Below are 144,179 nucleotides of genomic sequence, written 5' to 3' on the forward strand. Positions count from 1 at the left end.
GAAATTTGAGTCGAATCGGCAGAAATAACAAATTTCCGGTGAAATTTGTCTCTAAATCAGCAAAATAAGCTCGAATTCCGATGAATTCGTCGTCGTAGATCTCGATTCAGCTCCCTGCTGCTCTGATACCACTTGTTGGTCCCTTGGATAGGATCTCTTCTTCGGAAACTTAGATGAATCGGATATGATTAATGCGCAGAATTCACTAAATCAAACTACAGATGTACGATAACAAATTCAACTCTGAAATACTGTCTGATCTTTCATTAATTGAATATGAAAGTACACGAGCTCCTTTGAAAGGTCAGACTGACATGAGTTTGCCAGAGAGTCAAAATAGCAAAAGTTACAAATGAATAGTTCGGCTAGCTATTTATAGGCAGTAGCATCAGGATAGAGTGAGTGCTGGCCGATCGGCTGGGCTAGCCGATCGGCTGACATGCTGTTCGATCGAACAGCCTGTTCGATCGGTTTGCATGTCCGATCGGCTGGGCTAGCCGATCGGTTAGCATGATCAACAAAAGTCAGCACTTAACATTTACGCGCCATATCCTGATCTACCAAACTATCTAACATACATACATATATAAACTGTTCACAAACATTACAAAACATGACTACATACTGACGGAAGCTACAGACGTTTACACTAACATTTTTCACTTTGTTCGTTAACTTGATCTTCATCTTTATAATCATCCCATTCTTCAGTGTCATTGATCTCTTCTCCTCATCCAAGCCTTCTTTAAGAACAAAGAACACAAAATGACATATGACTGTCATCAGTATCTTTTTCTTGAAGATTTGTCCATCTTATGCAGCAAAATCTTATTGAGTTACTCCCCCCACCTAACAATCCATTCAGTGAAACTTCACGAAGAACAATACTGAATATCCAAGAAAGCATATTAGCCATCTTTGATTTTTTTTTTAATTTTTGGCGTTTTACAGTGAGTGGTATTTAGTAGTATTGGCGTTTGTTTTTTGGTTGATCAAATGGAAGTTGCTGAGAGGTATCATTTTATAGGATGTCTTTTGGCGCGTAGGTTAGGCGGTTCATTATTATAATAAAATATTCGTTGTTTCAGTTACTGTTTGTAATTGTTGTTTTTGATAAGCTTTATCTCTGAAGTCTGTAACACGTCCCATCTTTCGAGTTTGGCGTTTTAGATTCTAATATAATAAATTTTATGTCTCTTCAGTTTTACTGTTTTGTAGTTACTGTTTCTAGTTACTTTTCCAAGTTTGGTTTTCATTTTTTTTTATTTTGGGTTTTTTTTATAATACTTGTCCAAAGTAATTTTAGTATAGTTTGGGAGTTTTTGGGGCGTTTTATGGCATGATGGCGTTTAAACAAGCATTTGGCTGTCTGGCGTTTTTATTATATATGACGTTGTTATTTTATAACAATCAACTGAAAAGGAGAATTTAAAAAATATAAACAATTGATCTTCCAAATATTCACTGTCACCAGTCTCTTTCTTCTTTTTTGAATCATCTTAACTGGCTGTTTCGACTTTCATATGATTCATTTTGTTTTGTTTTTTTTTTTGTGTTTTTGAAGTAGTTTTTTTATCGTCGTTTGGAAGAATAAAGTGTGACATCAGCCTCTTTTTCTTGAAGATTTGTCAATCGCATGCAGCAAAATGTTATTGAGTTACACCCTTCAGCTAACAATCTTAAATTTCCAAGGAACGATGTTTGATTTTTTTAACTTTTTGGCGTTTAACCGAGAAAAAGAACGCCACTAAATAGAAGTACCTTAAACCTCTAAATTTGATCATGCTAAAATCAATAATGTTTTGCTGTATGAGATGGACAACATTGTTAATCCCCGGTTAAGAAAAATGTCTGACAATGTTGTCTACACCATACAGCTAAACTTTATTGAGAACAAACCTCAATAATGTTTTTGTATGTTTTGGCGTTATAAATTGGATGGAAGTTGAGGATAAAGTCAATAAGATTTTACTCAATGAAATGGACAATATCCTCACTTAAGGATTTTGTCCATTACATTGAGCGAAACCTTACCGACAACCAAACTGAATTTCAAATAAGCCTTTTGGTTTAGAGGATATTTGATGTTTGGGTTTTTTGGCGTTCCTAAGACGAATGGTATATATTAAATATGACGTTTGAGGTTTTGTGTGTTTTAATGGAAGGACTGAGATGTTGTATATATAGGATGTTTTTGGCGGTTTTTTTAGGCGAGATTTTATTATAATTAAGTTTGGCGTTTTATATCTAATGGCGTTTTTAGATTAGGATAGTGTGTGCTATTGTAGGTTAAGACGGTAATTTTAATGGCGTTTTATTTCATGAGATGGCGTTTTGTGTAGAGAAGTCAAAAGACTTTTTTACCCTTAATGAAGCGTGCCACAGTAATAAAAGTGATTTATTTACGAAAACACCACCGCGTCATCTAGTCCATAGATTGTTTTAATCTGACGATCCATAACCGTTCTCTTCGTTCTCTCCGTTCTCACACTTTTTAACGTTTTCTCTAAATCCTGACCCTATAATGGAACACCTTAAGCACATATAAAAACCTTTTTTTTCATCAATTCAAATTTCAAAAATAAATTCATCATAGTTTAGTTACAAGAATTGTTTTTATCATCAATTTAGATTTCAACAACAAATTCATGAATGCATATTGCTACTATTATAGTAAGCTATTATTTTTACAAATATTAATATTATTTGCGTTTACATGGCATTCTTACGTTTCTTGATTATGAAGAAAGGGTAAAGATCAAATAGGAAGTTTATTTTGGCTAGGAAGTGTAGGAAGCAATAGGATTAGGACATGTGGCAACACTTAAAATAAAGAAAAAGGGTATTTTAGTCAATCCAACCCTTTCTTCTTCCTTTTCAAAACCCAGTAACTTCAAAACCCACCATTTTCAAAACCCTCCATCTTCAACCATTTCTTCACTTTCTATCTCAATAATCACCACATTATAGTGCGATTTACATCACCAATCAATGATTCAAACACCCGATCAACGTGTTCTTCAGCTTTTGTTTTTGAAGAAAACCCAGTTTAATTTCATAAAAAAATCTCGTTTTTTCCAGTGATTTTGGAGATAATCACTCGATTCGTTCGATTCGAGGGTTGATAAGTGTTTCTATCATTCAAATTTCGTCAATTGATGAAGAAATCGGCTTCGATCCATGTAAAAATTCTTTAATTTCATTTTCACGATCTGGGTTTTTGATTTAGTCATTGCGTTTTACGATCTTGTCGGTGGTCCGGGGGCAGCAGCCCCTGGTAGCGGGGTCCCAGGGGCGACAGCCCCTGGCGGGGTCCAAGGGGGAGAGCCCCTGGCTGGGGTTGAATTGTAGACAATTCAGACAGTTCACATACAGTTTTATGTGTCCATTGCGTTTTAGAAATAAGTGAGTTTTATGTGTTTTCTGCTATTGCGTTTTAGAAAAAAACACATTTTTAAGTGTCTTTAGTCATTGCGTTTTAGGTAAAACACATTTTTGAAGTGTTTTTAGTCATTGCGTTTTAGGTAAAACACATTTTTAGGTGTTTTCAGTCCATTGCGTTTTATAGATAACACTTTCTTTTGTTTTTTTAGGCCATTGCGTTTTAGAAATGAGACATTTTTAAGTGTTTTCTGGCCATTGCGTTTTATAAATAAGACATTTCTTTGTGTTTTTGGTGCATTGCGTTTTAGGTAAAACACATTTTTATCTGTTTTCAGTCCATTGCGTTTTACAGAGAACAATTTCTTTTGTTATTTAGTCAATTGCGTTTTAGAATGAGTCATTTTTAAGTGTTTTCTGGCCATTGCGTTTTACAAATAAGACATTTCTTTGTGTTTTTGGTGCATTGCGTTTTAGAAAAATGTCATTTTTTAGGTTTTTTTTTCATTGCGTTTTACGTAACTGGGGGTTTTTCTATTGCGTTTTACGCAACTGAGTTTTTAATTTTTTTTTAAAATATAGCAATAGTATACTCGTTTTAAAGATAAAAAAACGCTCGTTTTTTTGGTGCAATTTTTATAAAAAAAATAATGTCGTATGAAAAAGTTACTAACGTTTAAAAATTGGGGGGAAATTGGAGGAGAGAGAAACTATTGTGCTGGATTGACTAGAATGCCCCTAACAAACCCACGCGCCTCTTTTTTTTTTTTTTTTTTTTTTTTTGCTTCAATTTCATTAATTTAATCTTAGACATTGATTAACTAAATGGATGGTTAAGATCACTTTCTAGCCTTCCTAGCTAAATAAACTTCCTATTGTATCTCCACCCTATGAAGAAAAATAATAATAATAAATGTATGAAAATGTATCATATATTAAAGAATGTTTATGGGTAACCTTATAATCCTCATAAACTATAACATATTCATAGTGACTTAGCTTTCTCGTATCTAATAATATTGTCCAAAGTAATACTCATAGCTTCCTCGTGCTTTTTATGTGTTATAAGTTTGATAGTATCATATTTTGACAGCCTTATTTGACAAAAAGTAGTTAATCTATAAATGAGTAAATAACAACCGGTGTCCTTTACATTTGAATCAAATTACAACCGATGTCCTTTAACTAAAGAAATTACAGGCTTTGTCCTTTATGTTACCCGTTTTTAGCACATGAAGGGGTATGGTCCCAGATCTCGCGTCAGCACGACCGCGAGTGACCATTACCCTTATCAAAACCCCCACTAGCTAACCTGTGTCCGTGCGGGTACGCGCGAACACAGCGATCGAATCCAATCTGTCCAATGATGGAAGAGGACTTACCTGGAATATGAGAACGGTATAGCGATGCGGCTCGGCGCCGCATCTGGTGTATGAAAACGGAAGTACTCATAGCGATGCGGCCTAGCACCGCATCCAATGAACATTTATATCAATACAAGGGAGCTGGATAAAACCAACAGTCACCACAAGTGATGATGCGGCCCGACACCCCATCCCACAGTCTTCACCATCGTGAGAACGCGGAAACGGCAGCAGTTACCGCAGGCGGCGATGCGGCGCAGCACCGCATCCTGCCCACGGGGCAAGTGGGACTGACATCACAGAGCAAGTGGCACCAATGACAGTCGCCTGTCAGACCACACGTAAGCAACAGACTGACACTGCAGTAGGACGTGGCATCACCTCCACAACCGACAAGCCTGACACACCTGCAGAAGGGCTGCACGTCGTCAGTCTGTCCCTTCAACTTCTCCTTCACTCCTCGGCTATAAATACCAACCCCAAACCAGGTTTGAGGTATCTCTTCACAACTCTCTCATTATTACTACTATCACACTTTGCTTCCCAAGCAAATTACTGATTCTTACGCCGGAGAGTGGTAACAAGGAGCACCCCCCACCCCATCCTCCTTGTTACGAGTCACGGTTTGTTTCCTTGTGCAGGAGATCAACCAGCGGACGATCTAGCCAGCGATCGTCGAGAGGAAGGGATTAACCCTTCTTGACGAGATCAGTGAGTTAACCCTGCCCGTTTAACCATCGTTTCATCATTGGCGCCCACCGCTACTCTTAGCACTTTCTTATCCATCCCTCTCCCTCTCAAAAGATCATGTCTGATCGTCTAAACAATACTGCTGGGGATAACCTAAACCCCACCAACACAGGGCCTGCGAGGACCATTCCCCCAGTCCCAAATCCTGGCCACATTGGCACATCAACGCAAGGGGGCGCATCCGTTACGTTTGGACACGACCTGTCACAATACGCAGCTGTGATCCCTCCGGGCATGAACCTTCATACCTGGTACGACCAGCAAACAGCCCTACTGCAGCAACATACAACAGAGCCTGCGCAGATGCGCAGGTATCTGCCGGCCCTACCCCGGCACCGCATACCCCTGCGGATCGTATTTTACAATACGACGGCAGGACTTCTTCACGCCCAGCCTCCTGAAGCAGGCGGGAAGACCGCGGATCCTCTTACTGCGAGGTCCGCACAATTGATGAGGATGATTCCACATACGGGTCTCGTGCCAGAGGCCCAATACAAAGCCGCCTAGGCCCTCAAGGCGGTAACAGGCGGCAATCCATAGCCCATCACGGCTCTGGCATTCAAAGCCGACTGGGACTGCAGTCCCATCACGAAGGGTATGGCTGTACCGACCCGGACGACCATACATATTGCAGGGAATCTCATGCCACTAGCAGCAGACCCGGAGGACGCAACTATTTTCCTCCCACTCACCCCCGAAACACATACCTCCGCGCTGCAAAGCGCCCCGGGAGCCAACCCTACAGGCCAAAAGCTGCGGCCGAAAACTCCAAATTCGCCCCAGCAATTGCCAACGCCCATGTCACCACCACAAAATTCCCATTTAACATTAGGAAATACAACGGTTCGTCCGATCCGGACGATCACATGAACATTTTCATGGGCGCAGGGTGCAACGGCAGGTGGGACGAGGTGTCATTTTTCCCCCAGACCCTCACGGGTCTGGCCAGGGCTTGGTTCGATTCTTTGCCAGTAGGATCATTGGCCTCATTCGAGGACTTACATGCAAAGTTCCTCGCACATTTCAGCCAGCAGCGACGCCACGAACGTGATTCGATGGACGTCATGAATATCTGGCGCAGGGACGACGAATCTCTTGAAGCATTCGTCGTCCGATACAACAAAGAATGCCTGGAGATAGGTGACGTGGCAGACCAAATGGCACGGAACCACTTCATCAAAGTCGTCAGAGACGAACAGATGATTATGACCATCTCCGGCAAGGATGGCTAGCCAAAGAAATGGGAAGATGTCATAGCTGCGGTCAAGACATACGCCCAGTCTTAGCGGTCCCTTAAACCGCATCTCGCAAAGGCACAACCCCAAGCGGAAGGTAAAACCTCCCGCTACGAGCCCAAGCGCAACAATAAGCGCAACCGGGACACAGGGAATCGCAACAGCGATCCCAAACCATATTCCCGCGCACCAAACAGTTCGATGCAAGGGCAACAATCAACGCCCAACGGGAAAACCGGGCGTCAAAGAAAGAATCTCGAGACCGCAATTGGACCGAGATCACCAAGTCGCCAAGCGAAGTCCTTCTTACGGACGCTCAGTACCTGCGACCGGCCCAACCAATGAAGTCCAAGAAAAATCAAGATCTCACTCTCTATTGTGAGTATCACAAGGACCAGGGCCATACAACAAACAACTGCATCAGTCTCCGACTGGAGATTGAGCAAGCCCTAAAGGAGGGGAAGCTGCAACACTTGTTGCCAGGTGGGCAAAAAGCCACCAAACGCATCATCCCCCACGGCGAGGGCACCTCCTCCGGGAAGAGGACCATATATGTGGCCTCGACCCATATGATCCATGGAGGCAAAGGGAGGTCGCGCAAGGCGGCGAGAAGACCGGACAATGACTGGAAAGACGAGCAAGTCGTCTTCCCAAAAGTCCGAGGCGGCCCGCGCAACAGGCGCGCCGTCGTTATTACAGGCCACCTAGCTCATTACTACACTAAGCGATTATTCATCGATCCAGGCAGTACTTCTGATATCATATACGAGCAGTGCTTCAACCAGTTCGACCAGGAGGACAAAGATCGGTTGCAAGCGGTGGACTACCCGTTGGCCGGGTTCGCAGGGGAAACTGTTTTTCCCCTTCGCCAAATTACTTTTCCTATGCGCCTCACCAACGGAAGGCACACAAGAACGAAGGAGGTGAACTTCATGGTTTTGCCTCACACCTCCAAATATGACGTGCTCCTCGGGAGAGAATCCCAAGGCGCTTTCAACATGATTATGTCCGTACCCCACTCTACTGTCGGTTTCCCAACCGAAACAGGGGTCGCGATAATCTACGCGCGCAGAGACGTCATGCTGTCGGACGAGGTGCGTCCGACCAAGGTAGCAAGGCCTACCCCCAACAACCAACCAGAAAAATGGGTCCTCAACGCGAGGTACCCAGAACAAAAGATCACGTTGGGCCACGCCTTGTCCCCCAACATCAAAGCGCACCTGAAGCAGCTTCTCTTCAGGAACCAATACATTTTTGCGTGGACACCCGCAGACATAACTGGGGTCCCATGCGAAGTTGCGCAACATTTCTTGAATACCTTACTAGGTATCAAGCCCGTGATCCAAGTCCAACGCCACCTTGGATCCGCAAAGAACCAGGCAATGCAGGAGCAAGTCGAAGAACTGCTCTCCGCAGGTATCCTGCGAGAAGTCAAATACCAAACTTGGTTGTCCAACCCAGTCATGGTAGAGAAACCATCCGGGGACTGGCGCATGTGCGTCGATTATAAAGACCTCAACAAAGCCTGTCCCAAGGATTGTTACGCACTTCCAGAGATCGACGAAAAGGTCGATAACCTCGCATCATTTCGATGGAAGTGTTTCCTCGATTGTTACAAAGGTTACCACCAAGTACAGATGGCAATCGAGGATGAAGACAAAACGACATTCCGCACACCTACCGGAAATTGCTGCTATACAAAAATGTCGTTTGGGTTGCGCAACGCAGGCGCAACCTATCAAAAACTGATGAACGACACTTTTCGCGGGCAAATTATCAAAAGTGTCGAAATCTACATGGACGGCCTAGTCGTCGTGAGCATGGAAGAGGATACCATGCTCACCGATATCGAAAGAACATTCCAAACTCTGCGAAGCGTCAATATGAAGCTCAATCCAGGGAAATGCTCGTTTGGAATGGAAGAAGGCAAATTCCTTGTAGGGATGGCAAAAATACCCGAGCCCGACGGGTATACCTGTCACGGCCCCCGGCCCGGTTTGACCCGTTCCAGGAGCCGCGAGACAGAAATCCCGTGGTATTTAATATAGGCGACAGCGGAAGTCTTTTTAAAACAGGATCTTTCAATATTTAAAACTGCACGTTTACATAATTTAGGGATAAAACACTGTAATTTACAATAAGGTGATTTCACCGGAAAATCTTTATTTTTCAAAACACGTTTCTTTATTTATTTACATTGAGACACTTCTCTTAAGCTGGTAGTGCTCCACGGCACTTTTCTTAGCTCACAACAGATCACCTGAAACATGTTTGAAAAGGTTTTGTCAGCGGGAAATACTGAGTGAGTTCATTCCGTTTTATAAAATGACCCTTAGTTATAAATTACAGCATAAGAGCGATTACAATGGTTTATATCTTATATTTATCTGGCGCTCTGTCACAATGGTGACAAGTCACAATGTTGACGATGGTCATACCACTATTAGATCAATGAACCTAAATAGTGATGATTATCCCTAGTAGGTCAATGAACCTAACTGGGAGAAAATTAGTAATGTGCACAATACCCCACTAACCAGTGATTCAAGATATCCACGACTTAGTCCCTGTAATTATAACTTTTGAAAATAATTTGGAGTATTGTAAAATAGTTGATAAAAAGAGAATGACTCACATTGCAGATTTAACGAGCAGTGTATAAGCCTACTGATTAGCCTTGATTATCCTAATTTAAATAATAATGCACACATACAAACGGGTTAGTAACTAATACAGCAGTTACGACAATTCACGAGATTAAACCCTCACAACGATTTACAAGTGCAATACTTAACAATTCAACGGATTCACAACGAATAACAGAGCATAGTCCGAATTCGAACAATACTCAAATATTCAAGTCGAAATCACGACGAATAACAAAGTATAAGCTCAATTTGAGCAGCACTCAAACAATCGTTGGATAGTTACAATCGATCGGACGTTGAATCGTAATAGCAATCGAGTTATTACCCTGATTGCGGCAGCACCTCGTGAATCGTGTGTGTTAGTTGTAGTAAACAGAGTATAACTCCGTGCCTCAGACGAATTTCTTCGTCGTTTTAATCACAGATTTCAAGTGCCAATGTCTGCTATTTATACACGAATTTGGACATGCTTACGGACCGTATGCCATTTCCCTTACGGTCCGTAAGGGAAACAGTCTAAATATAGGCTGCCTAGGTTCGGGATTAGGCTTGCTGACTTATCAATTTTGTCCAATTAAAATTTAACAAGGACTTTATGTTAATAATTATCAACTAGGGTTTACCCCCCTTGAGTTTTAGGGGCCCTGACCCTGATTCCGATTGTTCTTGAAATTTTAGGGTTTTTGCAGAATTACTTAGGTGTCTCAATTAGGGTTTCCTTATTGACCAATTATCATCCTAAGTATTACTTTTAGTGAGAGTTGTTACATCATCCCCACCTTAAGAAAATCTCGTCCTCGAGATTTATTGAAATAGATGAAGGTACTTCCGCTTCATTTCTGATTCCAGCTCCCAAGTGTATTCTGGTCCTCTCCTGGATTCCTATTTGACTTTCACTAGTACGAGTTGCTTGTGTTTGAGAAACTTGACTTTCCAGTCTTCTATTTGTAGGGGTTTCTCTACGAATTTCAGCTTTTCATTTACCTCTACTTCTTGAAGAGGTACTACCAGGGATTCGTCTGATAGGCATTTCTTAAGATTGGATACATGAAATATATCATGTACTCCAGCTAATTCTTCTGGTAGTTGTAAACGATAAGCTACTGGTCTTATACGTTTGATCATTGAAAATGGTTCTACGTACGTTGGTCTTAGTTTTCCTTTCTTACCGAATCTAACAACTCTTTTTCAAGGAAATATTTTCAATAGCATTTTTGTCTCCCACCTGAAATTCCAACGGCTTTCGTCTATTATCTGTATAACTTTTCTGGAAATCTTTAGCCGTTTTCAGCTTATCCTTCGTGATACTAAATATCACAGTCGTAGTCACTTAGGATTTTCATCCATCTCTTTTGTCTCATGTTTAATTCTTTTTGCTCAAATATATATCTTAAATTCTTATGACCCGTATAGATAGTAAACTTACTTCTATACAGATAATGTTTCTGATTATTAAAAGCAAAACTTATGGCTCCTAATTCTAAATCATGAGTGGTATACTTTTCTTTGTGCTTTTTCAATTGCCTTAATGCATACACAATTACCTTTTTGTGTTGCATTAATATACATCCAAATCCTAGCTTTAAAGCATCACAATATACTTCGAAATCTTCTATTCCTTCTGGTAAGGCTAAGATTGGGACCTTTGTTAATTTATGCTTTAAGATTCTAAAGGCTTCTCCTTCTTGTTTAGGTCCTTATTCAAACTTGATATAGCTATCTTGGAAAAATCCTTAATAAACCATCTATAGTATCTGGCTAAACTTACAAAACTCCTAATTTCCATCGCGGATTGCGGAATCCGCCATTTGGTAATTGCTGTTATCTTAGCAGGATCTATGTGAATACCTTTATGATTCATCATGTGTCCTAAGAATTGCACTTTTTGCAACCAAAATTCATATTTCGAGAATTGGCGTAAGGTCTCTCTTTCCTTAACAAAGTTAAGAGTGCATGTAGGTGCTTGCAATGTTCTCCTGACTTTTGGAACAAATAAGTATATCGTTGATGAGAACGATTACCAATTTATCTAAGTATGGTTTTCAGATCCTATTTATTTTACGAATGTTGCAAGTGCATTCGTTAATCCGTAGAGTATAACTAAAAACTTTTAATGACCATACCTAGTTCTGAAAGCAGTCTTAGGTATGTCTTTTTCTTGTACTTGAACGTAAGTATATCTTAGAAAAATATCTAGCTCCTTAAAGTTAATCAAAAAGATCATCGATCCTAGGTAATGGGTATTGATTCTTAATTGTAACCTTATTCCCTTCTCTATAATTAATATACATTCTCATCGAACCATTCTTTTTCTTAATAAATAACATTGGTGCTTTCCCAAGGGAATGAACTAGGTTGTATGAAACCTTTACTTAGTAATTCATCTAATTGAGTTTTCAGTTCTAACATTTTTGTGAGTGCTAACCTATAAGGTATCTTAGCTATTGGTATAATTTCTGGGATTCTATCTCCCTATCTGGTGGTAATCCTGATAACTTTTCTAAGAATACATCTGGGTATTCTGAAACTACAGGAATTTCCTTAAGTTCTTTACTCTTAGTACTAATGATTTACTGAAATCATATATACTATTCCTTGCTTTGTTCATAACTAGCAACTTTCTTTATTGATATGAACTTCGTGACCTTATGTGGTTTATTTCCGGTAATCATAATTACTTCTCCAGCGGTTGCCTGAATTTCTATAAAGTTCTTATCACAGTGAATTCGAGCATGGTTGGCTACTAACCAATCCATTTCTAACATATTCAGTTAATTTCATAGGTAATAGATTTGCAAAGAATTTATGACCTGAGAGTTTTATATTTTCCTTTTTGCAAAACTTTATCTATGCTAACAGGTTTCCCGTTTGTCGTTTCGACTCCGAAGTTTTGATTAATGTTAAGTTAAAAGCTTGATGGAATGAAGTATTTATAAAACTTTGGTTTGCACCAGAGTCAAATAATACTTTTGCTAATAACGTACCGGCTATCACATCTGGAATGAGTTCTGCTTCTGAGCAGTCAGTTGGAAGGCTCTTACATTCCTTTTTGCTTCTTCTGCAGGTTTGGCTTTATTGTTAGATAGTTTGTTCAGTTTTGGACAATCTGGCCTAAGATGCCCAGCTTCTCCACAGTTGTAGCAGACTGAAAATCTCTTCCTCCTGCAGTCTTCTTCTTGATGCCCCGGAATTTCGCAAAAATTGCAATATCCTTTGCATCTTCCAAAATGCTTTCTTTTGCAATAATCGCAAAATGGGCTAGTGGAAGATTGCCCATTTCCTCCTTTCTTGAAATTATTATGGTTACCCGGACGGAATCCTTGGGTGATCTTTTGGGCTACTTCCTTCCTTCTATTTTCTTCTCTTGTCCGTACTAGTTCGTCAGTTAGAGTATTGGCTAGGTCCACCGCATCATCAATCGTGCGAGGTTTCGCAGCCTTGACGATATTATGGATTTCAGAAATCAATCCCCAAATATAACGGGAAATAAGTACCGGTTCTGGCGAAGCCAGGGTTGGTACTACTCGAGCATATTCGAAGAATGTCGAAGTATACTTTCGACAATCTATATCCACCATCCGGTGGGTTAAAAACTTATTTGTCATTTGTTCCTTTTCATATTCGGGACATAATTTTCTTTCTACAAGGTTCTTAAATTCTTCCCAGTTCATAGCATACGCCATCCTTCTTCCTTTTGCTTGTAACACTGTATTCCACCATTCTAGCGCCCCTTCTTTGAAAAGGTTTGATGCGTACATGACCTGATCATCCTGAACACATTTACTTATGGCAATTACTGCCTCAGTTTTCTCTAACCAACGCAGTGCTGCAGTTGCTCCTTCATTGCCAGCAAACTCAGTGGGTTTACAAGCAAGAAATTCCTTATAAGTGCAACCAGGCGTTGCAGCTTTCATTTTCTTATGGAGCGGAGCTTGTCGTGGTTCATCGTCATGATTAACGTGATTATTGCCTCCATTTACGCTATTACTGAAGTTATCTTCAGAAATACGTTTGCTAGGAATGATTTGTTGTGGTTCTATTGGATTTTTAACAGCAGCAACGATTGCTGGAATAGCGTTAGCTATCCCTTGAGCAATTATTGTTGGAATAGTGTTGGCTATCCCTTGAGCAACGATATTTTCTATATCCTGCCTAGTCATATATTGATCCCCCGGTTGTTGCTCAGATTGATTAACCTCATTAACTGGTTCATTATTCACGTTTTCCATCTGATAATTAATATATATATATATATATATATATATAATTTATTAGTATCGAATAAATAACAATTATACACAAAATCATCATATAAATTTCACAATATACATATAGCCAAAACTATCGATTTCTCGATTCCCATTTTTATATTTTATAGTAGGCATCAATACACACTTTTATAAAGTTTTATTTGTAGTTATTTTACAGACTGATTTTGACTATTACTTTTACACAACCACAGTTCCATAAATCCCCTATCCTTTGTTAGATGGCATTCTAGTAACGGTGTTCCCTTTCATCGTATTTCCAGGAGATCTGTCCCCTAATTTCTTGGATCCTATTCCCAGTATCCATTAGTTCCTGGCCAAAGCGGCGAAGTTCAGCCATATTCTTGTTACTCATTGATGGATTTGGTAAAGGTTTTGGATTGCACTGAGGGAAAAGCCTATAGGGATTGTTTTGTAACTGTATTTCATTAGTCAACCATTCGTCTATTCCGAAAGGTTGCGGGTGGATTGAAGGATTTGGAATAGCTGATTCTAAATTAGTTGGTAGTTGTGTTTCAAGAGAGTGAATATTTTCATTAACAGGATTAATAGTATTATAGCTTGCTAATATAAAATCTAGCTTTTCCTGAGATGGTAACTCTTCAATTGGCCTAGAACTTTCCCCAATTTCTATTTTCTTAGGCTTGGGTTTCTTGAGAGGTAAAGCGTTGAATTCTATAGGTTCCTCTATGTCTGGTATATACCTATTGAAATCTCTGGAAACCTCTATTCTTACCGGATAGAGATTTAAATTTTGAAGGGCATCAGACAAGTCACTCATGCTGTTTAAGATATACACAATTACTAAGTTAAAATTTATAACAAAATTTGATAGAAAACTTTTAAATATTATTTCATACTGGGTAACTATCAAAATAACTGAAATTTAAAACACCCTAGGTTTTTATTTATAAATTTATTTACTTACTGAATAAAGTTTCTAGACTGTCGAAAATAAAGGTGCTAAAACTTGGATCAAATTATTTAAGAATTTGCATTAATTTCTACATTGGATAACATATAAAGATTTGTCCATACTGTATAGTCAGATAATAAAACACATAATCACAAAATAGCAGTTAATAAAAATTAAGTATTTTCTAAATACTTAATTGGCTTAAATCAGTGGCTTGATCAGTGGCTCTGATACCACCTTTTTCTGTCACGGCCCCCGGCCCGGTTTGACCCGTTTCAGGAGCCGCGGGACAGAAATCCCGTGGTATTTAATTTAGGCGACAGCGGAAGTCTTTTTAAAACAGGATCTTTCAATATTTAAAATTGCACGTTTACATAATTTAGGGATAAAACCCTGTAATTTACAATAAGGTGATTTCACCGGGAAATCTTTATTTTTCAAAACACGTTTCTTTATTTATTTACATTGAGCCACTTCTCTTACGCTGGTAGTGCTCCACGTCACTTTTCTTAGCTCACAACAGATCACCTGAAACATGTTTGAAAAGGTTTTGTCAGCGGGAAATACTGAGTGAGTTCATTCCGTTTTATAAAATGACCCTTAGTTATAAATTACAGCATAAGAGCGATTACAATGGTTTATATCTTATATTTATCTGGCGCTCTGTCACAATGGTGACAAGTCACAATGGTGACGATGGTCATACCACTATTAGATCAATGAACCTAAATAGTGATGATTATTCCTATTAGGTCAATGAACCTAACTGGGAGAAAATTAGTAATGTGCACAATACCCCACTAACCAGTGATTCAAGATATCCACGACTTAGTCCCTATAATTATAACTTTTGAAAATAATTTGGAGTATTGTAAAATAGTTGATAAAAAGAGAATGACTCACATTGCAGATTTAACGAGCAGTGTATACGCCTACTGATTAGCCTTGATTATCCTAATTTAAATAATAATGCACACACACAAATGGGTTAGTAACTAATACAACAGTTACGACAATTCGAGATTAAACCCTCACAACGATTTACAAGTGCAATACTTAACAATTCAACGGATTCACAACGAATAACAGAGCATAGTCCGAATTCGAACAATACTCAAATATTCAAGTCGAAATCACGATGAATAACAAAGTATAAGCTCAATTTGAGCAGCACTCAAACAATCGTTGGATAGTTACAATCGATCGGACGTTGAATCGTAATAGCGATCGAGTTATTACCCTGATTGCGGCAGCACCTCGTGAATCGTGTGTGTTAATTGTAGTAAACAGAGTATAACTCCGTGCCTCAGACGAATTTCTTCGTCGTTTTAATCACAGTTTTCAAGTGCCAATGTCTGCTATTTATACACGAATTTGGACATGCTTACGGACCGTATGCCATTTCCCTTACGGTCCGTAAGGGAAACAGTCTAAATATAGGCTGCCTAGGTTCGGGACTAGGCTTGCTGACTTATCAATTTTGTCCAATTAAAATTTAACAACGACTTTATGTTGATAATTATCAACTAGGGTTTACCCCTTTTGAGTTTTAGGGGCCCTGACCCTGATTCCGATAGTTCTGAAAATTTTAGGGTTTATGCAGAATTACTTGGGTGTCTCAATTAGGGTTTCCTTATTGACCAATTATCATCCTAAGTATTACTTTTAGTGAGAGTTGTTACAATACCCGAAACCCGACACAAATGGGACGGGTATACCCGATACCCGGCGGGTATTGGGCCGGGTATGGGATTAATTTTAAAAATTTTTGCGGGTATGGGTCGGGTATGGGATTAGGTGATACCCGACCCGATTACCCGAAATCACATACCCATTTACCCGAACTATATACCCGATTTTTTTTTAATTTATACTTTTATTTTTCATTAACCCTTGTCTATTAGTGATTTATTTTAGTATGTTAATAATGTGAAAAAATAATTTTTCTTTTAGTATATGCATTTGATAATAGTATTTATATTTCGTATGTTGTGAAGTATATGCATGTGAGTGTATAAGTATTATAAACTTATTATTAATTTATGATAAAACTTATATGTATGTTTGTATAAATAAAATAAAATAATAATTACAACAGTAAAAAAATGTATTTAGAAATCCAAACGTATATCTTTTAACAAACTAATGGGTAAACCCGATACCCGACGGGTAATTACCCGACAAATACCCGACAGGTTGTTGGTGCATATTCTGTGACAACAGCTTAGATTTGGTCTTTGGATATCTTGTAATTAGTTAAACGATAAACAGTTAGTGGGTTTAGCTTTGTATTAGTGAGTTTATAGAGTTTGGGCTAAACAAAACCCATATTTGGTCTAGGGGGACGAATTGGGCCTTGCCCATGTAGGAAACCCTAGCCCAAGTAGCAAACTTATGTTATATTAACAAGACTTTGCTATAGGGTTTAGGTTAATCAGCCAAAACAGTATTTGAGAGACATAATTTCGTGAGAGCTAGTACTTGGACGAAATTAGGATTGGTTAGGGATCTTGATTGATTATAATCAATTTGATAGATAATCAGTAAAGATCCAGTTTGAAAGTGAATTGATGTTTCTGTTCTTCTACTTGTTTCTGTGATATTCTGATCAAGAGGATTCCGCATTCTTGATTGGAAAGACAATTCTGTGAAAGATCCATACACATCAAGGGGACCTACAATTGGTATCAGAGCGTTAGGCTCTTGAAGGCTCGGTTCAGAATTGTTTGCTACAGATAAAGGGAGATTTTTCGAAATTTTTGAAACCTGAAAAATTAGGGTTTTGAAATTTTCGAAAATTTTTGTGTGTTTGATACTGTTTTTCGAAATTGTTTGGCTGTTTTGATATTCTGGTTTGTTTATTTGCTGTTTTGCAGGTTTTTGAGACTGTTTGGTTGATTATCTTGAAGAATCTTGGCTGAAAGACTTGAAGATTCGAAGACTGTTCTTCGTGTTCTTCGTGGTTTTCCATCTGTTCTTCATAATTTTCGAAGTTATTGTGCTGATTAGGTTTTGTGATTTTGCAGATTTGTGTTAGCAGAATCCAGAAAATCATCAAAAATATCGAACAGATTGAGTTTCCATAGTTACTGGGCGAAATTAACTGTACTGGCGAAATTGACTGATCTACGAATTTAACCAGCAAACTTGTCACACCCCTCCAAAACCCCACCCCGCTTGGAGGCGTGACATGCCCAGGATCATAGCCACCAATCATATTGAACAAGCATGTAGTTTATTTATAAAATCCAACACAATACAATTGGTGTCAAAACATAGTTTGAGTTTACAGCGGAAGCAAAACATAAGTTTAATATAAGTTTTCTCACAACGACCACGCCTCCTTGTGCAACCTCCTTAAGCTAGGGACCTAACGACCTGCAAGGCATGTAACAGCGAGTCAACAACAAAGTTGAGTGAATTCACAGTTGGTTCACTGGCTTACTAGCCCGTATCGCGGTCTCCCAGACATGTGTGCGAAGGTTAGTAATTCGTATCGTATCGCATCGTGTCGTGGCCCTACAGGCATGTGTGCGAAGATTAGTGGAGTGGCATCCTACCTCTGGAGGATGGCCGTGCCTTGTAGAAAGTTTGTGAACTCACCTTTGCTTTTGCTTTGCTCGGTTTGCTTATCTTCTTTGATTGTGAGGGTATGGGATAGAGTTTAGCCTACTGATAATGCCTAATAACCTAATTTAAACAATGATGCACACGAACGGGGTTAGTAACTAATACAGCAGTTACGACAATTCACGAGATTAAACCCTCACAACGATTAACAAAGTGCAATACTTAACAATTCAGTGGATTCACAACGAATAACAGAGCATAGTCCGAAATTGGATAATACTCAAATATTCAAGTCGAAATCACGACGAATAACAAAGTATAAACTCAATTTGAGCAGCACTTAATCATACGTTGGATAGTTTCAATCGATCGGACGTTGAATCGTAATAGCGATTGAATTAATACCCTGAATCGTAGCAGCGTTTGGGATTGGTGTGTGTTTTGGAGTAATCAGACAATAACTCAACGTACAGAGAGAATTTGTACGTCGTTCCAACTCCCAAATTCAAGTCCCAAAGCCCTCTATTTATACTGAAAAATTGACTCCCTCGCGTGTCGCGACAGGGAGATGTGCATCTGTCACGTGGCGCGACGGGTAACAATTTAGGGTAGGGTAGGTTCGTGTCCAACATAGCCTTGATGAGTCATAATTCGACGAAATTCAATTCCTACAGCAAATTATAAGGATAATCGTTGGCTAGGGTTTACCCCTCTTGAGTTTTAGGGGCCCTGATCCTGATTCCGATTGTTATGAAAATTTTAGGGTTTATGCAGAATTACTTGGGTTTCTTAATTAGGGTTTCCTTAATAGATAATTAATATCCTAAGTATTGATTTTAGTGAGAGTTGTTACTGTCACGGCCCCCGACCCGGTTTTACCCGTTTCAGGACCCGCGGGACAGAAACTCTGCGGTATTCTGTTTATTGTGAGTTTAGCAGCGGAAAATTTATTTCACAGGATCGGCTAAGTTAAAATATTTCCCGATTTATTTTATTTCACAATTCGGGATACAACCCCGGATAATTTACAATAACAAGATTTTATTAATAAAACATAATTCTTTATTTTATATTGAGCCACTATCTTAAGCTTGAAATGCTTCCCCTTGCATTTTTCCTGAATTACAGCAGATCACCTGAAACATGTTTGAAAAAGATTTTGTCAGCGGGGAAATACTGAGTGAATTATTCTAGTTACTGAAAACGACACATTTATTATAATTCACAGTGGTAAGATCTTTTACAATGTCTCTGATATCAACCAACTACCCACAGTACTTTACCACTCGATCCATTGGCCCATACGTCCAATGGTATCTGTGATTATGGTCATATCACCCAATGGCTACCCCAATGGTGAAGATTATCAAGTAATGTGCACAATACCCCACATACCGGCTGTAATTTGTTGATTCACATAAACTTAATCACTGTAAGTTATAATTCTGAAAATAATTTGGAGTATTGTAAATAGTCACAAACTGTGATAAAAGAATTTATAAAAAGAGAATAACTCACATTGCAGATTTAGTACTGACAGAATGTAATTTTATCCTTGTTTAACCTAATTTCATAATAATGCACACAAAACAGAGTTAGTAATCAATACAGCAGTTACGATAATTTCCTGAGATCAAATACTCGTAATGAATGACCAAGTGCAATACTTCAACTCATTTATCAAAATGACAAACGACAAAGTATAGTACTTCAACTCGTGTATCGAATTATCGACAACGACAAAGTACAATGCTTCAACTCATTTATCGGATTACCGACAAACGACAAAGCATAGCCCAATGTGGGCGGCACTTAGACATTCTTTGGGTATATTGATCCTGGAAACTGAACCGTAATAGCGATCGAGTAATTACCCTGTTCTGCGGCAGCGATTCGATAATTGTGTGTGTTGGACTGTTTTGCTTATAACTCGATCTACGTAACTCCGATTTTCGTCGTTCAAATGCCAAATTTCAAGTCCCAACCCCTGCTATTTATACTGAAAATTTGACACCGTCGCGTAGCGCGAGGGGGTACCCCTTTAGGCGTCGCGCTACGCGAGTGATCACCCTATTTTCATAGAGTAGCCCTTCGTGCATGTAGGCTTGCTGTGTCGACGGTTTTTAATTTTTCGAATTTTATAATTAGTTATGAAGATAATCGTTATTAGGGTTTTGCCCCCCCCCCCCGAGTTTTAGGGGCCCTGATCCTGATTCTGATTGTTCTGGAAATTCTAGGGTTAGTGCAGAATTACTTGGGTTTCTTAATTAGGGTTTCCTTAATAGCTAATTACCATCCTAACTATTAATTTTAATGAGAGTTGTTACATCCTCCCCACCTTAGGAAAAATCTCGTCCTCGAGATTCACTGGAATAAATGAGGATACTTGCGCTTCATTTCTGACTCTAATTCCCAAGTGTATTCCGGTCCTCTCTTGGAATTCCATTTGACTTTTACCAACACAAGTCGCTTGTGTTTGAGGAATTTGACCTTCCGGTCTTCTATTTGTAAAGGTTTTTCTATGAATTTCAGTTTTTCATTTACCTCTATGTCTTGAAGAGGTACTACCAGAGATTCATCTAATAAACATTTCTTAAGGTTGGATACATGAAATACATCATGTACTCCAGCTAGTTCTTCTGGTAGTTGTAAGCGATAAGCAACTGGTCCGATTTGTTGAATCACTGGAAATGGTCCAACATATCGGGGACTCAGTTTTCCTTTCTTACCGAATCTTACCACACCTTTCCAAGGAGATACTTTTAGTAGTACTTTGTCTCCTATTTGGAATTCAAGTGGTTTGCGACGATTGTCGGCGTAGCTCTTCTGGCGATCTCTAGCTGTTTTCAATCTTCCTTTGATTTGAATTATCTTGTCGGTGATTTCTTGCACGATTTCTGGACCTGATAATTGACTTTCTCCTATTTCTGCCCAACATACGGGTGTTCTGCACTTGCGTCCATATAGTGCCTCGAATGGTGCGGCTTCAATACTTGAATGATAACTATTGTTATAGGAGAATTCAATTAATGGTAAATGGTTATCCCAATTACCTCCAAAGTCAATTACACATGCTCGAAGCATGTCTTCCAGAGTTTGGATTGTCCTTTCACTTTGTCCGTCGGTCTGTGGATGATATGCAGTACTCAGGTTGAGTCGGGTTCCCATTGATTCTTGGAAACTTGTCCAAAATCGGGAAGTGAAACGACTATCTCTATCCGATACGATGGAGAGCGGGACTCCATGTAAGGATACTATTTCATCCACATATAGCTTGGCTAACCTTTCCATGCTAAAAGTTTCTTTTATTGGTAGAAAATGAGCTGATTTGGTTAATCGATCCACGATTACCCAAATTGCATCATTACCTTTTCTGGTTCTGGGTAACTTAGTAACAAAATCCATTGTTATGAGTTCCCATTTCCATACCGGCATTTCTAATTGTTGTAGTAAGCCTGAGGGTTTCTGGTGTTCTGCTTTAACTTGTGAACAAGTTAAACACTTAGATACATATTCAGCTATATCCTTTTTCATTCCTATCCACCAGAAATTCTTTCTTAAATCTTGGTACATCTTATTATTTCCTGGGTGTACAGTATACCTAGATTTATGAGCTTCTTCTAAGATTTTCGATCTTAAATTTCCTTGTTTAGGTACCCAAATTCTGTTTTGGTGAAATTTCCAAATTCCATCATTTCCTTGTTCTAATTCTTTTAGGTAACCTTTCATTCCTTCGGCATCGTCCTTGATTGCCGTTTTCTGGATTTCTTTCACTTGTTCCCGTAAATCTACTTGTAGATTTATTCTAAGAGCACGGACTCGCTTTTGCTTTTCATGGAACTTACGACTTAAGGCATCTGCTACTACGTTGGCCTTTCCTTCGTGATATTGAATATCACAGTCGTAATCACTCAGGACTTCCATCCATCTTCTTTGTCTCATGTTTAACTCTTTTTGCCCGAATATATATCTTAAACTCTTATGATCTGTATAAACAGTAAACTTACTTCCATACAGATAATGTCTCCAAATCTTAAGGGCGAAAATTATGGCTCCTAGTTCTAAATCGTGAGTCGTATAGTTCTCTTCGTGCTTTTTCAATTGTCTAGAGGCATACGCAATTACCTTCTTGCGTTGCATCAACACACATCCGTATCCTAATTTTGAAGCATCACAGTATACTTCAAAACCTTCCGTTCCTTCTGGTAAGGCTAAGATTGGCGCATTGGTTAATTTCTGCTTTAAGATTCTAAAAGCTTCTTCTTGTTTTGGTCCCCATTCAAACTTAGTGGCTTTACAGGTCAGCTTAGTTAATGGTACAGCTATCTTGGAAAAATCCTTAATAAACCGTCTATAATAACCGGCTAAACCTATAAAACTTCTAATTTCCATTGCAGTTTGTGGAACCTTCCAGTTAATAATGGCTTCGATCTTAGCAGGATCTACGTGAATACCTTCGTGATTCACCATGTGGCCTAAGAATTGCACTTCTTGCAGCCAGAATTCGCACTTCGAGAATTTCGCGTACAACTTTTCTTTTCTTAACAGAGTTAAGAGTGCATGCAAGTGCTGACAATGCTCGACTTGACTTTTGGAATAAATGAGTATATCGTCAATGAATACGATCACAAATTTATCCAAATATGGTTTACAGAGTTTGTTCATCATGTCCATGAATGCAGCTGGGGCATTGGTTAATCCGAAGGGCATGACTGTAAACTCATAATGACCATACCTAGTTCTGAAAGCAGTTTTAGGTATGTCTTCTTCTTGAACTTTCAACTGATGATATCCGGATCTTAAATCTATCTTAGAGAAATACCTAGCTCCTTGTAATTGATCAAAAAGATCGTCAATCCTAGGTAATGGGTATCGATTCTTAATTGTGACCTTATTCAACTCTCTATAATCAATACACATTCTCATTGATCCATCTTTCTTTTTCACAAACAACACTGGTGCACCCCAAGGGGATGAACTAGGTTGTATAAATCCTTTGCTTAGTAATTCATCTAATTGCTTTTTCAATTCTAGCATTTCGGTAGGAGCTAATCGATAAGGTGCCTTGGCTATCGGTATAGTTCCTGGAATTAGATGAATCCTAAATTCTACTTCTCTGTCTGGTGGTAACCCAGGTAAATCTTCTGGAAATACATCTGGGTATTCTGAGACTACAGGAATTTCCTTGAGTTCTTTGCCTTTAGTACAAATGATTACGGAAATCATATATACTATTCCTTGGTTTCGTTCATAATTAGCAACTTTCATTACTGATATGAACTTTAATGGCTTCCTAGGTTTATCTCCTGAAATCTTAATTACCTCTCCAGTAGGTGCTTGAATTTCTATAGAATTTCTATCACATATGATTTGAGCATGGTTGGCTATTAACCAATCCATTCCTAACACAACATCAAACTCAGCTAATTTCATAGGTAATAGGTTTGCAATAAACTTATGACCTGAAAGTTCTATTTCTACTTTTTGCAAAACCTGATTAATTTCTATGGAATTTCCATCTGCAGTTTCGACTGTAAAGATCTGCCTAACTGTAGTTAATGGTAACTTAAGAGCTTGACAGAATGAAGTATTTATAAAACTTTGGTTCGCACCAGAGTCAAATAATACTTTTGCATAGACGTTGTGGACTAAAAACGTACCGGCGATCACCTCCGGAATGAGTTCTGCTTCTTGAGTAGTTAGCTGGAAGGCTCTGGCATTCTTCTTAACAGTTCCTTCAACGGGTTTGCCTTTGTTATCAGTGATTTTGTTCAGTTTAGGACATTCGGTTTTGTAATGTCCTGTTTCTCCACAGTGAAAACAGGTTACAGTTTTCTTCTTACAGTTTTCTTCACTATGGCCCACCGATTTGCAGAAGTTACAAATTGCATAGCATTTTCCAAAATGCTTCCTTTTGCAATTTCTGCAGAATGGCGGAATGGAAGATTGTCTTGTTCCTTTCTTCTTGAAGTTACTACTATTACCCACCCTAAATCCTTGGGTAATTTTCTGAGCCAATTCTTTCTTCCTATCTTCATCTCTTGTGCGTATCAGTTCGTCGGTTAGGGTATTAGCTAATTCTACTGCATCGTCAATAGTGCGAGGTCTCGCAGCTTTAACGATATTGCGAATTTCGCTAATTAATCCCCAAATATATCGAGAAATGAGTACCGGTTCTGGCGAAGCCAAGTTAGGTACCACTCTCGCATATTCGAAGAATGTTGAGGTATAACCACGACAATCTACCCCTGTCATTCGATGATTTAGGAACTTATTTGCCATTTGTTCCTTCTCATACTCAGGACAGAATTTTCTTTCAACAAGATTCTTAAATTCTTCCCAGGTCATAGCATAAGCCACCTGTCTTCCTTTTGCCTGTAGCACCGTGTTCCACCATTCTAGTGCTCCTTCCTTAAACAGATTTGAGGCGTACATGACTTGATCTTCGTCAGCACATTTGCTTATTGCAATTACTGCTTCGGTTTTCTCTAACCATCGCAGTGTTGCAGTTGCTCCTTCGTTGCCTGCAAATTCAGCGGGTTTACAAGCAAGAAATTCTTTGAAAGTGCAACCAGGTGTTGCAGCCTTTCGTTTCTTAGGGCGCTGCGTGTGCTGAGATTCATTGTCGTGATTTATATGATCATTGCCCCCGTTTATACTGTTACTGAAATTATCTTCGATGGTATGTTTACTAGGAACGATATGTTGCGGATCGTTTGGATTTTTCATAGCAGCAACGAACATTGGAATTGCGTTAGCTATTCCTTGGGCAACCATATTTTCAATATCTTGTTTGGTCATATATTGATCTTCTGGGTGTTGCTCCGATTGATTAACTTCATTTACTGGTTCGTTATCGTTATTTGCCATCTGATGATAAGTTATTATGAATAATTAGCAATTAACAATTTATACAAATCATTAAACAAGTTATAACACATAAAGCCCAAAATTATCGATTTCTCGATTGCATTTCATATCAGTATAGTATGCATCAATACACACCGATATTTTACAACGTTTTATTCGTTATGTTACAACTGGTTTCACTATTTACTATTACTATTATACAAAGATAGTTTCCGTCCTCCTACTTGTCATTTTTAAAAATGAAGTTCCCTCTCGTCATACTTCCAGGCAATCTGTCCCCCTATTTCCCTAATTCTATTCCCTGCATCCATCAACTCTTCACCGAAATGGCGAAGTTCAGCCAGGTTCTCATTGCTCATCGGTGGATTGGGTAGGGGTTCTGGGTCGAACTGTGGAAAGAATGAGTAAGCGTTATTGACAATATTTTGAAATTGCCAATCGTTGGTCCACCATTCTTCCATTTCTACAGGTTGGTTATGGACTATTGGTTCAGTGAGGGTTGGTGCAAAATTCATAGGAATTGGGTTTTCGATAGGAGAAGTAAAAATACCCGGACTGACAGGTTGCATAGTCTCACATTTTTCTAGTAAAATATCTATCTGATCCTGAAAAGTAACTCTTTTGGTTTGGTTAGAACTTTCTCCAACTTCTACTTGGGTTGGGTTAGAACCTTGCCCTATTTCTATTGCTATTTCCTGAGAATACTGATCGAACTGCTCCTCCATTTGCCTAACCTCATTAGCTTCAGTTTCCTGATCTTGTGGATTAGGGTTTTCCTGGATTACAATCGCTTTTCCTTTGTCTAAAGGTTTACTAGTTTTAGGGGTTTTTGTAACTGTCTTTCTTTTACGTATACGGCTTCCCCATACATAATTTTTCTTTGGCCTCCTTTTTGGTTTGGTCACTGGTGGAGTAGGGAGTTTTACAGGTTGGTCCACATCAGCAATATATCCCGTGAATTCATGAGAAACTTCTATGTTCACTGGGTACAAATTGAGGTTCTGAAAAGCTTCAGATATCTCGTTCATGCTGTGTAGCATATATGCAAAATGCATAAAATATCTAGTTAAAACTTTGGAACAAAGTTTAACAAATAACATGGAAGTTTTATTGCACACTATTTGTACAAAATACAGGAAAACACACTCAAATTTATTTCACTTTTATTTATTTACTTATTGGGAAGTACTGCTTGAAATTTTAGGGCATTTTTAAAGATTTGCATGTTCTGCCACAGTGGCTAGCATATATAAATTTGCCCATTTTTCATCGAGTTTATCTTCCCAAGGTGATTTATCGATTAAATCCTGGGTTTCCTTTTTAATTTTCCTTTCTCTGATTTGCTCCTTACTTTTCTTAATAATCATACTCCTTTTTCTAGGAGAAAGCGGATTTTCATAATTCGCTTTTTGCACAAATATTCCTTCCTCAGGAATATTAGGGAGCTTTGAAATTTTAGTTTTAGACGAACTGCCTTCTTCGTAAATTGATCTATCTAATTTAAGATAGATATCTTGCAACTTTTGTTTACCCATACTGTAATTAACAAATAATCAGTTAAAAATACATAAACACATAATCACATAATAGTAATCAGGAAAATTAAGTATCGTTTAAATACTTAATTAGCTTAACTTAGTGGCTCTGATACCACCTTGTTTCTGTCACGGCCCCCGACCCGGTTTTACCCGTTTCAGGACCCGCGGGACAGAAACTCTGCGGTATTCTGTTTATTGTGAGTTTAGCAGCGGAAAATTTATTTCACAGGATCGGCTAAGTTAAAATATTTCCCGATTTATTTTATCTCACAATTCGGGATACAACCCCGGATAATTTACAATAACAAGATTTTATTAATAAAACATAATTCTTTATTTTATATTGAGCCACTATCTTAAGCTTGAAATGCTTCCCCTTGCATTTTTCCTGAATTACAGCAGATCACCTGAAACATGTTTGAAAAAGATTTTGTCAGCGGGGAAATACTGAGTGAATTATTCTAGTTACTGAAAACGACACATTTATTATAATTCACAGTGGTAAGATCTTTTACAATGTCTCTGATATCAACCAACTACCCACAGTACTTTACCACTCGATCCATTGGCCCATACGTCCAATGGTATCTGTGATTATGGTCATATCACCCAATGGCTGCCCCAATGGTGAAGATTATCAAGTAATGTGCACAATACCCCACATACCGGCTGTAATTTGGTGATTCACATAAACTTAATCACTGTAAGTTATAATTCTGAAAATAATTTGGAGTATTGTAAATAGTCACAAACTGTGATAAAAGAATTTATAAAAAGAGAATAACTCACATTGCAGATTTAGTACTGACAGAATGTAATTTTATCCTTGTTTAACCTAATTTCATAATAATGCACACAAAACAGAGTTAGTAATCAATACAGCAGTTACGATAATTTCCTGAGATCAAATACTCGTAATGAATGACCAAGTGCAATACTTCAACTCATTTATCAAAATGACAAATGACAAAGTATAGTACTTCAACTCGTGTATCGAATTATCGACAACGACAAAGTACAATGCTTCAACTCATTTATCGGATTACCGACAAACGACAAAGCATAGCCCAATGTGGGCGGCACTTAGACATTCTTTGGGTATATTGATCCTGGAAACTGAACCGTAATAGCGATCGAGTAATTACCCTGTTCTTCGGCAGCGATTCGATAATTGTGTGTGTTGGACTGTTTTGCTTATAACTCGATCTACGTAACTCCGATTTTCGTCGTTCAAGTGCCAAATTTCAAGTCCCAACCCCTGCTATTTATACTGAAAATTTGACACCGTCGCGTAGCACGAGGGGGTACCCCTTTAGGCGTCGCGCTACGCGAGTGATCACCCTATTTTCATAGAGTAGCCCTTCGTGCATGTAGGCTTGCTGTGTCGACGGTTTTTAATTTTTCGAATTTTATAATTAGTTATGAAGATAATCGTTATTAGGGTTTTGCCCCCCCCCCCCCCCCCTGAGTTTTAGGGGCCCTGATCCTGATTCTGATTGTTCTGGAAATTTTAGGGTTAGTGCAGAATTACTTGGGTTTCTTAATTAGGGTTTCCTTAATAGCTAATTACCATCCTAATTATTAATTTTAATGAGAGTTGTTACAGTTACATTCTCCCCAACTTATTTAAATCTCGTCCTCGAGATTTATTGGAATAAGTTAGGATACTTTTACTTTATTTCTGCTTCGAGTTCCTAAGTATATTCCGGTCCTTTCTTCGAAACCAATTTGACTTTGACTAGTACTAATCTTTTATGCTTGTGAAACTTAACCTTTCTGTCTTCTATATAAAGTGGTTTCTCAACTAATCTTTAAATTTTTCATTCACTTATATGTCTTGAAGAGGTACTACCAGCTATTCGTCAGATAGATATTTCTAAAAGTTGGATACATGAAATACTTAGGGAGGACTTTAACCTTAGCCGTAACACATAAAATAAATAACACAGTAAAGTATTGAGTCTTGCACTTGGAGCGAAGCATCGTTGCGGATCATTGAGCACTGTACAGGTTATAGTCCGGTTTTATCAAAAAGCTTTTCCCCTTTTTTAAAACCAAGTTCACTATAACCAATGTCTCTGATACCACTCTGTCACACCCCTCCAAAACCCCACCCACCTTGGAGGCGTGACATGCCCAGGATCATAGCCACCAATCATATTGAACAAGCATGTAGTTTATTTATAAAATCCAACACAATACAATTGGTGTCAAAACATAGTTTGAGTTTACAGCGGAAGCAAAACATAAGTTTAATATAAGTTTTCCCACAACGACCACGCCTCCTTGTGCAACCTCCTTAAGCTAGGGACCTAACGACCTGCAAGGCATGTAACAACGAGTCAACAACAAAGTTGAGTGAATTCACAGTTGGTTCACTGGCTTACTAGCCCGTATCGCGGTCTCCCAGACATGTGTGCGAAGGTTAGTAATTCGTATCGTATCGCATCGTGTCGCGGCCCTACAGGCATGTGTGCGAAGATTAGTGGAGTGGCATCCTACCTCTGGAGGATGGCCGTGCCTTGTAGAAAGTTTGTGAACTCACCTTTGCTTTTGCTTTGCTCGGTTTGCTTATCTTCTTTGATTGTGAGGGTATGGGATAGAGTTTAGCCTACTGATAATGCCTAATAACCTAATTTAAATAATGATGCACACGAACGGGGTTAGTAACTAATACAGCAGTTACGACAATTCACGAGATTAAACCCTCACAACGATTAACAAAGTGCAATACTTAACAATTCAGTGGATTCACAACGAATAACAGAGCATAGTCCGAAATTGGATAATACTCAAATATTCAAGTCGAAATCACGACGAATAACAAAGTATAAACTCAATTTGAGCAGCACTTAATCATACGTTGGATAGTTTCAATCGATCGGACGTTGAATCGTAATAGCGATTGAATTAATACCCTGAATCGTAGCAGCGTTTCGGGATTGGTGTGTGTTTTGGAGTAATCAGACAATAACTCAACGTACAGAGAGAATTTGTACGTCGTTCCAACTCCCAAATTCAAGTCCCAAAGCCCTCTATTTATACTGAAAAATTGACTCCCTCGCGTGTCGCGACAGGGAGATGTGCATCTGTCGCGTGGCGCGACGGGTAACAATTTAGGGTAGGGTAGGTTCGTGTCCAACATAGCCTTGATGAGTCATAATTCGACGAAATTCAATTCCTACAGCAAATTATAAGGATAATCGTTGGCTAGGGTTTACCCCTCTTGAGTTTTAGGGGCCCTGATCCTGATTCCGATTGTTATGAAAATTTTAGGGTTTATGCAGAATTACTTGGGTTTCTTAATTAGGGTTTCCTTAATAGATAATTAATATTCTAAGTATTGATTTTAGTGAGAGTTGTTACAAAACTTACCGGCGAAATTAAATCCAAAGGCGACTTTGGTGACCGTGTAATTTTCCACAGCGAAATTACCACGGTTTTCGGCAAATTTACTGGTCGTTGTAATAGCGAAATTGACCAGCGAATTTAGCGAATTTGACCAGCGAACTAGACCTGCGAAATTGACCTTTTCAGTGAACTTTGATCAGCAAAATTGAACCTATAACAGACTAGCGAATTTAGGTGACTTACCAGCGAAATTATCAGCAAATTTAAAGTGGTGGAATTTCAGTTGGCAAGCGTCTGAAAATTTTCAGTGTTTTGCAAATAGAAATTGATCCGTTGCTCGTTTGACAGAACTGTTTGCGCCATTAAATTCCTTGCATTTTTCGACATTATATATCATTAGATTCGTCTTTTCGAGACGATTCTAACGGTGTAATTTTGTAACCACTGTTTTCGGACAAATTTTGTACGGTTTTCTCAGTCTATAACGTTAAAATGTCGAACATATCTAGTTTGAATGAGCTGTTGAGAATGGAGCATGAGGTTGGCACTACCAACAAACCACCTAAGATGATGAAGATGGAAAATTATCTGACATGGAAGGATCGTTTTCAGTCCTTCATTGAATATCAGGATACGCGCATGTGGATATGTATTGAAGATGGGTACACGAACCCTACACACGACTTTGAGGGCAGACCACGTAGAACAGCCTATGTGAACATGCAAGATAATGATAAAAAGATGTATAAGGCTGAAAAGAGAGCCTTGGCTGCAATCAAAATGTCGTTGCCTGATAGCATCAAGCATACCTTCAAGAAGTACACTAACTCAAAGGATATGTGGGATGCTTTGGAGAAAAGATACGCGGGAAATGCTGATGTCAAGAAGAACAAGATTGATCTACTTAAGGAGCAGTTTGCTGTTTTCAAGTACATGAAGCATGAGTCACTTGAAGACATCATCACTCGTTACTACCATCTGATGTCAGAAATGGAAAATTATGAGATCGATTGCTATTCTGACGTAGAGAAGAATGACAAGCTGCTCGATGCCTTACCTACCAAGTGGGATATCTACACTCTCATGATTAAGGGTGAAGCAGATTATGAGACAAAAGAGCTTGAAGAGGTAGTAGGAAAGTTGAGAGCTTATGAGCTCAGCATGAAGAAGAAAGATACTGGATATGATCAGGTTCAAGATCCAGCGGTTTACAATGGGCTTACATCTTCTTCATCTCACAACGCTTCTAGCGACTCTGCTACTGCGTTTCTATCATGTGAGAATGAGCAGGTTATGGTGAATGAGGATGGTGATGTGTGTTTTGTTGCTGCTTCAGGAGGATCATCAGGAGCAAAGAAAACTCCAGCTTCAAAGCAGAGTAGTAGTGCTAAGTCAATGCCCATGAGTGTGAAGTCTGCTGAAGAGCATCTGGCTCTACTTGCTTCGTTTGTTGCTTCTTATGAAAACTACATTCAGGGGAAGATATCTGATCCTGCTACTTTAGATGAAGACTATGATCAGATTGACCCTGATGATCTTGAGGAGATGGATTTGCAATGGCAAATGGCCATGATTTCTAGGCGTGTGAAAAGGTTCATGAACAGAACAGGAAGGAAGTTTGTAGGGAGAAGTGTTGGTTTCGACAAGACCAAACTAAGGTGCTTTAATTGTCAAAGTTATGGGCATTTTGCTAGGGAATGCCAGAAACAAAAGCAAGATAATACAAGTCAGAGTTCAAACAACAGGAATGCATCAAACAACTCTAGCTCAAAGGCTTTGATCTCTACATCACGAGAGGGTTCTTATGATTGGAGTATTCATTTAGAAGACAATGAGAATGCCACTCAGGCATTCATGGCAGAGATAGTGCCCATTAATGATGATAAAGCTGCTGTGGGAGATGCTGAAGTGAAAGTCGATGCTCGTGGGTATACCCGATACCCGACGGGTAATTACCCGACAAATACCCGACAGGTATTGGGTCGGGTATGGGACGTGATTTTATAACCGGGTACGGGTATGGGATTACCAATCCCCGGCCCGAACCCAACCCATTGCCATCCGTAATTCCTTGGATTCATCGTAACCAAAGATGGATTCAAGGTAAACCCGGAAAAAGTTTAGGCGATCGAACGCATGCCATCGCCTTCAACGATGAAAGAGATGCAACGACTAGCCGGCAGGCTAGCCGCACTAAACAGGTTCCTAGCCAACCATGCAGCTAAATCTTATCCTTTCATCAAGACCCTGCGGAACTGTCTAAAGAAAGAACAATTCCAATGGACCGCAGAGGCTGAAAACGCTTTCCGGGAAATGAAAGAGTGTTTGTACAACTCCCAACTTTAACCACACCACACAAGGGAGAACCACTTATATTATACCTATCCGCCGCGGACAACGCGGTGGGTGCGGTACTAATAGTGGAGCGCGAGAGAGTTCAAACGCCCATCTACTACATCAGCAAGATGCTCAACGACCCAGAGACAAGATATTCAATAATGGAGAAGTTGGTGCTAGCACTTGTACACCCGTCAAGACGGCTGCGACGCTACTTCGCGAACCATGTCATCACGGTGTTAACCAACTACAGGATCGGCCCGATCCTATCCAAGCCTGATATCTCTGCGAGGTCAGCAAAATGGGCAATCGAGCTGGGCGCGCACACGCTGAACTATAAACCGCGCCCCGGAATTTAAAGGCCAGGTTCTGGCAGATTTCGTGGCCGAAGTACTAGCAAATCACATCCAAGAATGCGAAGAAGAACAAAACCCTGCACCAGCACCATCTTCTTCAGAAACCTGGGCACTTTTTACCGATGGTGCCTCCAACGAGGAAGGTGTAGGCGCGGGTCTGCGACTCGTCAGCCCCGATGGCCAAGAGCTTACCTATGCAATTCGCCTCGATTTCAAAAGCACAAATAACGAGGCAGAGTTTGAGGCTCTATTGGCAGGACTACGTCTGGCAGTCAAGCTCGGCGTACAACATCTGGAAGCACACGTCGACTCCCTTTTAGTTGCAGGGCAGGTGTGCGGTGACTATGCTGCGAAAGGGGATATCATGATCCTCTACCTCGAGCAAGCCTTGCAACTAAAATCAAAATTCACTTCCTTCAATATCCGTCACATCAACAGAAGTGAAAACAAATCCGCGGATGCACTGTCAAAATTCGCATCCACCAGCTTCCAACACATGGCGAAGGAGATACGTATAGAGATTCTGCAGAATCCCTCAGTACCCCTGCGCCAAGTCAATGTCATCCAGTACGGTACAACGTCATGGATGACACCAATCATTGCATACTTGCAATCAGGTGTTACTCCCGAAAGCAAGTCAGAGGCACGTAAGTTGCAATACAAAGCGTGCCATTATCAAATGGGAGACGGTATCTTGTACCGTAAATCATACCTGGGCCCACTCCTATGCTGTGTCAACCCTCAAGATGTTGCATAACTTATCAGAGAAATACACGAGGGAATGTGTGGCATACACGCAGGACCACGCATGGTAGTGGCTAAAATTATGAATGCTGGGTATTACTAGCCCGGCATGCACCTGGATGCAGTCAAAGCATTGCGCAAATGTATTAATTGTCAGCGACATGCTCCCAAGACTTTGCACCCCAAGAACAACTTGATCCCGGTCACCGCCGCATGGCCCTTTCAGAAATGGGCAATAGACGTGGTGGGACCTTTCCCGGACGCACCAGGTGCGGTCAAATTTATCATAGTAGCTGTCGATTACTTCACAAAATGGGTAGAGGCAAAACCACTCGCCTCAACCACTGCTATGATAACAAGGGAATTCATCTGGGAACACATCATCTGCCGTTTTGGCCTACCAATGTGCATCGTTACCGATAACGGCACCAATTTTGCTGCTGGCGAATTTAAAAAATTGCTAGAAAAACTACATATTGAACACATATTCTCCTCCGTGGCACACCCGGAAGGAAATGGCCAAGTTGAGAGTATCAATAAAAGTCTAGTCGAAGGCATCAAAGCAAGGTTGGGAACAGCCAGGCGTGGCTGGGTCGATGAACTCCCAAGCATCTTATGGGCTCACAGAACTAGCCCAAAAACAAGCAACGTGGAGACACCCTTCAGCCTGGTCTATGGCTCAGAAGCGATAATCCCTGCGGAAGTAGGTCTTCCCTCACCTCGAATGTTGGCTATCAACAAAATAGCCAACAATGAAGCACGCAGGCTTGTTTTGCCTTTGCTAGCCTATTACAACATTTGTGTAAGTTTGAAAAATACTACAATTCACGCGTGCGGGTTTGTACCTTTAACCCGGGAGACTACGTCCTTCGCGATAACGAAGCTTCTAACGCGGAACGCCCGGGAAAACTTGCCCCCAAGTGGGAAGGACCCTACCTCATCAAAGAGGTCTTGGGCAAAGGCGTGTATAAACTACAAACGTTAGAAGGCGAAACTATCGCGCGCACATGGAATGCACAACAGCTTCGACGCTGTTACATGTAAGCCATGTCCTTTACATTTCCATGTAACCTATCGGGCCGCAGGCCATTTACAAATAAATAAATGAGCAATTCAATGCAATATTGTTTGTTACCACTATTACAAATGCGTGTTCCACTTTGCGGTATCTACAAAAACAGATTGGCAAAATCTTCATTCGCGATACCCACACAAAGTGGTGACCACACACAAATATTGTAATAGGCCAGCAAAGGCAAAACATTAAGTGTCTATCCGGCCGGATACACACATGGGTTTTTACAAAACTTACACAATTCCTAAACCCTAACAGGACAAACAATGGAATTGATTAATACTCATACGACAAAGGTATCGAGTATACTCAACCCCGTTTACAATGGGTAGAGTTCTACATACACAAGTTCAACCATGCAATAAGTAAAAACACTTGTACAAATTGAGCAAAAACAGTTAAACTTTATATTTAAGAAATTCTTACACCCACACGGTGAACAAAAGAGTTATATAAAGTTCTAACATTTACATGAGGAAAACAAAAAAGGGCACGCAGGCCAACCCAGTCCTACTTTGTACCGCTGGTATCCGCGCCAACTTTGGCATCACCAGCAACCTCTTCCTCTTCCGACTCATCGGCGTTAGCATACAACAACCGTAAACGGTCTACATAGTCAGCCGCATCCAGGCACTTGTCAAGCTCATCAAGCGCAGAGATAGACGTGTCGTAAAATGCTGCACAAGCCGCCTCAAGACGCGCTTCAGTGTCCACATCACGGAACCCGGACCGTTCATCGGTATACTCGCCTTTAGCCAGGATGTTTATGTGGCTGATGCATCGATTGTAACCAGCTTTAAAACCAGCATCCCGGGCACGCTGCTTAATTAAGTCTATACCAGTTATAGTCTCAGGCGCATCCATGATGGCTTTAACAATCTGCAACAAAAGAGCAATAAGATTATCACGCATTAACCCAAATAAATGCAAAGGCACCAGATACTTACATGTGCAATACCGTGACACCTCATCCACTCACGATCAGTATCAAGCTGGTTAAACGTAGAGGTATGGCCATCTCTAGCCTCAGCAGCCTCGTTAGCCCGCTTTCAGCTTCAGTTGCGCGGGCAGCAGTCTCAGCAAGAATGGCCTCGCGACTGTTCACTTCAGCCTTTCAAAAACATAGAACACAAGCATGCAAAGATAAGCATTTATGAGAGCAAAAGAAAAGTTCTATAGAAAAGGCAACTAATACCTGGAGGCTCCCAACGACCTGGTTCAAACGGGTGCGCTCAGCATTCGATTCCTCAAGAGCCTTAGAAGCGCGGCCCTCCCTCTCCTTGGCCTCTTCAAGGGCCTTTGCAGCACGGGCCCCCGCCTCTTTGGCCTCTTCAAACGCCTTTGATAACCGGGCCTCTGTCTCTTGGGCCTTAACAGCAACCGCTTCAGCCGCAACCTTCTCCTTGCCCAAAGCAGCATTCGTTGCCTTGGCATTAGTCAACTCCTGACGAACACGAAACAATGTTTCATTCTGTTTGGCCCAAGATACTTTCCAGCTCTTGCGCTCATCAGAAAGTTTTTCGTTCCAACTCTTGCATTCATCAGAAAGTAACTTGGCAAGAGTACGAATCTGTTTAAGCTCAGCAGTTGCAGCCCGCTCCTCGGTCTGCTTGTGCTTCTCAAAAGCAACCCTATCCTTTTCAAGCTGCTCCGCACCTTCGCGAGCAGCTTTCACCATCTCTTCTGCCTCAGCCCGCAAGCGCGCAGCTTCCTCCTCCCTGCGGCCCAACACCTTGTAGTCTTCCATAATGGCATTCGCCACTATGGAACTCCCCACAAGCATGGTAGAGAGTTGGTTGATACGAAGTTCACGGGAGGCGGCACGGGCACGATCAACTTCAAACGGAGTGCCCAGACCACCTAAAATCTCCTTGCAAGCAGAAGGATCATTGGAAATATCATCCTCCTGCATAACGCTCCAGGGGAGTCGGTGATAGCTGGTACTCCGGTCCGGGGTATAGGTGCGGTAATAGTACTCCAGCTCAGACTCTCCAGGCTGAATTGGAGGCCCTTCATAACCCGCACCCCCAGACGGGGAACCAGAAACCTTCTCAGCAGCAGGAGACTTCTGCTGTTCAACACCAGATTTTTGTTTTCCAGCATCAGAAAACCTCAAGTCCAAATTATCAGCATCATTTGGAGAGATTAGGTTGTCGGAAGAATCAACAGTATCGAAAATCTGGGACGCAGCTTCCCCACAGTCTCCTCTGCCTGTACTGAAGGATCAGGCACCACCTTAGCAGAAGGATCGATAAATTCTTTAGTCACCCCCGCATCCGTAGCTGTGTCATGCGGGGGAGAAGAAGGCATCTCAAACAAAGAGGAGAAGTCCTTTCGTTGCGGTTCTGCAAAACAAGAAAACAATAACTATCAGAAAACAAGTTGTGCATACAAAACACTTGCAAAAGTTGTAAAACACTTACCAGAAGTAACCGCGGGTTTCTTTTGCGTCACACCAGTTGACCTTTTGGTCTGTATCTTCCGACGCTTCATTTCACCAGCGCCAGCAGCCTTCTGCTCTGGTTTTCTCTTCTTCTCATCAGCAGGCTGCGAACCCGCAGAGGTCTCACCTGCAGCCGCACCACCACCTAGAACACCCAAACCCTCAAGGGTGTCAGATACTACCACGTAATCGGTATATCTATGGTAACAAGAACGAGAGATACCTGCCGCCTGCGACACCAAAGGAGGGGCAACAGAACCCTCAGGTTTTCCCTTACCGCGACCCTGCGCGGGTTTCTTCACCTGTTTCCTCTCCACATGTTTCTTAGGGCCAGTTTTCACTTCAAACTTCCCTAAGTCCCCAAGATTACCTGCATTTGACACAATCAAGCAAGCAGATTACAAGGGTGAACTTTAAACAAACAAGGAAATCTTAGAAAATACCTTTGCCTACTGGCATGGGTGCATTCAACACCTTACGCGGGGGAACGCGGAAATTGCCAACGATCTCCAAGTTAAAACCTTCCGGTTCCCCACACGGAAGCAACTCCACCTTGCCCCCGAAATCTGACTCAAACATCCTCCACAAAGGAGCGTTCTCTGATAAAACACGCAAGATTAGCAAAACAAGAAAAGGAAACAAGGAAATCGCACAAGGGTGATGATGCTTACCACCACTTTTTCCCGCACAACAGGCCTTGCCCTCCTATCGGGTCGAGTTAGCATCATCTGCAACACCCAAAGTTCATTGTTGTCAAGTTTCTTAAGTTCAATAGGCTTCAGCCTAGAGAACCAATCTACAGTCTTTGCGGTGGGAAGAGCGATATCTTCCCCAGTAACGCCCACATTCACGTTCCAAAAGGTCATGTTGGCATACACCGCACAAGCTTTAACATAGAAAAACCTCCTTTTTCACTTGGTAAGACCCTTCGGTGGGGTCATCAACTTCGGACTCCCATATCGCTGGTTGAAAGAGAAAAACCCGGTGTTTATCGTTAACTGGTAGAACCGCCGGAAATTCTCAACAGTAACGTCCAGACCAAGAGCGCGGAAAGTGTACTCGAAGTTCCTAATCCGGAACATCCCAAATGGACTGAGTTGGGAAATATGCAGGTGATAATATTCCAACACCTCGGCAACGAACACCGTCACAGGCAGTCAGAGGTTGCCATCGTTAAAAAACTCAGCCCACAAAGTGATAAATCCTGCCGGAGCATCGGCACCAGTGTCACCCTCTTGTGGGTAAGTTGCAGCCCACTCATCGGCCATTTGTACACTGGTCATCAGGGTATTAAATTGACCCTTTGACCACTTCAGTACCGGCAGACCACCACTGGTTGCACCACCATCATCATCTTCATCTTCATCAGCCGCCGCCGACGACTGTTGTTCAGGGTTTTCACCCTCTACATTGTGTGGATTTGATGGTTCAGCCATAGAGATGTGGAAGAAAAGAAAATGAGTACTAAAACTCAAACAATCTTACCGGAATTTCAGGAAACCTTATCTGAGAAGAGGGAGGACTTTTTTTCTCTCACCGGAAATTTTTTGAAAGTTTGAACAAGTGAGGGGAAACCACAAACGGTTTCCCTTATATACTCATCGCAATAAATGCAGCATGGAAACTGAATCATCACGTCCAAAAAAGAGCGAATTATGCGGTGTCACGTGTTCAGCGACGGTTCTGCTGACGGTTACCATGCACGCGTGGCCGCACACGCGCCTGACATAGGAGACGTTTACACTCCTGCTACAATGCATTTATGACCTCGGGCAGTGCAAATGTCCTTTCATTTCAGCACATGCTAGAAAATCTCACCAACTTCCACCAACTCACACGTGCGCTCAGCCACGTATGCAACAAAAAGCGACAACATTATCCAAACACAAGCGGCATGCGGTTTCTCTGGTATACCGCACCATAACGCATACCGCATGTCGTTTTTTTACACCCCCTCAAAAAAGGCAAAAAATATATATCTCTATATTATAGGGGGATATAGATTATATCCATACATACCCACGAGCACACATGGAATATTCGGAAGTGACACACACGAGCCCGTACAGGTGTGTCAGATGCTCAGAACCAGCGTTGTTCTTTGGACTGAACCGCATCTCAGAAATAGGTAACCCGCACTGCCTTCACTCTCTTCAAGCTTCAAATCCCTCGTGTCCGGTTCACAACCACAGAGGGTGCGCAAACAGCTTCTCTTTAGAGAAAAAGGATGGGAATGTACGCGACCGCACCTCAGCAACCCTGACTCCTGATCCTTCAAGAGCCACATCAAAGCAACACACTCTTTTCAAGTGAGTCTGAGGTTACAAAACCGCAGACACACATGAGTTGCTGCGGACGCACCTATAGCTCCGCAAATGGTTACTACGGTAGAGCCACAACTAAGTCATCACACAGATGAACGAAGCTACTTCAAGGAAAGGTCCTCGGTATTGGAGCGTGAAGGAAAGTGGCTAAAGAAGAAATGCGGACGAGATTTCCAATAATCATAAGAGATCTCGTTGAACAACAAGCGGCCGAACAGCGGTAACAAGTCTACTTATGACTTTGTTGCCCCACTTGTGAGACGGATAGAATAAACAATGGTGGGCATGACCATGCCTATAACCATGGTTGCAAAAGTCTCTAGGCGCTCCCTAGTCGGATTCGGGAGTACTCGGGAAGTACTCGGCTTAGGTGGGGATTACTTGGGGAGTAATTGGCCTGGGAGACCAGTACTCGTGCCTCGGCAGCCTACCTTGTAGCGAGTACTCGAGGAGTACTCGGAGCCTAGGCGGGACATTTACAACTATGCCTATAACCATGTTTATTTGACCATTATCCAGATTCGCATTGTTCTACCAAACACGGCCAACAATAACGCAAGCCTCCCACATTGTTCGGCCAAACGCGGCCAACAATGCCAAGCAACAAGGTAACCGCAAAGGACGTGCGGTTACTTGAGAGCTAATTGGAAGAACATGAAGACCCCATAAAAAATAGGGATCATCATTAGATGTCCAATTGCTTCTAAAGACCACTCTCTTCTTCATTCACCATCTCAGAGGTTGGTTCGAAGTTTGTGAAAATCTTCAGCCACGATCTCAGAGGTTGGTTCGAAGTTTGTGGACACCCCCAGCAAGATCTCAGAGGTTGGTTCGACATACCAACAGGTGGCACCCAACCCTGATGACATCAGAAACAAAAAAACCCTAGGCTGAGAATTTCGCATCAGACGAAACTTTCTCACCGGTACGGAAGAGGCGACACATAACTCTACCGGATCTCCAGCTTGATTTACGAAGAACGAAGACCATCTACATGGCCTAGAATCTTCTCCAGACTCCAAACTACCTTCTAGACACCATAGTCCAGTACTCCTCCCACATGCAACTTGCATATGGTAGCAACACTAGACTGGGGGGACTTGAAGGGGTATGGTCCCAGATCTCGCGTCAGCACGACCGCGAGTGACCATTACCCTTATCAAAACCCCACTAGCTAACCTGTGTCCGTGCGGGTACGCGCGAACACAGCGATCGAATCCAATCTGTCCAATGATGGAAGAGGACTTACCTGGAATATGAGAACGGTATAGCGATGCGGCTCGGCGCCGCATCTGGTGTATGAAAACGGAAGTACTCATAGCGATGAGGCCTAGCACCGCATCTAGTGAACACTTCTATCAATACAAGGGAGCTGGATAACAGCAACAGTCACCACAAGTGATGATGCGGCCCGGCACCGCATCCCACAGTCTTCGCCATCGTGAGAACGCGGAAACACCAGCAGTTACCGCAGGCGGCGATGCGGCGCAGCCCCACATCCTGCCCACGGGGCAAGTGAGACTGACATCACAGAGCAAGTGGCACCAATGACAGTCGCCTGTCAGACCACACGTAAGCAACTGACTGACACTGCAGTAGGACGTGGCATCACCTCCACAACCGACAAGCCTGACACACCTGCAGAAGGGTTGCACGTCGTCAGTCTGTCCCTTCAACTTCTCCTTCACTCCTCAGCTATAAATACCAACCCCAAACCAGGTTTGAGGTATCTCTTCACAACTCTCTCATTACTACTACTATCACACTTTGCTTCCCAAGCAAATTACTGATTCTTACGCCGGAGAGTGGTAACAAGGAGCACCCCCCACCCCATCCTCCTTGTTACGAGTCACGGTTTGTTTCCTTGTGCAGGAGATCAACCAGCGGACGATCTAGCCAGTGATCCTCGAGAGGAAGGGATTAACCCTTTTTGACGAGACCAGTGAGTTAACCCTGCCCGGTTAACCATCGTTTCATCAGCACGTTATATTCGTTAACCCTAATCTAGTTAAGTTTTTTGGTTAAGTCTTACTATGTGCCTCTCACACGAGGGCAACATTGTCTTTATGTTACCAGTTTTTTAATATAAAATTGAGATGAAAAGACCATGTTACCCTCAAGTGAGAGACACATGGTAAGACTTAACCAAAAAAATTAACTATGTTAGGCCTAAAGAACATAACGTGTTAAAAACTAGTAACATAAATGATAGAGCCTGTAATTTCTTTAGTTAAAGGACACCAGTTGTAATTTGAAGCAAATGTAAAAGACATCGGTTGTAATTTACTCTTTATGAATTCATTAGATGCTATATAAGTTCCATATATAAGTTACTAGGTTATAACCCGAAAACTTTCCGGGTAGGAATATTTAATTTATAATAAATAACAGTATATAAATAACACTTTTAACCTCTAAAGTATTATCTTTCCTTTTTCTCCACCACAATTTTTTAATTCGGTTCTTAAAGTTTTTCTTGTTGTAAAGAGCCATAAAAACATACAAAAGCAGGATGAGTATATGTAATGTTAGGAGTCTAATCACAAATTATGTGATATTTCTTAATCCTTTAATTAGTAGAGATGTGTAACTTATTCAACTCAAATTGATATAAAAGCGTTAAAGTTCAAATTTCAAAATTTATTAAAAGAAGGTCAAAAAAGCTTCAAAGTTTAAGCTTCAAACTTGAGCAAAAACATCCGTTGCAATATATAATAAGCTTCAAAGTTTAAGCCTTCTACAAAAGATTAGTCTTTTTTTGAATGACACAAAAGATTAGTCAAAACAAATTAATGTCCCCTCCTTTTATTAATTTCCAATGTAACTATTATAATATAGAGTTTTCCATTACCTAATGTAGTTTTGGATTATTTTTTGAGTTGTAATTATATTTTATGGATTTATATAGTTAATTAGTCAACACGGTTGAACCGTCTGGTATAATCCGGTTCAACCGGTTGAATCATTTTTGAGTCTAAATGGAAAACTCTAAATTATCACTTAAATGATTGCATAAAAAAGGAAGAAATTCACCTGCAAGATAGGGGTAGGCGTACCAATGGTGACGTGCCCATAAAGAGCTCTTTTCCATAAAAAAAAAAAAAAAAAAAAAAAAAAAAAAAAAAAACTTCACAATATGTGGTATATCAAAACAACAATTTATCATCACAAACTTTTAATAGTAATTGATTTTATCTTATATGAAGTAAGATCTAATGTACATTGAAAGGATTCAAATAACAAATGGGTACACTTAAATTATTCTACAGCCAGATCACCTATGTCACAAAACTTCTTTTACATTTCACTATTGAACCTTGATATACAGTTTTTCAGCTACTAAACCAAGTCATTTTAACAGCTTTCATATAGCCAGATCACATATGTCACAAAACTTCTTTTACATTTCACTATTGATTTTACCCGAATCTACATATCATTATCATCAAAACACCAAATCACATTTCCTAATTTATTCCTTATTCTGTTGGGGACATGGTTGTGACCAAAATGAGGCTTTTTTCGAAATGTTAAAAGTTTATATCTCGGAAAAAATACCTTATCAAATACACTTAGAAGGCTAGAACATGCTTAAGAAGGTCAAAATTCCTCGCCCGACTTCGGTTATGGCAAGAGGGCAAGTATGAGATGACGCTGCTTGACCCGTTTGAGATTAAACACTAAAATTATAGCCAAATCCTATAGAGCTATATTTTACTTGACACTTTGACCCGTTTAATATAAACACGCATCAAATGATTAACTGACTGAACTTGTCACCTCTAAATAAGGTAGATACAAAACAAAGTCTGAGAAAAAGACAAAATTCCACCAGTCATAACAAACAAAATCAAACCATACAATCAGTAAGTGGATATAAATATAAAAGGATCAAAAGAGTAGTTCATTTACTCGCTTTCAGAACTGTTATTGTTCTTAAATTCAGCAACAGCTTGATAAAAGGTGCTTCGGACATCCTGGCATATCATCATCAAATCTTGACATGAGTGTTTTAATACTTCTTTTGCTGGATCACCTACAAAACCAATCCACATAACCTCGGTCAATTGGTTTTTGCTTAAATCATTGCTAACAGGTAAAAATTTGAAAAGGGTAAAGAAAATAAAAGAAGATTCAATTATATTTTAAACAATGGTTGTCCACAGGCAAGTACTTTTGTTAAAGATTCAAATTTCGACATTTTCTTTTACAATGAACGAAAAACGAAACCAATTTCAAACATTTTTAATTATATTTTACTTGGATTTAGTTTTATGATCATCCTCCTATGAATAAACAATATTAAAAAGAAACCTGTAAAATAAAAAATACCTATTTATAAAGACCTTAATAATGAGCCAAATAATCATCCAAAAATGCCTAATACTTCAACACGGAATCTAAACAAATAGCCGATTAATACCAAACAATAAAAATATGCTATAACGTATTTCTTGTCAATATGAGTTAGTATGAGTCGGTTAACATCTGTGACTCAGGAATCAATATGACTTTCATCATTTAAAACTAAACAAATAGCCGATTAATACCACACAATAACTAATCAAATTTCACAATCAACAAATTGAACGAATATGAACCACTTTCAAGAAGTAAAAAAAGGGATCTTACCAAGAGTGTACCTGATGAAACTTCCGGTTGAAAGAAAGTCACTTCATCAATGCTATCGACTGTTGTTAATGTGCATGAACCCTATATTGGTAGAAAAGGATTGATCATGATGTTTTTAATTATCAACTAAATCAGTCAACTATCTAAATAGCAAAACAAAAACTAATAAATTTAAGCAATGAAATTACAAACCTGGGACCCAATCCAATAACACCAACCTTCTTGAAACCTTTAATGGCATCATGGTAGGTAACAGGTGGAACAAATACCGTCCTCCTATCATGAAATACTGCAAAACCATTAAAATAAATTAGCTACAAACAAAACATAATTATACATGTATACAAAAAACAGTAAACGAACGTCATACCTTAACTTCAAACGTAACATCACAAATATCAATCGAAGAGGGGAAGTGTGAATCCGAGAAGAAATTGAATAGCTGGGAGTGAAAAGGGAGAGGAGTTGCCCCGGATAGAAAATGGATCCAGCAAAACATAACTAATAAAACATAAAAAAATAAGTTGTTGTTAAGCGAGTTAATACCCGTGTAGTGATGCTAGGTGCTGCAAAACTTTGAAGAATGAAGTCTCCATTTGCTAAAAGATAAACTCAGATCTGTTTGATGAAAAACATAAAATGAAACAAATGAAATATGCTTCTTCATATGGTCTTAAGTAACATGTTAATAATTCAAGCCGGAATAATGCCATCTAAATTAGAAGGTGAAAGATCTCATAGGCAGTTATGTACTCCTCCACGGAATGATCAAAGACCTACACATTTAAAAAATAGATAATTGCAAATTAAAGTACCATATCCACCCATTTTTTCACAATAAATGCATAGCAAACATAACATTACGTCAAGAAAAGATTAGAAAAAGAACAATTCATAAAATCTGAATAAAACCCTAATCCTTGTCAAAACAAAAAAAAAGGATCTTGGTTTCTACAATCATCCGGTTGAAACAAAAAACTAAAATAATGCATAAAAGTTGATATTCATGTAACTATGAACACTTAATATACAAAAAGTAGGGGCTACAATGGAGTAATAATTTGCTTAAGAAAAAGTTCCAGTCATAGTTAAATATTTCTTATAAGATGTCCAAAGACAATCAGAAATTATACCTCCATTCAATTGTTGGAGTCATAGTTTTGACTTCAACTGAACATTTTAAAAACAAACCTTAAAAAATAGAAAGCATAACTACAGAAAGTTAAATAAACCTAAAAAGTATATACAAATAGCTATTACGAACCCTTGTTGATCATAGACTATTAAACCATTTTCCCTTTGAAAATTTGAACAATTTTCCCTTCTTCGAACAATTGAACAATGACGAAAAATTAAACAATTTTTACTATACTATAACCAACAAACACTGAATGAGAAAACGATGGACAATCAGTCCATTTTGATTAAAAGACACCAACAATACAACTGATCGGTCGTGAAAAACCACAATAAATGATTAACCTCAAACTAAAAAAAACAACAAAAAACGATGGAGGCAAAATCGATGGAGAATGAGAACAGAGACCACAGTTTTTCAACTAATTAGTAAACCAAAAAAACACAAACACATACCTTGATAGAAGCATAAATGATATCATGAAAAGAAGAAACTTCTTTAGTTCGAATTGCCGATTTGGTTTTCAATTCTCGAAGCCAATGAATACACACCTAATAAATATAAAACATTGAACAAAGAAAAGCTAACAAAACATTGTATAGAGTTGAACGCTACTTACATGTTTGTCAACCAAACGATAGGAGTATTCATTATTTCGATCGTAAGGCAACTATAGCTTCATGGGTTGCACGGGTACTGTACATCTGATAGAACACACCCTGCCCATAAAGATACATTCAGAAAAATTACATAAAGCATGGATGATTGGCACAATTATGTGATTTAGAGATATTATGGAGACGACGAAGAATAATTCCAGCATTTATTATTATTATTATTATTATGGCAGAAGCCACAGTGATGACAAAACCCAAGTCGTAAGATATTAGCAGCAGCAGCAGCACTGACGGCCACCCATGCCCATATTCAAGCTGTTTAAGTTAATATGAGGAAAAAAATATGTTAAAATTCTGTTCAAGTGTCATATTTACTTTTATGATGTACGGATAATAAATTTGTATAAAAACTAACGTAACCCCAACGCATCATATAGCTCTCACATTCACTATTTATACACACCACAATACGCCAAAAAAGCAAGATGAATCACAACCGCAAACTACCTGGCATGATATTAACTTTCACAGACTTGGGCCTCTCACCACCCTCTGCCCATTGCATGACTTGCATAAGCTATGTATCAAACAATATAAAAAACAAAAACAAAATACGTAAGTTCACTTAAACAATATATGTATCAAATATTTTTAACCAGAATAACAAAAAAAAAACATCCTCATTTGACATATTCATAAGGTAAATCTGTCACGATTGTAATGCATATAATGAAAAAGCCTCTTAAATCTATCAAATCCATTATTGATGCATCAACCTCCTAAGTCATTTTATTCAAATATATTCAGATTACAATTATAACAGATATATTCATATTATAATTATAACAATATTATTTTTGTAATCATTAGTAATCATTAATTATTATGAACAAAAAGTGGTTTGAGGATTTTGACCTTACTAAAACATAAGCTGATAAACTGACCTCGTTTTGATGCATAAATCAAAAGCTATTTTCCAATGCATAAGTCAAAAGTTACCAAGCCACAGATCTATCAGAATATTATAAAGATATCACAATAAAAAGTAAGGAAAAAAAGGGAAATATTTACAATGACTGTGTGGAGTAATTCCTGCTCGGTTTCAGAATCATCATCACTACTGTCACTGCACAAAATCAAAATCACAATTACAGATCTCAACAAACACTAGTATTCAACACTCAAATTACAAATTTAAAAGTAGAAAAATACCTTTTAGGTAAGACAAAAGTTCCTCTCCTCTGAACCGATGGTTTGGGGGTGAATTTCGGCTGTAAAATTGAGTATTATAATTTATAAAGATAGATTTCGATTCAGATCCGATATTAAAATAGTGAATGATGAAAGAATATTAGAGATTAGAAGTGGTGGTGAGACCTTTTTGGATGATTTTGTGAGCTTTTTGCGAGATGAAGGTGTCGGTGCAGGTGGATCTGTACCCATCGCCGGGACACAAACACAAATCGGAAGATCAAGAGAATCAATCATGAAAAACAGGATTAAGACAGAGTTAGACAAAATTAATATTGTATAATCAATGTAAATAAGGAAAATATGATTACATGTTTGTAGATCTTTCAAGATGTAATAAAATCAAGGGGAAAAAGATGAATGAGATTTAACGTGTTTGAGGAATTGTAGCCGATGAAGAGATGATAAATCCAAGTTCGAAGACGATGTAGAGTGAAACCAGAGAAAGAGAGATACAGCTGAAAGAATGAAATAGGGTTAGGAATTATGAAGGACAAAGATGCTTTTATGTGGATCCAAGAATCAGGTAATGGATGACCCGAAATAATTCGGATCCCGCGTGCAAATCAAGCTTTTGGTTTGTGTATTGTCAGATTTCGTTTGTGTATTAAGAATTAGACAACTTCCCTCCCAAAATCAAGGTTCACTAAACCAATGGATGCCACATCAGCAAAATAGCTCCACCATTCAAGGACACATAGTCCAAATCATCTCATTTATTAATATATATAGATATATAGATTCTTAGTAATTTTCATGCTAAATAAAAACCGAAAGTACAAATAAAAAAGGGTAAAGGGGTCTCGGATTTTTATTTCGTTTTGGGCTTCAAAATGGTTGAGTCGGCCCTCCTTGCAGTGCTAATATATCTAACACTAAATGTTAATGAATATGATGATTTTCTTTGTGAGGTGAGTTACATACAACCTAGAGATATAAATTCCAAAAATAAGAATGTCAATTACAACACTAAAGATATAAATTCCAAAAATAAGAATGTCAATTGGATGATTTAGAAGGTGAATCATGCATAACTACACATAACACCACTTTATAATTTTGTTCATTTTACTTTATAACGCACTCTGTTGGTCTTTTATAATACCACTCACTCTCTCAAACACACAATGGGAGTAAAGTGGAGGGTACTTTTGTCATTTGGAATATGCTTTTGTTACTCCGTAACTTGTGGTGGAGTGGAGGACACGTCTACATCAAGAAGCAACTCTTTGAATGAGACTACCACCACAAAAACAACATATTCCACAAACCATAATAAAGTTAAAAGCATTTTGGTAAGTTCTAAACCTTTGGTATAATTAAGGCTGTAAACGAACCGAACGAACACGAACAAGGCCTTGTTCGTGTTCGTTCGTTAAGAAAATAAATGTGTTCACGAACGGTTTATAAACACTTACCGAACAAGATTTTATGTCCGTGTTCGTTCATTAAGGAAATGAGCGTGTTTGCGAACGGTTCACGAACACAAACGAACACAAATAAATTTGGCGAACGCGACGAAGGATAAAGATAGATGGCCCAGAGAGTAGCACTCTAACTTGAATCCCTTATTGTGGAACGGAGGTCGATTGTATTCTTGGATGTAAATAACGAGAAATGAAAGAGAAATGATGCATAAACAAGGTGAAAGTGGGTTTCCTAGTTTAATTGTTAGGGAAATAAAATAAATAAAAGTTTAATAATATAAAAACTACAAATAATATATAAGAAAGTACAAAGATCTTCAAATTAAACACAAACATACAAACATAAACGAACGCAAATCAACGAATGTTCACGAACACGTTCACAAACACCTTACCGAACGTTCACGAACACAATCGAACGAACGAGACCTCTGTTCATGTTCGTTCATTTAACTAATCGAACGAAATTTCGTGTTCATGTTCGTTTATTAAACGAACGAACATAAACGAACTTCCCGCCGAACGGTTCACGAACTATTCGCCGAACGTTCGGTTCGTTTACAGCCCTAGGTATAATTTAAAGATCACAATATCTATTTTTAAAATAAAAATACCATATAGTTCTTTAAATTGCTTTTAAGAGGATACATATTTAGAAGTATGATAATATAATGTTGGCTTTTTTTAAAAGATTTCACAAGTGTTTGTATGAGTATTTTTTTAATATAATTAATTAAACACACACATTGTGTATATACATATAGAGCGAAGATGGAGACGTAATTGATTGTGTTGACATCTACAAACAACCGGCTTTTAACCATCCGGCTTTAAGGAATCATATTATCCAGGTTTGTATTCTTCCTTCCTTATGGATTCTTATCTTTATTCGTTGTTAGTTTATAATGTTTAGCTTAAAATACCGAGTTTAATTAATAATTCATATTAAAGTTACAAATATGAAATTGAAATAGCAAACACAAAAGTAAAAAAGAAAAGAGAGTAAACAATTTAAAGCTAGAAAAGAAAATTGTCATGAAAATATATGTCTTACTGTCAAAGCAGTTTGTTCAGTTGGACCTGACTAATTTCTTTATAATTTATCATGTTCGAGTACTCGCATCTCTCTAATCGACCGACTTGGGAGTACCTAATGACTTCTGCAACCATGGTACAATGTAAGGTTGTAAACAAATAACGCACACTAGGACAATGCTAGAAACACAAACTAGAAAGTTACAAAATTATTTTACAAACATTGAAAGTAGACTTCCATTAACTAAAAGTATCATCGGCATTTCATTAGATGTCACCTACAAAAGTTTTGAAGAGCGATGAGACTATGGTGAAAGAAAAGCTTGATGGTACAAAAAAGAAAGGTACTGCAACGACAACAACATCACAAATATGGCAAAAAAGTGGAAGTTGTCCTAAAGGAACAATACCTATACGAAGAATTCAAAAGAATGTTATAAACAATAATGGTCATGTCTATGGGAGAAAGCAACCTAGTGAACCAAGGTATCAAGAGACAACATTGGAGAACACAACAAACTCCTTGGCGAACCATTCGGTTTGTGTCAAACTTTAACTTACTTCCATTAGTTATATTTGTTATTTGCTATTTTCTAAGTCTCATTAATACAACTGTTGATTATCACCGTAACCGACATGCTCACTGCCTATTTATTTATTTTAAAAATAATTTCTAGATTTTATAGGATACAGACATCATACGTGTAATTTATATAAGTGAACACTTAACCACTAGGATAGGTGCTTGAGGACTGCCAACTACGGACTACCTACGGCTGGCTTGTCCTTGTCACTCAGTGTTCATGTGTAGGGATTCTAATTTAAGTTGTTATTTTGTTCATGGAAGGCTTAGATAGTGTGTGGGAAGTACTTCGGCACAGGATCCATGATTTTGCAGGGCATATGTTTTTAAAAAAATCTGATATATATATTAATTTTTTTTAAAGTAAACCCATACAATTTCAAGGCTCATTTATAAATATTTTTCGTAATTACATTGTTTATCCTTAAGGCATAAAGACACATTTTTTGAACTTGAACATGGTATATAAATTCTCAGAGACGCCACTGATTTTGTTCACCACGTTCTTTTTGCATTAGTGCTCCTAAATACCATCTATTTTCATTTATCATTTTGAAAATAACATGTGTATATCTAATATATTTCTTATCCACAGCTAGCCTAATATATATTTACCCTATATTGATCATCAAATTTACCCTATATTAATCATCAAATTTGATTTGTGAGAAAAAAGTACTATTCAATTTTTTTCTTTCTTATGTTTGGTTTACAAGTTCAGAATGCATCATTTTCTTGCTACATATCCAACTATACATCAAATCTTATACACATGCATTTCTTATATCCATGCTATTTCTTTCTTTCTTTCTTTTTTTTATTTTACTTTTAAACCATTTAGTTTCTTCTTTCAGTTTTAGTTTTTCAACCCCTTTAGTTTTCACTCTAACCCGGATAATTTTTCACTTTTAACTTTGGTCTTTTATACTTTTCATCTTTTACAAATTTGTCATTTTACATTTCCGTCTAAGTCTTAGGAGTAAATACGTTGCAACACGTGTGTGTGGTTCAACGTTTTTATGTCTTATTTTTGTGGTTTAACAGTACCTTCACAACTCGCGAGTGCTAAGCTGACTTAGTTATTCTTTTTTATGTTTTAAGTTTCGATCTAATTTTTACAAGTTAACACGCCTTCAACACTTTCGCTTTTACTTTTTTTTTTGTTTAACGGTCCCGCCGTAAAACGCGGGTGAATAATTCTAGTTACTATTAAAACACTAATTTTATGGAATTCTAAATATAGAATCTGAGTTTCCTTTAAGAAAAAATGAGTTAAAGGCTGGTGTGGACATTATGGTTGGAACATGATTTGCCACGTAGGAACATTAATGGAAGGCTACATCACCCTCTTGCGTAATCCACCATGGTTTGCATGGATTAAACCATGGCAACCATGGTCTTTCTTTCAATTTTTCAAGAAATCATTTCCTTTTTCTTTAGACAAAGATACATTAAAATAATAAAGGGGATAGTGGTTTGGGTTATGACTACACCCTTAGGTTAATGGTTTTGAATGGTTCATTAGAGGTGGGTGATATGACACTGACGTGAAGGGTCATTGTAGTCATGAGGGTCATGACCACACCCACTTAAGAAATTCCTTAGGACAATCCAAATTTTGTGATTACGTGATTTCATTATAGTATTTTATGTGAAACACACTGAGTGATTACGTTATAAGCATAATTATAATCATATTAGTTATAACAAATCATATTGAATGTGTAATCAAGTAATGTATTTATATTGAAAGTGTAATCACGTAATGATTTATGTTGAATGTGTAATCACATAATGGGTATTCAAAATCACATAGTCATGTGCTAGGTATTCAAAATCACGTAGTTGTGTGCTGGGTATTCAAAATCACGTAATGGACTAATATGTATTCAAAATCCTATAATTTTTTTTAAGAAAACTATAGTAATAAGCTGCTCAAATTAAAGAGAATGAAATGTTTGTTAATACAGTGTAATTTTTTTTAAAAATATTAACGTATGAAAATACAGTGTATTTAAAGAAAATATTAACGTATGAAAAAAGTTATAGCCGTTTGAAAATCAATAAGGGAAGTTGTTTTAAGTGAGAAATAACTAAATTACCCTTCAAGCCAATGCCATTAATCATCCTCTCCATGTCGCGTAGGCTTCATACGAAAGATTTGTGTTGTATGGTATCCTTTCTCTACAACTCAAACACACATGTTTATAATTACTTTAGTTACATATAATAAATGTTCTACTCTCCATATAACTGGCGTACGTAATTACTTTTTATAACCATAGTAATAATTCTGTATAGCTATTAGTTACATAATTACTTTACAGTAATTACAAAATTACTATAGAGCCTTATAACGATAGTATTTATGATAATTACTCTAATTCTATAAAGTTGACGATATTTACGGTTGTGACACCGTATATTTTTTATTTTTACCCTATTTTTTTATTCTTCAATTCATACACTCAGTACAATAAGACTATTTGTAAGTGAACCTGACTCTACCTATGTATGTATGTATACATGTGTGCCTTGTTTGTATGTTAGAATAATTATGTACCCTTAAATACAAAATAAAAGTATTTGTTGCTTGAACCGTCGTGGTTACACAATGAAATGTGTGATACACAACTTGGACTCTGTTGATACAACAAATAATAGATCAAGTATAATAGCTGGGCTGGTTAGGCAAAAGGGTTGAAGGGTTCAATTTTGCCTAACGCAGGTCATGGGGTCCCCCCACGTTTGCAAGACGTGGAGAGAGGTTAACTAGATTGTTTTTGTTGTTTGCTAAAGAACCTCCTCTGAAGTGTGTTCAGATTCGGATGTATGTGCAAAAGGAATGTGTGTGTTGAATGTGAAAGAAAGTGACTTGCATGGAGCAAGTACTCGAAGAGAATGATCAGAGATTTCAGGAATCAGAGTTGGCCTTCGAATGTCTTGCACACTTAATGAAGTGTCACTTTTATAGGGAGAGCCTTAGCCCCAAGAGGAATGTGTTGACTAGTGAACATGCTTGCAGTGGGGGACTTACCCTTTCGGGGGTCAAAGCCTTTTGACATGCGGATAAAAGAGTGTATTCTGTGGATCCGTATTACTTTTGCGGCTGGTGAGTTGGTGAAGCAATCCAGAGATGTGACCTTTTACTGTTCCCGCATTGCTTTATCTCAACTCCCCAGGTTTTCAACCTTTGAACCATTTAACCTTTTGAGCGTTCATGTATTTAAGTCATTTTTATTTGGTCTTGGGCTACCCCCGTCATCAACCCCCCCAAGTCAGAGGTTTTTGGGAAATGAGCTCAAAGACTTCTGACTTTTATACATGTATTTTACTGTATAAAGGCTTCAAAGGTTCAAAGCTTGAAGGGTTGGAAACGGTTGAGGTTTTTGAATTTTGAATTTTGACAAGACAGTTGATATGACTTGTGGCAATTTTTCTTTATGTCAGGCGGCGGTTTTAATTCTATCGCCTAATTATATTATTTTCTAACTCATTAATTTACATATACTTTTACAGAAGAACATCACTTGCTCTCTCTTTTTTCTCAAGTTTTCCCCTTTTTTTTAAAAAAGGTTAGTTTCCTTTGCTTATTTTTAGTTTAATTTCTCATATCATGGGTGCTCGTAAGTATTTAGCAAAGTCGTTTTCTCGAATGACTCAAGAGGAAGTCGATTTGTTTTGTATGGAGTGGGGAATAGGAACGAAGTTTAAACCGGTTGCACCGGCTTGTGATAAGTCTATCGATCGATGTCCCCCTAGTTCGATTGCTTTATATTGTCGACATTTTGAGTTTTCCAATCTACGTCACCCGTTTTCAAAATTTGTTTTGAATATCCTGGAATATTATCGCGTATCTTTTGGTCAGGTTCATCCCCTTGGCATGGCTAGGGTTTTACATTTTGAAATTTTGTGCCGGGCCTCCCGGCATGACCCAACTCTTTTGTCATTCCGCCGTTTTTTCTGATTGGCTAAGAATGGTGATTGGTTTACCTTTGAGACCACTCAAGTTGACACTTTCTTGATTTCGTCTATGGTTTCTACCCTTGGGGTCTGGAAGGACCGTTTTTTCTCAGTGTCCGAGGAAATTGTTACTTTTAAACTCATTTGGAGACACCCGGATGCCGTTTTGAACGAACCTGAGCCTTCTGCTTCTGATATAAATGCTCGTTTTTTAGAAACTCTTAGGGAGTGCCCTTCAAGGCTTCGTCCCTTTCCCGAGCATTTGTTGGTGTTATTGGGTTAGTAAGTTGTGGGAAAAACGTGATCGAGACCTGGTGCTTTTGAGAGATGGGAAGGGTATGCATTTATTCTTCTTGTGCTGTTATGTTCCTATTTCTTTGTTTGTTTATGTGTTTTTATGTTTGTTTTGCAGTTATGTCTGCACTTGATTTTATCAAAAGTGATGATACTTCTGACGTTGCCTTTGATGATGCTGCTGCTACTCCGGGCGAGGATGCGGTTGTTAGGGGTTCTGATTATAGGTTCGAGGGTTTTGGATATGTAAATGTCCCTAATGTCAAAGGTTTTACCAAGGCTACTGCTTCCAAGGCCTCCACTCGTCGCTCAAAACGCTATCTGAAAGGTGCTGATCAGCCATCTGCTTCGGAGCCTATCGATGTTAGTGATGATATTGAAGCATCAGCAGATCAAGCTATTGATGTCAGCAAGGGTAAGGAGAAGGAGTTGATTGTTTCTAGTAAAAAGAAGAAATTGATTAAGAAAGGTAGTACTCCAGCCAATAAAGGTTCATCAGTCAAAAGTGTTGAGAGCTTCGAAGGTTCAGAGGGTCAAGAGGTTTATGTGCCCAACTGGGGGTTAAAGTTGGAGATAGTTTCAAAGATCCGGCTGTTTGTGCTGAAGCCCTAGCTCACTTTGCTTCTCCCGGTGTTCGAAGCGCTATTTCTGATATGGAGGCTGATCATCTTATTTCCAGGATGATGCTGAGTTCCTGTAACCTTTCAGCCTTGTTGGCTGAAGGTGTTACCCGTTTTGCCAAAGGCATGCAGGAATATGAAGAAGCCTCCAAGAAGAAGGAAAAGATGAAAGCTTCGATTGCCGCTATGAAGAAGGAGATTGATAGTTTTTTTGAAAAGGAGCTAGCTTGGGTCAAGAAAGTGGGTGAGTTGACGAGAAGACACGAAATTGAGATGAATGATCTCAAAAAAGGTTTCGAAGCTGATCGATTGAAGCTAAAATCTGATAGGGAGGCCTTGTTTGTTCAACAGAAGGCCTTTAATGAAGAAAAAGATGGCTTAAAGGCTTTGGTTGCCCGAGCCACTAGGGATAACCAGTGGCTTATTGAGCACGGTTTTCATCAAGTTGTTACCTACCTTCTTCACTCTAAAGAGTTCAATTCTGCTCTTGGTGAAGTTTATACTAAACTGCTTAACCTGGGGAAACATCAAGGTCTTATTGCAGGTTATAAGCTTCATGAGTCTGGCCATCCTTTGTAAAAATCTCCTTTGTACTGTCCTGAGGCTTCCGATGTCTTCAAGGGTTCCATTGAGCAGATGGGGAGGCTAACGTACCCGTATGTGAGCCAGGTTGCTTCTTGTTTTGGTAAGCCCCTCTCCGTTTTGCAGGAACTAAAGTCGGATGGTCTTAATAAGAAGGTATGTACCGAAGTGCTTGGTTCTATTTTAAGGAAACGTTCCTATTCAGGAGATAGCGAGGATACCTTTTCGGGAGAACTTGATGCTGCCAAGGATGCCAGCTTGGAAGGTTCAGCTGTCGGTGATGATGGCTTGAAGGCTAAGAAGATCAAGAAGACTAAGAAGGCCAAAGGTAACAGTTCTGAGGCTTCTAAGCCTTCCACTGATGCATGATATTCGTAGCTTTCTTAGCACTCTTTAAAACAATTCATGGCTTGTAATGCTAACTTTAAACAATTTTAGGTTTTGCAGGAACCCTTAAGGTTCCTGTTATGTGGTTGTGGTTAGGCCTGTATGGCCGTTTGAACAATTTCTAAGCTCACAAGTCGCTATGACTTGTCTTAACTTTGTTTGGATGTTTGGAAGTCTTCTAAGGCTTCCTTTATTATGCTATTATGTTTAAGTGTTGTGTTTTTTATGTTTGTGCCTATTTTGTTAAGGCAGTTTGGTTGGCTTCACGCCTTGAAGCCTTTTGACTATCCTGTATGTGTGACGAAGCTTTTGAGGCTTCTAGTTGTCACGTATGTAGCTTGAAGTCTTCAAGCCTTCCTAGTTTTATGACTTGTCTTTAGTTTCATGACTTGGTTTGTACCTTTTAGTTTTAGGTTATGTGTAACCTTCTCGTTCATGTTGTTGTATTGTTCCTTAGATTTTCTTTTTTGGTTTTGTCTTTGTTGGGTTTGTGTTGTCTTTATGTTTTTTATACCTTAAAGGGTTCAGTGCTGCAGTCACTTAGCCTTGGTATTTTTAACAAGAAGACATAGCACCTATCCTATTCATCATTTTCTTGTTTTTATTTGATTTCGTAAGCCTGTTTGTTGGTTATTTTTCTAAGGCTTAAGGAACATTTGGTGTAGGTTGTTCAAACCTGTCTATGAGATAACTTTGTTTTCAATAATAAGTCTCATGGAGTTGTATTGATTTAGGAACTCACCTCTTATATAGGTTCATTCAATCCCTTGAACCTATTGAGCGATGTGGCCTGGGAGCTTATCCCCTTACATGGCCCTTGCCATGGAGTTTTTTGCTAGGTTCTCAACCTGATTTTAGGATAGAAAGTCAAATTTGATAAAACAACTTCATCCATTCAAGAGATATTGCTTTTACAAAAGGTGTTCATAGTGTAACTCTTGAGATATAACTTGTGCAATACAAACCAATCTTTCTTGTTTAGACATGGAACCTTTTCAAAGTTTTTCCATTCCAATGTCTTGGAAGCCTTTTACCCTCTGAGTCTGCTAGCTTGTAAGATCCGCCCTTATGTGCTTCAAGGATGGTATACGGGCCTTCCCATTTTGGGCCAAGCTTTCCTTGGTTCTCTTTTTTGCTAGCTTCGTTGTTTCTAAGCACCAGGTCTCCTGGCTTGAAGCGTTCATTCTTGACTCTCTTGTTATAGTAGGCTTCCATTCGCTGTTTGTACTTGGCCTCTTGAATTGCAGCTTGGTCTCGTGCTTCCTCTAGGAGTTGTATGTCACACCCTAACCGATGGCGGAATCATCGGGGCATGGCACTGAGCGAAACAGATTGTCCAGGAGTTTCCATAACAACAATTATTACTATTTAGTTTAAAATGACACGTCCCATACCGTGTCCCAAATAATACAATAAATTATTACAGATAACAACTAGTCAAGTATTCTGTTTCGACAACTCAGATTTAAATAAAAACAAATAAATATTGTTCGAATGCCCCTAAAGACCCAGACTGACAAGATCTACAAACAACTATGCTCTAGTTGCGTTCTCCTAACAGACAACGATTTGTTGGGGGTCTCTAGAGCTTTATTCTAGCCTTGCTTTCCTAGCAAGCAAACATCCTAATTACCTGTCACATACGTTAAAATAAAGTTAATACATATAATGTAAAATGAGCATACAAGTTTGATAATAGCATATAGAGTTCGAATAGTTTACGCATAACCAGCACGTACACAGAGGAAAACGAAGCATGTTAATTATCGACATGGATCTATCGATACCAATGACTGCGGGTTGACCGTCCGAGACGGTTCGCAATACATGATTACCACCGTAATCCATGCAAGTAATTGTCCTTAACAACCCCTGTGTGAACGGGTGCTGAGTCCAAACTATAGTACTACGTCGTTAAGGCAGGTAGACAGCATTCCACGTGTAAACACAATCAACAAGCATTCATTTAGTCACGTAATACATGCAGTTCGGTTAGCGTTCAAATAATTGAGTAGTGTGTTCGATTGTGATTTTGATAAGTAACGTATGTAACACCCAAAAGTGCTAAAGCAAAAAGGGATCGAGTATACTCACAGCGATTGGTTAATGGATTGAAGGGAGCGCTTGAGAGTAGGGTTAGCCTGAACAGTTCGATAGCATAACGATAAATATACGTAGAATGGAAAACAAGTGCAAGTGGGTTGAACAGTCTGGTCGATCGAACGGTAGGTTCGACCGAACGAGATTGTTCGTTCGGCTAGACAATCCGTTCGGACAGTCCGTTCGATCGGCCGGTAGGCTCGATCGGTTGGACTGTTCGAGTGGATTGTTTCTTCCTTTAAGTAAGATGTGTTTGTGTGCGAGGATTTGAACTTTCGAAGTTTTTGTTGTAGTATTTGAGAATATCGAAGTGTTCTTACCTTTCAGGTCGGTCGATCGAACGGTCTGTTCGATCGGTCGGCTTAACCGATCGGTTAGACACCTCAGTAGTTAGTCCTCAACAGGATGTCAACGGATTGAGTGGCATATTCGATCGAACAGCCTGTTCGTTCCGATAGCATGTACGATCAGGTGGCACTCAATACATTGAACGAGTTGAAAATCGATTAAGTGTTGAAGCATAGTATCTCATGATCCGAACAGTAATGTCTACCAATCAGTCGTTCGATCGGGCATTACTTCGTTCAATACCATACCTCATGAGTTTGTCAAATTGTGGGACCACATGCTAGCCGATCGGCTGGCCCGGTCGATCGGCTGACCTGTCCGATCGGTTGGGCTGTTCGTTCGAATAGCCTAACCGTTCAGTCAGCATTATGACCTGGTCGGCCTGTTCGTCTAACACTTGGCTGCTCTGGTTATTTGACGTTATATCGAGGTATTTTGACAACGAGCTAAACCATGGAACTTCCATTCTCACTTGTTTCACCTGCTCGGACAGGAATCACCCAAATCCGGCCAGTGAACGGTTCGGAACGGTAGCTTAATGTTTAACCCGAAATCGGTGAACCTCGTAGATAGAATCCGAATCTTGAACCACTCATCCATTAGAATGTTTGGTGAGTTGACTCAAGCTTCGTTTCTACCGGTTTGAAGGCATTGAGTGTAAAAGAGTTGAAAGAAAGTTGGAATCTTCCTTTCAATCCTTTTCAACATGTAAATGTTTAGATCTTTGGTAGATCTTAGCTTGTTTATGTGGAAATCGGTTAGATCTGAGCTACTCATGGTGGATTAAGGCCAAAACATGGTGTTTCTGAAGAACACCATGATGACCTCATCCAAGAATGCTTAGATCTTGGTGATTTCACGGTTAAAAATCAAGATTTGAAAGATAGAAAGGTGTAGGAGCATGTTTTGATCAAGAAAGTAAAAGATTTAGGATGAAAACTTACCGGAATCGGAAGAAATCTGAGAAAAGAAGGGGAGCACGAGCTGGTCGGTCAGAGCTTTCCAAAAGTGGTAAAGAATGACAATGACAGTTCTATTTATAGGCTTCCAAAAGAGGAAAGGGTTGGCCGATCGGCTGACATCTCGATCGGACAGCCTGCTCGATCGAACAGTCCGTCCGATCGGCTGGGCTGTTCGATCGGCTGACAGCCTGATCGATCCACAGCCTGGTTTGAGTGTTCGACGCGATGATTTTTGATGTTTCGATTTCGATTGAAGATGATACGAATACGATAGAGTTTCCTATTCAAATTACTTTCAGTCCCAACTACTATATCTAACATACAATTATCTATACTTCACCCTATCCTTCCGTTATCATTCGTCATAGTTCGATTTTTCGATTGTATTCGAGTTGAGTTTCGAGTTTCGATTGATTTGACTGATCACCACACAAAACATAAAGTAAGCACGCACAGGCAACACGTAAGGCACACATACACATAAACAACAACCAAAGTTCGCGAAATTCAAGATTCGATGATGGTTAGATCGGTTTGAAAACTGATTAGTTAACTTTATCGCATTGTTACTTCCTACTATTCACAGTCGTAGATCGGCTCGCGTTAAAACATTCGATTTACTTTGATTCTTCCTTGATTACAGCACTTACTCCACATATATACAAATAAAACACACATTAGACTATTTACAGTCAAAGAAGTCGTCTTGACTTTAACTTTGACTTTGACTATCGAAAACACGGGGTGTTACATTGTAAGTTCAACATGTTCTCTTTTTGGTTTGTTTCGGAATCCATGTTGACAATTCGTTGTGTTACAACTCCTACTTCAGCTGGAATCACAGCTTCGGACCCAAATACCAAGCTATAGAGTGTTCTTTTGTGGCTTGTTTTTTCGGTTGTTTTTATGGCCCATAGAACACTTGGCAATCCTTCAAGCCAATTGCTTTCATACCTTCCCAATATGGTTTTGATTCCTTCTACTATGCTTTGGTTCGTCCTCTCGACTTGACCTTTTGATTGTGGTTATGCCACTGAGCTGAAAACCTGATTGATTCTGAATTCTTTGCACCAAACGCTGAAAGGCTTCTCAGCAAATTGCTTTCCGTTGTCGCTGAGAGGTACTCCCGGCAATCTATAACGACAAATAATGTTTTCCCAAACGAAATCAATGATCTGTTTTCCCGTGATTTTACTCCACCTTTGCTTGGGGGAGATGGACCGACAATGTCCATCCCCCATTTATAGAATGGTCATGCTGAGGTTATTGGGACAAGATCATGTTTGGGACTTTTTGGGACTGGTGAATGAATTTGGCAGGCATCACACTTCCTTAGTTGCTCAGTGGTGTCTCGATGCATTAAGGGCCAGAAATACCCAAGGTTCATTAGTTTTGCAACCACCGATCTAGCTCCAAAATGAGCTCCACATATACCTTCATGAACCTCTTTGACCAAATACCTACTTTGCTCGGGACCAACACATCTTAGCAAGGGTGCAAGGTAACCCTTTTTGTAGAGGATTTCACCTTGTAGTACATACTGCCTTGCCTTGATCTTAACCCTTCAGCCTCTGTTTGATCACCATGCAATTCACCATTTTTAAGGAATTTCTTGATTTGAGTAATCCAATTTGGATCTTCTTCGGCGATTACATCTTGAACTTCCAACTCATCGATTGACGGAGCTTTTAACACTTCTACCAATACCTTATTGGTAAGGTGGGCAAAAGTGAGAGATGCGAGTTTACTCAAGGCATCCGCTTTCTTGTTTTGAGACCTGGGAATTTGCTTGATGGTACATGCTTGGAAGGTGTTCATCAATTCTTTTGATTTTTCTTTGTACCTTTTCATGTTGGGCTCCTTTGCAATGTAGCTATCATTCACTTGCCTTGATACCAGCAACGAGTCTGTGAACACTTCAAGCTTTTGAACTTTCATTTCTTTAGCCGATCTTAAGCCAACTATCAGTGCTTCGTATTCAGCTTCGTTGTTGGTGGTCTGAAAATCAAAGCGAAGAGCATATGTGAATTCTAACCCTTCTGTGTTGATCAGAATGAGCCCAGCCCCTGACCCTTCAACGCTTGAAGCCTCATCGGTAAAAAGCTTCCAGGCTTCAAGGTCTGAGGGTTCAGTGGCAGCGGTGTTCACCTCAGTGATTGTTTGCTTTGAGACTTCTACAATGAAATCAGCCAAGACTTGAGCTTTGATAGCTTTTCTTAGGACGTAGGTGATATTATGTTCACCTAGTTCCACTGCCCATTTGGCTAATCGTCCCGAGTTTTCTGGTTTTTCAAGCACACTCTTAATAGGTTGGTCGGTGACCACTTGTATAGGGTGTGCTTGGAAATACCTTCGAAGCCTTCTAGCTGTTTGAACTAGGGCTAGGGCAAGTTTTTCTAGGGGAGGATATTTGATTTCAACCAATTTTAGAGTTTTGCTGAAAAAATAAACGGGTACCTGAACCTTGTCTCGTTCAATGGTGAGGACCGCACTTATTGCTTCTACAGTAACTGAAAGGTATACCGAGATTAATTCTCCCGTTTCTGGGGCTGCAATGTCAGGTAGGGAAGCTAGGTGTTGCTTCATCTTGTTGAAGGCTTCTTCGGCCTCTTCAGTCCATTTGAAGTCCTTCTTATCGGAGCAACCTTTGAGCGTTTTGATAAAGGGTAAAAACCTTTCAGCCAAATCGCTTCAAGGCTGCAAGCTTTCCGTTTAAACTTTCAACCTCCTTCTTGCTTCTCGGTGGTTTGGTTTCAAGAACAGCTTTCACCTTGTTTGGATTGGCTTTAATGCTTTGCTTTCCCACAATATGCCTAAGGAATTTACCTTCCTCAAACCCAAATGAACATTTCTCGGGATTGAGTTTCATGTTGACCTTCCTTAGGTTCTTGAAGGTTTCTTGGATGTCATCGAGCATTTGATATTCTGTTTTGCTTTTGATCACCAAGTCGTCGACATATACCTCCATGTTTCTACCAATTTGACTTGCAAAGGCCTTGTCAACTAGGCGTTGGTAGGTTGCTCCAGCGTTTTTGAGGCCAAAAGGCATCTTTTGGTAACAAAAGATCCCTTTGTCTGTGTGGAACGCGGTCTTCTCTTCATCTTCTTCCTTTATGAGGATTTGATGGTAACCCTTGTAAGCATCAAGAAAACACTTAAAAGGGTAACTGGTGAGGGAGTCAACCTTGAGATCAATTCTGGTAACGGGTAGCAATTTTTGGGACAAGCCTTGTTAAGATCCTTGAAATCTATGCACATTCTCCAAGAATTGTCTGGCTTTCGAACCATGACCGGGTTTGCAACCCAGGATTGATACTTTACTTCTCGAAGAATTGATGCGTGTGTAGTGTAATATATTTTTAATGTATAATTAAGCCCTTTTTTTACACCTTTAGCCAAGTTTTAAATTTATAAAACATGATATTTACTAACACTAAACACACATATGGGCAAGTGCACCCATCGTGGACGTAGTATAGTGTTGGTAAGATACCGAGGTCGTCCAAGGACACAAGAGCTTTTGATACCGGTTTATCCTCAACGTCTAATCAAATCAAAAAGTTAGAAAAGGTTTTTAAACTAAGAAAATAAAAACTAACTAAATGCTGAAAAATAAAAATAAAATAAAAACAGATAGACAAGATGAATCACTTGGATCCGACTCGAGTATTAGTATAACCTTTGATTATTTTCGCACTTTTGCACTTGTTTAAGAGATTATCTTAGTTATTGTAGTAGGCCCCTCTTTTGAAGGCGACGTTATCCTCAACCCAGTAGTTTGAGTCAGCAAGGATACAATCCTAAAGGGTTGGATTATTGGAAGATAATAAATTAAGTTATTAATGCAAATTATGGTAGGCCCCGCTTTTGGCGGTGACGTTACCCTCGGCTAAGTAGTCTGAGTCAGCAGGGATACAGTCCTAAATAGCCGGGTTATAGTATTAATAGTAGTTAACTTATGAGGGGGTCAAAGAGTTTGGATCCCCGCCATCCAATACCTATGGGCATTGAAGGAGATCCTACTAAATTTGACCCAGGTCCCTTGCAGGACCTCTAAACGCTGAACAAGGGCAAGACCCTTACCAAACCGTTCCCTTAACCCCCGACCAGGTAGCCAACATACCTCCATATAGACCGTGGAGATATGAATGGTGAAAATCTTTTATTTTATATAGACAGTAAAATAATGCCAAGACACCACGGACAAACGATAAGGAAAGATCACCTTCAACATAAGCAACTAGTTATTAAAGTCACTAATACAAAACCAAATAAAAAGTGCAAAAGATTAAAAATAAAAAGTATTATACTATACACTTGTCTTCACCAAGTGATGTAAGAGACTTAGGCAAACATGGCCTTGATTGTCAATAACTCTTACTATCAATCTTGGATCCCGAGACGACTCACACACTCTACGATGGACAATGGATGATGGTGGTGGATGATGGTGTTATGGTGGTGGTGGGTGGTGGATGAAGTGTGAGAGAGGTGGTGTGCCAAGGGATGAGTTGGAATGAAACCAAGCACTCCTATTTATAGGCTGAACAGAAGGCTGGGCACGGCCCCGTGTCCGCTGGACACGCCCCCGTGCCCGTCTGACACTCTCTCTCTTCATTAATTGTAATTCGCAATTACAATTAATGCGCCTGCTGTACTTTCGCCACGCCCCCGTGCTCACTGGATGTCACACCCCGATTTCCACGTGTCTCACCGGTGGGCCCGGTGGGGGATTACCGTGACGATGTTGGCAACAATATAGTCAAACCACACAATTATATAATGCACAGCGGAAGCATAATTTAAATATATAATTTCAACCTCTGATTGTAATATCAAAATGTATTACAGAAGTTGAATATCCACAGTGGATCGTAAATACAGATAAAGTATTGTTCCATCAGATACTGCAATCAAGCTTGCGAGGCTTATCCCGACGCTAGGGAGCTAATACCAGCCAATTACGTTTAGGTACCTGCACTTAATCTTTTTGGGGAAAATACGTCAGTTTACACTGGTAAATACATTCAACTGACACATTTGAAAATGTTTATTTAAAATTGATTTGAATGCACAAGGCACAAACTCTTTTATAACTTGGGAAAATTCATAATGATCTTGTGAACGTTTTACATGTTCTTTTATGCGTTCAGTAGCCCGGGTCGTGCCGGGTTAAAGATTTATAGACACACCACGTTTGCGTAAAACCGTAGTATAAAAACCAACGGCTACGTCTTTTAGTTTTAATGTCGACACTTTATACCGGGTGTACGCCTACACCGGGATGTCGATGGTCGTGGCCATTTCGTAAAATGATGCCGAGGATATCCGGGACAACGGTCATTAAACCCCCCAAAGGCTTATAAGCAACAAAACTGTTTAAATGAGCCAATCATATTTAATCAATTAACCACCTAAGCGATGGAATTATATAATGCTCAATCAAGCGGTATTAATATACCGTAACCCAAGCCCATATAGGGGAAATAAGTCAAAAGTATTTACCTTTGCAAGTATTAATCCTTAATTAAGATCAAGTCACCGATAGCTTTTACTGGGGCTCCTAATCTGGAACGAAGGTTTTAATTAACCTCTTAGAATCCTAACGGTCCTTGTATTAGCCGTAGCTTAAACCGGTTGATTCCGATATATAGATATGGTTAATTCGCACGAAAAGGCGAAAACCGGGAATGGAGTATGATTTGGACCCAACAAGTTCAGTGACTTGTTTTATATGGGTTTGTAGTTCATACTCTGGATTTTGGGGTTCAAATAATATAATTTGACCCATATCGGCTATTGCACGAAAACTAGTTTCATGAGCCGTACCGTGTGCGCAAACAGGCGAAACGGTTAACCATAAGAGTCGTACGCTTATTTCCTAAGTCAATATGCCTTAAAAGTATTTTGGTATTAGTAGGATACCTTCCGTAATGCCCGTAACGAGTTTAAGTTCATATTATGCCCCGTAGGGGCTTTTCGGTCATTTTAAAGACTTTAAAAGTGATTTTCGAGTTCTACAGGAAATCTGAGTTTCCCGAACAGCTTATAAAGCTTAAAATACTTTATTTATTATTTAAAACCAGTGGCAATTGGAATCGGGTCAAAAGACCTTGTAAAACTCTTGTTTTGGCCAAAAAGGGCATATTCGGTATTTACCGAACCGTAGCCATAACCGCAGGTTATGAGCAAAGTAAAAATTATTAAAAATCTTTAAAATTCCCAAAATATTATTTCACCACGGTGGGTAAAAGTTTTGGTGACGAAAACTTGGGTTAGATGGGCGTTACGCTAATTGCGCCGTTAATTACAAAACTTTCTTAAAAGTGCGCCTTTTAGCATAACTCTCATTCTAGACCTCGGATTGACGTGAAACTTTAGGGACATGCTTATAATTTAATAAGCAAGGTTTTGGTTCGTTCACGTGTCCGAAATATTCGTTTTAATTTTAAAAGGCCGTTACGGTCAACTTTTAGGCGAATGACGGAAATGCGCTAAAGACTTGGATAACTCATGAACCGACCACAGAGGCTTATACCAACATGTGACCTGGTCCTAAGAGAGTCCTAAGGTATATTTATACCTCACTAAAACGGGTCAGAACTGTAGTCAAAGCAAAAGTCAAACTTTTGCGACTTTCGGCTCCGAACCGGTTCAATATAGTAAATGATCGATTCAAACGAGCGCAAACATGTTTATATACTTATTATCATGTTTTATGATTGTCAAAACAGGTTCCATAACATATACATTACAGATTATGCTTAAATCGCTAAAATAGCTTTCTGTTGACTTTTTAACCGCACGTTTGACTCGACATTTGACATAGTTAGAGTGGTGATCAGGGGGAACCATTTTAGAGGTTTAATACCCACATAAATACCAACTCAAAACTACTTTTGGTTCGTCATAAGACTGAACTATCACTGAGTTATTTTAAAGTCAAACCGTAGTTACGACGGTTTGGTTCTTAGCCATTTACTAAGCATAAACTGAATCACAAAGGATCTAAACGACTTACAGTAGTTGGTTCTTGCTTAGGGAACTTCAGAGAAGTCTTGAGAGCTTGAGAGATGTTTAGTAGAAGTGTTTTTGAGTGTGTGAATGTTATGAGCCAAAGAGGCCTATTTATAGTCACACAAGACCCTCAAGATCTTTACACAACATACTATAACTGATCATGGATCATGGGCAGGTGTCCCTAAGGGTAATGGGTCGTGTAGGGGTCACCCATGCTGCCATAATTGATCAAATGATCGTTCAAGAGCTCAAAAGTCAAGAAGTTACAACCATTCTGCATCTGGGCGTCGTACGCGACCCGCATGGACAATCCATGCAACTTGTACGCGGGTCGCCTGGGATCAACAATTCAGACGCGTAATAGAGGGAGCTCGCGGCCCGCCTCAACTTAGGTTTAAACCTTACGCGGGTCGCGTGAGGTTATATTTTCAGAATTTTTCAAATCTTTTATAATCATTACAGAATCGGGCCATTAATAACGAAATCTTTCGTAATGATTCACCTGGCCTTTCGGTTCTGAAGGGGTAACTTTGCGGTTTGGCCCTCGGTTATTTACCGATAGGGGCCTCGTGTTAATTACCCGCATTATTAAGTCCCCGGTTTATTTATTAATTATATTGGAAAGCCTTAACTTTCATTGTTGACGCTTTTAACCCTTCTTCTACGTATTTGATCGTGACTTTCTCGTTTCACATCGAAACTTCGCGTAATTCATATATATTATTTTAGTGAGGGTATAATACCGTTACAAAGTCTTGGGAATGTTAAAGGGTCACTCAGAGGTATTATTAAACATGTTGACACAGTTAACCCCTGTAGTTTGTAATCTCTCACTTTCTTCCGCGTTTTATCTTTGTACGATCTATAATTTATTCGTTTGAAGGTTTAAGCATTATTTAGGGATACTATACAGTATATTTACCCTTGTTGACATTTATAACCCTCGAATTTATATACTTTCAAGGTTTGTCAAAATTAGTCCTTTATTTATTATAGATGCCACGTGTAAACAAATGACACGTGTTAACACATCATTGGACACAAAATTTCGAGGTGTTACATCCTCACCCCCTTAAAATAAATCTCGACCCGAGATTTACTCAAATAAATAGGGGTATTTTTCTTTCATTGTAGCTTCGACTTCCCACGTATATTCAGGACCTCTACGAGCATCCCATTTGACTTTTACAATTGGTACGTGTTTTCTGCGAAGCTTCTTCACCTGTCGATCTTCAATCGACAAAGGTTTTTCTATAAATTTTAAGCTCTCATCTATAAGCACATCCGTGTGTGGAATCACCAACGATTCGTCGGCGAAGCACTTCTTGAGATTGCAGATGTGGAACACATTGTGAATTCCATTGAGCTCTTCAGGCAAGTTTAGTTTATAGGCAACTGATCCGACTCGTTCAATGACCTCAAAAGGCCCTATGTATCTCGGACTCAGCTTGCCCTTCTTGCCGAAACGCATCACCCCCTTCCAGGGTGACACCTTAAGTAATACCTTTTCACCCACTTCGAAGTGAAAATCCTTACGCTTTGGATCAGCGTAGCTCTTCTGCCTATCGCGGGCAGCCTTGAGACGTTCCCGGATCTGGACAATCTTGTCCGTTGTCTGGAAAACAATCTCTGGTCCCGATAATTGGACCTCTCCTACTTCCGCCCAACAAACAGGCGATCTGCATTTCCTACCATATAATGCCTCGAAAGGTGCAGCCTTTATGCTGGTGTGGTAGCTATTATTGTAGGAGAATTCGATCAGGGGTAGGTTTTTATCCCAGTTACCACCTAAATCGATCGCACATGCACGAAGCATGTCTTCTAGCGTTTGGATAGTACGCTCACTTTGACCGTCCGTCTGTGGATGGTAAGCCGTACTAAAATTTAAACGCGTGCCCAAAGATTGCTGGAAACTCTTCCAGAAGTGAGATGTGTATCTAGTATCCCTGTCGGAGATAATAGACACAGGTATGCCGTGTAAGGCTACAATCTTATCAACGTAAAGTTGGGCTAGCATATCGGAGCTATACGTCTCCTTGATGGGTAGAAAATGAGCTGATTTAGTCAGCCTATCGACTATGACCCATATTGTATCGTTTCCTTTCCTGGTTTTGGGTAACTTGGTTATGAAGTCCATAGTTACACATTCCCACTTCCACTCGGGAAGCTCAGGCTGTTGTAGCAAGCCAGACGGCTTTTGGTGCTCGGCTTTGACTTGAGCACAAGTCAAGCACTTTGCTACGTGGGCGGCTACAGACTTTTTCAAGCCTATCCACCAATAATTTGCCTTTAAGTCTTGGTACATCTTATCAGCACCAGGATGGACTGAGTATTTGGAACTATGGGCTTCCTGGAGAACAACATCTCGTAGTCCTCCATATATCGGAACCCATATACGTCCGTTCAGTCTAAGAATTCCATCCTTGCTAAGAGTCAACTGCTCCGCAGTTACTCCCAGCTTTTCATTAGGATAATTAGCTTCCAACACAGCCTCTCGCTGTGCAGCCAAAATCCTTTCTATCAAATTATTTTTAACTTCAATGCTCTTGGCATTGATTCGAATGGGTTTTACCCTTTCTTTTCTGCTCAACGCATCGGTGACTACATTCGCCTTGCCGGGATGGTACCTGATTTCGCAGTCATAATCATTCAGGGTTTCCATCCAACGGCGTTGCCTCATGTTCAACTCTTTCTGATTGAACAGGTGCTGGAGGCTTTTGTGATCAGAATAAACCACAAATTTAATACCATAAAGGTAGTGCCTCCACAACTTAAGTGCAAATACAACGGCACCCAACTCCAAGTCATGGGTGGTGTAATTCTTTTCATGCACCTTTAATTGCCTTGAAGCATAGGCAATCACCTTGCCCTTCTGCATAAGCAAACACCCCATGCCTGTATGTGATGCATCGCAGTAAACTACGAATTCATCTGTACCTTCCGGTAATGTCAACACAGGTGCGTTGCTTAGCTTCTGCTTCAGTATTTCAAAGGACTCTTGCTGCTTCGGGCCCCAAATGTACTTTTCTTTCTTCTTGGTCAAGGAAGTCAAGGGCGCAGCAATCCTTGAAAAATTCTCAATAAATCTCCGGTAATATCCTGCTAATCCCAGGAAACTACGGATTTCGGTAGGCGTCTTTGGCTCTTGCCAGTTCATGACTGCCTCCACTTTAGCGGGATCCACTTGGATACCACGCTCACTCACAACGTGTCCTAAAAACTGGACCTCTCGTAGCCAGAATTCACATTTCGAGAATTTGGCGTAGAGTTTCTCACGCTGTAGTAATTCGAGAATGCAACAGAGGTGCTTCTCGTGGTCAGCTTGATTCTTGGAATAGATAAGGATATCGTCGATGAAGACTATGACGAATTTATCTAAATACGGCTTGCAAACGCGATTCATGAGATCCATGAACGCGGCCGGTGCATTTGTGAGCCCAAAAGGCATCACTAGGAACTCGTAATGACCATAGCGAGTCCTAAATGCAGTCTTGTGTACATCTTCATCTCTGACCCTTAGTTGATGATAACCCGACCTTAAGTCGATCTTGGAGAAGTAGCTTGCTCCTTGCAGCTGGTCGAACAGATCATCGATCCTTGGTAAAGGATATCTGTTCTTTATGGTAACTTTATTCAGTTCTCTATAGTCGATGCACAACCGCATCGATCCGTCCTTCTTCTTTACAAATAGGGCAGGAGCTCCCCAGGGAGATGAACTAGGTCTGATAAAACCTTTCGCCAGCAGTTCATCCAACTGGGTCCTCAGTTCTTTCATTTCTGTTGGAGCTAATCTGTAAGGTGCTCTTGCTATCGGAGCTGCTCCAGGAATGATGTCGATTCTGAACTCCACTTGCCTATCTGGTGGCAAACCAGGTAGTTCTTCAGGAAAAACCTCGGGGTATTCAGAAATGACAGGAAGATCCTCGATCTTCGGCTTTGGTTCTTCAATTATCACCTGAGCCATGTAAATTACACAGCCTCTGTTCAAACACCTTGAAGCTTTCAGCATAGATACGTCTTCGGGCAATCCGTAATGCGTATCACCTCGAATGGTAAGAGATTCACCACTCGGAGTTTTTAAAACTATCTGCCTTTTGCCGCAAATGATTTGGGCCTGGTTATGGGATAACCAGTCCATGCCTAGCACGATGTCAAAACCCGCAAGTTTGAAAGGAAGTAGAGATAAAGGAAAAGAATGGTTCCTAATGGATATTTCACATCCTTCTAGAATAGTAGAGACGGTTTCTATCGTGCCGTCTGCTAATTCTACTTCGTATTTCACGTCAAGGGTTTTGATTGGCATATTTAGTAGTTGGCAAAATTTCTGGTCTACAAAGGACTTGTCAGCGCCAGAATCGAACAGTACTCTTGCAAATGTATTATTTACGAGAAAAGTACCTGTAAGCACAGTGTCGTCCTTAACCGCTTCCTTTGCATCCAAGCGAAAAATTCTCGCATTTGATTTCTTAGTCTCTTCTGCCTTCTTGGCATACTTCGGGCAATTACTCTTTATGTGCCCCTTTTCATTACAATTATAGCAGGTTGCGTCCTTTATCTTTTTGCACTCCACTGTCTTATGCTCCTTGGACTTGCATAGTCCACAGGGTGGAGTCCTTTGTTGTGACTGCGAACCAGACGCAAACCTACACTTCCCGGAGTGAGGTTTCTTGCAGACCTTGCAGTAAGGTCTTCCATCAGCTTGCCCCTCCTTCTTTGCCTCCGACCCTCTCTTGCCCTCACCGTTTCCACGGTGCTTTTTACCGGACTTTCGTGAGGTATCATCCTCACGTTTTCGCTTTTCAGCCTCCTTGCTCCTTTGTGCCCTCAGACGGACAGCATCAAGTGTAAGAGACAAGGAGAGGTCAGTAACTGACCTGAAGGTCGTTGGCCTAGAGGCCTTTACGCTGGCCTTGATCGCCGGCTCTAAGCCCCCAATGAATCGGGCAATCCTTCGTGGTTCTGGTGTCACAAGATATGGCACCAGTCGTGACATAGTGTTAAAACTTGTCAGATAAGCTTGACAATCCAGGTTTGTCATCACTAGTGAGACAAAATCAGCCTCAATCTTCTCAACCTCGTGCTGAGGGCAGTAGTTTTCTTTTATGAGGGTAATAAACTCTCCCCATGACATTTTGTACAAGGCAGACTTACCTGAAGCCTGCACCAGAGCTCTCCACCACGCCAGGGCCTCGCCCTTGAATGACTGGGACACAAACTTAACCACGTCCCCCTCAGCGCACCCGCTGATGTCCATAATCGTGTCCATCTCGTCCAGCCAGGTTATACAGTCAACCGCACCTTTCTCCCCTGTAAATTCACGGGGCTTACATGATACAAAGTATTTGTAGGTGCAACCCTTAGCACTGGACGCATCAGTATATTCTCTATCGCGGTGAACGCTGTGCTCAGTAGACGAATGCTTGTCGTCATCTTTCTTGGGTTCAGAGGGTGGTTTGGAGTGTGTCTTTGGTTTAGAGGGTGGCTTTGACACAGATCTGCCTTGAGACTCAGTATGTTGACGATCAATAGCTGCCTGGACAGCATTGTTGATCAGAGCCTTTAGCTGTGCGCCTGTCAAATGTACTGACGCATTGTCATAGTCATCGTCATTCGTGTGGCTGTTCTCTCCATTGGGATCCGCCATTGTAACTTGAATCTGTTACAGAAAATAACAAAATTTTAATTTAGGAGATTATTATGTGTTTGTCTTCTATGACAATTTGTCAACCATGGTACAGAGACCATATTCGGTTAACTTATTATCTCATTACATTAAATATTAGGATTTGAATATATCCTATTTTAACTATATAAATAGTATTGGCGGCATAAAGCCTAATCATGATGATGTTTTATAATATTAGCCGAGATTCCAGAGAATCAAAGGCATAGAGAGTTGAACCGTAGTTCTTTTATCTCTTTCTGACAGAGAGTCATAGACTACTACTGCCTTTTGTCTTATAAGACAATTATTATGGCTCATAGGCACTACACCTCTAATGGATGTCTTAATATGGTTGGCCCGTAGGCACTACATCACTAATGGATGTTTTGATAATATTGGCCCGTAGGCACTACATCACTAATGGATGTTTTGATAATATTGGCCCGTAGGCACTACATCAGTAATGGATGTTTTTAATAATTCTGGCCCGTAGGCACTGCATCACTAATGGATGTTTTAATAATACTGGCCCGTAGGCATTGCATCACTAAATGGATGTCTTTATAGTACTGGCCCGTAGGCATTGCATCGCTAAATGGATGTCTTTATAGTACTGGCCCGTAGGCATTGCATCGCTAAATGGATGTCTTTATAATATTGACCATCTTCATTGGTGATTTAACCCACGATCTATATATCATTTAGTTGGGTTTTGAAATCCTCAAAGGATTATTGTATAAGAATGACGTGCGTGATTATAACGAATCACATCTGCCATGAATGTTAACATGCGTACAGAGGTTAACAGGGAATCAGAATCTTTTCAGCTAGGTCGTACCATCTTGACTGATCTCAAAAGACCCCAAGCTAGGTTTCACCCCCTTAAGATTCTTTATTAGGCAGATCAATATAAAAGGAATGGTTTTGGTTTATTTTTATATATATTAAAACAAAACTCATAACATACATTCCGAAATTTCAAATACAATTACATATCGCCCTAAACGGGTCTTTCAAATAATACATACCTCCATAGAGGTTTTAAAATAAGTGACAAGTCCACGCAGGGACTAATACAAGATAGGTGTCCATGCAAGGACTAAAGATATGTCCACGTAGGGACTGAAATACGATAAGTTGTCCACATAGGGACTTATTTCAAAATAGAAATTACATTCGTATTACTATTAAGGGCTAGTGGTCACGTTTCTTCTTTTTGCCCTTTAGTAGATTCGCCAAGCCCTTGAGAAATCCTCGGTGGCTTTTCTTTTCTTCCTCGAACTCTCTCTCCACACGATCTAGTCGATGGAGTATTTCTTCCTGTTCAGGAGGAGAGAATCGTGGTTGTGGCGCTTGATGCGGAACTGGAGGTCTGGGAGGTATTGGATACCCATGAGCTGAGTAATCCGGTGGTCCCATGTTTCCATGTGCTCCGTCCGGGTAGCGCGCATTATATCTAGCCGACACCACATATGGGTCGCGCTCATAGCCGTAGTTGTATTGTGCTTGTGACGGTTCAAACGGGTTGTAAGCCGTTGGACCTGTGTAAGCTGGTATGGGTTGGTCATACCCAAATGGTGGCGAATTTCGTGCAGTAGGTGCGGAGTTCGCTTCTTGTATAGGACTTGAAGGTCCTTCTTCATGTAGTGGCGGATAGTGACTACTACTAGAATGTCGAGGAGTGCTGAAGTGGTTACCCCCTCCTCCTCGTGTAGACATACGAGCATTGGTCCTCCTACGCCTCGGCGGATCAGGTATTACTGGTTGTGCCGGTGGCGGAGGTGGTGGCGTAACTGCCTCAAAGCGTGAATCCTTAGAGGGATCCTGTGGATGTCTCGGTTGTTGTGTCTGATGAGATGGTGTGTTGTACCACTCATGTCGGTCAAACAAGGCCATAAAGCTGTCTGGGCCTTGATACTGCGGACCATGATATGAAGATCCATCAGATACTTCTATCGGATGCGTGGGCGTACCACGAGCTGGTTCAGTTGGATCCTCATCTTCCTCCATGGGATCTTCAGAAAAATGGTCTTGTGGACCTAGCGGAACAAATCCTGAAGGTTCCTGTATGTAGTCAGCCGGATTAAACTGAGCTACGTAATATGGACTAGGGTCGTCGTAGTTTCGGTGCGAAACCGAACGTTGCAGAGGTATGAAGGAAGGTTGTGGATTGTTGGGATTATTTTCTGAATCTGGTCCAAAGGAGTGCCGGTAGGATGGCGTCGAGCTGTGCGAAGTGGAATGCCTCGCTGGTTCGTAAAGATCTCTTCGTCGCTGTGGCTCTTCGCTTCTTGTCATCGAAGGATGTCTTGTACCGGATGGTCCAGCTTCTTGATCGTGATGTGTCACGATTTCTCCTCGGCCTCTACGTCCCCTTCCTCTTCCTCGGAATATAACAGGTGGCATTTTCCTGCTCCAAAACTTATTAAAAATCAAATCGAAAAATAAAGACAAAAAGGAGTATTAATCCGAATTTGTCCTAAGTTCTTGTCTAGACTCAAGTATGTGCAATTGTGTCACTGAGATTAAACACAATGCCTATTGTGTTTAATTCACTCAATGTTGGCTCTGATACCAACCTGTCACACCCCGATTTCCACGTGTCTCACCGGTGGGCCCGGTGGGGGATTACCGTGACGATGTTGGCAACAATATAGTCAAACCACACAATTATATAATGCACAGCGGAAGCATAATTTAAATATATAATTTCAACCTCTGATTGTAATATCAAAATGTATTACAGAAGTTGAATATCCACAGTGGATCGTAAATACAGATAAAGTATTGTTCCATCAGATACTGCAATCAAGCTTGCGAGGCTTATCCCGACGCTAGGGAGCTAATACCAGCCAATTACGTTTAGGTACCTGCACTTAATCTTTTTGGGGAAAATACGTCAGTTTACACTGGTAAATACATTCAACTGACACATTTGAAAATGTTTATTTAAAATTGATTTGAATGCACAAGGCACAAACTCTTTTATAACTTGGGAAAATTCATAATGATCTTGTGAACGTTTTACATGTTCTTTTATGCGTTCAGTAGCCCGGGTCGTGCCGGGTTAAAGATTTATAGACACACCACGTTTGCGTAAAACCGTAGTATAAAAACCAACGGCTACGTCTTTTAGTTTTAATGTCGACACTTTATACCGGGTGTACGCCTACACCGGGATGTCGATGGTCGTGGCCATTTCGTAAAATGATGCCGAGGATATCCGGGACAACGGTCATTAAACCCCCCAAAGGCTTATAAGCAACAAAACTGTTTAAATGAGCCAATCATATTTAATCAATTAACCACCTAAGCGATGGAATTATATAATGCTCAATCAAGCGGTATTAATATACCGTAACCCAAGCCCATATAGGGGAAATAAGTCAAAAGTATTTACCTTTGCAAGTATTAATCCTTAATTAAGATCAAGTCACCGATAGCTTTTACTGGGGCTCCTAATCTGGAACGAAGGTTTTAATTAACCTCTTAGAATCCTAACGGTCCTTGTATTAGCCGTAGCTTAAACCGGTTGATTCCGATATATAGATATGGTTAATTCGCACGAAAAGGCGAAAACCGGGAATGGAGTATGATTTGGACCCAACAAGTTCAGTGACTTGTTTTATATGGGTTTGTAGTTCATACTCTGGATTTTGGGGTTCAAATAATATAATTTGACCCATATCGGCTATTGCACGAAAACTAGTTTCATGAGCCGTACCGTGTGCGCAAACAGGCGAAACGGTTAACCATAAGAGTCGTACGCTTATTTCCTAAGTCAATATGCCTTAAAAGTATTTTGGTATTAGTAGGATACCTTCCGTAATGCCCGTAACGAGTTTAAGTTCATATTATGCCCCGTAGGGGCTTTTCGGTCATTTTAAAGACTTTAAAAGTGATTTTCGAGTTCTACAGGAAATCTGAGTTTCCCGAACAGCTTATAAAGCTTAAAATACTTTATTTATTATTTAAAACCAGTGGCAATTGGAATCGGGTCAAAAGACCTTGTAAAACTCTTGTTTTGGCCAAAAAGGGCATATTCGGTATTTACCGAACCGTAGCCATAACCGCAGGTTATGAGCAAAGTAAAAATTATTAAAAATCTTTAAAATTCCCAAAATATTATTTCACCACGGTGGGTAAAAGTTTTGGTGACGAAAACTTGGGTTAGATGGGCGTTACGCTAATTGCGCCGTTAATTACAAAACTTTCTTAAAAGTGCGCCTTTTAGCATAACTCTCATTCTAGACCTCGGATTGACGTGAAACTTTAGGGACATGCTTATAATTTAATAAGCAAGGTTTTGGTTCGTTCACGTGTCCGAAATATTCGTTTTAATTTTAAAAGGCCGTTACGGTCAACTTTTAGGCGAATGACGGAAATGCGCTAAAGACTTGGATAACTCATGAACCGACCACAGAGGCTTATACCAACATGTGATCTGGTCCTAAGAGAGTCCAAAGGTATATTTATACCTCACTAAAACGGGTCAGAACTGTAGTCAAAGCAAAAGTCAAACTTTTGCGACTTTCGGCTCCGAACCGGTTCAATATAGTAAATGATCGATTCAAACGAGCGCAAACATGTTTATATACTTATTATCATGTTTTATGATTGTCAAAACAGGTTCCATAACATATACATTACAGATTATGCTTAAATCGCTAAAATAGCTTTCTGTTGACTTTTTAACCGCACGTTTGACTCGACATTTGACATAGTTAGAGTGGTGATCAGGGGGAACCATTTTAGAGGTTTAATACCCACATAAATACCAACTCAAAACTACTTTTGGTTCGTCATAAGACTGAACTATCACTGAGTTATTTTAAAGTCAAACCGTAGTTACGACGGTTTGGTTCTTAGCCATTTACTAAGCATAAACTGAATCACAAAGGATCTAAACGACTTACAGTAGTTGGTTCTTGCTTAGGGAACTTCAGAGAAGTCTTGAGAGCTTGAGAGATGTTTAGTAGAAGTGTTTTTGAGTGTGTGAATGTTATGAGCCAAAGAGGCCTATTTATAGTCACACAAGACCCTCAAGATCTTTACACAACATACTATAACTGATCATGGATCATGGGCAGGTGTCCCTAAGGGTAATGGGTCGTGTAGGGGTCACCCATGCTGCCATAATTGATCAAATGATCGTTCAAGAGCTCAAAAGTCAAGAAGTTACAACCATTCTGCATCTGGGCGTCGTACGCGACCCGCATGGACAATCCATGCAACTTGTACGCGGGTCGCCTGGGATCAACAATTCAGACGCGTAATAGAGGGAGCTCGCGGCCCGCCTCAACTTAGGTTTAAACCTTACGCGGGTCGCGTGAGGTTATATTTTCAGAATTTTTCAAATCTTTTATAATCATTACAGAATCGGGCCATTAATAACGAAATCTTTCGTAATGATTCACCTGGCCTTTCGGTTCTGAAGGGGTAACTTTGCGGTTTGGCCCTCGGTTATTTACCGATAGGGGCCTCGTGTTAATTACCTGCATTATTAAGTCCCCGGTTTATTTATTAATTATATTGGAAAGCCTTAACTTTCACTGTTGACGCTTTTAACCCTTCTTCTACGTATTTGATCGTAACTTTCTCGTTTCACATCGAAACTTCGCGTAATTCATATATATTATTTTAGTGAGGGTATAATACCGTTACAAAGTCTTGGGAATGTTAAAGGGTCACTCAGAGGTATTATTAAACATGTTGACACAGTTAACCCCTGTAGTTTGTAATCTCTCACTTTCTTCCGCGTTTTATCTTTGTACGATCTATAATTTATTCGTTTGAAGGTTTAAGCATTATTTAGGGATACTATACAGTATATTTACCCTTGTTGACATTTATAACCCTCGAATTTATATACTTTCAAGGTTTGTCAAAATTAGTCCTTTATTTATTATAGATGCCACGTGTAAACAAATGACACGTGTTAACACATCATTGGACACAAAATTTCGAGGTGTTACACTGGACACGGCCCCGTGGTGGGCAATAGAAGCTTCTACAGGTTTGTCTTTTCTGCTGCTTCTTGGGCACGGCCCCGTGCTGGCTGAGCACGGGGCGTGTTCAGGCTTCTGTTTTCTTTTCTTTGCTTGGGAGGATGCCGTTGAGGGTTCGGGCAATCTACTTTTGTTCCTTTTTTTGTATTTATGTTAGAATTAGCTGTCTTTTTGCTTCTTTTGTGTATTTGAGCTCATTTCATCCTGAAAATACAAAAGGAAGACAAAAACACTCTTTTTCCAACATTAGTACTTAAAAAGGGTTAGTTTTATGCCTTATTTGATGTAATTTATATGTTGCATTTTACACACATCAAATACCCCACACTTGAACTTTTGCTTATCCTCAAGCAAAACTCTTTAATATGTGGCTTACACTACCAAATGGAATGGGTAGAAAAGAAGGTTTTTGGGCTTGTCTTTGAGTGTCGGGAATCCAAGATCTTTATTGGGTTTTATTTTTATTTATTTACAATCCTATTCGTTATGATTTATTTAGAACGTTTCATAAGATAAATTACTTACTTGGGCTTAACATGCCTTTTTTAAAATTTCATTTATATACAAGTTCATATACCTCACGGGAGAAATCACTCAACACTCGGCCGAAGGTGTATTTTTAGTGAATCACTCGAGAGCGGCATGGAACTTACGCCTACCATAGGCTTGCCAAGCAATCAATCCTCCTCCTTTTTAACTTTATACCTTTGTAAATATCAAGAGGACTTTTTCGGGTGAAGGGTTAGGCTTGGGCTAAAGGTGGGTGGTTGGGTTAGTGGTTAGTAAAACGGGCGAAAAGCGTAAAAAGCGTCGGTTTTTCGTAAAACACTTTGTTTTAGTGACTTTTTATTTTGAAGTATTTCTCCAAACAAGCTTTTGTTTGCATAACTTTGTTTGTTTTTAACTTCATCATTTTTTTTTTCAGTCTCATAAAAGAACGAGCTTGCGAAAAACCGAGCTTGTTACTAAAATAAAGGGTGAAAAATAAAAAGGGTTTTTAGTGGGTAAAAAGGGTTTAGGGTAAAGAAACGAAAGATTTAGGCTCAAAGGGGTTAACTAGGGGGATTTTGGGTAGGTAAGAAAAATTGAAAAATAATGGTGTAGAAAGAAAAATGGTTAGTCCTAATGCCTCCATCATTTACTTACTTGGGTTTAAGTTGGTAAGGACCGGGAATGAATCGTCGTGGCAAGTTCTAGAGTTGTAAGAACCAAGCGGCTATTCACACAAGAAACGAAAAATGAGCATTTAGTCTAAGGATGTAAATTTGTATGCTCAATAAAGGCTCAAAACTCACTTTTGTGGGAATGGGTTTTTAATGTGATCAAGTATATATAATCAAATTTTAACTAGATTTGTTATGCCGTTTCATAATTTTCTTATGTTGGTTCTTGTTATCATGACGCTCTCGGTTGTAAAATTTATAAAAATATAACCTTATTAATCTTGGGATTCCTAATTTAAACTTTAGACAAGTAAAAAATAAAAATTTTTGAAAAAAAATTTGGGGTGTTTAGCGGTTCCAATAGAGTTTTGTGTAAGGCTTGTTGTTAGGACTTGCAAAATTTCAAGGTGTTAGCTTCCCCCCCACACTTAAATTACATATTTCCTCAATGTGTCCCAAAAATAAATTTTTAGGTTGATTGGATGTGTAATGTGGTGTTAAAAAGCAAAGATTTGTGTTACTGGCAGTCTGGACACGGCCCCGTGTCCAGTGGACACGACCCCGTGGTGAACTGCCAGTAACGAAAACTTACAGAAGGTGAACACGGGGGCGTGTTGGTTAGACACGGCCCCGTGTCTGGCAAATAATTGCAGGTCAGTAACCAAACAGCAGGTCTGGGAGATGAACACGGGGGCGTGTCGGCTGGACACGTCCCCGTGTGGACAGTCTGTAAGCCTGAAAAAAAAAAAGGTTTCTTCTCCTGGTTTCTCCATTTTGGGCCTATTAGTGCCAAGGTCTAGCACTCTAAGCCTCTGTTTGTACCTGTTTCATCACTCAATACCACACCAAGCAACATAAAACATCCTACATTACCACAGTTAATTGTCTCCAAGCATAAAGTAAAAGAAAAATAAAACGGAAATAAAAAGTAGTCAAGGAAAGTAAATTGTTCAACAAGTGGCACGTAGGCCATAAATTGTTCGATAGAAAAGGGTACTTAAACCTGTGGGCTCACCATCAACCCGCTCCTTGTCCCTCTAAACCTCCTACTCCATGTCTTCATCGCTATCCTCACCTCCACCTCCATGCCCCGCCATATACTCCCGGATGCTACCGATATCATCTTGTATATCGTTGATGTTGCGCTCAATAGCTCCGACCCGGTGGTATGTGTTGTTGGCAAGATTGTAGGTGTTCCTGGTACACATGAGGTTTTCCATGGTTAACAAGTCCGTACATGCTCGTCTAGGGTACTCCTCGGGTCTTGTTTGGAGTATCTCATATCGCGCCCTAGCATCGAGTTCGCTTGCATTGAACCTTGTGAACTTTGACATCTGAAAGAATACACCAAAAGTTAGTACGAAACAAAGAAATTTTTAAAGAAACTGCAAACAGTGGGCTGGACACGGCCCCGTGTTCAGCGGACACGGCCCCGTGTCCAGGCGTCTGTAACCTAAAAACTTCATTTTTCGTCCCGGTTCCGAAAACCTGAAAATTTTTAGCCAAGTAGTTGCGGTTTCCCTCGAAAATGAAACCCTAAGTGTCGTTTTTCCCAAAACAAACCGTTTACCCTTCCAATTTCGTCTTTTTCGGTTCAAAAACAAGGGTTTGAGGTTTTAGTAGGAAATCGAACGAATCCATCAACAATACATGTTTATTTACTTCCTACTACACTAACCTAAACTACTACTAGCAGATTGCATCAAAAATTTGAAGTTCGATCCGGATGAACACGAAGAACCCTAGATTTTTCCCCAATTTTTGATGTTTTAACTACATGCAAGTACTAATCTAACTACTAAAGATGATAGAATCATACCTTGATGTTGTTAAACGTGGTAGTGACGTCGAAAATCTGCGGAAAATCGTCTGGAACCAGAGCGTTTTCGGCAAAACGGGGCGTGTGGAATGAGGTAACTGTTATGAAAAGAGGGTTTTATCCCGACAGTCGCCTCGACACGGCCCCGTGTCCAGCGGACACGGCCTCGTGCCGAGCAAAATTTAAATTTTTTTTTTGTGTGCTCGTGTGCATGCCCCCTTTTTTTCCGAAAATGGTTAGAAGACTTACCGGTTTTTTATGTACACTTGCCTGTTCGTAACATGTTGGGTATGATGTTTGATTTTATTCGTTAACCGTTTGAAGCGAGATCTCCTCTTCCTCATCCTCAATGGCTCCTCGGTAGAGTTTTAGCCGTTGGCCATTGACTTTAAATGGTATCCCATTTCGAGCTTTAATTTCTACTGCACCGTGAGGAAAAACATGGGTGACGGAAAAAGGTCCTGACCACCTAAATTTTAGTTTACCAGGAAATAATCGAAGTCGTGAATTAAACAATAGAACTTGATCTCCTACCCGAAATTCATTAGACTTAATATATTTATCATGTAAATTTTTCATTCTTTCTTTATAAATTTCGGAGTTAGAATATGCATAGTTTCTTAGTTCGTCTAATTCATTCATTTGACAAAATCGATTTTTACCGGCAGTTTCTAAGTCTAAGTTTACATTTTTTATTGCCCAGTAGGCTCTGTGAGCTATTTCTACTGGCAAGTGACAACTTTTTCCATAGACGAGCTTATATGGGGTCGTGCCTATAGTGGTTTTATAAGCAGTTCGAAAGGCCCATAAAGCGTCATCTAATTTGTCGGCCCATTCCTTTTTATTTAGTCCTACGGTTTTTTCAAGTATTCGTTTTAAACCTTGATTAGTCACTTCGGCTTGCCCATTTGTGTGAGGGTGATACGCTGTTGAGACCCGGTGATAGACCCCATACCTTGTTAATATTTTTTCGAGTTGATGATTGCAAAAATGAGTACCTCTATCACTTATCAAAGCTTTTGGTGTCACGAAACGAGAAAATAATTTTTTCAGAAATTTTACCACTACTCTTCCATCATTTGTTGGAAGAGCTTCGGCCTCTGCCCATTTAGACAAATAATCGACTGCCACAAGTATATATTTGTTTCCTTTTGACGGTGGGAAAGGTCCCATGAAATCGAGTCCCCACACATCAAAGATTTCACAAACGAGAATGCCATTCTGAGGCATTTCATTTTTGGAAGAAATATTACCTGATCTTTGGCAAGCATCACATGTCTTTACAAGGTTTTGTGCATCCTTGTAAATGGTTGGCCAATAAAATCCTGAATCAAATACCTTTCGTGCGGTACTCGCGGCACCATGATGTCCTCCGTATGGACCTTCATGACAGTGACGGAGAATTCTTCGTGCTTCATTGCCATGGACACACCTTCGGATAAGTTGGTCGGCACACATTTTGAAAAGATAAGGGTCTTCCCAAAAGTAATGCTTTACATCAGCAAAGAATTTCTTTCTTTGATGATGCGGCCATCCTTTGGTGACTATACCGCTAGCTAGATAATTAGCATAGTCAGCATACCATGGCTCTTGTCTACTCTCCATCATCTCCAAGGATTCTGTGGGAAATTTCTCGTTGATTTGCTCGTCCCTGGTCGCTTCCAAAGCTGGGTCTTCTAGGCGTGAGAGATGATCTGCAGCAGTGTTCTCTGCTCCTCTTTTATCCTTGATTTCGATGTCGAATTCTTGGAGGAGTAGAATCCATCTGATCAAACGGGGTTTTGCGTCTTGTTTCTTGAAGAGGTACCTGATAGCTGCATGGTCTGTATAGACTACAGTTTTAGAAAGAACAAGGTAAGAACGGAATTTATCAAAAGCAAACACCACTGCTAGTAGTTCTTTTTCTGTAGTTGTATAATTTTCTTGTGCATCATTAAGCGTTTTACTAGCATAATAAATTGGGTGGAAGTGCTTTTCTTTTCTTTGTCCCAAGACTGCTCCAACGGCAAAGTCACTTGCATCACACATGATTTCGAAAGGAAATTTCCAATCGGGCGCTATCATGATAGGTGCATTGACTAGCATTTCTTTGAGGGTTAGAAATGCTTGATTGTATTCCTTGTCAAAGATGAAAGGTGCATCTTTTTCAAGTAATTTTGTTAGAGGTCTTGAAATTTTCGAAAAGTCCTTGATAAATCAACTATAAAATCCGGCATGCCCTAAGAAACTTCTGATTGCTCTTACGGAGGATGGTGGAGGTAATCGAGAAATAGTTTCTATTTTTGCTCGATCGACTTCCATTCCTTCGCTCGAGATTTTGTGACCGAGTACTATCCCCTCTGTTACCATGAAATGGCATTTTTCCCAGTTAAGGGCGAGGTTAGTTTCCTCACATCGGGATAGCATTCGTTCAAGATTATCGAGGCATTGGTCATATGAGTCTCCAAAGATGGAAAAGTCTTCCATGAAGACTTCCATTGTCTTTTCTATCATATCATGGAAAATGGCTACCATACAACGTTGGAATGTTGCAGGTGCATTACATAGACCGAATGGCATGCGTCGATATGCGAAAGTTCCGTAGGGGCATGTGAAAGTTGTTTTCTCTTGGTCTTCTGGTGCTATCGGTATTTGAAAGTAACCTGAAAAACCATCTAAGAAACAATAAAATTTATGACCGGATAGTCGTTCTAACATTTGATCAATGAAAGGCAAAGGAAAGTGGTCTTTCCTTGTTGCTTCATTTAATCGCCTATAGTCTATACAAACTCTCCATCCTGTAAACGGTTCTTGTTGGTATTAATTCATTTTTTTCGTTAGTTATTACGTCATACCTCCTTTCTTTGGGACTACTTGGACGGGACTTACCCACTGACTATCGGAGATAGGGTAGATTAGTCCGGCGTCAAGTAGCTTGACGACTTCATTTTTAACCACTTCTTGAACATTAGGATTCACTCTTCGTTGTGGTTGAATTACTGTTTTGTAGTCATCATTCATTAAAATTTTGTGCGTGTACATGGAAGGACTTATTCCTTTAATATCTATAAGCTTCCAAGCGATCGCGTTTTTGTGTTTTTTAAGAAGATTAACTAATTTCTCTTTTTCTATGTTACTTAATTTAGAAGAAATAATTACAGGTAAACTACCATCTTTGTCTAGAAAAGCATATTCCAAACCTTTAGGAAGTTCTTTGAGCTCAATGGGTGGGTCTTTAGAAGACACCTTATTTTGTGGCTCATCTAGATCAAGAACCTTAAAGGTTTGTTCTATGGCGATCTCTTCTTCAACAAAGTGGTCATCTTCTTTAGTTGTATCGGGTGGTTCAGCTTCATCTTCAATTAGGGGGTCATTATTGCCAAAAGGATATTTCATTGAACGCTCAAGATCTATGCTCCTTTTGAATGCCCCTAACTGAAGAGGTAGATTATTGAATTTCCGGTTTTTCAAAGCTTTATGAGTTTGTACAAAAGGTTTTCCTAAGACTAAAGGAGCGTCCTCAAGGATGACAAAGTCGGTTGGGATTACCATTTGATTTGTTTGAACCAAAACATCTTCAACTACACCGATTGATTTTATCACTTTTCGATCAGATAGAAAAATTGGTATTTGAAGTGAAGAAAAATCACTAATACTTAATTTTTCAAAAATGTAGTTAGGCATTGTGTTAACACAAAGATCTTTATCAATGGTGATATTACTAATAAATGAATTTTGAAAGAAACATGGAACCGGTGTAATGCTAATTTCAAACGGATCTTCTTTTATTAGCGAAGTTTGATCATTAGTTAACTTAACACTCACTATTTCTTTGATTTTAGCACTAGTGTTTAACTCTTTTAAAAACTTGGCATGAGGGGTTACTAAACAATGATTTTCGAAAGTAGGTGACAAGAGATTAATTTCTTTAAAATTAGACTCTTCTTGCATTTTAACATTATCGGACTCACCTTTTTCGTTGTTTCTCTCATGTGTCGGTTTTTCACTTTCTTGTTCTTCCATTTTTACACTTTCAACTATCTCTACGTTATTATTACAATTTAATTCTTTTCTTGCGCGGGACTCCTCTTCCCTTGCGCGAGATTCTTTCATGTAACGTTCGATAGTTTTAATGTGTTCTAATATCTTATTGGTCACTTCGGTGAGAGAAAAAGAATTGGGATCCTCAAAGCTTGAATCCGGTTGTTCGATCCTTGGTTCCTCATAGTACTCATATGAAGTAGATGGTTCACACCATTGTTCTTCATTGTAAGTATATGATGGATAAGGGTCGAAACTTTGTTCTTCATAGTACTCATATGAGGTGGGTTGTTCACGCCATGGTTCCTCATAATAAGAGTATGAAGGTGGTGGCTCATATCTTGAGTCATCAAAGTATGAGTATGAATGCTCATACCTTGGTTCATCAAAATATGAGTATGAGGGAGGAGGTTCATACCTTTGGTCTTCATAGGATGTGTATGAAGTTGATGGCTCGTACCTGGGCTCCTCATAGTGGTTGTATGAATTGGATGGTTGATATGAGTTATTATATTGAACCGAGCGTGTGTTACGACAATTAGCGCAATAATTACCCCTATAATCATCCTCATCATAGGTGTAGTTGTAACCTCCTGAGTATTGATCCATAAGAATCACTCAGCAGACCACAACTGAGTCTCGGGACCAGAAAACAAAAAGTAAGGACGGAAACAGAAGCTGGACACGGCCCCGTGTCTGGTGAGCACGGCCCCGTGTTCAGGGTCTGTATCTGGGCGTTTTAATTAAAGTTACTGGTCACGTTGGACACGGGGGCGTGTTCAGTGAGCACGGCCCCATGTTCAGACTCTGTATCTGGGTATCTAACTAAAAATATGCAGCACGGGGGCATGTTCAGCGAGCACGACCCCGTGTTCAGGCTACTGTAAATGTAAACTAAACTAAAATTCAGAAAAATGTGCGCGCGTTTTGAAAAGGTTTTGAAAAACTGATTAGGCCGTCGATTTTAAGCTTTCTTAAAATCCTTGTGTCCCCGGCAACGGCGCCAAAAACTTGATGCGTGTGTAGTGTAATATATTTTTAATGTATAATTAAGCCCTTTTTTTACACCTTTAGCCAAGTTTTAAATTTATAAAACACGATATTTACTAACACTAAACACACATATGGGCAAGTGCACCCATCATGGACGTAGTATAGTGTTGGTAAGATACCGAGGTCGTCCAAGGACACAAGAGCTTTTAATACCGGTTTATCCTCAACGTCTAATCAAATCAAAAAGCTAGAAAAGGTTTTTAAACTAAGAAAATAAAAACTAACTAAATGCTGAAAAATAAAATGAAAAATAAAAACAGATAGACAAGATGAATCACTTGGATCCGACTCGTGTATTAGTATAACCTTTGACTATTTTCGCACTTTTGCACTTGTTTAAGAGATTATCTTAGTTATTGTAGTAGGCCCCTCTTTTGAAGGCGACGTTACCCTCAACCCAGTAGTTTGAGTCAGCAAGGATACAATCCTAAAGGGTTGGATTATTGGAAGATAATGAATTAAGTTATTAATCCAAATTATGGTAGGCCCCGCTTTTGGCGGTGACGTTACCCTCGGCTAAGTAGTCTGAGTCAGCAGGGATACAGTCCTAAATAGCCGGGTTATAGTATTAATAGTAGTTAACTTATGAGGGGGTCAAAGAGTTTGGATCCCCGCCATCCAATACCTATGGTCATTGAAGGAGATCCTACTAAATTTGACCCAGGTCCCTTGCAGGACCTCTAAACGCTGAACAAGGGCAAGACCCTTACCAAACCGTTCCCTTAACCTCCGACCAGGTAGCCAACATACCTCCATATAGACCGTGGAGATATGAATGGTGAAAATCTTTTATTTTATATAGACAGTAAAATAATGCCAAGACACCACGGACAAACGATAAGGAAAGATCACCTTCAACATAAGCAACTAGTTATTAAAGTCATTAATACAAAACCAAATAAAAAGTGCAAAAGATTAAAAATAAAAAGTATTATACTATACACTTGTCTTCACCAAGTGATGTAAGAGACTTAGGCAAACATGGCCTTGATTGTCAAGAACTCTTACTATCAATCTTGGATCCCGAGACGACTCACACACTCTACGATGGACAATGGATGATGGTGGTGGATGATGGTGTTATGGTGGTGGTGGGTGGTGGATGAAGTGTGAGAGAGGTGGTGTGCCAAGGGATGAGTTGGAATGAAACCAAGCACTCCTATTTATAGGCTGAACAGAAGGCTGGGCACGGCCCCGTGTCCGCTGGACACGCCCCCGTGCCCGTCTGACACTCTCTCTCTTTATTAATTGTAATTCGCAATTACAATTAATGCGCCTGCTGTACTTTCGCCACGCCCCCGTGCTCACTGGACACGGCCCCGTGGTGGGCAATAGAAGCTTCTACAGGTTTGTCTTTTCTGCTGCTTCTTGGGCACGGCCCCGTGCTGGCTGAGCACGGGGCGTGTTCAGGCTTCTGTTTTCTTTTCTTCGCTTGGGAGGATTCCGTTGAGGGTTCGGGCAATCTACTTGTGCTCCTTTTCTTGTATTTATGTTAGAATTAGCTGTCTTTTTGCTTCTTTTGTGAATTTGAGCTCATTTCATCCTGAAAATACAAAAGGAAGACAAAAACACTCTTTTTCCAACATTAGTACTTAAAAGGGGTTAGTTTTATGCCTTATTTGATGTAATTTATATGTTGCATTTTACACACATCAAGAATGCCGGCTGACACAAGCTTTTCAACCTCTTGGCATGCAGCCAAGCTTCTTTCAGGGGCTAGACTTCATTTCTTTTGGACAACAGGCTTGACATCAGGTGGTATTCTCAACTCATGTTCAGCAATGCTTCGAGGGATGCCTGTCATATCTTCCGGGCACCAACCAAAGACATCACTGTAATGTGTTAACAACTTTTCAAGATATGAGAGGGTTTCTTGTGAAAGGCTTGGATTGACCCTTATCCTCTGCTCAGGGTACTTAGGATTTATGATTAGCCTTTGCTTGTCTTCTTCACTTTTGGAACTTTCACCTTCAACCATATAGGCCTCCTGAGAAGGTTGAAGGGTTGCTATTCCCCTCTCGGTGGGAAATTTAACAGTGCCATGGCCAACAGACACAGCCATATAGAATGCACACTGCCCCGGCCTTCCAATTATCACTTCATAGTTTGAAGGTATATTGATAACCACAAAGGTGAGTGGTTGGACTCTCTCCTTCTGACCTTCGCTGAAACGAACATCAAGTGTCAGTTGCCCTAAATGCTTAAGGGGTTTTTCGGTAATACCTTTTATGGAGGTCCCGGAGGGTTGAAGCCTTGAACGTTCTTCGCTGCTCAAACGGTTGAAGAACTTTTCAAACATGATTTCGGTGGCAGCACCAGTGTCTATGTATGCTTTGCTTGTTTTTAATGTTCCCACAGTAGCCTCAACCACAACAGGGTCCTTTTCCATTGGAGGGAAGCAAACACACTGAAGCTCTCAAGCTTTCAACCGCTGTCTTTTGTGTGGAACCCTTCCATCAAAATCCACCATATTGACTTCCTTGCCCTTTCCTTCAACCATTTTGTCCCTTACTCCCTTCACCAAGTGAGCAAGTTCCCCGAACTTAACGTCTTCTTCAATCCTTTTCTTAAGCTGGAAGCAATCATTGGTGTGGTGCCCCTTTTCTTCATGAAATTCACAGTATTGTGTGGAATTTTCATTCTTTCTGCTTTTGGGGAGAGGTCTAGGAGGCCGAAAGTTTTGCTTGACTTCTTCTGTTGCGAGGATTTCTTGAGGAGTCTTGGTGAGGGGTGTGAAACTTATGCCTTTCTCCCTACTGGAAGGGTTCCGGCCTTCAGACCTTCGATGGTCTGAACCCTTTTGGCGTCTGTCATAGGAGTTAAAGTTCCCGCATTGCTTTATTTCAACTCCCCAGGTTTTCAACCTTTGAGCCATTTAACCTTTTAAGCGTTCATATATTTAAGTCATTTTTATTTGGTCTTGGGTTACCTCCGTCATCAAACTCGGTTATATATTAAAGGAATGACAGCAAAGTGTATGCTATCAAATGTATGTATACCAAGTGGAAATTTGATATGCGACAGTGTATCACATGAGAAAAGGTTGATTATTGAAAAATAAATCGTGTATATCATAAATCTGTGAATGAGTATTCTTCAATGAATATGACAATCATAATATAGGGTTAAGATATTCTACAAAATTTTCTAAAAATAAGAAGTGTAAGAAAGAATTATACAGTGATAGGGGTGTTCAAAAAACTTGTGGCTCGAAGCTTCTTCGAAACTCGCTTGAAGAAAGCTCGGCTCGAAATTGGCTCGGTTGTTAACGAGCCAGCTCGGCTCGGCTCGGTTTGTAAAAGACCCGAGCTCGAGCTTGGTTTGGCTCGGCTCATGAGCTCGTGACATGCCTCGATAAGGTTTACATCATTCATTTTTTGTCCCACATCGTTTAGAAAACAAAAACTAAGGGAGTATTTCCCCTATAAAAGAAGGTAAAGACAATGTAGAAAGTGAATTAAGTATTTATACTTGCATATTTAGTCATAAGGTAAAATTAAATGGCAATTATGCCCCTTAGTATATGAAAAAAGTCACTTTAAGGCTTTTTTAAATAGTAAATTTTGTGGTTTTTTGTTATTTCGAGTTACATCGAGCTGAGCCGAGCTAGCTCGAATTCTAATCGAGCTCGAGCCTCAAATCTTAGCTCGATTTGAAATTCGAGCTCGAGCCGAGCCAGCTCGAACCGAAAACTTAAACCCATTACACAACCACCCAAAACCTAAACACCCACCCCCACCACCACCTAAAAACCTAACCCCCCCCCTCTCAAAAAAAAAAAAAAAAAAAAATCCTAAACACCCACTCCCACCCCACCAACACCCAAAAACATAAAACCCCTCACCCCTCAAAAACCTAAAAAAAGCTAAACCCCTCCCAAAAAAAAAAAAAAATCCTAAACACCCACTCCCACCCCACCACCTAAAAACTTAAGCACGTAGTTTTGCTTGATTTTTTCCCTGACATTCTGTTATAAGTTTTGTCAAAAACGAAGTTGTTCTCAAAATAAAGTATTTATTTGGTATCAAAAAACGGTACCAATGATAAACTAAATCCTTTTAAGGGGTTTGACTTTTAAACAACATGCTTTATTTTCAAATCACGTTTGTTTTACATTATCATTTGTCCGTTTCACAGCAACGCACGATATAAAAAAATAGTTTAATTTAAAAAAGGCTTTTAAGTCATTCTGGTTTTCCACTGAAAATACAATATCAGCCTTTTCCAGATTTCAAAGTTATCGACCTTCAGGGGCGAACCCATATGATGCGGGTCGGGGTTCACGGACCCCAATGTTTTTTGAAAAAAATAGTAGAACCGGCATGTTAAATTTTTCAAGGACCCCATAAAATAAGTTAGTTGGACCTCATAGTATTAAAAACAAAGATGGTATGGTGTTAAATCTCCTTGTGTTCCAACAAATATGTCTCAAGTTCAAGTCTTCCATTTCTTGTTTTTTAGTTTATTTTTTCCATCAAAATTAAACTAGTGTTTTAAAACAGCACAACCACTCATTGACCATCTAATTTACTTCTTTAAAATGATAAATTTAATGTCTTCGAATGATTTTATTTCACATTTGATTACCAAATAAGACTTCCAACATATAATGACGTTAAGAAAAAAAAAAAAAAAAACCTTAAACAAAATTTTGAAGTTATGTGAAGTAGCTGTGTTGTTTAGATAGCTTTTGGTTTCCAGCAACTTATTAATTACCACAATTTGATAACTTAATTCTTAAAAATGGTTCTTAATAATGTGTTGGTTTCATATCCACTAAATGCTTCTACATTATTTCCTAGCCCCGACCCGACTACGATGACCGACCCGAAAATTTTAATGTTTGATTGTAAAAAATTATAACACAAAAAAAAAATGGACCTCAATCAAAAAAAAATCTTTGGTCCGTCACGGTACCTTCATTCTTATTAGCAATCATCAAGATCATATTATATTAGTTACGACGTACCTATGAATTCACATGCATGCATGTTTTCTTTTTCTCATTAAAGAGTCATATACAACATATTTGATAATTAATAAAAGACTTGATAATTTATAATTTAACATTTAACATTTAGAAAGGTAGAAATTAAATATGTGATTTGATATAGTATATTTTGGTTGAGTAGGTTTCTGAGGTATATACAGAGGGATACAGTTATTCAGGGGCCAAAGCCGACACGAAAGTATGGACTCCTTACGTTGAGAAGGAAGATGAGTATAGTACCTCTCGTGTCGTTATCCAAAATGGTGGTCTTCGTGATTTTGAACTTGTTGAAACCGGCTGGGCAGTAAGTCCATCAATCTTAATTTATATATCTTGTCGAACAATCTTTGATTCTACAATTATTTGTTTTAACGATCAGGTTAAATTAACACTTGTGTATGTGTACTCGTGTTAAGATCACCATAAAATTTTTCTTCTAACACATATATTATATATATTGTCTATGTGTTTTTAGGTAAATCCAAGCGTTTACAACGATCATGAAACTCGTTTGTATGTTTATTGGACGGTAACTAACTTACCCTCATCTATTCCAACTTTTTTTTGTTTGAAAATTTGGATATAGAAAAAGTTGTTTGATATAGAAAATTTCGAAACAATATTTTAAATTTATTATATTATCACTTAGAATTAGAGACGTAAATGAGTTGAACTGAGGCTGAACTTGTCTAAACTCGTACTAGTCTTGTTTGACTTAAAAGAGTTTGAGTTTAACTCGTTAACAGCGCTATTTTTTAAAGCTCTAACTTGACTTGTGGGATTTTTTTAAAACTAGAGCATACCTTGTTTATTATTTGTTATTTATTTATATTTATAGTTATTTTATTTATATATTTATAAGAATCTTTATACATAACAAAAGATAACTAATTAAATTACTTTTTATCATAATTTTACGTAGAGTTAAATGTCATTTTAGTCTCTGTGGTTTGGGCCATTTTTCCAGTTTAGTTCAAAGGTTTCATTTTTAGCCTGTGGGTCTAAAAAGGTTTTACCATTGCCATTTTAGTGCACTGGGTTAACTTCATCCGTTTTTTCTGTCAACGAGAAGGGCAATATGGTCATTTTATATGTCTGAATTGGCCTTCTAATTAACAGAATTACATATAAAATAAACGAATTGCCCTTCTCGTTAATAGAAAAACGGATGAAGTTAACCCAGTGGACTATAATGGCAACGGTGAAACCTTTTTGGACTCACAGGCTAAAAATGAAACCTTTGGACTAAACTTGCAAAATAGTCCAAACCACAAGGACTAAAATGGCATTTAACTCTTTTACGTATAATATTAGTTATTATGCAAATATGTATGTACTGTTTTGAATAAAACTAGTTGATGTCCCGCCCGCGTTGTGGGGCGATGGCCGAATAATTCTCAACCAATTAAAAAAACAGTATTATATTTGATTTTGAACCAGGGGCAAAATCATAATTTTGAACCGATGATAAAATCGTAATTTTGAATCAGAAGAAAACCATATTTTTATTTTGAACTGGGGGCGAAAACGTATTTTTGAAATGAGGGTAAAATCGTAATTTTGAGCGGGGGCAAAAGCATATGTTTATTTTTGGGGGGGAGGGGGGGTGGCAAAACGTAATTTTAAACTGGAGGCGAAAAACGTAATTTTAAAGTGGGTGTAAAATAATAAACTGGTGTAAAATCGTAATTTTTAGCTAGGGGAAAAACATATTTTTATTTTGATCTGGGGCAAAACCGTAATTTTGGCTGAGGGTCAAATCGTATTTTTTCTACCAAGGGCAAAATCGTAATTTTGAGCTGGGGGCAAAAGGGCAAATATATTTTTAACTGGGTGCAAAAACGTAATTTTGAACGGACGGCAAAATCATAATTTTAAAGCGGGGATAAAATCATAAATTAATTGGGCCAATAGAGAAGTGTTAGGCAGGTGCCTGACACTATTCCCCTTGCCGCCCCTTTCCTCCAATCAAATGGAGGCACTATTCCTGCCGACCTTTGTATTTGTTGTGTTTAGGTAATAGGTAATAGGTAATTAGGTAATAGGTAATAGGTAATTACATAATTAATATGTTCGTTTAAGCTCCGGTCTTGTGTGGCTCACAGCTCACTCATGAGTGCAGTTTGAATTAAAGTTTAATGGTTTTCAATCATCTGCAGGCTGATGGTTCAAGAACAACAGGGTGCTTTGACCTCACATGTCCCGGGTTCGTTCAAGTGAACCATAAAATAGCGCTTGGTGCAGCCATTTACCCCATCTCTAAGCCTTATGGTCTTCCCTACCAGATCATAGTTCACATTTATAAGGACCCGGAAACAAACAACTGGTGGGTGAATTATGGGGAGTCTATCGACATAGGGTACTGGCCGAGTGAGCTGTTTGTGTTGTTAAAGTACCAAGGGATCATGGTCAAGTGGGGTGGCGAGGTCTACAGCTCAATGGTGAAGGGTAAACATCCCCACACGGCCACGTATATGGGCAACGGTGAAATGCCCCCGGCAATGTATGATGAGTGCGGGACCATGGCACGAATGCGGGTTGAACAAAACTCAGGGCCTTTGATAATGCCTGAATGGACCCAAGTCAATGTAGATGAGTATCGTTGCTACGATATATCATATCTTATAGATTATGTTGCTGATCCTATATTTTATTATGGTGGCCCGGGTAGAAGCTGGAGATGCCCATAGTATAGTGGATTGAATTTGAATGAATCAAGTGTTTTGCTATTCTTAAGACATTATAAAGGTCTGCTTAGACTTTATTCCTTAATCTTTTTAGTATATTTTGATTGGTGAATGTGTAAGTTGTAAATTTACAATGATAATACAACTAGAGTTCCCATGTCTTTATAGCATAATGGCATAGGGATAAAACTTTGGGATCTATAGGTCTTGGGTTCGATTCCCGCAAGGGGGGTTTTCCCATATTTATTAGGTTTCCTCCTAAATTGGTGTATAGGCATTATGCCTAGTGGAGATGGATATGATCGGGTGGTTCCACTGGTGGCACGATGATACTCCAGTGGTCCGTCAGTGATCCAAATTTGCCGTTAAAAAAAAAGACTAGAGTTTTATTACTAGGGAAAAGAGAATTAGGATAAAACACAAAGAAAATCAAGACAATAAATAGACAAGTTATCTAGGTTACCTAGCTTAATGAGCTAAATGAGAAACTTTACTATGTTAACAAGTCACAATACTATATGAATAAAAAGTTGAATAGCTTGTTGCGGCCGAAAGTTTTCCGAAGTTTTCACACTTAAACACTTACATCTATCCGCAAAACTAGTGCTTGTTACAAACTCTTTCATATTCAAATTAATAAAAATGGATCAAATAGAGCATGATACCATATATTGACAATGAAATACAGAGAATACAACTAGGTTTTATTATGAGAAAAAAGAGAATTCCAATAATAACAAAGAAAATCAAGACAACAAAGATAGACTCTATCTAAGTCAACCGGCTTAATGGGCTAAATGAAATACCTGTACAAAAAGGAGTCACTAATTTTATTATGCTAACAAAATGATTCTTTACGTTTCTGTATATTTATACATATACATTCATGAAAATATAATGGAACTTGTTTATATTTTCCTATTTATGTCTTTTCAAATTTAAGCTGTCGTTATGTGTTACAAACAGCAACATAACCGGTAATTCCATATGACTTAATCATTGTTTACATATTTATTTACGTGCATTAGACTCAATTTTAATATAATTGAGTCTTATAAAGTCTTGCAATACTAGGATATACTTTTATATTTCATATCACATCACATCATCGTATTCGCTGCGTCGCAATAAGATACAAACTGTGTCAGAAAACGTTGGTAGGCAATGCGAACACACTATTCATGCCAGGTGAGTTCTGGTACTCCCTGAAACGACAGAAAACAGGATATGAAAGTATACCAAAAGCAAAACTCATACAAAACCCTAGATCAGTGGCGGACCCAGAAATTTTTTTCATGGGGTGCGGAATTTTAAAGGTGTCTTTTGTCTATCGCTATATAATACATTTTTAGTCCGATTCGGGTCGGGTCGGAAAAATCTACTTGCATAGCTCTTCAACGTTGCTAGAAAAGCCTCCGACAGGAGCGGATCCAAGAATTTATTCCAATATAGTCGTTATTTTTGGATGCTCAATTTCATAGAATCATTTAAACAGTTCAAATAAGTCAGATTGATCACAATTAAAAATCTCTTTCTGAATACTATACAACTATGCATATGTACTACAATCTTTTATGTTTTATTTATATATTTATTCTTTTTAAAATTTTAAAATACAAAGAATGTAACTAATTTATAACCATATATGTTATATTTATATCTAATATATATATAGGTAAAGGATCCTGTACAAAGTGGAACTTTTGTGAGAAGTGTGAGAAATAATTTGGGAGTGACAAGTGTCCTTTATCCTAATTAATTCAAAAGGGTATATTAGTAATTTGACATTCTTATCATTTAATTGATTTCCAAGATAACTGCCAAAAAAAAAAAAAAAAAACTGGTGATGAGTTTTTATAGGGATTGATTCGAATTTTGAATTTTTTTGCAAGATCCAATAAGATTATCATCTACGCATCATTCTTCATCAATTATACATACATGAAATCGCCAGATATCTTCCCCAGATACAATACAGTTGTTTACTTTTTGCGTCCTTTTTCGATTTTGGTGTTTTATAGCATTTACAGATGTATAGTGTTTTATCCTCAATCAATAGTGTTATATTCTGTACAGACATCTTAATTTCCTTTCATAGTGTTTTATCCCCAATCAATAGTGTTATATTCTGTACAGACATCTTAATTTTCTGGTTCATAGTGTTTTATTACCAATCAATAGTGTTATATTCTGTAGAGACATCTTAATTTTCTGGTTTATAGTGTTTTATCTCCAATCAATAGTGTTATATTCTGTACAGACATCTTGATTTTCTGGTTCATAGTGTTTTATCCCCAATCAATAGTGTTATATTCTGTACATACATCTTGATTTTTCTGGTTCATAGTGTTATATCTTCATATAGTGTTTTATCAAGGGTTCATAGTGTTATATCTTCATATAGTGTAGGATACGGTTACCATTTTTTATTGGGGAAAGTTGCTGATTTTTAGGAGAACAATGGGGGTTTTGGTTGTGTAGAAGACGGTTACCATATTTGAAACATTTGAAAAGACACTATTGCCCTTCAATTTTACATAAGGCCCTTCTAATTAAAACACAATTTACATTTTATACCCTATTGATCTCAACCATTAGATCAAATATCCAATGGTTTAAAACACTTCTTACCCTTCTTACATTTTAGACACTTTTTACCATATATATATATATATATGGTAAAAAGTGTCTAAAATGTAAGAAGGGTAAGAAGTGTTTTAAACCATTGGATATTTGATCTAATGGTTGAGATCAATAGGGTATAAAATGTAAATTGTGTTTTAATTAGAAGGGCCTTATGTAAAATTGAAGGGCAATAGTGTCTTTTCAAATGTTTCAAATATGGTAACCGTTTCAAAACCACCCATCAAACTCCTAAAGATCAGCGAATTATATGTAACCGCCATCAATCTCCAAAAAAATTCAGCGAATTTCTTCATACTTTAAAACATTCCCAGATTTTTAAAACGTAATCGTAGATTCAAGTCATGGTGTTTTATCTGGAGACATTGTTGATGGCGTGGTGTTTTATCTGGAGACATTGTTCATGGCGTAGTGTTTTATAAATACAAAACATTCCCAGATTTTAAAACACCAAGACTAGGATTCAAGTCATGGTGTTTTATCTGGAGACCTTGTTCATAGTGTGGTGTTTTAAACATCTATGATTCAAGTCATGGTGTTTTATCAGGAGACATTATTCATGGGGTGGTGTTTTATCTGGAGACATTGTTCATGGTGTGGTGTTTTATCTGGAGACATTATTCATGCCGTAGTGTTTTATCTGGAGACATTGTTCATGGCGTGGTGTTTTGTCACCAGATGTTTAAAACACTATGCCATGAACAATGTCACCAGATAAAACACCACGCCATGATTCAAGTCATGGTGTTTTATCTGGAATCCCCAGCAACCTTCTATGAATATAACACCATACAACTTAATAGAACACCAGAATAAAACACTATGATACACATTAACCTGCATCGCTGGACTCCATTGAAATTGATATAAAACACCAGAATCGAAAAAAGGCGCAGACGTTAAACAACTGGAATGGGGATATCGATTTGATAATCCTTTATGTATTTATAATTAATGATGATTGAAAGATACGTATAACACAATCGTATTGTATCTTGCAGGAAATTACAAAATTCGTTCAAATCCCTAAACAATCTCATGGACGGTTATTTTTGGATCAGTTATGTTGAATTTGAATTAAATGACAAAAATGTACAATTACAAAACTACCCTTTTGAATTAATTAAGAGGATGGACACTTGTCATTACAGGAATATTTCTTACACTTCTTACAAATTAAGCACTTTGTACAGGATCCTAAACCTATATATATATATATATATATATATATATATATATATATATATATATATATATATATATATATATATATATAACAGACCGAAGTATATTAATCAAATAAAGAGTCCACAAAATTTTAAAATTAGATAATTAACGTAATTAATTCATAGTTTTATGTATTTATCTTAATAACTAAATAAGGATAGGTCTAACCTATAAAAGTTGCAGGCTTTTGCTACAAGCCTTAAAAAAGCAAAGAGTAAATTTTCATTTTAGTCCCTGAGTTTTGTTCAACTTTGCCATTTTAGTTTAAATAGTTTTTTTTAGCCTCCGTGTCCCTGATTTTTCCCTTTTGTTGCCATATTGATCACAGACCCTAACTCCATCCAAAATCTTCATTTTTAACCAGGGGCATTTTGGGAATTTTCATTTTAAATCTTTTCAATTGCCATTTTGATCCAATTCTAAAAAATTTAAAAAATCCAAAAAATTCCAAAAAATCCAAAAAAATCTAAAAAATAAAAAAAATCATAAAAAAAATCTAAAAATCATAAAAATTCTAAAAAATAAAAAAAATTCTAAAAAATCAAAAAATTCTAAAAAATAAAAATCATAAAAATTCTAAAAAATCTAAAAAAATAAAAAAAATTCTAAAAATTTAAAAAAATTCAAAAAAATCTAAAAAATCCAAAAAATTCTAAAAAAATTAAAAAAATCTAAAAAATAAAAAAAATCTAAAAACTCAAACAAACATATTTTAAAGTTTCAAATTCAAAAAATGACGATATATTCCTCGTGCAGACGAATATATTTTCAAGTTTTATCTATTTTGTTGAGTGAATGAGTGGTCATAATGAGATAGAACCACTAACTAACGAACATACATGTTTTGTTTTAGTTTATAAAATTTATATTTCATGATATTTATATTTAGTAAATTATATTAATTGATACTAAACTAATGATGAAAATATTATTGTAATAAATAGTTTTGCTATGAAAACATATATAAAAGGCCAAAAGGGTGACAATTAATGTGGAAATATAAGAATGTTTGTGAAAGATGTCAACTTAAAATGAGATTTGATTTTTTAAATGGATAAATGGTTCTATCTCATCATGACCACTCATTCACTCAACAAAATATATAAAACTTGAAAATATATTCGTCTGGACGAGGAATATATCGTCATTTTTTGAATTTGAAACTTTAAGATATGTTTGTTTGAGTTTTTATATATTTTTTTTTATTTTTTGTGAATTTTTTTGATTTTTTAGAATCTTTTGATTTTTAAGAATTTTTTGATTTTTTAGAATTTTTTTTTATTTTTTAGAATGTTTTTGATTTTTTAGAATTTTTATGATTTTTTGAGTTTTTAGAATTTTTTAGAATTTTATTTTGATTTTTTTGATTCTTTAGAATTTTTATGATTTTTAGAATTTTTTTTATTTTTATGATTTTTTTTAGTTTTTAGATTTTTTTGTTTTTTAGATATTTTTGGATTTTTTAGATATTTTTGGATTTTTTAGAATTTTTTAGAATTGGATCAAAATGGCAATTGAAAAGATTTAAAATGAAAATCCAAAAAATGCCCATGGTTAAAAATGAGGTTTTTGAATGGAGTTAGGGTCTGTGATCAAAATGACAACAAAAGGGAAAAGTCAGGGACCCAGAGGCGAAAAAAAAAACTATTTAGACTAAAATGACAAATTTGGACAAACCTCAGGGACTAAAATGGCAATTTACTCAAAAGCAAAAAAAAAAAAAAACAATAAAATATCATAACTTTTTAAAATATAATAGGAAAACCCATTTAAGTTTCAAAGGATGGTCTTCTTCTTCATTTCATTTGCAGGTACCTCCTGACGGCCGGCTTTACTTTCCGGAGGAAAAATCCGGTCACATGTATCAGTTTTTGCAATTAAGGGGTGCGATTGCAAACATTCAAGGGGTGCGATCGAGATTTTAGCCTAAAAAAATACACTAAACTTTTCTTTTTTAAGGGGTGCGCCCGCCCACCCAACCTCTCATATAGGTCCGCCCCTGCCCTAGATGGGAAATCATTTTGTAATATTATAACTTTCTGGAAAAACACACAAGCATTTAAATTGTCCGATCCGATCTATAAACGCTACAGTTTACATAAACCGAGCACAATTATATAATCACTGGAATATTATAAGATCATTAAAACATGTTAATAATTTGGTTAACCAAATTAACTGACAACAAATGGCTCATGTTTAGTGTAGGCAATATCTTTAATCAAGGCTTAGACATATTAATAACTAAGTGCGCCTGATAATGATTTGTGCATTTGGGCTAAACCCGCCGCCAAATTCATTAGAAAAGAAAAATAAATTTTTTTTTTTGAACGGTAAGATTCTATGATAGATAGAACAGGGCCAGCATATGCTGTAAAAACCCAAAGACAGTACAGTACATGAGATAAACGAACATAAAATAACACGCCTATACAATACGTCTAACTAACTACGTCTCTTATATTAAAATCCAGCCACCTCTCCCACACAATACCTTGTATCTTTGACCTCGTCTTAACCCATATAAAACTATCCTCCATTATGTTATCCAATATCTCCTTCTCGTTTCGAAGATGTCCTTCAAACTCTTTATCATTACGTGATTTCCAAATGTTCCAAAGAGCCGCTTGAATCACAACATTGATAATTTTCCTCCAATCACCTGATCCTTTTAGCGTATAACAGTGTTCCATCAATTCTTTGCAGTTCCGGCGGCCAGAAATTGACGGAACTTTCAGCCACTTCGAAACTTCTACCCAAATTCTTTGAGACACCCTGCATTCACAAATAAGATGGTCTACCGTCTCCTCACTGACACCACATCTTGGGCACAGTACGTTGCTTATATTCATGCCTCTTCTAACCAATTCTCGCTTTACCGAAATCTTTTCTAATGCTGCCCTCCAACTGAAATAATTTGCCTTTGGTGGTACCCATTTGTTCCAAAGCTTCCATTCTTCAACTTCTTGATTGACTTCCGCTTTATTTAACTGATTTCTAACTGCAGCAACTGAGAATATTCCTTTACTGTCCGACTTCCACCCCCACCTGTCTTCCTTTCCGCTGACTCGTGTTCCGTTAATTTGTTGTAACAAGTTAGCCCATTGACTCCATTCCTCGTCTGTATTCGGTGGCCGAGTGCATGTGATAAACCATTGGTTTTCATTTTGCAATACTGTAACATAGTCCGCAACCATGGCATGTTTGTTTTCAGCGATTTTAAATATCCCCGGGTATGCATCTTTAAGACTCCTGTCTCCAGACCATCGATCCAGCCAAAATTTTATTGCTTTTCCATTCCCCACTTCCACTGTTAGCTCGTCTGTTATTGATACCCCCATGCTCTCCAGTTCCTTACCTGCTTTCGTTATGTCTTTCCAGACCCCTGCAACTTTTTTATTAGACGGAATTAACTTATAGCTCCTGTTATTATCATGAATAGCTTTGATCACCCTTGTCCATAGTTCCTTCGGTTTTGCTTTGTACTTCCACCACCACTTTGTCATAAATGCAAGATTAGTATTTCGCAAATTTCCTAGGCCCATTCCACCTAGTGCTCTATCTCTAGTCATTTGACTCCATGCTATCCACCTAATCTTATGCTTGCCAGCCTTTCGCCCCCAAATAAAGTCTCTACGGATTGCTTCGAGTGCTTTAATAACCTTCTTTGGTGCTAAGAACATAGTAAAAGAAATTGCTTCGAGTGCTTTAATAACCTTTTTTTTTTTTTTTTTTCTTCTCTTTTTTCTAGAAAAGAAAAATAAATGCCGCTAGATAAAGGTTTTTGTTTTCACTTATCTCTCAACTTAAGCGCACACATGTATGTACATGTGTGTGTATATATATACACATATATTTTTACACCTATCTATAAATAAACATCTAGATCCAAGAGAAATATGCTAACTTGATCGTCATAAGGTGGTTCCCGTGCCTTAGGCCTCAAGATCCCTTCCAACCGTTCAATTTGATGTTGGCAACCCAAGTTTTAACCCAGGAAGAAAAATAACACCTTCATATGATCATCGTAAACATTCTAAGCATGACGAATCATATCTAGCACTGTTACCGGAATCTAAGTCTAGTTATGCACCTTTTGGTCACAAAAAATACATATAGACTATAGCCAATGCACACCCATAAGGGGGAACGAGGCACCCATGTGGGTACCCTCCCCGGGTTTGATGTGGTGCCACAACACCGGCGCCACCCACAAGGGTAGGATTGACGGGTTGGATTTGCCTTAAGGAGTACACGTTAAACAATGTTGTTGTTCGAGGAGGGCGTTGACCTTAGGATTGGTGGGTTTTGATTGGTTGGGGCATTTGACTTTATTAAAAAAATAGTTTATGGCAAGGGTAAGACACCGGCAGTGTTTTGTGGCTTAAGGGTAATTTCTAAGAATTTTGACATCTTGGGTTTTGATTGGTCGGGGCAAGAGTATTACCCTTAGGTGCCCCTTCCCCCTAAGACCATACGATGTGAGCGTGGTTTTGTGGAGGTCTTGATTGGTGGGTGAATTTTGGGTGTGTTTTAATTGGTTGATGTCTATATATTTATAAAAATGCCACTAACCACGACACTCTCACACCGTCCGTTTTAGCACCGCGTCACATTCTGACACGTGGTCCACGTGTCGTAATGTCCCATCTTCAAACATGTCCACACCGTGTGGTCTAATATAAACGTCTATACTATATTATAATGAATGGGGGAGGGGCATTTTAAGATACTCAAAAAATAAGACTTTTTCTCTTTTAATTTATAAATACACCCATAAAATGAGGGTAAATTGGTTTTTTAAATAATAATTATATTTAGTCCCCATTTTATTACACTTAAATCCTTAAGTTTTAACACAATTATAGGTAATTTAGTTACACTTTTCCATCTCCACAACAAATTTATAATTTTTTATGCATTTTTGCCATATCTTATAAACTATAATGTCTAAAAAAATCCAAAAGTACTGTGATGACCTACTCGCTTTTGTCGACGTTTCGATAGTTATCTTGTACAGTATTGACGTGTGGATTAAAATGTACAAGTAGATGATGCCTTAGTGTACAAGTGATTAAAGCCCAACGTACTTAGTCGTTATCCCATAATGTTTAATAGCTACAGAATATCATGTGATTAAATACCGTCAACTAAATTCTCTCATCTAGATTAGGGATGAGATCGGTACGATAGCAGTACCGTACCGGTACCGATACCGTAAATACCGTTACCGAAATTGAGGAAATATGGATACCGATTACCGTACCGTATTTATAGATTCGGTACCGGTATGGTACCGGTATGGTACCGGTATTTCGGTACTTTACCACATTGGTACCGCTTTGGTGTCATCCACTGTTTTACCTAAAAAAATATCATGTACAACTCATCCATCTATTATTAACTGAACTAGAGTAATATATAGAGGAATGTAAAAAAAGGCAAACATATTAAACATCCATGGATTCAACTTTTACCCAATTCCGAGTCACCGTCAAGTTCGACAAAAGGGGTTTCTTCAACAATAGTGTCGTCTCCTTACACAACCAACCACAAAGATATTAAAAATCTAAAAATAAGAAAAGATATATTGATAATTTATAACCAAACCATTAAAAAATAAACTTACTTCAATGGATTCCATGCTTTTTACCGATGATTATTAAATTCGGTATTAATACCGGTATTTACTGAAAAATACCGGTACCGATACCGAATTTCGAAAAATCTATTACCGATACCGGTACCGTTTATGATCGGTACGGTACGACATCGGTACGGTACCGGTATTTTAGTAAAAAATCTCATCCCTAATCTAGATTACACTTTAATCTCTCATCTTTAACAAAACTATAGATAATTAGTTAGTGGTTACGATTTATCCCCTAATAGAAAACTAACTCCCCCTATTTTTAAACGATCTTAATTTTTTGGTACGTTAATATATTTTCTGTACCCTCATTTTATATCATATATATATTTATACCTTCATTTCATGTACCTTTATATCTTTTAATCAGTTCATGTATTATATTTATACCCTCATTCTATGTATTTATACCTCCATTTCATGTATTTACATCTAAATTTCATGTATTTCTAATGAAAAGTATTAGCCCAAGTTTGGTTTTGGCTATTAACCAAAATTAAATGAATCATACCAAAAAACGTCAATCTAATTGATATCGATTAACTAAAAATGGATTGGTTAATCAAATAGACTAATTGATGACCTCGATTTCGGTTGAGTATAATAATCTAACCAACTGAATAATGCACATCGTGGCAATGTTTATGTTTCTCTCCGCATCGCGCACTATTATTGGTTATTAACCAAACCTAGTTATCGGTGAGCAATAACTAAATCGTTAACCTTAATCAAACTAAAAACAGACGAAACTGAACCGAAATCAACAAAAAACTGAATTAACTAAAAACTGAAAATCAAGTTAACCCAAAACCAATTATCAATTTTTTATACTCTCGTTTAACCAAAATTAGCTGAACCAAACCAAATCATTCACATTTTCATATACTTCTAGCTTTTTATACCTCTGATATATATATTTCATATTTCATATCTCCATCTCATATATTTATAATTTCCTTTCATGTATTTATATCTCAATTTCATATATTTCTAAGCAAAAATTTTAGTCCAAGTTTGGTTTTTACTATTAACTGAAATTAAATGAATAAAACAAAAAACTATCAATCTAACCGAATAAATCGAAGTGATTAACCGAAAACCAATAGGTTAATAAAATAGACTAACCGATGAATTTGGTTTCGGCTTCGGTCGAGGATAATAACCGAACCGACCGAACCATGTATAACACAACGAAATGGATTACCCGATTACCTAGTTTTTGATGTATTTCTATCACAATGATGGTACAATAAATATTATATGAATAAGAAAACAACCAAAAACGAGTATAGGAATGCGGTATGTCGCTCCCGCCGCATTGCGTGGGCATCCTGTGAATTCCGTGAAAAAGATTATAACTAATGATAGGGGAAACAGTCAACTCCCTAATTTCGAATGGAGTAAATGGGTTCCAATCAAGTGTAATGTTATGTCACACCCCAACCGATGGCAGAAACATCGGGGCGCGGCACTGAGCGAAACAGATTGTCCAAGAAAAATCCATAACAGCTAATATTACCGAATATTTAACGTTAAGTCCCATACCAAAACATATCCGGCAAAATAGTTATTACAGACATAATATCTCAAAAACAAATAAACTGTTCCGACAACTCAGATTTAAATTGTCCGTTTCTAGACTATTCCTACTCGATTCCACATAGCAGATAAGCATCCTAAGCACCTGTCACATACGTTAAAATAAAAGTCATTACACATAGTGTAAAGGTGAGCATACAAGTTTAATAGATATAATAGAGTTCGAAATCGTTTACGAATAACCAGCATGTAACATGTATAAAGTGAAGGCAAGTCGGTTATCGACAGAGAAATATGCACAGACGTGACTGCGAGTTGTATAATGCGCAACACATGTCCCCACTGAGACATGTGAATTAAAGCCCTTAACAACCCCTGTCCACGACAGGTGCTGAGTCCAAACTATAGTACTATCGTTGCTAAGGTGTCAGGCAACAATCACTGTGTTAACATAACATACAAGCATTCATCGAATAACATGTAGCATGCAATAACGGTTAGCATATAAATAGCGTTTGCGTTGTGTGATTGATGTGATTTGAATATAGATAACGTATGTAACACCCAAAAGTGCATAAAGCAAAATGGGGATCGAGTATACTCACAGATTGTGTTTAACAAGTAAACACTCTCTTGGATTGAAGGGAGCGCTGAGAGAGAGATTAGCCTGAACAGTTAACGATAGCATAAACGATGAGCGGCGCGTAAACAGTGCAAAAGTACTAAGTGTCGGATGGCAATCCGATCAGATGGCAATCCAATCGGATGGCCATTCGATTGTATTGACATCTTGTTTGGTACAGATGTGTTTGTGTATGATGGTTTGCCTTTTGAAGTTTTCGTTGTAGCATTTTGAAAACAAAGAAATATCTCTACCCTTCAGGTTGATCGATCGAACGGCAGTTCGATCGGGTGACGATCCGTTCGGCGAGGTATTTCTCAGAGAACAAGTTCACAACAGTATTGTCACTCGATCAGATGGTCTACCGGTCGGGTGGCAATCCGTTAGAACTGACTATGCATTGGATATGTTGAAAATTGTTTAAGTGTTGAAGTCCCAAACGACACATGGTCGGATGGTCGTTCGATCGGATGGCAATCTGATCGGATGGCAATCCGTTCGGCATTCAGATCTTTGATAAGTTCAAACAAAAAGTTTAAGTGTGGAACCAAGTGTAAGTCAATCGGATGGCAGTCCGATCAGACGGCAATCTGTCCAGACGGCCTGATTGTCTTTGACACTTGATAGTTTTGATAGTTTTGGCAGTTTTGATTGAGACGGTGTGATAACGTATTAAGCAACAGAAACCTTGTCAAGACTCAAGTGATCCGATCGAACAGGAATCACCCTAGTCCGATCAGTTAACTGTTCGAGATGGTGGTTCATGTTTAACCCGGAATCGGTTATCTCTTAGATAGAATTCAGATCTTGAACCGACACATCACTAAGAAGGAGTAGAAGATCAGAACGAGCTCCGATTCTATCGGTTTTGAGTGTATTGAGTGTAAAAGAGTTGAAAGAAAGTTGGAAAACCATCTTTCAATCCTCTTAACCATGAATATGTGTAGATCTATACGAAAATATTGTTTTATCTTGTGGAAATCCTTCAGATCTGAGTTGTTCTTGGTGGAATGAAGCCAATACTTGAAGTTCATAAGAACTCCATCACATCATCCTAGAACACCTCAAATCCATTGATTTCACGGTTAAAAGTTGAGATTCAAAAGAGAAAATGATGAAGATGTGTGTGTAGATCGTAGAAGTACAAGATTTAGGTTGAAAACTTACAAGATTCGCGAGAAATCGAGAGAAAGAGAGCTTGAGTGTGGCTGGTCGAGTGGGAGTGTTGTCACATCACAAATGATGTGACAGGTGGGTATTTATAGGGTTTCCAAAAGAGGAAAGTGCGAGTGGGTCACCGATCGGATGACACTCCGATCGGATGGCAACCCGATCAGATGGCAACCCGATCGGATGGCAATCCGATCGGTTTGCCATCCGATCGAGTGGTCACTCGATCGTGTGGCTCCGACACTTGAGTTTCGGCGTTTCGTTTCGTGCGTTGGGTTTTGCGATGCGTTTCGAGCGAGCGATGCGATAGACACACAAATACTATATCTAACATACTATCATCATAATTAACTGGCGTTTAGCATTTGCGATTCGATTGCGATAGACTTGCGATTGCGTTTTGATTAATCACCACAACATGAACATAATTAAACATGCACAAGTAACACATAAATAGCACACACACGTAAAACAATATCCAGAACGCATAATTCGAGATGCGAATGCGATTGCGGTGCGGTAAGCGATAAAACATGCGATAAATATCGATTAAACCTCGATTATTCACAGATACTCCACATAATACAACTAATGCGATAAAATCATTAGATTATCTACAAATCAAAGAAGTCAAAACAGGAGTTAAGCAAGGAGTGGCAGATCTCATTTAGCAATCTTTTCTTCCTTGACTTCAATCTTGACTTTGACTTTGACTTTCGAAACACGGGGTGTTACAGCCTCCCCTACTTAAGGGAATTTCGTCCCGAAATTAGGCCGAAGCCGTAAGAAACAACTGCGGGTACTTCGCCTTCATGTCGCTTTCGAGTTCCCAAGTGAACTCTGCGCCTCGTTTGCCTTCTCAGCGAACTTTCATAATGGGAATGCGTGAGCGCCTGAGCTGCTTGGTTTGTCGGTCCATGATCTCGACAGGCTTCTCTAGGAAGTGTAATGTTTCGTCCACTTATAGATCCTCGAGTGGAATGTGTAAATCATGCTCAGCCAGACACTTTCTGAGGTTCGAAGCGTGGAAAGTCAGGTGGACGTTGCTAAGTCCCTCCGGTAGTTCGAGTCTGTAGGCCACTTTTCCGATCCTTTCCAGAATCTTAAAGGGTCCAACATATCCAGGCGTGAGTTTCCCTTTCTTGCCGAATCTGACCACACCCTTCCAAGGTGATACCTTTAGGAGTACGTGATCGCCAACGTCAAATTCAAGGGGCTTGCGTCGTCTATCGACGTAACTTTTTTGACGACTCCGAGCTTTCAGCAGATTGTCTCGAATTTGGAGGATTTTGTCAGTCGTTTCTTGCAACAGCTCAGGACCGGTTATCTGCGAGTCTCCGATCTCATTCCATACAATAGACGATCGACATTTTCTTCCGTATAAAGCCTCAAAATGGTGCCATTTGAATGCTGGAATGATAACTGTTATTGTACTAGAATTCGACTAATGGTAAGTATGCGTCCCAATTACCACCGAAATCTATGACACACGAACTGAGCATGTCTTCAAGGGTGCGAATCGTTCTTTCAGTCTGACCGTCGGTTTGGGGATGGAAAGCGGTACTTAGATTAAGTGTAGTACCAAGAGCAGATTGAAACGTTTCCCAAAGACGCGAGGTAAACCGACCATCGCGGTCAGAGATGATGTCGCGAGGTGTCCCATGTCGACAAATGACCTCATTGGTGTAGATTCGGGCTAATTTTTCTACCTTGTAGTCTTCTCGTATCGGCAGAAAATGAGCGGACTTAGTTAAACAGTCAACGACAACCCAGATGTTGTCGTGACTTGATGGTATGCACAAAAGTTTCGTTATGAAGTCCATAGCTATACTCTCTCACTTCCACATGGGGATCTCGGGCTGGACGAGTAAGCCAGAGGGTCTTTGGTGCTCGGCCTTGACTTTCGAGCAAGTTAGGCACTTCGAAACGTAAAGAACGATATCTTTCTTCATGCCCGGGCACCAGTACTTGTAGCGAAGCTCCTGATACATTTTATCGGCACTAGGATGAATAGAATATCGAGACTTATGGGCTTCGACCATCAGAATCTAGCGTAAATCGGTCCGCTTAGGGATCCAAATTCGGTCCAGATAATGGAAAATCCCATTCGACTTATTCACTAATTGGGCTCCATCATTGAGAATCCTTTCCTTCTTCTGAGTGCGTTCGGTGAAACAAGCATGTTGGGCTTCGCAGATGAGAGTTTCGAGATGATGCTGGGCTTGGATATTACGAGCGCTATGCTAATAGCTCTGTCGGCTTAAAGTGTCAGCAATGACATTTGCTTTGCCAGGATGATAATGAATCTCATAGTCGTAATCATTAAGAAGTTCAACCCATCGGCGTTGACGCATATTAAGTTCCTTTTGGCTGAGGATGTGTTGTAGGCTCTTGTGACCTGTGAAGATCGTACACTTGGTACCATAAAGGTAGTGTCGCTAAATCTTCAACGCAAAACAACTGCACCTATCTCGAGATCGTGGGTTGTATAGTTCTTCTCGTGGATCTTGAGCTGACGAGACGCATAAGCGATAACCTTGTCTCGCTGCATGAGAACACAACCAAGACCGAGGTTCGAGGCATCGCAGTAGAAAACAAAATCGTCGTTTCCGTTGGGTAAAGCGAGGACGGGAGCATTGCAAAGCATATGCTTGAGGGTTTGAAAGGCAGTCTATTGTTGGGTTGCCCAAACAAAAGGCTTGTCTTTATGCGTGAGAGAAGTAAGCGGCACGTCAATTTTAGAGAATCCTTCGATAAATCTGCGATAATAGCCCGCTAGTCCGAGAAAATAAAGGACTTCAGATGGGTTCTTAGGTGTAACCCAACTCTTAACAGCTTCGATCTTCACAAGGTCGACGTGAATACCTTGACTATTGACAATATGACCGAGGAATTGAACCTCCTCCAGCCAAAATTCATACTTGGAGAACTTGGCATAGAGTCGATTCCCTTGGAGTAATTCGAGAACCAAACGTAGATGTTGCGCGTGTTCGGTTTTCGACTTGGAATAGATAAGGATATCATCGATGAACATGAAGACAAAGTGGTCAAGAAATGGTTTACACACGCGATTCATTAGATCCATGAAAACCGCAGGTGCGTTGGTCAAACCAAAGGGCATAACAACGAACTCATAGTGGCCGTAACGAGTGCAAAAGGCGGTTTTAGGTATATCCTCCTCTTGAATGTGTAACTGGTGGTAACCTGAGCGTAGATCGATCTTCGAGAAACACGTAGCACCTTGTAACTGGTCAAACAAATCATCGATTCGAGGCAGAGGGTAGCGATTCTTGATTGTCAGCTTATTCAACTCCCTATAATCGATGCACATCCGAAACGACCCATCCTTATTTTTAACGAAAAGGACTGGTGCGCCCCAAGGAGAGGTGCTAGGGCGAATGAAGCCTTTGTCAAGCAATTCTGGAGCTGACTCGAGAGTTCACGCATTTTGGACGGAGCGAGTCGATAAGGAGCTCTAGCAACAGGATTGGCTCCAGGAACGAGGTCGATACGAAAGTCGATATCGCGACTTGGTGGTAAACCGGGAAGGTCATCAGGAAACACATTAGGAAATTCACAAACAACGGGAACGTATTTCACTCCTGTCTTTCCTTTCTTTTCCTTCTCCACTGCTACAATGTTAGCCAAGAAAGCTCTGTATTCCTTGTGGAGATACTTGCTTGCCAGGATACACGACATGAGTTTGAGACCTTTTGAAGGAGTTTCACCATACACACAAAGTTGGTCACCATTGGCGAGCGAGAATCGAATCATCTTATCGAAGCAAACAACTTCAGCATGGTTTTCGCGAAGAAAGTCCATGCCTACTATGACGTCAAAACTACCGAGCTGCATCGGAATGAGGTCGATAGGGAAAACGTGATTGTTAAGCTCGAGAGTACAATCACGAAGAACAGAATTGATAGCGACGGTTCTTCCGGTGGAAACTTCAATGTAACACCCCGTGTTTTCGAATGTCAAAGTCAAAGTCAAAGTCCCAGTCAACTTTGACTTCTTTGACTGTAATAGGTCTATTTTATGTTTTATTTGTATTATGTGGAGTAAGTGTTGTTAATCAAGAAGAAATCAAAGTAATCGAATGTTTAATCGATGCGAAACGATTTACGACTGTGAATAGTAGGAAGTAACAATGAGATAAAGTTAATCAATCAATAATCAAGCTAATCGAATCATCAATCGAACTCGAAACTCGAACTATGCGAATTTGGTGTTATATTACGTGTGTGTGTGCCTTATGTGTTACCTGTGTGTGTTTACTTTATGTTTTGTGTGGTAATCAATCGAATCAATCGAAACTTGAATCGAAACTCGAAACTCAATCGAAATCGAATCATGATAGTTAGTGGAAAAGAGGTTATGCGAGATATAGATGCTTGTATGTAGATATAGTGGTTGGGATTAAAAGTAATTTGAAAAGGAAACTCTATCGTATTCGTATCGCCTTCAATCGAAATCGAAATATCAGAAATCGTCGCACCGAATGTTCGAACCAGGATGTGGATCGATCAGGCTGTCAGCCGATCGAACAGCCCAGCCGATCGGACGGACTGTCCGATCGAGCAGGCTGTCCGATCGGGATGCATGGCCGATCGGCCAGCCCTTTCCTCTTTTGGAGCCTATAAATAGGCCTGTCATTGTCATTCTTTCCACTTTTGGAAACTCTCTGACCGACCAGCTCGTGCTCCTCCTCTTTTCTTAGATTTCTCTCGATTCCGGTAAGTTTTCATCCTAAATCTTGTACTTTCTTGATCAATACACACTCCTACACCTTTCTATCTTTCAAATCTTGATTTCTAACCGTGAAATCATCAAGATCTAAGCATTCTAGGATGATGTCAACATGGTATTCTTCAAGAACATCATGTTTTGGCCTCATTCCACCAAGAATCACTTGGATCTAGCCGATTTCCACATAAACAAACTAAGATCTATCACAGATCTGAACATTTACATGGTGTGGAGAGCTGAAAGAAGGATTTCCAACTTTCTTTCAACTCTTTTACACTCAATGCCTTCAACCCGGTAGAAACGGAGCTTGAGCCAACGCACTAATCATTCTAACAATTATGTGGTTCAAGATTTGGGTTCTATCTACGAGGTTCACCGATTTCGGGTTAAAAGTTAAACTACCGTTCTGAACCGTTCACCGGCCGGATTTGGGTGATTCCTGTCCGAGCAGGGGAAACAAGTAAGGACGAAAGTGTTATGGTTCAGCTCGTTGTTAAAATACCTCGATATAACGTCAAACAATCAGAAAAGCCAAGTGCTAGACGAACAGGCCGACCAGGTCAGGATGCTGACCGATCGGACAAGGTGATTCCTGAAAGGTAAGAACACTTCAATGTTCTCAAATACTACAACGAAAACTTCGAAAGGACAAGCCATCATACACAAACACATCTTACTCAAAGGAAGCAACAATCCACTCGAACAGTCTAGCCGATCGAGCCTACCGGCCGATCAAACAGGCTATCCGAACGGATTGTCTAACTGACCGAACAACCCGTTCGATCGAACCTGCTGTTCGATCGACCAGGCTGTTCAACCCATCATCACTTGTCTCCATTCTACGTGTTACTTATCATTATGCTATCGAACTATTCAGGCTAACCCTACTCTCAAGCGCTCCCTTCAATCAATCAATCAATCGCTGTGAGTATACTCGAACCCTTTTTGCTTTAGCACTTTTGGGTGTTACATACGTTACTTATCAAAAATCACAACCAAACACACTACTCAATTATTTGAACGCTAACCGATTCGCATGTATTACGTGACTAAATGAATGCTTGTTGTTATGTTTACACGTGGAATACTTTCTACCTGCCTTAACGACGTAGTACTATAGTTTGGACTCAGCACCCGTTCACACGGGGGTTGTTAAGGACAATTACTTGCATGGATTACGGTGGTAATCATGTATTGCGAACTGTCTCGGACAGTCAACCCGCAGTCATTGGTATCGATAGATCCATGTCGATAACTAACATGCTTCGTTTTCCTCTGTGTACGTGCTGGTTATGCGTAAACTATTTCGAACTCTATATGCTATTATCAAACTTGTATGCTCACCTTTACATTTTATGTATTGACTGTATTTTAACGTATGTGACAGGTGTTTAAGGTGTTTACTTGCTAGGGAAGCGAGGCTAGAATAAAGCTCTAGAGCCCCCCAACAAATAGTTGTCAGAAGTCAACAGAATAGGGGTCTTTAGAACAAACAAACAATATTTATTTTATTTAAATCCGAGTCGTCGGAACATAATATTTGACTGGTTGTTATCTGTAATAATTTGTTTTACTATTTGGGATACGGTATGGGACGTATTATTTAAACTAAATGGTAATGATAGTTGTTGTGGAAACTTCTGGACAATCTGTTTCGCTCAGTGCCATGCCCTGATGATTCCGCCATCGGTTGGGGTGTGACAGATTGGTATCAGAGCCATAACTATAGGGAATTAGGCTAGACACGACCTAGTTCGGGTCGCTATCTTAGAGACCTAGATTATAGTTAGGAACCAACAGACCAAGCTTATGTGCTATAACCAGTTATCCTTCACTATCACTGCACTCGAATTTTCAAATAGAATCAAGCGATTTAGCCAGGATTAGGTGTGAAAACGGCAAACTCCCGGCTAAACTACTTGACTAATGCCGATTTTATCAATTTATCAATGATTTCCTCATTATTTTCAATAACAAACGAGGAGAATTATACCAAATCAGGAGTGAAATCCATATTTTGATGAATAATCTCCTCAAATTTTACTAAAACAAAGAAGAAGTTGCTAAGCTAGGGGTGAAACCCTAACCTTGACAGCTTATTCCGGATTTTTATTTTTCTCACCAAAGCCTCGACGGATTCCAACGACCTGAACTCACAAGTATGACCTAGGGAATACGTGTTGAATGCCCAAGAATCGAGGCAGCAGCGCGAGCCCGAAAGTTGAAAGTGACGACAAGTCTATTATGAATGGTCGAACCGTTTGGGTAGTCGATGTCTAGTAGCCGCAGACAATCTATTTCTCGATTTTATGTGTTTCGATTCTAAGCCCGCAACTGCTGACTCTGATAACTTGCCGTTTTATGTGTTTTACGAGTACTTATCTGCTTATGTGTTCAAATTTTCGGAGCTTTACTCGATTTTTGCTATCACTTCGATTGACACGCACAACTCGTATTGCACTACTATCTCAACACGCTAACAAATCACTGCGAACCTAGACGAAGTTATGCTATGATATACGATTATACTATACTACTCGACACGCCATGCGACTATACTATGCTACTCGATATACTATACGCAATCGATATATGTGAACGACATGCGAATTTGAATAATAGGTTTCTGTATTCTGACAGTCTCTGCGATTAAATAAGAATGTGCTTTTGTGCTTATGTGTCTCTGTGCTCTACGTGCCCACATGCTTATGTGTTTCTGTGATTACGTGAATTTGTGATTATATGCCTATGTGTTTATGTGATGTATGTTTCAACGTGTTTCTAAGCTTTAGTAAGTAGTAGACGTGTGAGGTGAGATTCGATTTGTTGTGTCTGAGACCCACGACAATGTCTGTTGTAGACCATGTCGTCATCTGGACACCGAACCCCACTTACTCGCCAAGAGAAGAGAGACAAGCGTCTTGCTGCTATCATTGCCAAGAGTGTGGCAAAAGCTGTAAGCGAGGTGTATGAAAACGTCAGCAAATCGTCTGAGGAGTCGCGAACTGAAGCTCCCAAATATGTTACCAAGACCGTTTTCAGCTTCAAACAGTTTAAGGCATGCGAACCAAAAGAGTTTACCGGAGAAGATGGCCCTACCGCCATGTTTCAATGGTTTGATTCGATCGAAGTCACTCTGCGCCAAAGCGGTTGTCCTGAAAATCTCTGTACCCTCAATGCGACCGGTGTCTTCCAGTCCCGAGCTCTAGACTGGTGGACGGCCGAACGAAACAAACGCGGGCATGATGCAGCTTATGAGCTGACTTGGGAAGAGCTGAAGGCCATCAAGATGGACGAATTCTGCCCTCCCCATGAACGCCAAAAGCTGGAGGACGAGTTTTGGAACATCAAGCAGAAGGATGGAGACAACGCTTCTTTAACTGCTCGCTTCAAGCAGCTTAGCATTATCTGTCCCGATCAAGTCAAGACGCTAGACATGGCCATCAAGAAGTACATTCGAGCTCTACCGGATTGTGTTGCCGACTTTGTTCATGCCGCCAAGACAACATCAATTGAAGAGACCTACTTGCTTGCCGCCGAGATCAATGACAAGCGGGTAAAGTCTGGTTTCTGGGATAAGCCATCCAAGTCTCTGCATCAAGCTACCACTGCACCAACCACCGACACCACTGCTCAACCATCCAAGTCATCACGCCGAAAGAAGAAGCACAACAACAACAGCTCCAGCAACAAGAACTGTGCGGTCACAACAACTGCTGCCCCTCTGCAAGCCGTACCGGCTCAGCAGTAGTCTCATCATCGACCAGCTCCAGTGACCAATGCATCGTCAGCAAAGCGTGCTTACACAGGTCCCCACCCGCTCTACCCGACATGCTCATATCATCATTTGGTGGGAATCACCTGTCGTTTTTGCGCTCACTGCAACCTCTACGGTCATTTCACTGCGAGCTGTCGCTATGGTCCCCATCAAGCCCCAGTTCAAGCCGCTGCTCAACAAGCTCTGCTCCCAGCCCCTCAAGGCCAACACGCAGCTCAAGCACCCGCGGTCAATGCTCGAGTCTGCTTTGCATGTGGTGACCCTAACCATTTTGCAAACATGTGCCCGAACAGGGTGGTGAAACAAGAGCCCCAACAGCAGCAACAGCAGCCTCAGCAGCAGCAGCAAGCAGCCCGTGCCAGAACCTTCAACATCAACACCCGTCAAGCCCAGGCTGACAACAACGTGGTTAATGGTACATTCCTTGTGAATGGTATTTATGCATCGTGTTTGTTTGATACTGGAGCCGATAACAGCTTTGTGTCATTTGAATTCGAGAAGCTCCTTAGTTGTAAGCGTTCTTATCTCCCCTCGTCATTCGAAGTCGAAGTCGCTACTGGAAGAACCGTCGCCGTTAATTTTGTTCTCCGTGATTGTACTCTCGAACTCAACAATCATATCTTCCCTATCGACCTCATCCCCATGCAACTCGGAAGTTTCGACATCATAGTAAGCATGGACTTTCTTCGCGAAAACCATGCTGAAGTTGTGTGTTTTGAAAAGATGATTCGATTCTCGCTCGCGAATGGTGATCTATTATGTGTATACGGTGAAATAGCTTCGAAAGGTCTCAAACTCATGTCATGCATCCAAGCTAGCAAGTATCTCCGCAAGGAATACAGAGTTTTCTTGGCCAACTTTGTAGTAGCGGAGAAGGAAAAGAAAAAGAAGGCCGAAGTCAAGGACGTTCCATTGGTTTGTGAATTTCCTCAGGTGTTCCCTGATGATCTTCCCAGACTACCGCCAAGTCGTGATACCGACTTTCGCATCGACCTCGTTCCTGGAGCTAACCCTGTTGCCAAAGCCCCTTATCGACTCGCTCCATCAGAAATGAGGGAACTTTCGAACCAACTCCAGGAGTTACTTGAAAAAGGCTTTATTCGCCCGAGCACCTCTCCTTGGGGCGCACCAGTCCTTTTCGTCAAAAAGAAGGATGGGTCGTTCAGGATGTTCATCGACTATCGGGAGTTGAATAAGTTAACCATCAAGAACCGTTACCCTCTACCTCGAATTGATGACCTATTTGATCAATTGGAAGGTGCCAAGTGTTTCTCGAAAATCGATCTACGTTCAGGCTATCATCAATTGCGCATCCTAGAGGAAGACATCCCCAAAACCGCTTTTCGCACTCGATACGGCCACTACGAGTTCGTTGTTATGCCTTTTGGTTTAACCAACGCACCCGCGGTTTTTATGGATCTGATGAATCTCGTGTGTAAGCCATTTCTGGACCGGTTCGTCATCGTGTTCATCGACGATGTCTTGATCTATTCTAAGTCGAAGACCAAACACGCGCAACATCTACGTTTGGTCCTCGAGCTACTCCAGGGGAATCAACTTTACGCCAAGTTCTCCAAGTGCGAATTCTGGCTGGAGGAGGTTCAGTTTCTAGGTCACATCGTTAATAGTCAAGGTATTCATGTCGATCCTGCGAAGATTGAAGCAGTTAAGAGCTGGATTACGCCTAAGAACCCGTCCGAAGTTCATTCTTTTCTCGGACTAGCGGGCTATTATCGACGATTTATCGAAGGATTCTCCAAGATCGCTGTGCCGCTTACCGCTCTTACCCATAAAGACAAGCCTTTTGTTTGGGGAACCGAACAAGAGTCTGCCTTTCAAACTCTCAAGCATATGCTTTGCAATGCTCCTGTTCTCACATTGCCCGACGGAAACAACGATTTCATTGTCTATTGTGATGTTTCCAACCATGGTCTTGGCTGTGTTCTCATGCAACGGGACAAGGTTATAGCTTACGCATCTCGTCAGCTCAAAATCCACGAGAAGAACTATACAACCCACGATCTCGAGCTAGGCGCAGTTGTTTTTGCATTGAAGATTTGGCAACACTACATGTATGGTACCAAGTGTACGATCTTCACCGATCACAGGAGTTTACAACACATCTTTAATCAGAAACAACTTAACATGCGTCAACGCCGATGGGTAGAACTTCTTAACGATTACGACTGTGAGATTCGTTATCACCCAGGCAAGGTAAATGTTGTTGCCGACGCGCTCAGTAGACGGAGTTATTTGCTCAGTATTCGCAATACCCAAGCCCAACATAATCTCGAAACCCTCATCCGCGAAGCCCAGCATGCGTGTTTCAACGAACGCACTTTGAAGAAAGAGAGGATCTATCACGATGGAGCTCAGCTTGTAAGCAAAGCGAATGGGATTTTCTATTATCTGGACCGAATTTGGATCCCTAAGCGGACCGATTTGCGAAAGATTATAATGGACGAAGCCCACAAATCCCGATATTCTATTCATCCCGGTGCCGACAAAATGTACCAGGACCTTCGTTACAAGTACTAGTGGCCGGGCATGAAACGGGATATTGCTCTTTATGTTGAAAGTTGCCTGACTTGTGCAAGAGTTAAGGCCGAACATCAGCGACCTTCTGGCTTACTCGAACAACCTCCAATCCCTATTTGGAAGTGGGAGAGTATGGCTATGGATTTCATAACCAAACTTCCGCCCACGCCATCAGGTCACGACAGCATTTGGGTTATAGTTGATCATCTGACCAAATCAGCCCACTTTTTGCCAATACGGGAAGACTACAAGGTAGAACGACTAGCCCGAATCTACACCGACGAGATCATTTATAATCATGGTACGCCTCGTGACATCATTTCGGACCGTGACGCTCGGTTTACCTCGCGATTGTGAGAAACGTTTCAAGCAGCGCTTGGTACGTCGCTTAATCTGAGTGCCGCATTCCACCCTTAAACCGATGGATAGACTGAAAGAACGATCCGTACTCTTGAGGACATGCTCCGCGCGTGTGTAATAGACTTCGGTGGTAGTTGGAATAAATACCTACCGTTAGTCGAATTCTCGTACAACAACCGTTATCATGCCAGCATCTAAATGGCACCATTCGAGGCCTTATATGGAAGACGATGTCGATCGCCTATTGTATGGCACGAGATCGGTCACTCGCAATTAACCGGTCCCGAGTTACTACAAGAAACAACTAACAAAATCCTCCAGATTCGAGACAACTTGTCGAAAGCTAGGGATATACAGAAAAGTTACGCCGATAGAAGACGCAAACCCCTTGAATTTGACGTTGGCGACTACGTACTCCTAAAGGTATCCCCTTGGAAGGGTGTGGTCAGATTCGGCAAGAAAGGGAAACTAGCGCCTCGATATGTTGGACCTTTTAAGATTCTGGAAAGGATCGGAAAAGCCGCTTACATACTCGAACTACCGGAGGAACTTAGCAACGTCCACCCGACTTTCCATGTGTCAAACCTCCGAAAATGCCTCGCTGATCATGATCTGATTGTACCTCTCGACGACCTTCAGGTTAACGAAACGCTACACATCGTGGAAAAGCCTGTCGAAATCATGGATCGCCAAACCAAGCAACTCAGACGCTCGCGCATCCCTATCGTGAAAGTCCGATGGGAAGGCAAACGAGGTGCAGAGTTCACTTGGGAACTCGAAAGCGACATGAAGGCTAAGTACCCGCAGTTGTTTAAATAAAGATCTGAAGCGTGAAATTGGTAATATCATTCATGGTGATGTGCAGCTTCGAGCCTAATTTCGGGATGAAATTCCCTAAACAAGGGGAGGCTGTAACACCCCGTGTTTTCGAATGTCAAAGTTAAAGTCAAAGTCCAAGTCAACTTTGACTGTAATAGGTCTATTTTATGTTTTATTTGTATTATGTGGAGTAAGTGTTGTTAATCAAGAAGAAATCGAAGTAATCGAATGTTTAATGGATGCGAAATGATTTACGACTGTGAATAGTAGGAAGTAACAATGCGATAAAGTTAATCAATCAATAATCAAGCTAATCGAATCATCAATCGAACTCGAAACTCGAACTATGCGAATTTGGTGTTATATTACGTGTGTGTGTGCCTTATGTGTTACCTGTGCGTGTTTACTTTGTGTTTTGTGTGGTAATCAATCGAATCAATCGAAACTCGAATCAAAACTTGAAACTCAATCGAACTCAATCGAAATCGAATCATGATAGTTAGTGGAAAAGTGGTTATCCGAGATATATATGCTTGTATGTAGATATAATGGTTGGGATTAAAAATAATTTGAAAAAGGAAACTCTATCGTATTCGTATCGCCTTCAATCGAAATCGAAATATCAGAAATCGTCGCACCGAACGTTCGAACCAGGCTGTGGATCGATCAGGCTGTCAGCCGATCGAACAGCCCAGGCGATCGGACGGACTGTCCGATCGAGCAGGCTGTCCGATCGGGATGCCTGGCCGATCGGCCAGCCCTTTCCTCTTTTGGAGCCTATAAATAGGCCTGTCATTGTCATTCTTTCCACTTTTGGAAACTCTCTGACCGACCAGCTCGTGCTCCTCCTCTTTTCTCAGATTTCTCACGATTCTGGTAAGTTTTCATCCTAAATCTTGTACTTTCTTGATCAATACACACTCCTACACCTTTCTATCTTTCAAATATTGATTTCTAACTGTGAAATCATCAAGATCTAAGCATTCTAGGATGATGTCATCATGGTGTTCTTCAAGAACATCATGTTTTGGCCTCATTCCACCAAGAATCACTTCGATCTAGCCGATTTCCACATAAATAAACTAAGATCTATCACAGATCTGAACATTTACATGGTGTGGAGAATTGAAAGAAGGATTTCCAACTTTCTTTCAACTCTTTTACACTCAATGCCTTCAAACCGGTAGAAACGGAGCTTGAGCCAACGCACTAATCATTCTAATAGTTGTGTGGTTCAAGATTCGGGTTCTATATACGAGGTTCACCGATTTCGGGTTAAACGTTAAACTACCGTTCCGAACCGTTCACCGGCCGGATTTGGGTGATTCCTGTCCGAGCAGGGGAAACAAGTAAGAACGAAAGTGTTATGGTTCAGCTCGTTGTCAAAATACCTCGATATAACATCAAACAATCAGAAAAGCCAAGTGTTAGATGAACAGGCCGACAAGGTCAGGATGCTGACCGATCGGACAGGCTGTTCGAACGAACAGCCCAGCCGATCGGACATGTCAGCCGATCGACCAGGTCAGCCGATCGGCTAGCATATGGCCCCACACTTTGACAATTTCATGAAGTATGGTATTGAACGAAGTAATGTTCGATCGAACGACTGTTTGTCAACATTACTCCTTGGATCATGAGATACTATGCTCCAACACTTAATTGATTTTCAACTTGTTCGACGTATTGGAGTGCCACCCGATTGAACATGTTGTCCGATCTGGTGACATCCAACTGAGGACTTACTATCGAAGTGTCTAACCGATTGGTTAAGCCGACCGATCGAACAGACCGTCCGATCGATCGACCTGAAAGGTAAGAACACTTCAATGTTCTCAAATACTACAACGAAAACTTCGAAAGGACAAGCCATCATACACAAACACATCTTACTCAAAGGAAGAAACAATCCACTCGAACAGTCTAGCCGATTGAGCCTACTGACCGATCGAACAGGCTGTCCGAACGGATTGTCTAACCGACCGAACAACCCGTTCGATCGACCAGGCTGTTCGACCCATCATCACTTGTCTCCATTCTACATGTTACTCATCGTTATGCTATCGAACTATTCAGGCTAACCCTACTCTCAAGCGCTCCCTTCAATCCATCAATCAATCGCTGTGAGTATACTCGAACCCTTTTTGCTTTAGCACTTTTGGGTGTTACATACGTTACTTATCAAAAATTGTTGGGATTGAACCCTGCCAAAGGAACAGATAATGAAAGCCAAAACCGGATCAGAGCAGTGGACTCAAAATAAGCAGTTGTTTACACTTGGTTTTCCCCTTGACAGTGGTTATCTAACAGCTGATAGATCTTAAGTACTGCTCTCTATAACAACTGATGAACCAAAAACTAATGAAACTCTAAAGACTGTTGAAGACAAACATTGTTGCTCTATCTACTGATGCTTCCTAAGTACTGCTGAAGACACAAGCACTGCCCATTCAAAGACTGATCACCTTTGAAGAAAGCACTGATGCTCAACATCAGTGCTCAGGCTACAACAGTGGAACGTGAAGCAGTTGTTATCTCTTGTTTTGTATTGTACTTATAATCAAATGTTACACATCAGTAGTTTGTTTAGAACAGTGTTTATAGGTTGTTAGTTTGTTAGATATCACTATCATGGTGACGTTAGCTGAGATGCTTCAGTGTTTTGGTTTGCCTATAAATGGAGCAGTACCCTGTACTGTTACACTTGATTGACTAAGTGGATTCTTCTTCTTCAGTCCAATCCTTTCATCTTGTGCAACCAACCTTGGGGCATCAGGCTGAGGGGGAGCTTAGTTCTGTAAACATGCTGTAATCATTTGCTTTGTATTTCAATCATTCAACTTAATGGAAAGCATTTGTTTACCAAACTATTTTCTCTTCTGATTGTGTTCACAAAGTTTGTTTTTCATTTCCGCTGCACTTAATCTCATTTTATATTCATTGTTTTGTCAAAATTATACAAACGAGCACAATCATGACAGCCTCCGATCCTAACAAAAATCACAACCGAACACACTACTCAATTATTTGAACGCTAACCGATTCGCATGTATTACGTGACTAAATGAATGCTTGTTGTTATGTTTACACGTGGAATGTTGTCTACCTGCCTTAACGACGTAGTACTATAGTTCGGACTTAGCACCCGTTCACACGGGGGTTGTTAAGGACAATTACTTGCATGGATTACGGTGGTAATCATGTATTGCGAACTGTCTCGGACAGTCAACCTGCAGTCATTGGTATCGATAGATCCATGTCGATAACTAACATGCTTCGTTTTCCTCTGTGTACGTGCTGGTTATGCGTAAACTATTTCAAACTCTATATGCTATTATCAAACTTGTATGCTCACCTTTACATTTTATGTATTGACTGTATTTTAACGTATGTGGCAGGTGTTTAAGGTGTTTACTTGCTAGGGAAGCGAGGCTAGAATAAAGCTCTAGAGCCCCCCAACAAATAGTTGTCGGAAGTCAACAGAATAGGGGTCTTTAGAACAAACAAACAATATTTATTTTATTTAAATCTGAGTTGTCGGAATAGAATATTTGACTGGTTGTTATCTGTAATAATTTGTTTTACTATTTGGGATACGGTATGGGACGTATTATTTAAACTAAATGGTAATGATAGTTGTTGTGGAAACTTCTGGACAATCTGTTTCGCTCAGTGCCATGCCCCGATGATTCCGCCATCGGTTGGGGTGTGACATTCAACATCGAACGTCGAGGGGAGATGGGCGCGCTTACGATTAAGGAGCTTTTCGAATTTAAACGATACAAAACAGTTATCGGCTCCAGTATCAAATAAACACGAAGCATATATACCATTCACAAGGAACGTACCATTCACCACGTTGTTATCGGCTTGAGCCTGGCGCACATTGATGTTGAAAGTTTGAGCGCGAGCTGCTTGCTGGTGTTGCTGCGGTTGCTGCTGTTGTGGCTCTTGCTTCACCACTCGATTGGGGCACATGTTTGCGAAGTGGTTGGGATCACCACATGCAAAGCAAGCTCTATCATGGATCGCGGGTGCAGGAGCCGCTTGCTGGCCTTGAGGAGTAGGAAGTAGAGCTTGTTGAGCAATAGCTTGACCTTGAGCTGGAGCTGGAGCTTGACGTGGACCTGTACGGTAGTTGGCGGTGAAGTGGTCGTACATGTTGCAGTGCACACAGTATCTGCAGGTCATTCCTACTGGGTGGTGATAAGTATAAGTAGGGCAAGCCGGGTGAGGACCAGTGTACGCACGCTTTGCCGGCGGTGCGTTGGTAACCGGGACCACTACTTGGCGGTGTTGAGGCTGCGATTGAGCAGGGGCAGCTTGAAGAGGAGCGGCAGCGGTGACAACACAATTCTTGCTACTGTTGTTGTTTTTCCTCTTGCGGCGAGAGGACTTTGAAGACTGCGTAGCGGTGGCGATATCAGCGGTTGCGGTGGTGGTAGCTTGGTGTAGATTCTTGGAGACTTTATTCCAGTAGCCAGACTTGACTCGCTTGTCGTAGATCTCAACGGTGATCAGATAAGTTTCTTCAATCGTTGTCATCTTTGCAGCTTGAACAAAATCAACCACGCAATCCGGAAGAGCACGAATATACTTCTTTATGGTGATTTCGGGCGTCTTAACTTGGTCTGGACAGATTATGCTTAGCTGCTTGAAGCGAGCAGTTAAAGCAGCATTGTCACCATCCTTCTACTTGATATGCCAGAATTCGACCTCCAACTTTTGGCGCTCGTGGGGAGGGCAGAACTCTTCCATCATGACGTCCTTCAGCTCATCCCACGTCAAACCGTAAGCTGCATCATTTCCGCGTTTGTTTCTCTCGGCTGTCCACCAATCTAGTGCTCGAGATTGGAAGATGCCAATAGCGTTAAGAGTGCAGAGATCATCAGGACAACCACTCTGGCGCAGGGTGACCTCGATCGAATCAAACCATTGGAACATGGTCGTAGGCCCATCTTAGCCGGTAAATTCTTTCGAGCCGCAGGCTTTAAACTGCTTGAAGCGAAAAAATAGCTTTTGGCGAATCGATTCAGGATTCTTCAGAAGACTTGCTAGCATTCTCGTTTAGGTCGCTAACGATCTGGGGGATAACTTTCGCTATCTGCTTAGCGACGAGAGCAGTAATGCATTTGTCTTTCTGGTTTCAGCGAGCAGTTCGAGAGTGAAGGGATCCAGATGACGACATTGTCTGCAACAGACATCGCCGCAGAACTCAAACACAATATAATCGAATCTCACCTCACACTCACTTAATACGACTAAAGCTCAGGAACACGAATAATGTAACACTTATTCACATAATCACAAAAAGCACATAACCACATAAGTACATAATCACAGAAAACATAAGCACGTAGGAGCATATAAGGCACAGAAGCATAGAGGCACAAGAGGCAGTCAGAATACAGAAACCTATCATTCAAGTCTGCGCGCGTTCGAGAATAGCAATTGCGATTAGCCAGTACACAGCGAGTAGTATAGCATAGCGAATAACGTAGCATACGATCATCCACAAGTAGCAATGATTTGTTAGCGTGTTGAGATAGGTATGCAATGCGAGTTGTGTGTATGTCGATCAAAGCGAGAGCGAAAAACGAATAAACCACCAAAATCGAATGACAAATATTAGAGTCAGCAGTTGCGGGCTCAGAATCAAAACACATAAAATCAGCGATTGCGAGCTTGAAATCGAATCATAGATTGTCTAAGGCTTTCGTTGAAACATGTCTTTCGAGCCAAGGTGATTCGACTATTCACAAGGACTTTTAGGTACACACTTTGGCCTTCTGGACTGTGCTCTCGCCTCGATTTTGGGCGAACGACACGCATCCTTCCAGTTACAGCGTGTCTCAAGTCGTTGGAGTTCGTCGAGACTTTGGTGGGAGTTTTGTAAAACCGAAATAAAGAGCGGAACAAGTTGTCAAGGTTCGGGTTTCACCCCTGACTTAACAACTTCACTCCTGTTTTGATAAAATAGAGAGGAATTATGCGTTAAAGTATAGATTTCACTCCTGATTCAACGCAAATTCTCCTGTTTATAGATAAAAATGAGGGTCGAACAAGCGATTTGGTTGAGAGTTTGCGGTTTTCACACCTAATCTCGACCTGATCACTTGTTCATTTGAAACTGGTGTGCAATGATAGTGTAGAGCGAGAATAGCAAGAAATAGCAAGTAAGCTCGTACGATAACCCCAAAAGGGCATGCAGAAGTTGGTCTGTTGGTACTTAGACTATAGACTAGGTCGTTTCTAGGACATCGATCCAGACCAGGTCGAGTCTTGCCTAATTCCCTATAGTTATGGCTCTGATACCAATCTGTCACACCCCAACCGATGGCGGAAACATCAGGGCGCGACACTGAGCGAAACAGATTGTCCAAGAGAAATCCATAACAGCTAATATTACCGAATATTTAACGTTAAGTCCCATACCAAAACATATCCAGCAAAATAGTTATTACAGACATAATATCTCAAAAACAAATAAACTGTTCCGACAACTCAAATTTAAATTGTTCGTTTCTAGACTCTTCCTACTCGATTCCACATAGTAGATAAGCATCCTAAGCACCTGTCACATACGATAAAATAAAAGTCAATACACATAGTGTAAAGGTGAGCATACAAGTTTAATAGATATAATAGAGTTCGGAATCGTTTATGAATAACCAGCATGTAACATGTATAAAGTGAAGGCAAGTAGGTTATCGACAGAGAAATATGCACAGACGTGACTGCGAGTTGTAGAATGCGCAACACATATCCCCACTGGGACATGTGAAGTAAAGTCCTTAACAACCCCTGTCCACGAGAGGTGTTGAGTCCAAACTATAGTACTATCGTTGCTAAGGTGTCAGGCAACAATCACTGTGTTAACATAACATACAAGCATTCATCGAATAACACGTAGCATGCAATAACGGTTAGCGTATAAATAGTGCGTAAAGCAAAAAGGGGATCGAGTATACTCACAGATTGTGTTTAACAAGTAAACACTCTCTTGGATTGAAGGGAGCGCTGAGAGAGAGACTAGCCTGAATAGTTAACGATAGCATAAACGATGAGCGGCGCGTAAACGGTGCAAAAGTACCAAGTGTCGGATGGTAATCCGATCGGATGACCAGTCGATCGGATGTTAATCCGTTCGGATGGTCATCCGATCGGATGGCCATTCGATTGGATTGACATCTTTTTTGGTACGAATGTGTTTGTGTATGATGGTTTGCCTTTTGAAGTTTTCGTTGTAGCGTTTTGAAAACAGAGAAATATCTCTACCCTTCAGGTCGATCAATCGAATGGCGGTTCGATCGGGTGACGATCCGTTCGGCGATGTATTTCTCAGAGAACAAGTTCACAGCAGTATTGTCACTCATTCGGATGGTCTATCGATCAGGTGGCAATCCGTTAGAACTGACTATGCATTGAACATTCGGCGTTCGATCGGATGGCAATCCGATCGGACGGCAATCCATTCGGCGTTCAGATCTTTGATAAGTTCAAACAAAAAGTTTAAGTGTGGAACCAAGTGTAAGTCGATCGGATGGCGGTCCGATCGGACGGACGGCAATCCATCCCAACGGCCTGATCGTCTTTGAAACTTGATTGTTTTGATAGTTTTGGCAGTTTTGATCGAGACGGTGTGATAACGTATTAAGCAACAGAAACCTCGTCAAGACTCAAGTGATCCGATCGAACAGGAATCACCCTAGTCCAATCAGTTAACTGTTCGAGACAGTGGTTCATGTTTAACCCGAAATCGGTTGTCTCTTAGATAGAATTCAGATCTTGAACCGACACATCACTTAGAAGGAGTAGAAGATCAGAACGAGCTCCGATTCTATCGGTTTTAAGTGCATTGAGTGTAAAAGAGTTGAAAGAAAGTTGGAAAACCATCTTTCAATCCTTTTAACCATGAATATGTGTAGATCTATGCGAAAACATTGTTTAATCTTGTGGAAATCCTTCAGATCTGAGTTGTTCTTGGTGGAATGAAGCCAATGCTTTGAAATTCATAAGAACTCCATGATGACATCATCCTAGAACACCTCAAATCCATTGATTTCACGGTTAAAAGTTGAGATTCAAAAGAGAAAATGATGAAGATGTGTGTGTAGATTGTAGAAGTACACGATTTAGGTTGAAAACTTACAAGAATCGCGAGAAATCGAGAGAAATAGAGCTTGAGTGCGGCTGGTCAAGTGGGGGTGCTGTCACATCACAAATGATGTGACAGGTGGGTATTTATAGGGTTTCCAAAGAGGAAAGTGTGAGTGGGTCACTGATCGGATGACACTCCGATCGGATAGCAACCCGATCGGATGGCAATCCGATCGGTTGGCCATCCGATCGAGTGGTCACTCGATCGAGTGGCTCCAACGCTTGAGTTTTGGCGTTTCGTTTCGTGCGTTGGGTTTTGCGATGCGTTTCGAGCGAGCGATGCGATAGACACACAAATACTATATCTAACATACAATCATCATAATTAACCGGCGTTTAGCGTTTGCGATTCGATTGCGATAGAGTTGCGATTGCGTTTCGATTAATCACCACAACATGAACATAATTAAACATGCACAAGTAACACATAAATAGCACACACACGTAAAACAATATCCAGAACGCATAATTCGAGATGCGAATGCGACTGCGGTGCGGTAAGCAATAAAGCGATAAAACATGTGATAAATATCGATTAAACCTCGATTATTCACACATACTCCACATAATACAACTAATGCGATAAAATAATTAGATTATCTACAAATCAAAGAAGTCAAAACAGGAGTTAAGCAAGGAGTGGCAGATCACATTTAACAATCTTTTCTTCCTTAATCTTGACTTTGACTTTGACTTTGACTTTTGAAACACGGGGTGTTACATGTTATGGCTTGGAGAGGTAACTTGGATAGACTTGCTACCAGAGTTAATTTGAGAAGAAGGAACGTGGATATTTTTTCGGTTTTGTGTCCTTTCTGCGAGGAGTTCAAGGAAACAGTGGATCATTTGTTTACTGCATGTTATATAACTATTCGGGTATGGGCGGCTATTAGTGCTTGGTGCAATATCCCTCAGATATTCGCAATCGAATTCAAAGATTTAATGGATATTCACAGTTCTACTCATGGAGGGGAAAAATGAATTATTAGAGGGTTGGTTATCATCTCGTGTTGATGTATTTGAAAAAGCAGGAATGAGTTGGTATTCAATCTAATCAGAAGAAGTTCGCAAGAAATATTGATAGAGATTAAGTCGAGAGGTTTTGGATGGTTTAAAAATAGATCGTCATGTAAATATATTAGTTGGAATGAGTGATGTGAATACCCTGTGTATTTGTTGTAGTTGTCCCTTTGCCTGTTTGGGCCGGGGGTGTTGTTTTGTATTGGCCTTTTGCCCGTTTGGGTCAGAGGTTTGTTTTAATGAAGTATTTTTTTCAAAAAAAAAAAACCTAAGTATTATGGGGTATACTTTCACGCCCCTTAACTACATGTAGGCATCACATCACCTGCTTAACCCTTTTTCACTTCACCGCACAACAAGGAAATGGTTTAACCCCATTAACACCCCTTAAAATTAATTAAAATACATATATATATAGCATGTTGTTGTGTGTGTGTGCAAATTTTGCAATGCTTGATTCCCCCCCTTTCTCTCCTAGTTAACTTCTTAACATGTGAAGTCTTTAATGCCTCTTAACACCCTTTAGGAGCGGTTTAACAGGTGTTAAGACTAAAGGGTATGGAGAGCCTCATCCCCAAGGAAATGAGCCGCCACGTCACCGCCACGTAAGCAGGGCTTGAAAGGGATGGACCTAGGGGGGTGGGGGATGAACCATTTTATATATACGTATGTGTATGTATAGGTGTGTGTGAATGGGTGAGGCCCGGCTTGGGCGTCGAGCAGGGGACGGCGGTGACGGGGCTGGGGCGACGACGGGGCTGGGGGGGTGGAACTTTTGGGGCGGCGGCGGGAGGACGGGCATGGGGACGACCCCCATACCCTCCAGTCTAAAGGATGCCAACTAAGATTAACACTTATGGGTGTTAGAGTATACCAGGTGGCCTAACTAAACGCTTCATTATGAATCTTAAACATTAAACTTACTTTGAATATTTGGTCAAACCATCATTAAATTCCATAAAACGTAAACATAATGGCACAAAGTATAAACTGCCCAACCAAAGAGGATTTAAATGATTTTTTACCCCTAGAAAAATAAGGGCAAGTCGCATGTAGTGTGCGCTGCGGAATTATTGTTGAAACCTCAGATGGCGACAGACCACACTATTCCTCCGCCCTCTTCACAACTTCTTCCGCTTGTCTGATATTATAATAATATATATTCCTCGATATCTCCCCGCCCCACCTTTGTGGACTCGTGTCTTCTTTTTATAACTCACGACTCCTTTAATCATACAACTTTCATTGCAAACAAATCAAACCCTCATTATGGTATGTTCTTGTTCAGTCTCATATTTGAATATGACTTATGAGCCTCGAATGTATCGCTACTTTTAATGTTTATAAAACTTTTGGTTTTGTTTCTTCTTCGCAAAAACCAAACCCCATATGAGTTTGCTCTGTTTTCTCTAGGCTGTTTTTTTTTTTTTTTTTTTTTTTTGTAAATCTGTACTTTTTTGTTGATTGTTCCGGTTTGGTCGGGCTAGTAACGGGTCAAAATGAGTTCAAGTGGTTCTTTAAAAAATGGTCAGTTTGGTTCGGTTCCAAATTGAGTACGGTTCAAAAAGGGGTGTTTTAAAAGTTGGTAATTTTCTAAAATTATTACACCCAAAACAAAAGTACTGGTCTCATTTTTATCATTTATTTTCTATGTTTATGGAAAAATAAGGATCCCAATTACTTGTTGATTTCCTGTTTTGGTGGTGGTTTCCTAGAAAAGTCTTCATATTTATGGTTCGTTAGAGAATTTTCAAGACTTCAGTTACGTGGTTTATGGTCTTTCTCCAAAAGTCTTGATTTTTAGTTGACTTGACCAAGGTCAACACTCCCACAGAAAATTTGAATTTCCTCAAATTGTTATATCATTTCAGGCTTCAAAAAGGGTGTTAAAGTATCTAAGGAGCTATAATTCAACACACCCACAAAAAAGTTGTGATCATTTTGTGTTATCAAGATACAATTTGTGATTATTGGTCATCAATGGAGGAAGGTAAAGACCCAACTGTAAGCAAACCAAACCAGTCTAAGGTTTTACCACCAAGACTGATTCAACTGCTGTTCTTGTTTCTGGTGTTATGTTTTTCAATCTGCTTATTTGTTATATACATGATTCGGAAAACCGAAGTTACAACCACATTAGTTTCATCGATTCCGGTTTTACAACCATGTGTTCAAGAACAACAAAAGACAAATCTTGATCATTGGATCAAGCCTCCTTCCAGTTTGTTGCATGCAATGAGTGATGAAGAACTCTTTTGGAGGGCTTCTTTTGTGCCACAATTGAAGAGTTATCCATTTGTAAGAATCCCAAAGATTGCTTTTATGTTCTTGACTAAAGGGCCATTGCCATTGGCTCCTTTGTGGGAGAGGTTCTTTAAGGGTCATGAGGGGTTATATTCAGTTTACATTCATTCACTTCCTTCATATGAAGCTAAATTTCCGCACGAATCTGTTTTTTACGGGAGACAAATTCCGAGTCAGGTACCTTATTTGCTTCCCTTGTTGATAATCTCATTTCACATATTGTTGATGACATTGTTATATATGCATAACCACTTATATTAAGCGGATTTGACCCGTTTTCAGTTATAATTTTGATTTACATACAGTTGATCACATTACAATACATGCATAACCACTTATTATTAATCGGATTTGATCCGTTTTCATTTATTATGTTGAATAGCAGATGGTTGATCACATTGTTTTATATGCATAGCTACCTTGGTTTTGAAAACCGTGCTTCAGGCGTGAGGTGATGTGGAATGCGCTTCTAATGCAGCGCCTTTACGCCTTATAAGTTTTAAACTAAGATAGCCTGTTTGTATTGTTAAGAGGATTTGACCCGTTTTCATTTATAATCTTTATGCATAACCGCTTCATTTTTAACTGGATTTGTCATTTTTATACGGATTTGACTGGGCAGGTAGCACAATGGGGTCGAATGAGTATGTGTGACGCAGAGAGACGACTGCTTGCAAATGCCCTTCTTGATCTCTCCAATGAATACTTTGTTCTTGTATCCGAATCATGCATTCCACTCTACAACTTCACTTTAACCTATCATTACATTACCAACTCCAAACACAGCTTCATGGGGGCCTTTGATGACCCAGGGCCCGTCGGTAGAGGACGCTACAACCACAACATGTTGCCACAAGTCAACATCTCACAATGGAGGAAAGGATCCCAATGGTTTGAAGTTCACCGGAATCTCGCATCGGTCATCGTCTCCGATACAACTTATTATCCCAAATTCGAAGCGTTTTGCAGGCCAGCTTGTTACGTGGACGAACATTATTTCCCAACCCTGTTGACAATTCAAGCTCCTGATTTTATAGCAAACCGGAGCTTGACTTGGGTCGACTGGTCTAGAGGTGGTCCCCACCCTGCTACGTTTGGGAGGTCCGATATAACGGAGGAGTTCATGAAGAAACTTCACATGCAAAAGTGTGTTTATAACGGAGAACCTTCTTCGATCTGTTATTTGTTCGCGAGGAAATTTTCTCCGGGGAGTTTGGAACCTTTGTCTCTTGTTGCTCACAAATTTTTGGGTTATTGAGATTATCATAATGTTGCAAGTCAAACTATAAGAAAGTCAGATGTATTTTTCGGTTTAGAACTAATTTTAAGCATAGAGGTTTGAAAATAACATAAACAGTTGTACGTATTTTTTTAACTGTGATACATAGTGCACTTGATATCTAATATACAAACGCGGGTATATGATTTGCATATATCATTGATTATAGCATTACATGCAGACGATATAGTGATATACATATATATAATAAGTTTCATGGACCTAAATACTATGAGGAGAAGCTTCAGGCTTTATATACAATGATGCTGCTATATTGCTGAAAGACTGGTTCGGAAACCACGAAGATACGATAGTTTGACAAATTATGGGCCCACGATCTTTGATGAATGAAGATCCTTATGCTGTGAAACCGTTGCTAAGTGAACTCCATGGGTTTGAGGGGAATGTGGTGCATGCTTGTGATGATGCATCAGCCATCTGCTCGTTTGTGACTCCAGAGTTGCACAAGTTAGCAATGGACCGCATGTGTTTCATGCCGTATTGCGATAAGGATCCACAATGGGTCTCAAATGTCCTCACCTGTACATAAAAAAGAATATATACAAACAGTCGAGTTATATTTTAAGGGTCTATGTTATAAGTTTGTGGTATAATAACGAAGATTTGAAGGCTTACAAATGTTTTAAGGCAGGTCCAGTCATCAACTACAGGTTTCCCGGCAGATCGAACGGTGTTTAGCACCACGGGACCCTTCTCGAATCCGAACAAAAGCTTGCCGATGAGTTTGATGCTGCTGTCTAAGTGCATTCTATGGGACATGGCTTCAACAAACGCCTTTTGAGCTTCAGTTTTCTTATCTGAACCTTCTGGAGCCTTTTGGTACTGTCGAAACAAGCAAGTTAAGTGGGTCGGTTAACTAGTCAACACGTATTTTAATCAATTTTCTTGAGTTTTGTAACATGCTAATGACAAACCTTATGCCAGAAATGTAGAAGATCAGCGTCACGCTGGTTAACAGCTTTCGGTGATGGTGATGATAGGGAGTTTTCTTCAATAAAAGTGAAGTTTTCGTTTGCAGGGTTCGTACCCATATATGTGTAAAGATTATCTTTGTTTAGCGGCAGGTCTCCATATTGCATCACATGAGATCCGTAATAAGAGTTTTCATTCGAGGTTCTTTCCTTAACCTACCGAAATCAGATGACCAATGACAAAGTTATTATTTTGCCGAAAAAAGGTACTATAAGTCTATAAAACGTTAACTTGGTCCGTAAATGTTACCAGTTTGTACTGCTGCTTGATGGTTTCTGTTCGCAGGTTGTGTACATCGCTGCAAAAAAAATACGTATCGATTAAAAACAACTAACAGACTCTTTTATCAATCAGTTGTTCTTTAAAAAAACAGTCAAGGGTATTATTGTAATTTCACATACCAATCTTCCATCCAAGCAACACTGTACAAGTCACCCAAACATGTGTCGTACTCAAGTGGCGGGCTAGGATACTCCCCGGGGCAATAAGTACCCCAGCTGCTCTCATCTGGGCCAGAGGCTGTGGTTGCATAGATATTTAATCCTTCAGGAAGTAGACCCTCAAATATGCTTCCAGCCTCACAAGCTTCAAGGTAAAATACCTGGAGATAACATATACAAAGTTTAGATTAGCATACGTGTATATACAGAGACCGTTCAATACAAAGCCAATTCTAAGCAGATATCTATGATAAGCGCATAAACACATGTACCTATCGCTTTAACTATGATCATATATATACTCAGTCGTTTTCGAGGTCCTAGGCGAAAGTAAAAATTGGGGCCCTTTTCAATATGTCATTATTGTTTTTAGAGTAAATTACGTTTTTGGCCCCTGTGGTTAGATCACTTTTACTATATTGGCCCAAAATAAGAATTTTTAACATATCTGCCCCCATGGTCTCTATAACTAACCATTTTGGCCCCCATGATCTCTAGACTTAGGGGCCAAAATGGTTAGTTATAGAGACCATGGGGGCAGATATGTTAAAAATTCTTATTTTGGGCTAATATAGTAAAAGTGATATAACCACAGGGGCCAAAAACGTAATTTACTCTAAAATTGGTCATGTATTCAAAAGGAAAACAAAAATTTATAAAAATTACCAAGCTTTTGTATGTTCCAGAAGCATGCTTTTGTTTCAAGACCTCATTAAGATCATTTGCATACAGATAAGGATATGTTGGCATCCCTGAAAACATATACAAAATTACCATATGCATCACTTGTATGAACTCTGAATCCAATACTTCAAGTTGTTAAAACTAGAAGATCAAATAGTTACATCCATAATATTTATTCAATAATTTTAATAAATCAATTTTTTAATAGTTTATATTAATTTTAAATAAGTCAGTCACTAACCAAGCACACCAGGACCACCATGATCCGTGTAGTAAACGAAGATTCGATCATTTGGACCGCTATCCACAACCTTCCCGCTCCCACCTTTGACTTTGGTTTTGTCTCCAAGCAAAACAGCGAAAAAGTTGTCAACATTAACCTCATTCCCAGTGTAATCCTGTTTCAAGAAACAAAAATCATTCTTAATATACACAAACAGAACAATTTTACAATATTAGTTTGTTTTGATGATGAAACACAAACCTTTGGCACTCCATGATACACATCATCACCATCTGGACTGTTAATAATAACTCCTTGCCTCGGATTCATCCAGTTATACGCGATGTCATCGTACATAAATACTACGATATTTTCCTCCTTAACACCACCAGATTTCAAGATTTGATATGCGTGACATACATCTGCCTGTAAACAATAAAAAATCATTAAACAAACCAAACCAAACCATGAATTATTGAATGGATTTTAGCTAGAATAATAAATAATTTAACATAATATTCATAAAAAAATGACGTCATCCATGTCTATAACCTTAAAAAATCTAGGTTTCTTTAATTATAAAGTCAAATTAGATGGGATTTCACCTAAAACAAACAAATTAGATTTCCTAAATTATACACAATTGCTATACAGACACACCAGGTGACTTATCATATTGGCGGTATGACATGATGAAAAATTGTCATATAGATCATATGACTTTGTTAGTGGTATCATCAACCACCTTTGTGTCATCGTACCTTATGTACGGCCAGTGAAAATGGTCATATGGTTTGTATGAAAGGACAAAATGGTCACATGGACCATATGACTTTGTCAGTTGTCAGACATTTCGTTTTTAGCCAAACAAATCATCCTGATCGTATGAGCAGGGGCGGACTGATGGTATAACCATGGGTCAACCATCCTCCATAAAAAAAAAATCTAGTGTTACTTATACGCTAAAATCTCGATTGCCCGCATAAAATTTTGGTTATGCCCTCATAACCATCCAAGAAAAAGAAAAAAAAAAATCATATTATGACCACAATATGGCCCGTTTGATCACTGGGTGACTATCATAAGTGGTGTCTAGATAGCGTGTACACATAAATAATCTCATAATATAATAATTTAAAACACAAGAATTTGATATGGTTTTTAGTAATAATCACCTGATGCCTATAGTTCCAGTAACCGTTAGACCCGGCAATCAAGACAGCCCATCGGGTACCAACGGAGTCATCATCGGACGAGCCAACTTTCTCCGACGGCAACCGGATAAAATCATCTAGCAGATCACGGCCGTTAACTGCTGTAACGATCGATAGAGCAAATAGAGTGATCAGGTAACGATTCATTTTTTGATTGTAGAGAGAATATTCTATTATGTTGTTCATAGGATTGATTCTATAGGGAGTACTATATATAGATGTATGGACACTGCTGCACCCAATCACAGCTCTGCTGTGAAGGTTAGTGTGGCGGCTAAATGTACAAGCACTCAATGCGTGTTGTACAAGAAGGGGGTTATGTGTCAGAATTATTGTGAAGGGTCTTATTTATAGATGTATGACAGATTGGTCCCTTGTATTAAAGTGAAAGATGATAGCGTGGGACACCATGAATATTCCATGAACAACTTGATTTTTGGGAAAAATAATATTTTTCTGTCGTAAATTATGGTAAAAGTATGATTTTTTTAATATTGTATATGAAAAAAATATATAATGTTATTATGAATTTTATATTTTTGCATTCAAATTTAACTTTTAATGAAAACTTAACTTATGGAATTTAAATAAAATAAAACTAAAATGATTTATATTAGATACATATGTGTCGATGGTCTCCTACTCTCAGAGCCTAGTGGTACATGTGTTTATATTCATAAAAGAGGTGTTTTCAAGACTTTGTTTTTGACAATGGACCACCAGCATTGATAGTAGATTTTAGAAGTGAGTGTGTGTAAAATGAAAACTCATACGAGTTGTGAGAACTTAGAGAACGCCGCCTTACGAAATATTTTTTCAATTTTTTTTACCAAAAATCCTAAAAAAATAAACTTTTAAAAAAAACCTAGTTTTTTTTTTTTCATTTACAACAACCGTAAATGTTGTAAAAAACCAATGTCTTCACTTCGAAATTTATTATTATTTTTTAATTTTTTATGGTCGTTTTTGTGACAATTTAATCTAGGGGTGTGAAAAAAATAGGGGCAAAACTCGCACGAGAAAACCGAGTTCTCTAAGTTCTCAGAACTCACATAAGTTTTTTCTTAATTTAAATCCTATATATGTGTGTGTGTATATATATGACTTTATATTTGAATTTATAAAAATACAATTTATTTAAAAAATAAAATGTATGTTCAATGAAAGTTGAAAAAGCAAAAAAGGGAGAGTTGTTTGCGGCAATTTAGAATCCGGGGAGACGGACGGTAATTTTTTATTTTCCTTTTAAAATCCTGGATTCCTAATAATGGTTTCATAGGTTGTAAAGTTCAAAAAAATAACAAATACAATGATTACAAGAATTCATTCCGAATATATATCTTTTTAAACAAGCTTTAAAATTACTCAAGTAACATGAGTTCGCATACCTCATAAACCATCATAAACCACTTTGTTAAAACCTTAATAAAACCAAAAAATAAGCTAAATTAAATACTTTTCAATAAAAAAAAGAACAAAACTTTTTTTCAAAATAAATATTTTTTTATTAACTAATCAAAAGCATATGCAAATCAAAGAGTAAGAATATATCTATTTCCTTTTTAATCAACTATATGCATAAAAATAAAATATAAAAATAGTTATCAAAACTCTTAAATATTTGATTAGATGTTATGTATCCGGTAGGAGCCAAGATGTTAGGCTACACAGTATGGTATGGTGATAGTCCTTCTTTGGAGGATGGTCCGTCACGTAAGCGTCACGTAGGATGGGCATGAGGATGGGTTAAAGAGGATGAAGGTAAGGAAATGGGGGATGATCCTAAAATATATGTATATATTGTATGTATATATGTGTGTAAGGAGGTTTTGTCCTCATGTGGGACGGCTTGAACGGCCTGAAAAAGCCGGAGATGACGCCGCAACAGGGGACAGGGGGGGGGGGAATGGGTGGAGGATGGGCGCCGTACCAAAACGAAGGGGACGACCCTCCATACCATCCAGCCTTAGAATTTGTGGGTAATTATTGTCCGCTAAATATTTGATTAGATGTTTGATAAGATATGGTCATGTAAGACGTCATATGAAGGACTAAATTGTCATAAAGTAAAGTTGATGGGGTAAAGTGAAGCATGTTCTAACATAAATGTGTTTCTTTTTCTTGACGTTGAGTTGTGGGTAATTACAGTCCGCTAACTGCAAAAGATATTTTAATATTTGGAACGTCGTTGTGGGACCTACTAGTGGTGGTTGCTTGTACATCATCGCAAAAGATAGTTTATATATTTCTAATGTCACAAATCTTTTACAACTTGAATTATGTATACATTATAAAAGTAAGACCAAAAAATAAAGCAAACAAATAAACTAAACTAACGAGACACTTTTAAGCATTTTTTAAAAGTCATTCACAAACTGTCAGCTCAAAATAGGGATGAGCTCGATACCTGAAAATACTGTTTTCGAAATTTGCCAAAGGTGTGCATCGGTACTGGTACGGTACGATATTTTGATGTATAAATCGATAAAATATCGGTACCACACTAAAAGTACCAATCCCAAAACCTCAAATAGTTGGTACGGAGATTTAATCGGTACGGTACTGTTCGGTACCGGTACCGAAATTCCCTAGCTCAAAATCACCCAAAAATCACCTCAGCATGGATGGGCGTAGCTTAGTGTAAAGTGGGGGGGGGGGGGACGGGTCCCCCGAATGTTTCGGTTAGAAGTGTAAAATTTCTTATTTTTCGTCTGAAAATTTTAAAATTATATAGAACTGCCCCCCAATTATTTTACTTAAATATTTATACAATATATAAATTGGGTCCCATGACTTTCCGCCCCTCGAAACTTTTGGTCAAGCTCCGCCAATGCCTCCGCTCATGACTACCATATAAACGTCATAAAACTTACTGTTCTGTTGAAGATGTTTCACATAAAAGCTAGAGAATGATCTTGGTGCCAAATAAAATCAATAGGAATTGACATCGTTTAACACAGAAAAGATAAGAGAGAATCATGAGTGTATGACCGCACACGTATCTATCCCTTATTATCCTAAAGGTTGTTTATAGTTATAATAAAAAAGGCTTTCGTTTTCATCTAGCGGACATTAAAACGGTCATCCGGTTTATCGGACATGAATTATTAAGAGTTGTAAGAATTGAATAACGTCATATGGTTATCTTCCAAAATTATATAGAATATATAAATATTACACAATATAAAAGAAGCTTACCAATAATTAGTTATAAGAGACAAAAGGATTATGAAGAGTATACGGTCTGTATACCGATAAAACTATCATCAATATTCTTTTAGAGGAGTTTAAAAATGCAATTTTAAATATCCTTGAGGTCTTTGGTCCCAACCATTTGAGTTGCAATTTCATTTTGCTAATAGTTTAATCAATCTTGTTCAACTGCTTGAAGAAGGTGTTAAAATGTTATAAGACTAATATAAAAGATTAGTCAATATTTTTATATAACAAATTAATACCTTATCATTTTTATATACCTTAAATATTAATAAAATGTCACTAATGAATTGGTTAAATGTTGTAGGTGACTGGGATGTGGAATAGACTTGGAATGGCTAAAGGCTTTGGGCTGATGGTTACCGGGTTCAGATCTGGGCCAGGAAAAAGCCCGACGCATCCATCAAGGTTGATTGTGCTGCTAACATAGAATGGGCTTGTGGACTCACGTGGATTTTGAGCTGATATGAAAGATTGCAACCTTAGATTATTTGTCTGATTCTTAGATATTTTTCATACTTACTTTTTCCCTCTAAGTGAGGCGACTATGGTTTGCTCATTCTATGTGATCGTAGAGTTATTAAGCTTTCTTGTTTGTCTGGAAATTATCTATAAGATAATCTCTTATTGTTGTTTAGAGATTTAGGTTTTGTGTTCATAAACAAATTGTAAAGTTTAGGGTCAAATAAATCTTGGTTTGGGTATTTGTTCATGATATGTGATTAATCTGAGTTGATTATCATGTTTGTGACATTGCATCTGAGCTTTGATTAGTTCTTGGGGTTTGAATTTGGTGATCTTGTGAAGATCTAAGGTTAGATATGAAGATTTAGGGTTTTATGTGTACGAATCTGTTGCGGTGACATTTGTTCTTTTAGATCTAGTATTTGGAAGAAGTTTCATCCAGTGGTGGTGTGTGGAACCCTAATCTATTGTTCTTAGTGCAAGAAACCCTATCTTAGGGTTTGATCTCTGGTGATACTTGGACGTTTTTGTTCTTATCCTTGATCCTGTAACCCTGAGTGAAGGTTCCCGATCTTGGAAGCTATAGGAGTTAAACGCCTCCTCGGTGAGATCTTTCCTTTATCTTGCTATTTTTCTTGAATTAAGCATACTTTCTCGGGTTAGGGGCACCGGAGTTGTTCAGGACAAGTTCCTGTTTGTGTGTGCATTGCATATATTGTTTGATATTATGTTTGTGTCTAGGAGCTCCCACGATAAGAACTGCGTTGGCACCTTTTGAGTGATGAACCAACGTTTGGGCCCCTGTTGTGGCTTCGTCGTGTATGTTCTTGTTGAGATTTCATTTTATGTTCTTGTTTTTGCTATCTGGTTAAAACAAAGTGTTACTACGGATGATGGTCCTAGTGAAACTATGGTTAGGAAGTTAGATGCCAGTGATCCAATATCTTTGCATGGATCTGATTCTAGTAATCTGACTATTGTTTATGTGAAGTTAAAAGGGTCTGAAAATTATATTATGCAATCATAATAGCTATGTAACTTGTTTTACATGTTAAAAGCAAGTGGGGGGTTACTGATAAAACTTGTGTGAAATGTGAGGACAATGTTGTGTTATCTAGGCAGTGGTGGGATGGATGCAATTCCATAGTGCTTACTTGGTTTCTTAATTCTATGAGTGATGATTTGTATATGGGTCATGTTTTTTCTAAACTTGCTTGTGATGTTCGGACTGAGTTAAAGGAAACATATGATAAAGTGGATGGCTCTGTTGTGTTTGATCTTTATTAGAAAGTTAATTCTTTTAGTCAAAATGGATCACCTGTGTGTCAGAGTATTATCATAAGTTGAATGTTATGTGGAAACATGTTGATCAAATACTACAATTGTCTCCTTGCACTTGTAATGTTGCAAAAGGATTCAATTTTATTTATATGATTAAGCTAATACAATTTCTAATGGGGTTGGATAGTGTATACCAAAATGCAAGAATTAGTTTCTTAATAAAAGAAACATTATCTTCTTTTAAGGAAACTTTTGCAATAGTTTCAAGAGAAAAGTCACATAGGATGTCAAGTAGTGGAAACAAGAAAGGACAAACTATTGCTTTTACAACTAAATCAAATCAGTTTTCATATTCTGGTAAAAGGATATATAAGATGTCAAATTCAAACTTGAAATGTACTCATTGAAATAAAACATATCATACAATGGAAAAATATTTTAAACTTATTGGATATCCCTCTTGGATGAAACCAATAGGGAATCAAGGGAAGAAGGAAATTGTTAGTAATAGTAGTTCTGATGATAATACTGATGCTTATGTTACTTTTTTACTAGTGGTCAACTTACAAGGTTGTTAAGTTTGATAAGTGATAAACCTACTGATGTTTCTTAAATTTGCAATGTGTCAGGTAGTGTGATGAGTGGGCATTTAACTGTGTTTTAAAGTGTTTAACTATGTAGTTTTAAATGATAATGTGTTTGAAAACAACTTACTTTGAGTTAGTTTTGATTTTCAGGTACCCACAGCTTAATGGATGGCTTATGGAGTTTAACAAAAGGTTTTCAGGTAGCATTATAGAGTATTAGAAGCATACATACATTTTGGAAGTTCAAAACGCAAAAAATGAGAAGATTAGTAGTAATCGGCGCCACTTGGTGCCGATTTCAGCTCACAACGCAGCAATTCGTAAATCAGCACCACCAGGTGCTGATTTTGGCGCCACCTAGCACTGACAATAGATATTACTTGCGAATTTCCATATTTTTACCCTATTTAAGGTCAAACATCCCCCAAATGCATTTATCATCAACCGTACCCGTTTCCACTCCCAAGGATGATTTTTGGAGTTCCCAACCTCAACCTCAACCTTAATCCATTCAATTCTTTCATGTAATTGCGATCTAGAACATCAATTGAAGATCCAATGAAGACCATGAGCGGCTGGCTAATCTCACCTGTGATCTCTTCCGGGTTTAGGGTTTATATTTGATACTTTTGAAACTTGTTTAACTCGGGTTTTTGGGATTGAATCTTTAACCGATTAAGTTATTGATAGATTCAGTTGTGGTTTTACATTTAAAAGATTTGATTTTGTTGAAACATTATATTAATGAAATTTTTTGTCTATGATTTGTTTGTTGGTTTATGTTTCATATAATTGAATTGGTGTTGTGTGAAGAGGACCTCTTAGGTTCAGTTCCTCATCTACCACTTGATTAATCATATGGATTTTTTAGGGTAAACTAGAACCATTTTTAATCACGGTTCTGCTGGTTGAGTACTCGGACCTGCTTCAACATTGTGTGTACCAGATTGTGTCAGTGTGATAACAATTAGTCTCGGAACTTGTTCTTGTGAAAATGCTTTTTGATGCTTGTTTTGGTCAAAAATCACACAAGGATAATGTAACCAAACTTTATGTAAACGGGGTATGATGCTTGGTTAATTATGAAAGTAAAAGATCACTTCTGTGATAAAGGATGCAAAGACACAATGATTTATACGAGGAAAAAGCCCTTGATCAATGTATGATCTCCGGCATAAAAAACCTCGGGTGATGGCAACTACCGATCACCAACTTCAATATAATAAAAATGTAGTTACAACTTCGGATAGTAATGAGCTGAGTACAAGGATCACTGAGTGTCTAAGTGTTTGAGAGTTGTGTCGTATGTCGTGTGTGTTCTTCCGAATGAGGAAGAGTGGTACTTATACATGTGTAGGTGACCTATTTTAGGTAAAATGACTAATTATCAGCTCATTACCCCTTTAGAAATAAAGACAATCTAGCCTAAATTGCTGCCCATGAATCAAGCCATGTTTCCATATCCTGTGCAACGTCTTTCTCCGATTAAGCTCTTGCCATATTTGTGAAGACGCGTCCCTGGATCATGATATCTAGAGCATATCCTGCTAGATGTTTCTGCAAAACAATATTGTATTAAGTGGAAGTGGCCGTTAGTATGAGGATCACCATAATGTCCCATGATCCTGATCCTGAAGTTCTGCGGAGGATCACTGTCTGTCAAAGAAACAAGGATCACTGGTTAGGATCATGTGTAAGGATCACCTATAATCAAAATCCAGCCCTAACAATTGCCCCCAAAATATAAGGAGTTAATTGTAAATAGACGAGTTATATTTTGTTTTGATCTTATCTCTAACGGGCGATTCCGAATAACTAGCCGTTACACATGGACTAGCCGTTGTGATAATTACGTCACAGATGTGACAATCCCTGCAAATCATCATTATAAATAGGAGATAGGGTTAGGATCATTCTGTATTTAAATTCGAGGTATCTTCCCTTTATAATTACTACCGAAGACTTGATCAGGTATCCACTTCTTCTCTCTTTCCCTTCTTCCTTTTCTTTGCTCTGTTTTTTGCTTCTACTCTGTTTCCGTCTTGTCATAAACATGTTGCTCCGGAATTCTCCACACAAGGATTCTAAGAAGGATAGTCCCTTAAAAAGCCAGGGGATTGTCAAGGATTCTCCTACGGAGAGGTGTTGTTTTACTGATGTTCACATAGACAGAATTCGTCATTGTTTTCCGGCGAATGCGGTTTTCAAGTCCTTCACACCTACCGCTCTGAGTGATTCTGTTTCGGATACCTGGGTGGCTTTTCCTGCTACTCCATTCACCATAGGGTATTCATATCCTTTTCCATCCTTCACCCAATCCTTCTTTTCTTTAACCGGCATCTCTTATATCCAAGCTATGCCGATGATCTGGAGGGTTCTGTATACCTTCGAAAGGATCATTGAGCAGAGAGGGATTGATCTGGGGATGACGGAGTTGGCCGAGTTTTACGATCTTACCACTTTTGGCTCTTACCGGTATCTGCTGAAACGGAAAGCCGGGGAGGATCACCCTGTCTTCAAGGTCACCAAGAATGATACAAACTGGAAGCGTCGTTTTTTCTTTGTTAGAAGGGATTCCATCCCGGATGGGAAGGATCTGCCCAAAGAATGGGCCACTCATGGTAGGATAGAGGATCCTCGAAGGATCACTATCAGCCTTGTCTCATATAATGAGGATCACTAATATCTCTTTTTATTTCTTGTGCAGCTATATCCATTGCTCATCTGAAATTAAGCCCTGCTGCAAAAGAGAGAGTTCTAGCTTTTAAAAAGCTTAGTCCTGAAGTCAGAAGTTTCCAAATCACTATCCAAGATTCTCAAGAGATATCCTCTGCATCTGCCACAATGTCAAGTAAGTATCCTTATAGGAAATGAGTTATATGTAAAGTTGTTCAATTAGTAAAGGAACTTATCTTGTTTTTTTGATTATGTAGGTGCTGGAAAGTCTGCCAGGTCTGCTAAATCCGCCTCCAAATTTGGGATAAGTGATCTTGCCAATGTCACGTCTTCAAAGAAGAAGGCTCCTGTTGCCAGTCCTTCAGTATCAGCTCCTAAAGCACCTATCCGAGGCAAAGGGAAGAAGAGGAAGGCTACTGAAGATCTACAAGGATTTCCCCTCCTCCGTCAGCAATTCCTTGACTACGTGAATGAGGTAAGGATCACTGCCCCTGTTGGTCATCCGTTTCGAATATCCTGTTTGTGTATCCTGTTTCTTCGAGGATCATTCGGTTCTGAGTTTACCTTATTTCCCTCTTTGCAGAAACTTGCCGAGATCGAGACCTATCTTGGCCATGTTGAGGATCAAGAGAGCCAGATTGCTGACCTTCAACAAACGGGCGTGCTTAAGGATCTCAAGATAGCAGATCTTGAGAAGGAACTCCGGGCCACGAAGGCTGAGGCTGCTCAGAGGTTGATTGATATGGATAACGAGAAGCAGGAGATCACCCAAGATGCTAAGGTCTCCGCGGCAATTGCTATGTATAAGATACAACTTCAGATGGCCGAGGAGGCTCAGGATCCTACCTTTGACAAAAGCTCGTGGGATGTTGAAGGTTGGAAGGCAAGGCTGGCAGACCTGGAGGACGAGGATGAGGCTGAGGAGATCCCCATGCTGGAAGGTGGTGGTGCTGAGAAGGATCAAGGTGGAGATGCTGGTGGTGACGAAGCAGCGAAGGAGTAGGCTGC

The 144,179-nt window shown here is 39.4% G+C and overlaps 6 protein-coding genes and 1 long non-coding RNA gene across 22 annotated transcripts; 3 read left to right on the forward strand and 4 right to left on the reverse strand.

Annotated features, from left to right (window-relative positions):
• Nucleotides 1-35,162: 35,162 nt before the first annotated feature.
• On the reverse strand, nucleotides 35,163-38,608 carry LOC118480349 (uncharacterized abhydrolase domain-containing protein DDB_G0269086-like). The gene is made up of 4 exons (XM_035975149.1): nucleotides 37,070-38,608; nucleotides 35,599-36,991; nucleotides 35,351-35,514; nucleotides 35,163-35,282 (listed from the first exon to the last, which is right to left on the reverse strand). Exons 2-3 carry the CDS (start codon nucleotides 36,313-36,315, stop codon nucleotides 35,371-35,373), a joined length of 861 nt encoding a protein of 286 aa, XP_035831042.1. The 5' UTR covers nucleotides 36,316-36,991; nucleotides 37,070-38,608; the 3' UTR covers nucleotides 35,163-35,282; nucleotides 35,351-35,370.
• A 4,303-nt stretch (nucleotides 38,609-42,911) lies between these two features.
• Nucleotides 42,912-47,312, reverse strand: LOC110920482. Of its 13 annotated transcripts, none has more exons than XR_004862058.1 (12): nucleotides 47,120-47,312; nucleotides 46,935-46,990; nucleotides 46,770-46,828; nucleotides 46,629-46,683; nucleotides 46,502-46,526; nucleotides 46,065-46,134; nucleotides 45,560-45,872; nucleotides 45,396-45,491; nucleotides 44,173-44,578; nucleotides 43,995-44,091; nucleotides 43,803-43,883; nucleotides 42,912-43,206 (listed from the first exon to the last, which is right to left on the reverse strand). It is a non-coding gene; the product is annotated as an uncharacterized LOC110920482 (long non-coding RNA). The 13 variants fall into 13 exon arrangements; XR_004862061.1 differs by lacking the exon at nucleotides 46,502-46,526 and having other exon boundaries at nucleotides 44,173-44,244; nucleotides 44,349-44,420; nucleotides 47,120-47,307; XR_004862059.1 differs by having other exon boundaries at nucleotides 45,560-45,659; nucleotides 47,120-47,307.
• Nucleotides 47,313-47,884: 572 nt separating this feature from the next.
• On the forward strand, nucleotides 47,885-93,646 carry LOC110876003. Of its 2 annotated transcripts, XM_035975150.1 has the most exons (6): nucleotides 47,885-48,103; nucleotides 49,000-49,086; nucleotides 49,542-49,808; nucleotides 90,990-91,151; nucleotides 91,323-91,376; nucleotides 93,007-93,646. In XM_035975150.1, exons 1-6 carry the CDS (start codon nucleotides 47,936-47,938, stop codon nucleotides 93,535-93,537), a joined length of 1,269 nt encoding a protein of 422 aa, XP_035831043.1. In that variant the 5' UTR covers nucleotides 47,885-47,935; the 3' UTR covers nucleotides 93,538-93,646. The 2 variants fall into 2 exon arrangements, with proteins under 2 accessions (XP_035831043.1, XP_035831044.1); XM_035975151.1 differs by lacking the exon at nucleotides 91,323-91,376.
• Nucleotides 51,868-55,925, forward strand: LOC110917806. Of its 3 annotated transcripts, XR_002580867.1 has the most exons (4): nucleotides 51,868-53,035; nucleotides 53,373-53,428; nucleotides 54,229-55,415; nucleotides 55,518-55,925. XR_002580867.1 is itself a non-coding variant. In XM_022162252.1 (3 exons), exons 1-3 carry the CDS (start codon nucleotides 52,869-52,871, stop codon nucleotides 54,720-54,722), a joined length of 717 nt encoding a protein of 238 aa, XP_022017944.1. In that variant the 5' UTR covers nucleotides 51,868-52,868; the 3' UTR covers nucleotides 54,723-55,925. The 3 variants fall into 3 exon arrangements, 2 of the variants coding, with proteins under 2 accessions (XP_022017944.1, XP_022017945.1); XM_022162252.1 differs by having other exon boundaries at nucleotides 54,229-55,925; XM_022162253.2 differs by lacking the exon at nucleotides 53,373-53,428 and having other exon boundaries at nucleotides 51,868-52,965; nucleotides 54,229-55,925.
• A 6,199-nt stretch (nucleotides 93,647-99,845) lies between the features above and the next one.
• Nucleotides 99,846-101,087, reverse strand: LOC110876004. Its single transcript, XM_022124187.1, has one exon. It carries the CDS (start codon nucleotides 101,085-101,087, stop codon nucleotides 99,846-99,848), a length of 1,242 nt encoding a protein of 413 aa, XP_021979879.1.
• A 27,786-nt stretch (nucleotides 101,088-128,873) lies between these two features.
• On the forward strand, nucleotides 128,874-131,560 carry LOC110878024 (glycosyltransferase BC10). Its single transcript, XM_022126280.2, has 3 exons — nucleotides 128,874-129,081; nucleotides 129,681-130,290; nucleotides 130,736-131,560. The coding sequence occupies exons 2-3, from the start codon at nucleotides 129,790-129,792 to the stop codon at nucleotides 131,369-131,371; spliced, it is 1,137 nt and encodes a 378-aa protein (XP_021981972.1). The 5' UTR covers nucleotides 128,874-129,081; nucleotides 129,681-129,789; the 3' UTR covers nucleotides 131,372-131,560.
• LOC110878023 (vacuolar-processing enzyme) lies at nucleotides 131,459-135,234 on the reverse strand. The gene is made up of 9 exons (XM_022126279.2): nucleotides 134,908-135,234; nucleotides 133,994-134,158; nucleotides 133,751-133,907; nucleotides 133,492-133,577; nucleotides 132,787-132,986; nucleotides 132,635-132,683; nucleotides 132,328-132,540; nucleotides 132,029-132,235; nucleotides 131,459-131,932 (listed from the first exon to the last, which is right to left on the reverse strand). The coding sequence occupies exons 1-9, from the start codon at nucleotides 135,130-135,132 to the stop codon at nucleotides 131,750-131,752; spliced, it is 1,485 nt and encodes a 494-aa protein (XP_021981971.1). The 5' UTR covers nucleotides 135,133-135,234; the 3' UTR covers nucleotides 131,459-131,749.
• Nucleotides 135,235-144,179: the final 8,945 nt, after the last annotated feature.

Source organism: Helianthus annuus, chromosome 7 (assembly GCF_002127325.2).
Source record: "Helianthus annuus cultivar XRQ/B chromosome 7, HanXRQr2.0-SUNRISE, whole genome shotgun sequence".
Lineage (NCBI taxonomy): Eukaryota > Viridiplantae > Streptophyta > Magnoliopsida > Asterales > Asteraceae > Helianthus > Helianthus annuus.

What these genes read in the sequence shown, in the direction of transcription:
- LOC110876004 (XM_022124187.1), bottom strand. Translation starts at nt 101,087, where the DNA reads ATGTTCTTAGCACCAAAGAAGGTTATTAAAGCACTCGAAGCAATCCGT.
- LOC110917806 (XM_022162252.1), top strand. Translation starts at nt 52,869, where the DNA reads ATGCTTGCAGTGGGGGACTTACCCTTTCGGGGGTCAAAGCCTTTTGAC. An exon ending in GCTTTATCTCAACTCCCCAG is followed by an intron (nt 53,036 to 53,372) that starts GTTTTCAACCTT and finishes ATACTTTTACAG; the next exon opens with AAGAACATCACTTGCTCTCT. An exon ending in TCCCCTTTTTTTTAAAAAAG is followed by an intron (nt 53,429 to 54,228) that starts GTTAGTTTCCTT and finishes TTTGTTTTGCAG; the next exon opens with TTATGTCTGCACTTGATTTT.
- LOC110878024 (XM_022126280.2), top strand. Translation starts at nt 129,790, where the DNA reads ATGGAGGAAGGTAAAGACCCAACTGTAAGCAAACCAAACCAGTCTAAG. An exon ending in GGAGACAAATTCCGAGTCAG is followed by an intron (nt 130,291 to 130,735) that starts GTACCTTATTTG and finishes TTGACTGGGCAG; the next exon opens with GTAGCACAATGGGGTCGAAT.
- LOC118480349 (XM_035975149.1), bottom strand. Translation starts at nt 36,315, where the DNA reads ATGCAGGAGGATGATATTTCCAATGATCCTTCTGCTTGCAAGGAGATT. An exon ending in AGGTCGTTGGGAGCCTCCAG is followed by an intron (nt 35,515 to 35,598) that starts GTATTAGTTGCC and finishes TGTTTTTGAAAG; the next exon opens with GCTGAAGTGAACAGTCGCGA.
- LOC110878023 (XM_022126279.2), bottom strand. Translation starts at nt 135,132, where the DNA reads ATGAACAACATAATAGAATATTCTCTCTACAATCAAAAAATGAATCGT. An exon ending in CTGGAACATACAAAAGCTTG is followed by an intron (nt 132,987 to 133,491) that starts GTAATTTTTATA and finishes TGTTATCTCCAG; the next exon opens with GTATTTTACCTTGAAGCTTG. An exon ending in TCAAGCAGCAGTACAAACTG is followed by an intron (nt 132,541 to 132,634) that starts GTAACATTTACG and finishes TGATTTCGGTAG; the next exon opens with GTTAAGGAAAGAACCTCGAA.
- LOC110876003 (XM_035975150.1), top strand. Translation starts at nt 47,936, where the DNA reads ATGGGAGTAAAGTGGAGGGTACTTTTGTCATTTGGAATATGCTTTTGT. An exon ending in ACTCCTTGGCGAACCATTCG is followed by an intron (nt 49,809 to 90,989) that starts GTTTGTGTCAAA and finishes TTGGTTGAGTAG; the next exon opens with GTTTCTGAGGTATATACAGA. An exon ending in TTGTTGAAACCGGCTGGGCA is followed by an intron (nt 91,152 to 91,322) that starts GTAAGTCCATCA and finishes ATGTGTTTTTAG; the next exon opens with GTAAATCCAAGCGTTTACAA.